Here is a 135,758-nt window from a genome sequence, read left to right on the forward strand (position 1 = left end):
GCGCCCGGGCATGTCTTGACACAGGCCCCGCAGCCTGCCCCTTGGTGGGGCAGTACCCCCGGAGGCCAGGAAGGTCTGGGCAAGGCTGGCCAGGGGCAGGGTCCCTGCTGGGTCCTGCCCCTGGCCTGTGGGGCCTCTGAGCACAACTGGCCCTCTCCCACTGGAAGACCTCCCCGGCTGCCTCCAAAGGCCGGTTTGCAAGCGCTCCCGCCCACTGTTCCCAGCAGGCGTGCACAATGCTCCCAAGCCCGGGAAAAAAGCGCTTCAGGGTGGTGCTCTCTCCGCGCCCTTGCCCCTGAGCCTGGGGGCAAGGCAGGGTGTCCACACTCCCAGGACAAGGCAGAACCACATGCACACGTCTGATCTGCCCCCTGAACCGGCAGAGAGCTCGGGGGAGCCAGAGTCTGTCAGGCAGCTGCTGGGCTGGCCGCCTGTGTGGGAAGGGGCAGAGCCGACCTAGGGGCAAGTTGGGCCTCTTGCTCTCCCTGCTGCCCTGAGGCTGCTGGGCCAAAGAGGTCTTGGGCATCCAGCCCCTTGCTGGTCCCTTCCCTCGGACGAGGCCCTCTGAGCTCCAGCACCTTGCAGTGTGGAGACAGCCCCTGCCAGCAACCTCCTCTCCAAGGCGGCCTCAACCGAGGCCTAGGCCCAGGGGAATGGCACCAGCGGGGATGAGCCTGGGGAGGCGCCCGGGCATGTCTGGACCCAGTCCCCGCAGCCTGCCCCTTGGTGGGGCAGTACCCCCGGAGGCGAGGAAGGTCTGGGAAAGGCTGGCCAGGGGCAGGGGACTTACTGGGTCCTGCCCCTGGCCTGTGGGGCCTCTGAGCACAACCGGCCCTCTCCCACTGGAAGACGTCCCCGGCTGCCTCCAAAGGCCGGTTTGCAAGCACTCCCGCCCACTGTTCCAACCAAGGGCGCACAACGCTCCCAAGCCCGGGAGAAAATCACCTCGGGGTGGTGCTCTCTCCGGGCCCTTTCCCCTGAGCCTGGGGGCCAGGCAGGGTGTCCACACTCCCAGGCCAAGGCAGAACGACATGCACACGTCTGTTCCTGCCCCATGCACCGGCAGAGAGCTCGGGGGAGCCAAAGTCTGTCAGGCAGCTGCTGGGCTGGCCGCCTGTGTGGGAAGGGGCAGAGCCGACCTAGGGGCAAGTTGGGCCTCTTGCTCTCCCTGCTGCCCTGAGGCTGCTGGGTCAAAGAGGTCTTGGGCATCCAGCCCTTTGCTGGTCCCTTCCCTCTGACGAGGCCCTCTGAGCTCCAGCACCTTGCAGTGTGGAGACAGCCCCTGCCAGCAACCTCCTCTCCAAAGAGGCCTCAACCGAGGCCTACGCCCAGGGGAAAAGCACCAGCGGGGATGATCCTGGGGAGGCGCACGGACATGTCTGGACCCAGTCCCCGCAGCCTGCCCCTTGGTGGGGCAGTACCCCCGGAGGCCAGGAAGGTCTGGGCAAGGCTGGCCAGGGGCAGGGGCCCTGCTGGATCCTGCCCCTGGCCTGTGAGGACTCTGAGCACAACCGGCCCGCTCCCACTGGAAGACCTCCCCAGCTGCCTCCAAAGTCCTGTTTGCAAACACTCCCGCCCGCTGTTCACGCCAGGCTCGCACAATGCTCCCATGCCCGGGAGAAAAGCGCTTCGGGGTGGTGCTCTCTCCGGGCCCTTGCCCCTGAGCCTGGGGGCCAGGCAGTGGGTCCACACTCCCAGACCAAGTCAGAACCACATGCACACGTCTGTTCCTGACCCCTGCACCGGCAGAGAGCTCTGGGGAGCCAGAGTCTGTCAGGCAAGTGCTGGGCTGGCCGCCTGTGTGGGAAGGGTTAGAGCCGACCTAGGGGCAAGTTGGGCCTCTTCCTCTCCCTGCTGCCCTGAGGCTGCTGGGCCAAAGAGGTCTTGGGCATCCAGCCCCTTGCTGGTCCCTTCCCTCTGACGAGGCCCTCTGAGCTCCAGCACCTTGCAGTGTGGAGACAGCCCCTGCCAGCAACCTCCTCTCCAATGAGGCCTCAACCGAGGCCTAGGCCTAGGGGAAAGACACCAGCGGGGATGAGCCTGGGGAGGCGCACGGGCATGTCTGGACCCAGTCCCCGCAGCCTGCCCCTTGGTGGGGCAGTACCCCCGGAGGCCAGGAAGGTCTGGGCAAGGCTGGCCAGGGGCAGGGGACCTGCTGGGTCCTGCCCCTGGCTTGTGAGGCCTCTGAGCACAACCGGCCCTCTCCCACTGGAAGACCTCCACGGCTGCCTCCAAAGTCCTGTTTGCAAACACTCCCGCCCGCTGTTCACGCCAGGCTCGCACAATGCTCCCAAGCCCGGGAGAAAAGCGCTTCGGGGTGGTGCTCTCTCCGGGCCCTTGCCCCTGAGCCTGGGGGCAGGGCAGGGGGAACACACTCCCAGGCCAAGGCAGAACCACATGCCCACGTCTGTTCCTGTCCCCTGCACCGGCAGAGAGCTTGGGGGAGCCAGAGTCTGTCAGGCAGCTGCTGAGTTGGCCGCCTGTGTGGGAAGGGGCAGAGCCGCCCTAGGGGCAAGTTGGGCCTCTTGCTCTCCCTGCTGCCCTGAGGCTGCTGGGCCAAAGACGTCTTGGGCATCCAGCCCCTTACTGGTCCCTTCCCTCTGACGAGGCCCTCTGAGCTCCAGCACCTTGCAGTGTGGAGACAGCCCCTGCCAGCAACCTCCTCTCCAAGGAGGCCTCAACCGAGGCCTAGGCCCAGGGGAAAGGCACCAGCGGGGATGAGCCTGGGGAGGCGCCCGGGCATGTCTTGACACAGGCCCCGCAGCCTGCCCCATGGTGGGGCAGTACCCCCGGAGGCCAGGAAGGTCTGGGCAAGGCTGGCCAGGGGCAGGGGCCCTGCTGGGTCCTGCCCCTGGCCTGTGGGGCCTCTGAGCACAACTGGCCCTCTCCCACTGGAAGACCTCCCCGGCTGCCTCCAAAGGCCGGTTTGCAAGCGCTCCCGCCCACTGTTCCCAGCAGGCGTGCACAATGCTCCCAAGCCCGGGAAAAAAGCGCTTCAGGGTGGTGCTCTCTCCGGGCCCTTGCCCCTGAGCCTGGGGGCAAGGCAGGGTGTCCACACTCCCAGGACAAGGCAGAACCACATGCACACGTCTGATCTGCCCCCTGAACCGGCAGAGAGCTCGGGGGAGCCAGAGTCTGTCAGGCAGCTGCTGGGCTGGCCGCCTGTGTGGGAAGGGGCAGAGCCGACCTAGGGGCAAGTTGGGCCTCTTGCTCTCCCTGCTGCCCTGAGGCTGCTGGGCCAAAGAGGTCTTGGGCATCCAGCCCCTTGCTGGTCCCTTCCCTCTGACGAGGCCCTCTGAGCTCCAGCACCTTGCAGTGTGGAGACAGCCCCTGCCAGCAACCTCCTCTCCAAGGAGTCCTCAACCGAGGCCTAGGCCCAGGGGAATGGCACCAGCGGGGATGAGCCTGGGGAGGCGCCCGGGCATGTCTGGACCCAGTCCCCGCAGCCTGCCCCTTGGTGGGGCAGTACCCCCGGAGGCCAGGAAGGTCTGGGCAAGGCTGCCAGGGGCAGGGACACTGCTGGGTCCTGCCCCTGGCCTGTGGGGCGTCTGAGCACAACCGGCACTCTCCCGCTGGAAGACCTCCCCGTCTGCCTCGAAAGGCCGGTTTGCAAGCACTCCCGCCCGCTGTTCCCGCCAGGCACGCACAATGCTCCCAAGCCCGGGAGAAAAGCGCTTCGGGGTGGTGCTCTCACCGGGCCCTTGCCCCTGAGCCTGCGGGCCAGGCAGGGGGAACACACTCCCAGGCCAAGGCAGAACAACATGCACACGTCTGTTCCTGCCCCCTACACCGGCAGAGAGCTCGGGGGAGCCAGAGACTGCCAGGCTGCTGCTGGGCTGGCCGCCTGTGTGGGACGGGGCAGAGCCGACCTAGGGGCAAGTTGGGCCTCTTGCTCTCCCTGCTGCCCTGAGGCTGCTGGGTCAAAGAGGTCTTGGGCATCCCTCCCTTTGCTGGTCCCTTCCCTCTGACGAGGCCCTCTGAGCTCCAGCACCTTGCAGTGTGGAGACAGCCCCTGCCAGCAACCTCCTCTCCAAGGAGGCCTCAACCGAGGCCTAGGCCCAGGGGAAAGGCACCAGCGGGGATGAGCCTGGGGAGGCGCCCGGGGATGTCTGGACCCAGTCCCCGCAGCCTGCCCCTTGGTGGGGCAGTACCCCCGGAGGCCAGGAAGGTCTGGGCAAGGCTGGCCAGGGTCAGGGGCCCTGCTGGGTCCTGCCCCTGGCCTGTGGGGCCTCTGAGCACAACCGGCCCTCTCCCACTGGAAGACCTCCCCGGATGCCTCCAAAGTCCTGTTTGCTAACACTCCCGCCCGCTGTTCACGCCAGGCTCGCACAATGCTCCCAAGCCCGGGAGAAAAGCGCATTGGGGTGGTTCTCTCTCCGGGCCCTTGCCCCTGAGCCTGGGGGCAAGGCACGGGGAACACACTGCCTGGCCAAGGCAGAACCACATGCCCACGTCTGTTCCTGTCCCCTGCACCGGCAGAGAGCTTGGGGGAGCCAGAGTCTGGCAGGCAGCTGCTGGGTTGGCCGCCTGTGTGGGAAGGGGCAGAGCCGACCTAGGGGCAAGTTGGGCCTCTTGCTCTCCCTGCTGCCCTGAGGCTGCTGGGCCAAAGACGTCTTGGGCATCCAGCCCCTTACTGGTCCCTTCCCTCTGACGAGGCCCTCTGAGCTCCAGCACCTTGCAGTGTGGAGACAGCCCCTGCCAGCAACCGCCTCTCCAAGGAGGCCTCAACCAAGGCCTAGGCCCAGGGGAAAGGCACCAGCGGGGATGAGCCAGGGGAGGCGCCCGAGCATGTCTGGACCCAGTCCCCGCAGCCTGCCCCTTGGTGGGGCAGTACCCCCGGAGGCCAGGAAGGTCTGGGCAAGGCTGGCCAGGGGCAGGGGCCCTGCTGCGTCCTGCCCCTGGCCTGTGGGGCCTCTGAGCACAACCGGCCCTCTCCCACTGGAAGACCTCCCCGGCTGCCTCCAAAGGCCGGTTTGCAAGCGCTCCCGCCCACTGTTCCCAGCAGGCGTGCACAATGCTCCCAAGCCCGGGAGAAAAGCGCTTCAGGGTGGTGCTCTCTCCGGGCCCTTGCCCCTGAGCCTGGGGTCAAGGCACGGTGTCCACATTCCCAGGCCAAGTCAGAACCACATGCACACGTCTGTTCCTGCCCCCTGCACCGGCAGAGAGCTCGGGGGAGCCAGAGTCTGTCAGGCAGCTGCTGGGCTGGCCGCCTGTGTGGGAAGTGCCAAAGCCGACCTAGGGGCAAGTTGGGCCTCTTGCCCTCCCTGCTGCCCTGAGGCTGCTTGGCCAAAGAGGTCTTGGGCATCCAACCCCTTGCTGGTCCCTTCCCTCTGACGAGGCCCTCTGAGCTCCTGCACCTTGCAGTGTGGAGACAGCCCCTGCCAGCAACCTCCTCTCCAAGGAGGCCTAAACCGAGGCCTAGGCACAGGGGAAATGCACCAGCGGGGATGAGCCTGGGGAGGCGCCCGGGCATGTATGGACCCAGTCCCCGCAGCCTGCCCCTTGGTGGGGCAGTACCCCCGGAGGCGAGGAAGGTCTGGGAAAGGCTGGCCAGGGGCAGGGGACTTACTGGGTCCTGCCCCTGGCCTGTGGGGCCTCTGAGCACAACCGGCCCTCTCCCACTGGAAGACGTCCCCGGCTGCCTCCAAAGGCCGGTTTGCAAGCACTCCCGCCCACTGTTCCAACCAAGGGCGCACAACGCTCCCAAGCCCGGGAGAAAATCGCCTCGGGGTGGTGCTCTCTCCGGGCCCTTTCCCCTGAGCCTGGGGGCCAGGCAGGGTGTCCACACTCCCAGGCCAAGGCAGAACGACATGCACACGTCTGTTCCTGCCCCATGCACCGGCAGAGAGCTCGGGGGAGCCAAAGTCTGTCAGGCAGCTGCTGGGCTGGCCGCCTGTGTGGGAAGGGGCAGAGCCGACCTAGGGGCAAGTTGGGCCTCTTGCTCTCCCTGCTGCCCTGAGGCTGCTGGGTCAAAGAGGTCTTGGGCATCAAGCCCTTTGCTGGTCCCTTCCCTCTGACGAGGCCCTCTGAGCTCCAGCACCTTGCAGTGTGGAGACAGCCCCTGCCAGCAACCTCCTCTCCAAAGAGGCCTCAACCGAGGCCTACGCCCAGGGGAAAAGCACCAGCGGGGATGATCCTGGGGAGGCGCACGGACATGTCTGGACCCAGTCCCCGCAGCCTGCCCCTTGGTGGGGCAGTACCCCCGGAGGTCAGGAAGGTCTGGGCAAGGCTGGCCAGGGGCAGGGGCCCTGCTGGATCCTGCCCCTGGCCTGTGAGGCCTCTGAGCACAACCGGCCCGCTCCCACTGGAAGACCTCCCCAGCTGCCTCCAAAGTCCTGTTTGCAAACACTCCCGCCCGCTGTTCACGCCAGGCTCGCACAATGCTCCCAAGCCCGGGAGAAAAGCGCTTCGGGGTGGTGCTCTCTCCGGGCCCTTGCCCCTGAGCCTGGGGGCCAGGCAGTGGGTCCACACTCCCAGACCAAGTCAGAACCACATGCACACGTCTGTTCCTGACCCCTGCACCGGCAGAGAGCTCTGGGGAGCCAGAGTCTGTCAGGCAAGTGCTGGGCTGGCCGCCTGTGTGGGAAGGGTTAGAGCCGACCTAGGGGCAAGTTGGGCCTCTTCCTCTCCCTGCTGCCCTGAGGCTGCTGGGCCAAAGAGGTCTTGGGCATCCAGCCCCTTGCTGGTCCCTTCCCTCTGACGAGGCCCTCTGAGCTCCAGCACCTTGCAGTGTGGAGACAGCCCCTGCCAGCAACCTCCTCTCCAATGAGGCCTCAACCGAGGCCTAGGCCTAGGGGAAAGACACCAGCGGGGATGAGCCTGGGGAGGCGCACGGACATGTCTGGACCCAGTCCCCGCAGCCTGCCCCTTGGTGGGGCAGTACCCCCGGAGGCCATGAAGGTCTGTGCAAGGCTGCCAGGGGCAGGGGACCTGCTGGGTCCTGCCCCTGGCCTGTTGGACGTCTGAGCACAACCGGCACTCTCGCGCTGGAAGACCTCCCCGTCTGCCTCCAAAGGCCGGTTTGCAAGCACTCCCGCCCGCTGTTCCCGCCAGGCACGCACAATGCTCCCAAGCCCGGGAGAAAAGCGCTTCGGGGTGGTGCTCTCTCCGGGCCCTTGCCCCTAAGCCTGCGGGCCAGGCAGGGGGAACACACTCCCAGGCCAAGACAGAACGACATGAACACGTCTGTTCCTGCCCCCTACACCGGCAGAGAGCTCGGGGGAGCCAGAGTCTCTCAGGCAGGTGCTGGGCTGGCCGCCTGTGTGGGAAGGGGCAGAGCCGACCTAGGGGCAAGTTGGGCCTCTTGCTCTCCCTGCTGCCCTGAGGCTGCTGGGCCAAAGACGTCTTGGGCATCCAGCCCTTTGCTGGTCCCTTCCCTCTGACGAGGCCCTCTGAGCTCCAGCACCTTGCAGTGTGGAGACAGCACCTGCCAGCAATCTCCTCTCCAAGGAGGCCTCAACCGAGACCTAGGCCCAGGGGAAAAGCACCAGCGGGGATGAGCCTGGGGAGGCGCCCGGGCATGTCTGGACCCAGTCCCCGCAGCCTGCCCCTTGGTGGGGCAGTACCCCTGGAGGCCAGGAAGGTCTGGGCAAGTCTGACCAGGGGCAGGGAACCTGCTGGGTCCTGCCCCTGGCCTGTGGGGCCTCTGAGCACAACCGGCCCTCTCCCACTGGAAGACCTCCCCGGCTGCCTCCAAAGGCCGTTTTGCACGCACTCCCGCACACTGTTCCCACCAAGTGCGCACAATGCTCCCAAGCCCGGGAGAAAAGCGCTTCGGGGTGGTGCTCTCTCCGGGTCCTTGCCCCTGAGCCTGGGGGCCAGGCAGGGGGAACACACTCCCAGGCCAAGGCAGAACCACATGCACACGTCTGTTCCTGACCCCTGCACCGGCAGAGAGCTCGGGGGAGCCAGAGTCTGTCAGGAAGCTGCTGGGCTGGCCGCCTTTGTGGGAAGGGGCAGAGCCGACCTAGGGGCAAGTTGGGCCTCTTGCTCTCCCTGCTGCCCTGAGGCTGCTGGGCCAAAGACGTCTTGGGCATCCAGCCCTTTGCTTGTCCCTTCCCTCTGACGAGGCCCTCTGAGCTCCAGCACCTTGCAGTGTGGAGACAGCCCCTGCCAGCAACCTCCTCTCCAAGGAGGCCTCAACCGAGACCTAGGACCAGGGGAAAGGCACCAGCGGGGATGAGCCTGGGGAGGCGCCCGGGCATGTCTGGACCCAGTCCCCGCAGCCTGCCCCTTGGTGGGGCAGTACCCCCGGAGGCCAGGAAGGTCTGGGAAAGGCTGGCCAGGGGCAGGGGACCTACTGGGTCCTGCCCCTGGCCTGTGGGGCCTCTGAGCACAACCGGCCCTCTCCCACTGGAAGACCTCCCCGGCTGCCTCCAAAGTCCTGTTTGCCAACACTCCCACCCGCTGTTCACGCCAGACTTGCACAATGCTCCCAAGCCCGGGAGAAAAGCGCTTCGGGGTGGTGCTCTCTCCGGGCCCTTGCCCCTGAGCCTGGGGGACAGGCAGGGGGAACACACTCCCAGGCCAAGGCAGAACGACATGCACACGTCTGTTCCTGCCCCCTACACCGGCAGAGAGTTCGGGGGAGCCAGAGACTGCCAGGCTGCTGCTGGGCTGGCTGCCTGTGTGCGACGGGGTAGAGCCGACCTAGGGGCAAGTTGGGCCTCTTGCTCTCCCTGCTGCCCTGAGGCTGCTGGGTCAAAGAGGTCTTGGGCATCCAGCCCTTTGCTGGTCCTTTCCCTCTGACGAGGCCCTCTGAGCTCCAGCACCTTGCAGTGTGCAGACAGCCCCTGCCGGCAACCTCCTCTCCAAGGAGGCCTCAACCGAGGCCTAGGCCCAGGGGAAAGGCACCAGCGGGGATGAGCCTGGGGAGGCGCCCGGGCATGTCTGGACCCAGGCCCCGCAGCCTGCCCCTTGGTGGGGTAGTACCCCCGGAGGCCAGGAAGGTCTGGGCAAGGCTGCCAGAGGCAAGGACACTGCTGGGTCCTGCCCCTGGCCTGTGGGGCCTCTGAGAACAACTGGCACTCTCCCGCTGGAAGACCTCCCCGGCTGCCTCCAAAGGCTGGTTTGCAAGCACTCAATCCCGCTGTTCACGCCAGCTGCGCACAATGCTCCCAAGCCCGGGAGAAAAGCATTTTGGGGTGGTGCTCACTCCGGGCTTTGGAAGACCTCCCCGGCTGCCTCCAAGGCCGGTTTGCAAGCACTTCTGCCTGCTGTTCCCGCCACCCGCGCACAATGCTCCCAAGCCCGGGAGAAAAGCGTTTCGGGGTGTTGTTCTCTCTGGGCCCAAGAAAGACCTCCCGGGCTGCCCCCAAATGCCGGTTTGCAAGCACTCCCACTCGCTGTTCCCGCCATCCGTGCAAATGCTCCAAGCCCAGGAGAAAAGCCCTTCAGGGTGGTGCTCTCTCCCGGCCCTTGGAAGACCTCCCCGGCTGCCTCCAAAGGCTGGATTTCAAGTACTCCCTCCCGCTGTCCCGCCAGCCGCACACAATGCTCCCAATCACGGGAGAAAAGCGCTTCGGGGTGGTGCTCTCTACGGGCCCTTGGAAGACCTCCCCGTTTGTCTCCAAAGGCCGGTTTGCAAGCACTCATGCCCGCTGTTCCCGTCAGCCGCGCACAATGCTCCCAAGCCTAGGAGAAAAGCGCTTCGGGGTGGTGCTCTCTCCCGGCCCTTGGAAGACCTCCCCGGCTGCCTCCAAAGGCCGGTTTGCAAGCACTCAATCCCGCTGTTCCCGCCAGCCGCGCACAATGCTCCCAAGCCCGGGAGAAAAGCGCTTCGGGGTGGTGCTCTCTCCTGGCCCTTGGAAGACCTCCCCGGCTGCCTCCAAAGGCTGGTTTTCGAGAACTCCCTCCCGCTGACCCGCCAGCCGCACACAATGCTCCCAAGCCCGGGAGAAAAGCATTTTGGGGTGGTCTCTCTCCGGGCCCTTGGAAGACTCCCCGGCTGCCTCTAAAGGCCGGTTTGCAAGCACTCATGTCCTCTGTTCCCGACAGCCGCGAACAATGCTCCCAATTCCGTGAGAAAAGTGCTTCGGGATGGTGCTCTCTCCGGGCCCATGGAAGACCTCCCAAGCTGCCTCCAAAGGCCGGTTTGCAAGCACTCCCGCCCGCTGTTCCCGCCAGCCTCGCACAATGCTCCCAAGACCGGGAGAAAAGCGCTTCGGGGTGGTGTTCTCTCCGTGCCAATGGAGGACCTCCCTGGCTGCCCCCAAAGGCCGGTTTGCAAGCACTCCCACTCGCTGTTCCCGCCAGCCACGCACAATCCTCCAAAACCCCGGAGAAAAGCGCTTCGGGGTGGTGTTCTCTCCGTGCCCATGGAAGACCTCCCGGGGTGCCCCCAAAGGCCGGTTTGCAAGCACTCCCACTCGCTGTTCCCGCCATCCGCGCACAATGCTCCCAAGCCCGGGAGAAAAGCATTTTGGGGTGGTGCTCACACCGGGCCCTGGAAGACCTCCCCGGCTGCCTCCAAAGGACGGTTTTCAAGCACTCCTGCGTGCTGTTCCCGCCACCCGCGCACAATGCTCCCAAGCCCGGGAGAAAAGCGCTTCGGGGTGGTGCTCTCTACAGGCCCTTGGAAGACCTCCCCGGCTGCCTCCAAAGGCCGGTTTGCAAGGACTCCTTCCTGCTGTTCCCGCCATCCGCGCACAATGCTCCCAAGCCCGGGAGAAAAGCATTTTGGGGTGGTGCTCACACCGGGCCCTGGAAGACCTCACCGGCTGCCTCCAAAGGACGGTTTTCAAGCACTCCTGCCTGCTGTTCCCGCCACCCGCGCAGAATGTTCCCAAGCGCGGGAGAAAAGCGCTTCAGGGTGGTGCTCTCTACAGGCCCTTGGAAGGCCTCCCCGGCTGCCTCCAAAGGCCGGTTTGCAAGGACTCCTTCCTGCTGTTCCCGCCAGCCACGCACAATGCTCCCAAGCCCGGGAGAAAAGCATTTTGGGGTGGTGCTCACTCCGGGCCCTTGGAAGACCTCCCCGGCTGCCTCCAATGGCCAGTTTGCAAGCACTCATGTCCGCTGTTCCCACCAGCCGCGCACAATGCTCCCAAGCCCGGGAGAAAAGCTTTTTGGGGTGGTGCTCACACCGGGCCCTGGAAGACCTCCCCGGCTGCCTCCAAAGGCCAGTTTTCAAGCACTCCTGCCTGCTGTTCCCGCCACCAGCGCACAATGCTCCTAAGCCCGGGAGAAAAGCGCTTCGGGGTGGTGCTCTCTCCGGGCCCTTGGAAGACCTCCCCGGCTGCCTCCAAAGGCCGGTTTGCAAGCACTCCTGCCTGCTGTTCCCGCCACGCACGCACAATGCTCCCAAGCCCGGATGAAAAGCATTTTGGGGTAATGTTCTCTCCGGGCCCTTAGAAGACCTCCCGGGCGGCCTCCAAAGGCCGGTTTGCAAGCACTCATATCCGCTGTTCCCGACAGCCGCACACAATGCTCCCAAGCCCGGGAGAAAAGCATTTTGGGGTGGTGATCAGTCCGGGCCCTTGGAAGACCTCCCCGGCTGCCTCCAAAGGACAGTTTGCAAGAACTCATGCCCGCTGTTCCCGCCAGGCACGCACAATGCTCCCAAGCCCGGGAGAAAAGCGCTTCGGGGTGGTGCTCTCACCGGTCCCTTGCCCCTGAGCCTGGGGGCAATGCAGGGGGAACACACACCCAGGCCAAGGCAGAACCACATGTAAACGTCTGTTCCTGGTCCCTGCACCGGCAGAGAGCTCGGGGGAGCCAGAGTATGCCAGGCAGCTGCTGGGTTGGCGGCCTGTGTGGAAAGGGGCAGAGCCGACCTAGGGGCAAGTTGGGCCTCTTGCTCTCCCTGCTGCCCTGAGGCTGCTGGGCCAAAGAGGTCTTGGGCATCCAGCCCCTTGCTGGTCCCTTCCCTCTGATGAGGCCCTCTGAGCTCCAGCACCTTGCAGTGTGGAGACAGCCCCTGCCAGCAACCTCCTCTCCAAGGCGGCCTCAACCGAGGCCTAGGCCCAGGGGAAAGGCACCAGCGGGGATGAGCCTGGGGAGGCGCCCGGGCATGTCTGGACCCAGTCCCCGCAGCCTGCCCCTTGGTGGGGCACTACCCCCGGAGGCCAGGAAGGTCTGGGCAAGGCTGCCAGGGGCAGGGACACTGCTGGGTCCTGCCCCTGGCCTGTGGGGCGTCTGAGCATAACCAGCACCCTCCCGCTGGAAGACCTCCCCGTCTGCCTCCAAAGGCCTGTTTGCAAGCACTCCCACCCGCTGTTCCCGCCAGGCACGCACAATGATCCCAAGCCCGGGAGAAAAGCGCTTCGGGGTGGTGCTCTCCTCGGGCCCTTGCCCCTGAGCCTGGGGGCCAGGCAGGTGGAACACACTCCCAGGCCAAGGGAGAACGACATGCACACGTCTGTTCCTGCCCCCTACACCGGCAGAGAGCTCGGGGGAGCCAGAGTCTGTCAGGCAGGTGCTGGGCTGGCCGCCTGTGTGGGAAGTGGCAGAGCCGACCTAGGGGCATGTTGGGCCTCTGCTCTCCCTGCTGCCCTGAGGCTGCTGGGCCAAAGAGGTCTTGGGCATCCAGCCCCTTGCTGGTCCCTTCCCTCTGACGAGGCCCTCTGAGCTCCAGCACCTTGCAGTGTGGAGACAGCCCCTGCCAGCAACCTCCTCTCCAAGGAGGCCTCAACCGAGGCCTAGCCCCAGGGGAAAGGCACCAGCTGGGAAGAGCCTGGGGAGGCGCCCGGGCATGTCTGGACCCAGTCCCCGCAGCCTGCCCCTTGGTGAGGCAGTACCCCCGGAGGCCAGGAAGGTCTGGGCAAGGCTGGTCAGGGGCAGTTGCCCTGCTGGGCCCTGCCCCTGGCCTGTGGGGCCTCTGAGCACAACCGGCCCTCTCCCACTGGAAGACCTCCCCGGCTGCCTCCAAAGGCCGGTTTGCCAACACTCCCGCCCGCTGTTCCCGCCAGGCACGCACAATTCTCCCAAGCCCGGGAGAAAAGCGCTTCGGGGTGGTGCTCTCTCCGGGCCCTTGCCCATGAGCCTGGGGGCAAGGCAGGGAGAACACACTCCCAGGCCAAGGCAGAACCACATGCCCACGTCTGTTCCTGTCCCCTGCACCGGCCGAGAGCTTGGGGGAGCCAGAGTCTGTCAGGCAGCTGCTGGGTTGGCCGCCTGTGTGGGAAGGGGCAGAGCCGAATAGGGGCAAGTTGGGCCTCTTGCTCTCCCTGCTGCCCTGAGGCTGCTGGGCCAAAGATGTCTTGGGCATCCAGCCCTTTACTGGTCCCTTCTCTCTGGCGAGGCTCTCTGAGCTGCAGCACCTTGCAGTGTGGAGACAGCCCCTGCCAGCAACCTCCTCTCCAAGGAGGCCTCAACCGAGGCCTAGGCCCAGGGGAAAGGCACCAGCGGGGATGAGCCAGGGGAGGCGCCCGAGCATGTCTGGACCCAGTCCCCGCAGCCTGCCCCTTGGTGGGGCAGTACCCCCGGAGGCCAGGAAGGTCTGGGCAAGGCTGGCCAGGGGCAGGGGCCCTGCTGGGTCCTGCCCCTGGCCTGTGGGGCCTCTGAGCACAACCGGCCCTCTCCCACTGGAAGACCTCCCCGGCTGCCTCCAAAGGCCGGTTTGCAAGCGCTCCCGCCCACTGTTCCCAGCAGGCGTGCACAATGCTCCTAAGCCCGGGAGAAAAGCGCTTCGGGGTGGTGCTCTCTCCGGGCCCTTGCCCCTGAGCCTGGGGGCAAGGCAGGGTGTCCACACTCCCAGGCCAAGGCAGAACCACATGCACACGTCTGATCTGCCCCCTGCACCGGCAGAGAGCTCGGGGGAGCCAGAGTCTGTCAGGCAGCTGCTGGGCTGGCCGCCTGTGTGGGAAGGGGCAGAGCCGACCTAGGGGCAAGTTGGGCCTCTTGCTCTCCCTGCTGCCCTGAGGCTGCTGGGCCAAAGAGGTCTTGGGCATCCAGCCCCTTGCTGGTCCCTTCCCTCTGATGAGGCCCTCTGAGCTCCAGCACCTTGCAGTGTGGAGACAGCCCCTGCCAGCAACCTCCTCTCCAAGGAGGCCTCAACCGAGGCCTAGGCCCAGGGGAAAGGCACCAGCGGGGATGAGCCTGGGGAGGCGCCCGGGCATGTCTGGACCCAGGCCCGCAGCCTGCCCCTTGGTGGGGCAGTACCCTCGGAGGCCAGGAAGGTCTGGGCAAGGCTGGCCAGGGGCAGGGGCCCTGCTGGGTCCTGTCCCTGGCCTGTAGGGCCTCTGAGCACAACCGGCCCTCTCCCACTGGAAGACCTCCCCGGCTGCCTCCAAAGGCCAGTTTGCCAACACTCCTGCCCGCTGTTCCCGCCAGGCACGCACAATGCTCCCAAGCCCAGGAGAAAAGCGCGTCGGGGTGGTGGTCTCTCCGGGCCCCTGCCCGTGAGCCTGGGGGCCAGGCAGGGGATCCACAGTCCCAGGCCAAGGCAGAACCACATGCACACGTCTGTTCCTGCCCCCTCCACCGGCAGAGAGCTGGGGGGAGCCAGAGTCTGTCAGGCAGCTGCTGGGCTGGCCGCCTGTGTGGGAAGGGGCAGAGCCGAACTAGGGGCAAGTTGGGCCTCTTGCTCTCCCTGCTGCCCTGAGGCTGCTGGGCCAAAGAGGTCTTGGGCATCCAGCCCCTTGCTGGTCCCTTCCCTCTGACGAGGCCCTCTGAGCTCCAGCACCTTGCAGTGTGGAGACAGCCCCTGCCAGCAACCTCCTCTCCAAGGAGGCCTCAACCGAGGCCTAGGCCCAGGGGAAAGGCACCAGCGGGGATGAGCCAGTGGAGGCGCACGGGCATGTCTGGACCCAGTCCCCGCAGCCTGCCCCTTGGTGGGGCAGTACCCCCGGAGGCCAGGAAGGTCTGGGCAAGGCTGGCCAGGGGCAGGGGCCCTGCTGGGTCCTGCCCCTGGCCTGTGGGTCCTCTGAGCACAACCGGCCCTCTCCCAATGGAAGACCTCCCCGGCTGCCTCCAAAGGCCGGTTTGCCAACACTCCCGCCCGCTGTTCCCGCCAGGCACGCACAATGCTCCCAAGCCCGGGAGAAAAGCGCTTCGGGGTGTTGCTCTCTCCGGGCCCTTGCCCCTGAGCCTGGGGTCCAGGCAGTGTGTCCACACTCCCAGACCAAGGCAGAACCACATGCACACGTCTGTTCCTGACCCCTGCACCGGCAGAGCGCTCGGGGGAGCCACAGTCTGTCAGGCAGCTGCTGGGTTGGCTGCCTGTGTGGGAAGGGGCAGAGCCGACCTAGGGGCAAGTTGGGCCTCTTCCTCTCCCTGCTGCCCTGAGGCTGCTGGGCCAAAGAGGTCTTGGGCATCCAGCCCCTTGCTGGTCCCTTCCCTCTGACGAGGCCCTCTGAGCTCCAGCACCTTGCAGTGTGGAGACAGCCCCTGCCAGCAACCTCCTCTCCAAGGAGGCCTCAACCGAGGCCTAGGACCAGGGGAAAGGCACCAGCGGGGATGAGCCTGGGGAGGCGCCCGGGCATGTCTGGACCCAGTCCCCGCAGCCTGCCCCTTGGTGGGATAGTAACCCCGGAGTCCAGGAGGGTCTGGGCAAGGCTGCCAGGGGCAGGGACACTGCTGGGTCCTGCCCCTGGCCTGTGGGGCGTCTGAGCACAACCGGCACTCTCCCGCTGGAAGACCTCCCTGGCTGCCTCCAAAGGCCGGTTTGCAAGCACTCCCGCGCGCTGTTCCCGCCAGGCACGCACAATGCTACCAAGCCCGAGAGAAAAGCGCTTCGGGGTGGTGCTCTCTCCGGACCCTTGCCCCTGAGCCTGGGGGACAGGCAGGGGGAACACACTCCCAGGCCAAGGCAGAACGACATGCACACGTCTGTTCCTGCCCCCTACACCGGCAGAGAGATCGGGGGAGCCAGAGACTGCCAGGCTGCTGCTGGGCTGGCTGCCTGTCTGGGACGGGGCAGAGCCGACCTAGGGGCAAGTTGGGCCTCTTGCTCTCCCTGCTGCCCTGAGGCTGCTGGGTCAAAGAAGTCTTGGGCATCCAGCCCTTTGCTGGTCCCTTCCCTCTGACGAGGCCCTCTGAGCTCCAGCACCTTGCAGTGTGGAGACAGCCCCTGCCAGCAACCTCCTCTCCAAAGAGGCCTCAACCGAGGCCTACGCCCAGGGGAAAGGCACCAGCGGGGATGATCCTGGGGAGGCGCACGGACATGTCTGGACCCAGTCACCGCAGCCTGCCCCTTGGTGGGGCAGTACCCCCGGAGGCCAGGAAGGTCTGGGCAAGGCTGGCCAGGGGCAGGGGCCCTGCTGGGTCCTGCCCCTGGCCTGTGGGGCCTCTGAGCCCAACCGGCCCTCTCCCACTGGAAGACCTCCCCGGCTGCCTCCAAAGGCCGGTTTGCAAGCGCTCCCGCCCACTGTTCCCAGCAGGCGTGGACAATGCTCCCAAGCCCGGGAGAAAAGCGCTTCAGGGTGGTGCTCTCTCTGGGCCCTTGCCCCTGAGCCTGTGGGCAAGGCAGGGTGTCCACACTCCCAGGCCAAGGCAGAACCACATGCACACGTCTGATCTGCGCCCTGCACCGGCAGAGAGCTCGGGGGAGCCAGAGTCTGTCAGGCAGCTGCTGGGCTGGCCGCCTGTGTGGGAAGGGGCAGAGCCGACCTAGGGGCAAGTTGGGCCTCTTGCTCTCCCTGCTGCCCTGAGGCTGCTGGGCCAAAGAGGTCTTGGCCATCCAGCCCCTTGCTGGTCCCTTCCCTCTGACGAGGCCCTCTGAGCTCCAGCACCTTGCAGTGTGGAGACAGCCCCTGCCAGCAACCACCTCTCCAAGGAGGCCTCAACCGAGGCCTAGGCCCAGGGGAAAGGCACCAGCGGGGATGAGCCTGGGGAGACGCCCGGGCATGACTGGACCCAGGCCCGCAGCCTGCCCCTTGGTGGGGCAGTACCCCCGGAGGCCAGGAAGGTCTGGGCAAGGCTGGCCAGGGGCAGGGGCCCTGCTGGGTCCTGCCCCTGGCCTGTGGGGCCTCTGAGCACAACCGGCCCTCTCCCACTGGAAGACCTCCCCGGCTGCCTCCAAAGGCCGGTTTGCCAACACTCCCGCCCGCTGTTCTCGCCAGGCACGCACAATTCTCCCAAGCCCGGGAGAAAAGCGCTTCGGTGTGTTGCTCTCTCCGAGCCCTTGCCCCTGAGTGTGGGGGCCAGGCAGTGGTTCCACACTCCCAGACCAAGGCAGAACCACATGCACACGTCTGTTCCTGACCCCTGCACCGGCAGAGAGCTCGGGGGAGCCAGAGTCTGTCAGGCAGCTGCTGGGCTGGCCGCCTGTGTGGGAAGGGGCAGAGCCGACCTAGGGGCAAGTTGGGCCTCTTCCTCTCCCTGCTGCCCTAAGGCTGCTGGGCCAAAGAGGTCTTGGGCATCCAGTCCCTTGCTGGTCCCTTCCCTCTGACGAGGCCCTCTGAGCTCCAGCACCTTGCAGTGTGGAGACAGCCCCTGCCAGCAACTTCCTCTCCAAGGAGGCCTCAACCGAGGCCTAGGCCCAGGGGAAAGGCACCAGCGGGGATGAGCCAGTGGAGGCGCAAGGGCATGTCTGGACCCAGTCCCCGCAGCCTGCCCCTTGGTGGGGCAGTACCCCCGGAGGCCAGGAAGGTCTGGGCAAGGCTGCCAGGGGCAGGGACACTGCTGGGTCCTGCCCCTGGCCTGTGGGGCGTCTGAGCACAACCGGCACTCTCCCGCTGGAAGACCTGCCCGGCTGCCTCCAAAGGCCGGTTAACAAGCGCTCCCGCCCACTGTTCCCAGCAGGCGTGCACAATGCTCCCAAGCCCGGGAGAAAAGCGCTTCGGGGTGGTGCTCTCTCCGGGCCCTTGCCCCTGAGCCTGGGGGCAAGGCAGGGTGTCCACACTCCCAGGCCAAGGCAGAACCACATGCACACGTCTGATCTGCCCCCTGCACCGGCAGAGAGCTCGGGGAAGCCAGAGACTGTCAGGCAGCTGCTGGGCTGGCCGCCTGTGTGGGAAGGGGCAGAGCCGACCTAGGGGCAAGTTGGGCCTCTTGCTCTCCCTGCTGCCCTGAGGCTGCTGGGCCAAAGAGGTCTTGGGCATCCAGCCCCTTGCTTGTCCCTTCCCTCTGACGAGGCCCTCTGAGCTCCAGCACCTTGCAGTGTGGAGACAGCACCTGCCAGCAATCTCCTCTCCAAGGAGGCCTCAACCGAGGCCTAGGCCCAGGGAAAAGGCACCAGCGGGGTTGAGCCAGCGGAGGCGCCCGGGCATGTCTGGACCCTGTCCCCGCAGCCTGCCCCTTGGTGGGGCAGTACCCCCGGAGGCCAGGAAGGTCTGGGCAAGGCTGGCCAGGGGCAGGGGCCCTGCTGGGTCCTGCCCCTGGCCTGTGGGGCCTCTGAGCACAACCGGCCCTTGCCCACTGGAAGACCTCCCCGGCTGCCTCCAAAGGCCGGTTTGCAAGCCCTCCCGCCCACTGTTCCCGCCAGGCGCGCACAATGCTCCCAAGCCCGGGAGAAAAGCGCTTCGGGGTGGTGGTCGCTCCGGGCCCCTGCCCCTGAGCCTGGGGGCCAGGCAGGGGATCCACAGTCCCAGGCCAAGGCAGAACCACATGCACACGTCTGTTCCTGCCCCCTCCACCGGCAGAGAGCTGGGGGGAGCCAGAGTCTGTCAGGCAGCTGCTGGGCTGGCCGCCTGTGTGGGAAGGGGCAGAGCCGACCTAGGGGCAAGTTGGGCCTCTTGCTCTCCCTGCTGCCCTGAGGCTGCTGGGCCAAAGAGGTCTTGGGCATCCAGCCCCTTGCTGGTCCCTTCCCTCTGACGAGGCCCTCTGAGCTCCAGCACCTTGCAGTGTGGAGACAGCCCCTGCCAGCAACCTCCTCTCCAAGGAGGCCTCAACCGAGGCCTAGGCCCAGGGGAAAGGCACCAGCGGGGATGAGCCAGTGGAGGCGCACGGGCATGTCTGGACCCAGTCCCCGCAGCCTGCCCCTTGGTGGGGCAGTACCCCCGGAGGCCAGGAAGGTCTGGGCAAGGCTGGCCAGGGGCAGGGGCCCTGCTGGGTCCTGCCCCTGGGCTGTGGGGCCTCTGAGCACAACCGGCCCTCTCCCACTGGAAGACCTCCCCGGCTGCCTCCAAAGGCCGGTTTGCCAACACTCCCGCCCGCTGTTCCCGCCAGGCACGCACAATGCTCCCAAGCCCGGGAGAAAAGCGCTTCGGGGTGTTGCCCTCTCCGGACCCTTGCCCCTGAGCCTGGGGTCCAGGCAGTGGGTCCACACTCCCAGACCAAGGCAGAACCACATGCACACGTCTGTTCCTGACCCCTGCACCGGCAGAGAGCTCGGGGGAGCCAGAGTCTGTCAGGCAGCTGCTGGGTTGGCTGCCTGTGTGGGAAGGGGCAGAGCCGACGTAGGGGCAAGTTGGGCCTCTTCCTCTCCCTGCTGCCCTGAGGCTGCTGGGCCAAAGACGTCTTGGGCATCCAGCCCCTTACTGGTCCCTTCCCTCTGACGAGGCCCTCTGAGCTCCAGCACCTTGCAGTGTGGAGACAGCCCCTGCCAGCAACCTCCTCTGCAAGGAGGCCTCAACCGAGGCCTAGGCCCAGGGGAAAGGCACCAGCGGGGATGAGCCAGTGGAGGCGCAAGGGCATGTCTGGACCCAGTCCCCGCAGCCTGCCCCTTGGTGGGGCAGTACCCCCGGAGGCCAGGAAGGTCTGGGCAAGGCTGCGAGGGGCAGGGGCCCTGCTGGATCGTGCCACTGGCCAGTGGGGCGTCTGAGCATAACCGGCACTCTCCCGCTGGAAGACCTCCCCGTCTGCCTCCAAAGGCCGGTTTGCAAGCACTCCCGCCCGCTGTTCCCGCCAGGCAGGCACAATGCTCCCAAGCCCGGGAGAAAAGCACTTCGGAGTGGTGCTCTCTCCGGGCCCTTGCCCCTGAGCCTGGGGGCAAGGCAGGGGGAACACACTCCCAGGCCAAGGCAGAAACACATGCCCACGTCTGTTCCTGTCCCCTGCACCGGCAGAGAGCTTGGGGGAGCCAGAGTCTGTCAGGCAGGTGCTGGGTTGGCCGCCTGTGTGGGAAGGGGCAGAGCCGACCTAGGGGCAAGTTGGGCCTCTTGCTCTCCCTGCTGCCCTGAGGCTGCTGGGCCAAAGACGTCTTGGGCATCCAGCCCCTCGCTGGTCCCTTCACTCTGACGAGGCCCTCTGAGCTCCAGCACCTTGCAGTGTGGAGACAGCCCCTGCCAGCAACCTCCTCTCCAAGGAGGCCTCAACCGAGGCCTAGGCCCAGGGGAAAGGCACCAGCGGGGATGAGCAAGGGGAGGCGCCCGAGCATGTCTGGACCCAGTTCCCGCAGCCTGCCCCTTGGTGGGGCAGTACCCCCGGAGGCCAGGAAGGTCTGGGCAAGGCTGGCCAGGGGCAGGGGCCCTGCTGGGTCCTGCCCCTGGCCTGTGGGGCCTCTGAGCACAACCGGCCCTCTCCCACTGAAAGACCTCCCCGGCTGCCTCCAAAGGCCGGTTTGCAAGCGCTACCGCCCACTGTTCCCAGCAGGCGTGCACAATGCTCCTAAGCCCGGGAGAAAAGCGCTTCAGGGTGGTGCTCTCTCTGGGCCCTTGCCCCTGAGCCTGGGGGCAAGGCAGGGTGTCCACACTCCCAGGCCAAGGCAGAACCACATGCACAAGTCTGATCTGCCCCTTGCACCGGCAGAGAGCTCGGGGGAGCCAGAGTTTGTCAGGCAGCTGCTGGGCTGGCCGCCTGTGTGGGAAGTGGCAGAGCCGACCTAGGGGCAAGTTGGGCCTCTTGCCCTCCCTGCTGCCCTGAGGCTGCTGGGCCAAAGAGGTCTTGGGCATCCAACCCCTTGCTGGTCCCTTCCCTCTGACGAGGCCCTCTGAGCTCCAGCACCTTGCAGTGTGGAGACAGCCCCTGCCAGCAACCTCCTCTCCAAGGAGGCCTAAACCGAGGCCTAGGCACAGGGGAAAGGCACCAGCGGGGATGAGCCTGGGGAGGCGCACGGGCATGTATGGACCCAGTCCCCGCAGCCTGCCCCTTGGTGGGGCAGTACCCCCGGAGGCGAGGAAGGTCTGGGCAAGGCTGGCCAGGGGCAGGGGACCTGCTGGGTCCTGCCCCTGGCCTGTGGGGCCTCTGAGCACAACCGGCCCTCTCCCACTGGAAGACTTCCCCGGCTGCCTCCAAAGGCCGGTTTGCCAACACTCCCGCCCGCTGTTCCAACCAAGGGCGCACAATGCTCCCAAGCCCGGGAGAAAATCGCCTCGGGGTGGTGCTCTCTCCGGGCCCTTTCCCCTGAGCCTGGGGGCCAGGCAGGGGGTCCACACTCCCAGGCCAAGGCAGAACGACATGCACACGTCTGTTCCTGCCCCATGCACCGGCAGAGAGCTCGGGGGAGCCAGAGTCTGTCAGGCAGCTGCTGGGCTGGCCGCCTGTGTGGGAAGGGGCAGAGCCGACCTAGGGGCAAGTTGGCCCTCATGCTCTCCCTGCTGCGCTGAAGCTGCTGGGCCAAAGAGATCTTGGGCATCCAGCCCCTTGCTTGTCCCTTCCCTCTGACGAGGCCCTCTGAGCTCCAGCACCTTGCAGTGTGGAGACAGCCCCTGCCAGCAACCTCCTCTCCAAGGAGGCCTCAACCGAGGCCTAGGACCAGGGGAAAGGCACCAGCGGGGATGAGCCTGGGGAGGCGCCCGGGCATGTCTGGACCCAGTCCCCGCAGCCTGCCCCTTGGTGGGGCAGTACCCCCGGAGGCCAGGAAGGTCTGGGCAAGGCTGGCCACGGGCAGGGGCCCTGCTGGGTCCTGCCCCTGGCCTGTGGGGCCTCTGAGCACAACCGGCCCTCTCCCACTGGAAGACTTCCCCGGCTGCCTCCAAAGGCCGGTTTGCCAACACTCCCGCCCGCTGTTCCCGCCAGGCGCGCACAATTCTCCCAAGCCCGGGAGAAAAGCGCTTCGGGGTGGTGCTCTCTCCGGGCCCTTGCCCCTGAGCGTGGGGGCGAGGCAGTGGGTCCACACTCCCAGACCAACGCAGAACCACATGCACACGTGTGTTCCTGACCCGTGCACCGGCAGAGAGCTCGGGGAGCCAGAGTCTGTCAGGCAGCTGCTGGGCTGGCCGCCTGTGTGGGAAGGGGCAGAGCCGACCTAGGGGCAAGTTGGGCCTCTTGCTCTCCCTGCTGCCCTGAGGCTGCTGGGCCAAAGAGGTCTTGGGCATCCAGCCCCTTGCTGGTCCCTTCCCTCTGACGAGGCCCTCTGAGCTCCAGCACCTTGCAGTGTGGAGACAGCCCCTGCCAGCAACCTCCTCTCCAAGGAGGCCTCAACCGAGGCCTAGGCCCAGGGGAAAGGCACCAGCGGGGATGAGCCTGGGGAGGCGCCCGGCCATGTCTGGACCCAGTCCCCGCAGCCTGCCCCTTGGTGGGGCAGTACCCCCGGAGGCCAGGAGGGTCTGGGCAAGGCTGCCAGGGGCAGGGACACTGCTGGGTCCTGCCCCTGGCCTGTGGGGCGTCTGAGCACAACCGGCACTCTCCCGCTGGAAGACCTCCCCGGCTGCCTCCAAAGGCCGGTTTGCAAGCACTCCCGCCCGCTGTTCCCGCCAGGCACGCACAATGCTCCCAAGCCCGGGAGAAAAGCGCTTCGGGGTGGTGCTCTCTCCGGGCCCTTGCCCCTGAGCCTGGGGGACAGGCAGGGGGAACACACTCCCAGGCCAAGGCAGAACGACATGCACACGTCTGTTCCTGCCCCCTACACCGGCAGAGAGTTCGGGGGAGCCAGAGACTGCCAGGCTGCTGCTGGGCTGGCTGCCTGTGTGGGACGGGGTAGAGCCGACCTAGGGGCAAGTTGGGCCTCTTGCTCTCCCTGCTGCCCTGAGGCTGCTGGGTCAAAGAGGTCTTGGGCATCCAGCCCTTTGCTGGTCCTTTCCCTCTGACGAGGCCCTCTGAGCTCCAGCACCTTGCAGTGTGCAGACAGCCCCTGCCGGCAACCTCCTCTCCAAGGAGGCCTCAACCGAGGCCTAGGCCCAGGGGAAAGGCACCAGCGTGTATGAGCCTGGGGAGGTGCCCGGGCATGTCTGGACCCAGGCCCCGCAGCCTGCCCCTTGGTGGGGTAGTACCCCCGGAGGCCAGGAAGGTCTGGGCAAGGCTGCCAGAGGCAGGGACACTGCTGGGTCCTGCCCCTGGCCTGTGGGGCCTCTGAGAACAACTGGCCCTCTCCCGCTGGAAGACCTCCCCGGCTGCCTCCAAAGGCTGGTTTGCAAGCACTCAATCCCGCTGTTCACGCCAGCTGCGCACAATGCTCCCAAGCCCGGGAGAAAAGCATTTTGGGGTGGTGCTCACTCCGGGCTTTGGAAGACCTCCCCGGCTGCCTCCAAGGCCGGTTTGCAAGCACTTCTGCCTGCTGTTCCCGCCACCTGCGCACAATGCTCCCAAGCCCGGGAGAAAAGCGTTTCGGGGTGGTGTTCTCTCTGGGCCCAAGAAAGACCTCCCGGGCTGCCCCCAAATGCCGGTTTGCAAGCACTCCCACTCGCTGTTCCCGCCATCCGTGCAAATGCTCCAAGCCCAGGAGAAAAGCCCTTCAGGGTGGTGCTCTCTCCCGGCCCTTGGAAGACCTCCCCGGCTGCCTCCAAAGGCTGGATTTCAAGTACTCCCTCCCGCTGTCCCGCCAGCCACACACAATGCTCCCAATCATGGGAGAAAAGCGCTTCGGGGTGGTGCTCTCTACGGGCCCTTGGAAGACCTCCCCGTTTGTCTCCAAAGGCCGGTTTGCAAGCACTCATGCCCGCTGTTCCCGCCAGCCGCGCACAATGCTCCCAAGCCTAGGAGAAAAGCGCTTCGGGGTGGTGCTCTCTCCCGGCCCTTGGAAGACCTCCCCGGCTGCCTCCAAAGGCCGGTTTGCAAGCACTCAATCCCGCTGTTCCCGCCAGCCGCGCACAATGCTCCCAAGCCCGGGAGAAAAGCGCTTCGGGGTGGTGCTCTCTCCCGGCCCTTGGAAGACCTCCCCGGCTGCCTCCAAAGGCTGGTTTTCAAGAACTCCCTCCCGCTGACCCGCCAGCCGCACACAATGCTCCCAAGCCCGGGAGAAAAGCATTTTGGGATGGTCTCTCTCCGGGCCCTTGGAAGACTCCCCGGCTGCCTCTAAAGGCCGGTTTGCAAGCACTCATGTCCTCTGTTCCCGACAGCCGCGAACAATGCTCCCAATTCCGTGAGAAAAGTGCTTCGGGATGGTGCTCTCTCCGGGCCGTTGGAAGACCTCCCAAGCTGCCTCCAAAGGCCGGTTTGCAAGCACTCCCGCCCGCTGTTCCCGCCAGCCTCGCACAATGCTCCCAAGACCGGGAGAAAAGCGCTTCGGGGTGGTGTTCTCTCCGTGCCAATGGAGGACCTCCCTGGCTGCCCCCAAAGGCCGGTTTGCAAGCACTCCCACTCGCTGTTCCCGCCAGCCACGCACAATCCTCCAAAACCCCGGAGAAAAGCGCTTCGGGGTGGTGTTCTCTCCGTGCCCATGGAAGACCTCCCGGGGTGCCCCCAAAGGCCGGTTTGGAAGCACTCCCACTCGCTGTTCCCGCCATCCGCGCACAATGCTCCCAAGCCCGGGAGAAAAGCATTTTGGGGTGGTGCTCACACCGGGCCCTGGAAGACCTCCCCGGCTGCCTCCAAAGGACGGTTTTCAAGCACTCCTGCCTGCTGTTCCCGCCACCCGCGCACAATGCTCCCAAGCCGGGGAGAAAAGCGCTTCGGGGTGGTGCTCTCTACAGGCCCTTGGAAGACCTCCCCGGCTGCCTCCAAAGGCCGGTTTGCAAGGACTCCTTCCTGCTGTTCCCGCCATCCGCGCACAATGCTCCCAAGCCCGGGAGAAAAGCATTTTGGGGTGGTGCTCACACCGGGCCCTGGAAGACCTCCCCGGCTGCCTCCAAAGGACGGTTTTCAAGCACTCCTGCCTGCTGTTCCCGCCACCCGCGCAGAATGCTCCCAAGCCCGGGAGAAAAGCGCTTCGGGGTGGTGCTCTCTACAGGCCCTTGGAAGACCTCCCCGGCTGCCTCCAAAGGCCGGTTTGCAAGGACTCCTTCCTGCTGTTCCCGCCAGCCACGCACAATGCTCCCAAGCCCGGGAGAAAAGCATTTTGGGGTGGTGCTCACTCCGGGCCCTTGGAAGACCTCCTCGGCTGCCTCCAAAGGCCAGTTTGCAAGCAGTCCTGCCTGCTGTTCCCGCCAGCCTCGCACAATGCTCCCAAGCCCGGAAGAAAAGCATTTTGGGGTGCTGATCAGTCCGGGCCCTTGGAAGACGTCCCCGGCTGCCTCCAAAGGACAGTTTGCAAGAACTCATGCCCGCTGTTCCCGCCAGGCATGCACAATGCTCCCAAGCCCGGGAGAAAAGCGCTTCGGGGTGGTGCTCTCACCGGGCCCTTGCCCCTGATCCTGGGGGCAATGCAGGGGGAACACACTCCCAGGCCAAGGCAGAACCACATGCAAACGTCTGTTCCTGGTCCCTGCACTGGCATAGAGCTCGGGGGAGCCAGAGTATGCCAGGCAGCTGCTGGGTTGGCGGCCTGTGTGGAAAGGGGCAGAGCCGACCTAGGGGCAAGTTGGGCCTCTTGCTCTCCCTGCTGCCCTGAGGCTGCTGGGCCAAATAGGTCTTGGGCATCCAGCCCCTTGCTGGTCCCTTCCCTCTGATGAGGCCCTCTGAGCTCCAGCACCTTGCAGTGTGGAGACAGCCCCTGCCAGCAACCTCCTCTCCAAGGCGGCCTCAACCGAGGCCTAGGCCCAGGGGAAAGGCACCAGCGGGAATGAGCCTGGGGAGGCGCCCGGGCATGTCTGGACCCAGTCCCCGCAGCCTGCCCCTTGGTGGGGCAGTACCCCCGGAGGCCAGGAAGGTCTGTGCAAGGCTGCCAGGGGCAGGGACAGCGCTGGGTCCTGCCCCTGGCCTGTGGGACGTCTGAGCACAACCGGCACTCTCCCGCTGGAAGACCTCCCCGTCTGCCTCGAAAGGCTGGTTTGCAAGCACTCAAGCCCGCTGTTCCCGCCAGGCTCGCACAATGCTCCCAATCCCGGTAGACAAGCGCTTCGGGGTGGTGCTCTCTCCGGGCCCTTGCCCCTAAGCCTGCGGGCCAGGCAGGGGGAACACACTCCCAGGCCAAGACAGAACGACATGAACACGTCTGTTCCTGCCCCCTACACCGGCAGAGAGCTCGGGGTAGCCAGAGTCTCTCAGGCAGGTGCTGGGCTGGCTGCCTGTGTGGGAAGGGGCAGAGCCGACCTAGGGGCAAGTTGGGCCTCTTGCTCTCCCTGCTGCCCTGAGGCTGCTGGGCCAAAGACGTCTTGGGCATCCAGCCCTTTGCTGGTCCCTTCCCTCTGACGAGGCCCTCTGAGCTCCAGCACCTTGCAGTGTGGAGACAGCACCTGCCAGCAATCTCCTCTCCAAGGAGGCCTCAACCGAGGCCTAGGCCCAGGGGAAAGGCACCAGCGGGGATGAGCCTGGGGAGGCGCCCGGGCATGTCTGGACCCAGTCCCCGCAGCCTGCCCCTTGGTGGGGCAGTACCCCTGGAGGCCAGGAAGGTCTGGGCAAGGCTGACCAGGGGCATGGGACCTGCTGGGTCCTGCCCCTGGCCTGTGGGGCCTCTGAGCACAACCGGCCCTCTCCCACTGGAAGACCTCCCCGGCTGCCTCCAAAGGCCGTTTTGCACGCACTCCCGCCCACTGTTCCCACCAAGCGCGCACAATGCTCCCATCCCGGGAGAAAAGCGCTTCGGGGTGGTGCTCTCTCCGGGCCCTTGCCCCTGAGACTGGGGGCCAGGCAGGGGGTCCACACTCCCAGGCCAAGGCAGAACCACATGCACACGTCTGTTCCTGACCCCTGCACCGGCAGAGAGCTCGGGGGAGCCAGAGTCTGTCAGGCAGCTGCTGGGCTGGCCGCCTTTGTGGGAAGGGGCAGAGCCGACCTAGGGGCAAGTTGGGCCTCTTGCTCTCCCTGCTGCCCTGAGGCTGCTGGGCCAAAGAGGTCTTGGGCATCCAGCCCTTTGCTTGTCCCTTCCCTCTGACGAGGCCCTCTGAGCTCCAGCACCTTGCAGTGTGGAGACAGCCCCTGCCAGCAACCTCCTCTCCAAGGAGGCCTCAACCGAGACCTAGGACCAGGGGAAAGGCACCAGCGGGGATGAGCCTGGGGAGGCGCCCAGGCATGTCTGGACCCAGTCCCCGCAGCCTGCCCCTTGGTGGGGCAGTACCCCCGGAGGCCAGGAAGGTCTGGGAAAGGCTGGCCAGGGGCAGGGGACCTGCTGGGTCCTGCCCCTGGCCTGTGGGGCCTCTGAGCACAACCGGCCCTCTCCCACTGGAAGACCTCCCCGGCTGCCTCCAAAGGCCGGTTTGCAAGCGCTCCCGACCACTGTTACCAGCAGGCGGGCACAATGCTCCTAAGCCCGGAAGAAAAGCGCTTCAGGGTGGTGCTCTCTCTGGGCCCTTGCCCCTGAGCCTGGGGGCAAGGCAGGGTGTCCACACTCCCAGGCCAAGGCAGAACCACATGCACACGTCTGACCTGCCCCCTGCACCGGCAGAGAGCTCGGGGGAGCCAGAGTCTGTCAGGCAGCTGCTGGGCTGGCCGCCTTTGTGGGAAGGGGCAGAGCCGACCTAGGGGCAAGTTGGGCCTCTTGCTCTCCCTGCTGCCCTGAGGCTGCTGGGCCAAAGAGGTCTTGGGCATCCAGCCCTTTGCTTGTCCCTTCCCTCTGACGAGGCCCTCTGAGCTCCAGCACCTTGCAGTGTGGAGACAGCCCCTGCCAGCAACCTCCTCTCCAAGGAGGCCTCAACCGAGACCTAGGCCCAGGGGAAAGGCACCAGCGGGGATGAGCCTGGGGAGGCGCCCGGGCATGTCTGGACCCAGTCCCCGCAGCCTGCCCCTTGGTGGGGCAGTACCCCCGGAGGCCAGGAAGGTCTGGGCAAGGCTGGCCAGGGGCAGGGGCCCTGCTGGGTCCTGCCCCTGGCCTGTGGGGCCTCTGAGCACAACCCGCCCTCTCCCACTGGAAGACCTCCCCGGCTGCCTCCAAAGGCCGGTTTGCAAGCGCTCCCGCCCACTGTTCCCAGCAGGCGTGCACAATGCTCCTAAGCCCGGGAGAAAAGCGCTTCGGGGTGGTGCTCTCTCCGGGCCCTTGCCCCTGAGCCTGGGGGCAAGGCAGGGTGTCCACACTCCCAGGCCAAGGCAGAACCACATGCACACGTCTGATCTGCCCCCTGCACCGGCAGAGAGCTCGGGGGAGCCAGAGTCTGTCAGGCAGCTGCTGGGCTGGCCGCCTGTGTGGGAAGGGGCAGAGCCGACCTAGGGGCAAGTTGGGCCTCTTGCTCTCCCTGCTGCCCTGAGGCTGCTGGGCCAAAGAGGTCTTGGGCATCCAGCCCCTTGCTGGTCCCTTCCCTCTGACGAGGCCCTCTGAGCTCCAGCACCTTGCAGTGTGGAGACAGCCCCTGCCAGCAACCTCCTCTCCAAGGAGGCCTCAACCGAGGCCTAGGCCCAGGGGAAAGGCACCAGCGGGGATGAGCCAGTGGAGGCGCACGGGCATGTCTGGACCCAGTCCCCGCAGCCTGCCCCTTGGTGGGGCAGTACCCCCGGAGGCCAGGAAGGTCTGGGCAAGGCTGGCCAGGGGCAGGGGCCCTGCTGGGTCCTGCCCCTGGCCTGTGGGGCCTCTGAGCACAACCGGCCCTCTCCCACTGGAAGACCTCCCCGGCTGCCTCCAAAGGCCGGTTTGCCAACACTCCCACCCGCTGTTCCCGCCAGGCACGCACAATGCTCCCAAGCCCGGGAGAAAAGCGCTTCGGGGTGTTGCTCTCTCCGGGCCCTTGCCCCTGAGCCTGGGGTCCAGGCAGTGTGTCCACACTCCCAGACCAAGGCAGAACCACATGCACACGTCTGTTCCTGACCCCTGCACCGGCAGAGCGCTCGGGGGAGCCACAGTCTGTCAGGCAGCTGCTGGGTTGGCTGCCTGTGTGGGAAGGGGCAGAGCCGACCTAGGGGCAAGTTGGGCCTCTTGCTCTCCCTGCTGCCCTGAGGCTGCTGGGCCAAAGAGGTCTTGGGCATCCAGCCCCTTGCTGATCCCTTCCCGCTGACGAGGCCCTCTGAGCTCCAGCACCTTGCAGTGTGGAGACAGCCCCTGCCAGCAACCTCCTCTCCAAGGAGGCCTCAACCGAGGCCTAGGCCCAGGGGAAAGGCACCAGCGGGGATGAGCCTGGGGAGGCGCCCGGGCATGTCTGGACCCAGTCCCCGCAGCCTGCCCCTTGGTGGGATAGTAACCCCGGAGTCCAGGAGGGTCTGGGCAAGGCTGCCAGGGGCAGGGACACTGCTGGGTCCTGCCCCTGGCCTGTGGGGCGTCTGAGCACAACCGGCACTCTCCCGCTGGAAGACCTCCCTGGCTGCCTCCAAAGGCCGGTTTGCAAGCACTCCCGCGCGCTGTTCCCGCCAGGCACGCACAATGCTACCAAGCCCGAGAGAAAAGCGCTTCGGGGTGGTGCTCTCTCCGGACCCTTGCCCCTGAGCCTGGGGGACAGGCAGGGGGAACACACTCCCAGGCCAAGGCAGAACGACATGCACACGTCTGTTCCTGCCCCCTACACCGGCAGAGAGATCGGGGGAGCCAGAGACTGCCAGGCTGCTGCTGGGCTGGCTGCCTGTCTGGGACGGGGCAGAGCCGACCTAGGGGCAAGTTGGGCCTCTTGTTCTCCCTGCTGCCCTGAGGCTGCTGGGTCAAAGAGGTCTTGGGCATCCAGCCCTTTGCTGGTCCCTTCCCTCTGACGAGGCCCTCTGAGCTCCAGCACCTTGCAGTGTGGAGACAGCCCCTGCCAGCAACCTCCTCTCCAAAGAGGCCTCAACCGAGGCCTACGCCCAGGGGAAAGGCACCAGCGGGGATGATCCTGGGGAGGCGCACGGACATGTCTGGACCCAGTCACCGCAGCCTGCCCCTTGTTGGGGCAGTACCCCCGGAGGCCAGGAAGGTCTGGGCAAGGCTGACCAGGGGCAGGGGCCCTGCTGGGTCCTGCCCCTGGCCTGTGGGGCCTCTGAGCCCAACCGGCCCTCTCCCACTGGAAGACCTCCCCGGCTGCCTCCAAAGGCCGGTTTGCAAGCGCTCACGCCCACTGTTCCCAGCAGGCGTGGACAATGCTTCCAAGCCCGGGAGAAAAGCGCTTCAGGGTGGTGCTCTCTCTGGGCCCTTGCCCCTGAGCCTGGGGGCAAGGCAGGGTGTCCACACTCCCAGGCCAAGGCAGAACCACATGCACACGTCTGATCTGCGCCCTGCACCGGCAGAGAGCTCGGGGGAGCCAGAGTCTGTCAGGCAGCTGCTGGGCTGGCCGCCTGTGTGGGAAGGGGCAGAGCCGACCTAGGGGCAAGTTGGGCCTCTTGCTCTCCCTGCTGCCCTGAGGCTGCTGGGCCAAAGAGGTCTTGGCCATCCAGCCCCTTGCTGGTCCCTTCCCTCTGACGAGGCCCTCTGAGCTCCAGCACCTTGCAGTGTGGAGACAGCCCCTGCCAGCAACCTCCTCTCCAAGGAGGCCTCAACCGAGGCCTAGGCCCAGGGGAAAGGCACCAGCGGGTATGAGCCTGGGGAGACGCCCGGGCATGACTGGACCCAGGCCCGCAGCCTGCCCCTTGGTGGGGCAGTACCCCCGGAGGCCAGGAAGGTCTGGGCAAGGCTGGCCAGGGGCAGGGGCCCTGCTGGGTCCTGCCCCTGGCCTGTGGGGCCTCTGAGCACAACCGGCCCTCTCCCACTGGAAGACCTCCCCGGCTGCCTCCAAAGGCCGGTTTGCCAACACTCCCGCCCGCTGTTCTCGCCAGGCACGCACAATTCTCCCAAGCCCGGGAGAAAAGCGCTTCGGTGTGTTGCTCTCTCCGGGCCCTTGCCCCTGAGTGTGGGGGCCAGGCAGTGGTTCCACACTCCCAGACCAAGGCAGAACCACATGCACACGTCTGTTCCTGACCCCTGCACCGGCAGAGAGCTCGGGGGAGCCAGAGTCTGTCAGGCAGCTGCTGGGCTGGCCGCCTGTGTGGGAAGGGGCAGAGCCGACCTAGGGGCAAGTTGGGCCTATTCCTCTCCCTGCTGCCCTAAGGCTGCTGGGCCAAAGAGGTCTTGGGCATCCAGCCCCTTGCTGGTCCCTTCCCTCTGACGAGGCCCTCTGAGCTCCAGCACCTTGCAGTGTGGAGACAGCCCCTGCCAGCAACCTCCTCTCCAAGGAGGCCTCAACCGAGGCCTAGGCCCAGGGGAAAGGCACCAGCGGGGATGAGCCAGTGGAGGCGCAAGGGCATGTCTGGACCCAGTCCCCGCAGCCTGCCCCTTGGTGGGGCAGTACCCCCGGAGGCCAGGAAGGTCTGGGCAAGGCTGCCAGGGGCAGGGGCCCTGCTGGGTCCTGCCCCTGGCCTGTGGGGCGTCTGAGCACAACCGGCACTCTCCCGCTGGAAGACCTGCCCGGCTGCCTCCAAAGGCCGGTTAACAAGCGCTCCCGCCCACTGTTCCCAGCAGGCGTGCACAATGCTCCCAAGCCCGGGAGAAAAGCGCTTCGGGGTGGTGCTCGCTCCGGGCCCTTGCCCATGAGCCTGGGGGCAAGGCAGGGTGTCCACACGCCCAGGCCAAGGCAGAACCACATGCACACGTCTGATCTGCCCCCTGCACCGGCAGAGAGCTCGGGGGAGCCAGAGTCTGTCAGGCAGCTGCTGGGCTGGCCGCCTGTGTGGGAAGGGGCAGAGCCGACCTAGGGGCAAGTTGGGCCTCTTGCTCTCCCTGCTGCCCTGAGGCTGCTGGGCCAAAGAGGTCTTGGGCATCCAGCCCCTTGCTTGTCCCTTCCCTCTGACGAGGCCCTCTGAGCTCCAGCACCTTGCAGTGTGGAGACAGCACCTGCCAGCAATCTCCTCTCCAAGGAGGCCTCAACCGAGGCCTAGGCCCAGGGGAAAGGCACCAGCGGGGTTGAGCCAGGGGAGGCGCCCGGGCATGTCTGGACCCTGTCCCCGCAGCCTGCCCCTTGGTGGGGCAGTACCCCCGGAGGCCAGGAAGGTCGGGGCAAGGCTGGCCAGGGGCAGGGGCCCTGCTGGGTCCTGCCCCTGGCCTGTGGGGCCTCTGAGCACAACCGGCCCTTGCCCACTGGAAGACCTCCCCGGCTGCCTCCAAAGGCCGGTTTGCAAGCCCTCCCGCCCACTGTTCCCGCCAGGCGCGCACAATGCTCCCAAGCCCGGGAGAAAAGCGCTTCGGGGTGGTGGTCTCTCCGGGCCCCTGCCCCTGAGCCTGGGGGCCAGGCAGGGGATCCACAGTCCCAGGCCAAGGCAGAACCACATGCACACGTCTGTTCCTGCCCCCTCCACCGGCAGAGAGCTGGGGGGAGCCAGAGTCTGTCAGGCAGCTGCAGGGCTGGCCGCCTGTGTGGGAAGGGGCAGAGCCGACCTAGGGGCAAGTTGGGCCTCTTGCTCTCCCTGCTGCCCTGAGGCTGCTGGGCCAAAGAGGTCTTGGGCATCCAGCCCCTTGCTGGTCCCTTCCCTCTGACGAGGCCCTCTGAGCTCCAGCACCTTGCAGTGTGGAGACAGCCCCTGCCAGCAACCTCCTCTCCAAGGAGGCCTCAACCGAGGCCTAGGCCCAGGGGAAAGGCACCAGCGGGGATGAGCCAGTGGAGGCGCACGGGCATGTCTGGACCCAGTCCCCGCAGCCTGCCCCTTGGTGGGGCAGTACCCCCGGAGGCCAGGAAGGTCTGGGCAAGGCTGGCCAGGGGCAGGGGCCCTGCTGGGTCCTGCCCCTGGGCTGTGGGGCCTCTGAGCACAACCGGCCCTCTCCCACTGGAAGACCTCCCCGGCTGCCTCCAAAGGCCGGTTTGCCAACACTCCCGCCCGCTGTTCCCGCCAGGCACGCACAATGCTCCCAAGCCCGGGAGAAAAGCGCTTCGGGGTGTTGCCCTCTCCGGACCCTTGCCCCTGAGCCTGGGGTCCAGGCAGTGGGTCCACACTCCCAGACCAAGGCAGAACCACATGCACTCGTCTGTTCCTGACCCCTGCACCGGCAGAGAGCTCGGGAGAGCCAGAGTCTGTCAGGCAGCTGCTGGGTTGGCTGCCTGTGTGGGAAGGGGCAGAGCCGACCTAGGGGCAAGTTGGGCCTCTTCCTCTCCCTGCTGCCCTGAGGCTGCTGGGCCAAAGACGTCTTGGGCATCCAGCCCCTTACTGGTCCCTTCCCTCTGACGAGGCCCTCTGAGCTCCAGCACCTTGCAGTGTGGAGACAGCCCCTGCCAGCAACCTCCTCTCCAAGGAGGCCTCAACCGAGGCCTAGGCCCAGGGGAAAGGCACCAGCGGGGATGAGCCAGTGGAGGCCCAAGGGCATGTCTGGACCCAGTCCCTGCAGCCTGCCCCTTGGTGGGGCAGTACCCCCGGAGGCCAGGAAGGTCTGGGCAAGGCTGCGAGGGGCAGGGGCCCTGCTGGGTCGTGCCACTGGCCTGTGGGGCGTCTGAGCACAACCGGCACTCTCCCGCTGGAAGACCTCCCCGTCTGCCTCCAAAGGCCGGTTTGCAAGCACTCCCGCCCGCTGTTCCCGCCAGGCAGGCACAATGCTCCCAAGCCCGGGAGAAAAGCGCTTCGGGGTGGTGCTCTCCTCGGGCCCTTGCCCCTGATCCTGGGGGCCAGGCAGTTGGAACACACTCCCAGGCCAAGGCAGAACGACATGCACACGTCTGTTCCTGCCCCCTAAACCGGCAGAGAGCTCTGGGGAGCCAGAGACTGCCAGGCTGCTGCTGGGCTGGCTGCCTGTGTGGGACGGGGCAGAGCCGACCTAGGGGCAAGTTGGGCCTCTTGCTCTCCCTGCTGCCCTGAGGCTGCTGGGTCAAAGAGGTCTTGGGCATCCAGCCCTTTGCTGGTCCCTTCCCTCTGACGAGGCCCTCTGAGCTCCAGCACCTTGCAGTGTGGAGACAGCCCCTGCCAGCAACCTCCTCTCCAAAGAGGCCTCAACCGAGGCCTACGCCCAGGGGAAAAGCACCAGCGGGGATGATCCTGGGGAGGCGCACGGACATGTCTGGACCCAGTCCCCGCAGCCTGCCCCTTGGTGGGGCAGTACCCCCGGAGGCCAGGAAGGTCTGGGCAAGGCTGGCCAGGGGCAGGGGCCCTGCTGGGTCCTGCCCCTGGCCTGTGAGGCCTCTGAGCACAACCGGCCCTCTCCCAATGGAAGACCTCCCCGGCTGCCTCCAAAGTCCTCTTTGCAAACACTCCCGCACGCTGTTCACGCCAGGCTCGCACAATGCTCCCAAGCCCGGGAGAAAAGCGCTTCGGGGTGGTGCTCTCTCCGGGCCCTTGCCCCTAAGCCTGCGGGCCAGGCAGGGGGAACACACTCCCAGGCCAAGACAGAACGACATGAACACGTCTGTTCCTGCCCCCTACACCGGCAGAGAGCTCGGGGGAGCCAGAGTCTCTCAGGCAGGTGCTGGGCTGGCCGCCTGTGTGGGAAGGGGCAGAGCCGACCTAGGGGCAAGTTGGGCCTCTTGCTCTCCCTGCTGCCCTGAGGTTGCTGGGCCAAAGACGTCTTGGGCATCCAGCCCTTTGCTGGTCCCTTCCCTCTGACGAGGCCCTCTGAGCTCCAGCACCTTGCAGTGTGGAGACAGCACCTGCCAGCAATCTCCTCTCCAAGGAGGCCTCAACCGAGGCCTAGGCCCAGGGGAAAGGCACCAGCGGGGATGAGCCTGGGGAGGTGCCCGGGCATGTCTGGACCCAGTCCCCGCAGCCTGCCCCTTGGTGGGGCAGTACCCCTGGAGGCCAGGAAGGTCTGGGCAAGGCTGACCAGGGGCAGGGGACCTGCTGGGTCCTGCCCCTGGCCTGTGGGGCCTCTGAGCACAACCGGCCCTCTCCCACTGGAAGACCTCCCCGGCTGCCTCCAAAGGCCGTTTTGCACGCACTCCCGCCCACTGTTCCCACCAAGCGCGCACAATGTTCCCATCCCGGGAGAAAAGCGCTTCGGGGTGGTGCTCTCTCCGGGCCCTTGCCCCTGAGACTGGGGGCCAGGCAGGGGGTCCACACTCCCAGGCCAAGGCAGAACCACATGCACACGTCTGTTCCTGACCCCTGCACCGGCAGAGAGCTCGGGGGAGCCAGAGTCTGTCAGGCAGCTGCTGGGCTGGCCGCCTTTGTGGGAAGGGGCAGAGCCGACCTAGGGGCAAGTTGGGCCTCTTGCTCTCCCTGCTGCCCTGAGGCTGCTGGGCCAAAGAGGTCTTGGGCATCCAGCCCCTTGCTGGTCCCTTCCCGCTGACGAGGCCCTCTGAGCTCCAGCACCTTGCAGTGTGGAGACAGCCCCTGCCAGCAACCTCCTCTCCAAGGAGGCCTCAACCGAGGCCTATGCCCAGGGGAAAGGCACCAGCGGGGATGAGCCTGGGGAGGCGCCCAGGCATGTCTGGACCCAGTCCCCGCAGCCTGCCCCTTGGTGGGGCAGTACCCCCGGAGGCCAGGAAGGTCTGGGCAAGGCTGGCCAGGGGCAGGGGACCTGCTGGGTTTTGCCCCTGGCCTGTGAGGCCTCTGAGCACAACCGGCCCTCTCCCACTGGTAGACCTCCACGGCTGCCTCCAAAGTCCTGTTTGCAAACACTCCCGCCCGCTGTTCACGCCAGGCTCGCACAATGCTCCCAAGCCCGGGAGAAAAGCGCATTGGGGTGGTGCTCTCTCTGGGCCCTTGCCCCTGAGCCTGGGGGCAAGGCAGGGGGAACACACTCCCAGGCCAAGGCAGAACCACATGCCCACGTCTGTTCCTGTCCCCTGCACCGGCAGAGAGCTTGGGGGAGCCAGAGTCTGTCAGGCAGCTGCTGGGTTGGCCGCCTGTGTGGGAAGGGGCAGAGCCGCCCTAGGGGCAAGTTGGGCCTCTTGCTCTCCCTGCTGCCCTGAGGCTGCTGGGCCAAAGACGTCTTGGGCATCCAGCCCCTTACTGGTCCCTTACCTCTGACGAGGCCCTCTGAGCTCCAGCACCTTGCAGTGTGGAGACAGCCCCTGCCTGCAACCTCCTCTCCAAGGAGGCCTCAACCGAGGCCTAGGCCCAGGGGAAAGGCACCAGCGGGGATGAGCCTGGGGAGGCGCCCGGGCATGTCTGGACCCAGGCCCCGCAGCCTGCCCCTTGGTGGGGCAGTACCCCCGGAGGCCAGGAAGGTCTGGGCAAGGCTGGCCAGGGGCAGGGGCCCTGCTGCGTCCTGCCCCTGGCCTGTGGGTCCTCTGAGCACAACCGGCCCTCTCCCACTGGAAGACCTCCCCGGCTGCCTCCAAAGGCCGGTTTGCAAGCGCTCCCGCCCACTGTTCCCAGCAGGCGTGCACAATGCTCCCAAGCCCGGGAGAAAAGCGCTTCAGGGTGGTGCTCTCTCCGGGCCCTTGCCCCTGAGCCTGGGGGCAAGGCAGGGTGTCCACACTCCCAGGACAAGGCAGAACCACATGCACACGTCTGATCTGCCCCCTGCACCGGCAGAGAGCTCGGGAGAGCCAGAGTCTGTCAGGCAGCTGCTGGGCTGGCCGCCTGTGTGGGAAGGGGCAGAGCCGACCTAGGGGCAAGTTGGGCCTCTTGCTCTCCCTGCTGCCCTGAGGCTGCTGGGCCAAAGAGGTCTTGGGCATCCAGCCCCTTGCTGGTCCCTTCCCTCTGACGAGGCCCTCTGAGCTCCAGCACCTTGCAGTGTGGAGACAGCCCCTGCCAGCAACCTCCTCTCCAAGGAGGCCTCAACCGAGGCCTAGGCCCAGGGGAAAGGCACCAGCGGGGATGAGCCTGGGGAGGCGCCCGGCCATGTCTGGACCCAGTCCCCGCAGCCTGCCCCTTGGTGGGGCAGTACCCCCGGAGGCCAGGAAGGTCTGGGCAAGGCTGCCAGGGGCAGGGACACTGCTGGGTCCTGCCCCTGGCCTGTGGGGCGTCTGAGCACAACCGGCACTCTCCCGCTGGAAGACCTCCCCGTCTGCCTCGAAAGGCCGGTTTGCAAGCACTCCCGCCCGCTGTTCCCGCCAGGCACGCACAATGCTCCCAAGCCCGGGAGAAAAGCGCTTCGGGGTGGTGCTCTCACCGGGCCCTTGCCCCTGAGCCTGGGGGCCAGGCAGGGGGAACACACTCCCAGGCCAAGGCAGAACGACATGCACACGTCTGTTCCTGCCCCCTACACCGGCAGAGAGCTCGGGGGAGCCAGAGACTGCCAGGCTGCTGCTGGGCTGGCCGCCTGTGTGGGACGGGGCAGAGCCGACCTAGGGGCAAGTTGGGCCTCTTTCTCTCCCTGCTGCCCTGAGGCTGCTGGGTCAAAGAGGTCTTGGGCATCCAGCCCTTTGCTGGTCCCTTCCCTCTGACGAGGCCCTCTGATCTCCAGCACCTTGCAGTGTGGAGACAGCCCCTGCCAGCAACCTCCTCTCCAAAGAGGCCTCAACCGAGGCCTAGGCCCAGGGGAAAGGCACCAGCGGGGATGAGCCTGGGGAGGCGCCCGGGCATGTCTGGACCCAGTCCCCGCAGCCTGCCCCTTGGTGGGGCAGTACCCCCGGAGGCCAGGAAGGTCTGGGCAAGGCTGGCCAGGGTCAGGGGCCCTGCTGGGTCCTGCCCCTGGCCTGTGGGGCCTCTGAGCACAACCGGCCCTCTCCCACTGGAAGACCTCCCCGGCTGCCTCCAAAGTCCTGTTTGCAAACACTCCCGCCCGCTGTTCACGCCAGGCTCGCACAATGCTCCCAAGCCCGGGAGATAAGCGCATTGGGGTGGTTCTCTCTCCGGGCCCTTGCCCCTGAGCCTGGGGGCAAGGCACGGGGAACACACTCCCTGGCCAAGGCAGAACCACATGCCCACGTCTGTTCCTGTCCCCTGCACCGGCAGAGAGCTCGGGGGAGCCAGAGTCTCTCAGGCAGGTGCTGGGCTGGCCGCCTGTGTGGGAAGGGGCAGAGCCGACCTAGGGGCAAGTTGGGCCTCTTGCTCTCCCTGCTGCCCTGAGGCTGCTGGGCCAAAGAGGTCTTGGGCATCCAGCCCCTTGCTGGTCCCTTCCCGCTGACGAGGCCCTCTGAGCTCCAGCACCTTGCAGTGTGGAGACAGCCCCTGCCAGCAACCTCCTCTCCAAGGAGGCCTCAACCGAGGCCTATGCCCAGGGGAAAGGCACCAGCGGGGATGAGCCTGGGGAGGCGCCCAGGCATGTCTGGACCCAGTCCCCGCAGCCTGCCCCTTGGTGGGGCAGTACCCCCGGAGGCCAGGAAGGTCTGGGCAAGGCTGGCCAGGGGCAGGGGACCTGCTGGGTTTTGCCCCTGGCCTGTGAGGCCTCTGAGCACAACCGGCCCTCTCCCACTGGTAGACCTCCACGGCTGCCTCCAAAGTCCTGTTTGCAAACACTCCCGCCCGCTGTTCACGCCAGGCTCGCACAATGCTCCCAAGCCCGGGAGAAAAGCGCATTGGGGTGGTGCTCTCTCCGGGCCCTTGCCCCTGAGCCTGGGGGCAAGGCAGGGGGAACACACTCCCAGGCCAAGGCAGAACCACATGCCCACGTCTGTTCCTGTCCCCTGCACCGGCAGAGAGCTTGGGGGAGCCAGAGTCTGTCAGGCAGCTGCTGGGTTGGCCGCCTGTGTGGGAAGGGGCAGAGCCGCCCTAGGGGCAAGTTGGGCCTCTTGCTCTCCCTGCGGCCCTGAGGCTGCTGGGCCAAAGACGTCTTGGGCATCCAGCCCCTTACTGGTCCCTTCCCTCTGACGAGGCCCTCTGAGCTCCAGCACCTTGCAGTGTGGAGACAGCCCCTGCCTGCAACCTCCTCTCCACGGAGGCCTCAACCGAGGCCTAGGCCCAGGGGAAAGGCACCAGCGGGGATGAGCCTGGGGAGGCGCCCGGGCATGTCTGGACCCAGGCCCCGCAGCCTGCCCCTTGGTGGGGCAGTACCCCCGGAGGCCAGGAAGGTCTGGGCAAGGCTGGCCAGGGGCAGGGGCCCTGCTGCGTCCTGCCCCTGGCCTGTGGGTCCTCTGAGCACAACCGGCCCTCTCCCACTGGAAGACCTCCCCGGCTGCCTCCAAAGGCCGGTTTGCAAGCGCTCCCGCCCACTGTTCCCAGCAGGCGTGCACAATGCTCCCAAGCCCGGGAGAAAAGCGCTTCAGGGTGGTGCTCTCTCCGGGCCCTTGCCCCTGAGCCTGGGGGCAAGGCAGGGTGTCCACACTCCCAGGACAAGGCAGAACCACATGCACACGTCTGATCTGCCCCCTGCACCGGCAGAGAGCTCGGGAGAGCCAGAGTCTGTCAGGCAGCTGCTGGGCTGGCCGCCTGTGTGGGAAGGGGCAGAGCCGACCTAGGGGCAAGTTGGGCCTCTTGCTCTCCCTGCTGCCCTGAGGCTGCTGGGCCAAAGAGGTCTTGGGCATCCAGCCCCTTGCTGGTCCCTTCCCTCTGACGAGGCCCTCTGAGCTCCAGCACCTTGCAGTGTGGAGACAGCCCCTGCCAGCAACCTCCTCTCCAAGGAGGCCTCAACCGAGGCCTAGGCCCAGGGGAAAGGCACCAGCGGGGATGAGCCTGGGGAGGCGCCCGGCCATGTCTGGACCCAGTCCCCGCAGCCTGCCCCTTGGTGGGGCAGTACCCCCGGAGGCCAGGAAGGTCTGGGCAAGGCTGCCAGGGGCAGGGACACTGCTGGGTCCTGCCCCTGGCCTGTGGGGCGTCTGAGCACAACCGGCACTCTCCCGCTGGAAGACCTCCCCGTCTGCCTCGAAAGGCCGGTTTGCAAGCACTCCCGCCCGCTGTTCCCGCCAGGCACGCACAATGCTCCCAAGCCCGGGAGAAAAGCGCTTCGGGGTGGTGCTCTCACCGGGCCCTTGCCCCTGAGCCTGGGGGCCAGGCAGGGGGAACACACTCCCAGGCCAAGGCAGAACGACATGCACACGTCTGTTCCTGCCCCCTACACCGGCAGAGAGCTCGGGGGAGCCAGAGACTGCCAGGCTGCTGCTGGGCTGGCCGCCTGTGTGGGACGGGGCAGAGCCGACCTAGGGGCAAGTTGGGCCTCTTTCTCTCCCTGCTGCCCTGAGGCTGCTGGGTCAAAGAGGTCTTGGGCATCCAGCCCTTTGCTGGTCCCTTCCCTCTGACGAGGCTCTCTGATCTCCAGCACCTTGCAGTGTGGAGACAGCCCCTGCCAGCAACCTCCTCTCCAAGGAGGCCTCAACCGAGGCCTAGGCCCAGGGGAAAGGCACCAGCGGGGATGAGCCTGGGGAGGCGCCCGGGCATGTCTGGACCCAGTCCCCGCAGCCTGCCCCTTGGTGGGGCAGTACCCCCGGAGGCCAGGAAGGTCTGGGCAAGGCTGGCCAGGGTCAGGGGCCCTGCTGGGTCCTGCCCCTGGCCTGTGGGGCCTCTGAGCACAACCGGCCCTCTCCCACTGGAAGAGCTCCCCGGCTGCCTCCAAAGTCCTGTTTGCAAACACTCCCGCCCGCTGTTCACGCCAGGCTCGCACAATGCTCCCAAGCCCGGGAGAAAAGCGCATTGGGGTGGTTCTCTCTCCGGGCCCTTGCCCCTGAGCCTGGGGGCAAGGCACGGGGAACACACTCCCTGGCCAAGGCAGAACCACATGCCCACGTCTGTTCCTGTCCCCTGCACCGGCAGAGAGCTTGGGGGAGCCAGAGTCTGGCAGGCAGCTGCTGGGTTGGCCGCCTGTGTGGGAAGGGGCAGAGCCGACCTAGGGGCAAGTTGGGCCTCTTACTCTCCCTGCTGCCCTGAGGCTGCTGGGCCAAAGACGTCTTGGGCATCCAGCCCCTTACTGGTCCCTTCCCTCTGACGAGGCCCTCTGAGCTCCAGCACCTTGCAGTGTGGAGACAGCCCCTGCCAGCAACCTCCTCTCCAAGGAGGCCTCAACCGAGGCCTAGGCCCAGGGGAAAGGCACCAGCGGGGATGAGCCAGGGGAGGCGCCCGAGCATGTCTGGACCCAGTCCCCGCAGCCTGCCCCTTGGTGGGGCAGTACCCCCGGAGGCCAGGAAGGTCTGGGCAAGGCTGGCCAGGGGCAGGGGCCCTGCTGCGTCCTGCCCCTGGCCTGTGGGGCCTCTGAGCACAACCGGCCCTCTCCCACTGGAAGACCTCCCCGGCTGTCTCCAAAGGCCGGTTTGCAAGCGCGCCCGCCCACTGTTCCCAGCAGGCGTGCACAATGCTCCCAAGCCCGGGAGAAAAGCGCTTCAGGGTGGTGATCTCTCCGGGCCCTTGTCCCTGAGCCTGGGGGCAAGGCAGGGTGTCCACACTCCCAGGCCAAGGCAGAACCACATGCACACGTCTGATCTGCCCCCTGCACCGGCAGAGAGCTCGGGGGAGCCAGAGTCTGTCAGGCAGCTGCTTGGTTGGCCGCCTGTGTGGGAAGGGGCAGAGCCGACCTAGGGGCAAGTTGGGCCTCTTGCTCTCCCTGCTGCCCTGAGGCTGCTGGGCCAAAGAGGTCTTGGGCATCCAGCCCCTTGCTGGTCCCTTCCCTCTGACGAGGCCCTCTGAGCTCCAGCACCTTGCAGTGTGGAGACAGCCCCGGCCAGCAACCTCCTCTCCAAGGAGGCCTCAACCGAGGCCTAGGCCCAGGGGAAAGGCACCAGCGGGGATGAGCCTGGGGAGGCGCCCGGGCATGACTGGACCCAGTCCCCGCAGCCTGCCCCTTGGTGGGGCAGTACCCCCGGAGGCCAGGAAGTTCTGGGCAAGGCTGGCCAGGGTCAGGGGCCCTGCTGGGTCCTGCCCCTGGCCTGTGGGGCCTCTGAGCACAACCGGCCCTCTCCCACTGGAAGACCTCCCCGGCTGCCTCCAAAGGCCGGTTTGCCAACACTCCCGCCCGCTGTTCTCGCCAGGCACGCACAATTCTCCCAAGCCCGGGAGAAAAGCGCTTCGGTGTGTTGCTCTCTCCGGGCCCTTGCCCCTGAGTGTGGGGGCCAGGCAGTGGTTCCACACTCCCAGACCAAGGCAGAACCACATGCACACGTCTGTTCCTGACCCCTGCACTGGCAGAGAGCTCGGGGGAGCCAGAGTCTGTCAGGCAGCTGCTGGGCTGGCCGCCTGTGTGGGAAGGGGCAGAGCCGACCTAGGGGCAAGTTGGGCCTCTTGCTCTCCCTGCTGCCCTGAGGCTGCTGGGCCAAAGACGTCTTGGGCATCCAGCCCCTTGCTGGTCCCTTCCCTCTGACGAGGCCCTCTGAGCTCCAGCACCTTGCAGTGTGGAGACAGCCCCTGCCAGCAACCTCCTCTCCAAGGAGGCCTCAACCGAGGCCTAGGCCCAGGGGAAAGGCACCAGCGGGGATGAGCCTGGGGAGGCGCCCGGGCATGTCTGGACACAGTCCCCGCAGCCTGCCCCTTGGTGGGGCAGTAACCCCGGAGGCCAGGAAGGTCTGGGCAAGGCTGCCAGGGGCAGGGACACTGCTTGGTCCTGCCCCTGGCCTGTGGGGCGTCTGAGCACAACCGGCACTCTCTCGCTGGAAGACCTCCCCGTCTGCCTCGAAAGGCCGGTTTGCAAGCACTCCCGCCCGCTGTTCCCGCCAGGCACGCACAATGCTCCCAAGCCCGGGAGAAAAGCGCTTCGGGGTGGTGCTCTCACCGGGCCCTTGCCCCTGAGCCTGGGGGCCAGGCAGGGGGAACACACTCCCAGGCCAAGGCAGAACGACATGCACACGTCTGTTCCTGCCCCCTACACCGGCAGAGAGCTCGGGGGAGCCAGAGACTGCCAGGCTGCTGCTGGGCTGGCCGCCTGTGTGGGACGGGGCAGAGCCGACCTAGGGGCAAGTTGGGCCTCTTGCTCTCCCTGCTGCCCTGAGGCTGCTGGGTCAAAGAGGTCTTGGGCATCCAGCCCTTTGCTGGTCCCTTCCCTCTGACGAGGCCCTCTGATCTCCAGCACCTTGCAGTGTGGAGACAGCCCCTGCCAGCAACCTCCTCTCCAAGGCGGCCTCAACCGAGGCCTAGGCCCAGGGGAAAGGCACCAGCGGGAATGAGCCTGGGGAGGCGCCCGGGCATGTCTGGACCCAGTCCCCGCAGCCTGCCCCTTGGTGGGGCAGTACCCCCGGAGGCCAGGAAGGTCTGTGCAAGGCTGCCAGGGGCAGGGACAGCGCTGGGTCCTGCCCCTGGCCTGTGGGACGTCTGAGCACAACCGGCACTCTCCCGCTGGAAGACCTCCCCGTCTGCCTCGAAAGGCTGGTTTGCAAGCACTCAAGCCCGCTGTTCCCGCCAGGCTCGCACAATGCTCCCAATCCCGGTAGACAAGCGCTTCGGGGTGGTGCTCTCTCCGGGCCCTTGCCCCTAAGCCTGCGGGCCAGGCAGGGGGAACACACTCCCAGGCCAAGACAGAACGATATGAACACGTCTGTTCCTGCCCCCTACACCGGCAGAGAGCTCGGGGTAGCCAGAGTCTCTCAGGCAGGTGCTGGGCTGGCTGCCTGTGTGGGAAGGGGCAGAGCCGACCTAGGGGCAAGTTGGGCCTCTTGCTCTCCCTGCTGCCCTGAGGCTGCTGGGCCAAAGACGTCTTGGGCATCCAGCCCTTTGCTGGTCCCTTCCCTCTGACGAGGCCCTCTGAGCTCCAGCACCTTGCAGTGTGGAGACAGCACCTGCCAGCAATCTCCTCTCCAAGGAGGCCTCAACCGAGGCCTAGGCCCAGGGGAAAGGCACCAGCGGGGATGAGCCTGGGGAGGCGCCCGGGCATGTCTGGACCCAGTCCCCGCAGCCTGCCCCTTGGTGGGGCAGTACCCCTGGAGGCCAGGAAGGTCTGGGCAAGGCTGACCAGGGGCATGGGACCTGCTGGGTCCTGCCCCTGGCCTGTGGGGCCTCTGAGCACAACCGGCCCTCTCCCACTGGAAGACCTCCCCGGCTGCCTCCAAAGGCCGTTTTGCACGCACTCCCGCCCACTGTTCCCACCAAGCGCGCACAATGCTCCCATCCCGGGAGAAAAGCGCTTCGGGGTGGTGCTCTCTCCGGGCCCTTGCCCCTGAGACTGGGGGCCAGGCAGGGGGTCCACACTCCCAGGCCAAGGCAGAACCACATGCACACGTCTGTTCCTGACCCCTGCACCGGCAGAGAGCTCGGGGGAGCCAGAGTCTGTCAGGCAGCTGCTGGGCTGGCCGCCTTTGTGGGAAGGGGCAGAGCCGACCTAGGGGCAAGTTGGGCCTCTTGCTCTCCCTGCTGCCCTGAGGCTGCTGGGCCAAAGAGGTCTTGGGCATCCAGCCCTTTGCTTGTCCCTTCCCTCTGACGAGGCCCTCTGAGCTCCAGCACCTTGCAGTGTGGAGACAGCCCCTGCCAGCAACCTCCTCTCCAAGGAGGCCTCAACCGAGACCTAGGACCAGGGGAAAGGCACCAGCGGGGATGAGCCTGGGGAGGCGCCCAGGCATGTCTGGACCCAGTCCCCGCAGCCTGCCCCTTGGTGGGGCAGTACCCCCGGAGGCCAGGAAGGTCTGGGAAAGGCTGGCCAGGGGCAGGGGACCTGCTGGGTCCTGCCCCTGGCCTGTGGGGCCTCTGAGCACAACCGGCCCTCTCCCACTGGAAGACCTCCCCGGCTGCCTCCAAAGGCCGGTTTGCAAGCGCTCCCGACCACTGTTACCAGCAGGCGGGCACAATGCTCCTAAGCCCGGAAGAAAAGCGCTTCAGGGTGGTGCTCTCTCTGGGCCCTTGCCCCTGAGCCTGGGGGCAAGGCAGGGTGTCCACACTCCCAGGCCAAGGCAGAACCACATGCACACGTCTGACCTGCCCCCTGCACCGGCAGAGAGCTCGGGGGAGCCAGAGTCTGTCAGGCAGCTGCTGGGCTGGCCGCCTTTGTGGGAAGGGGCAGAGCCGACCTAGGGGCAAGTTGGGCCTCTTGCTCTCCCTGCTGCCCTGAGGCTGCTGGGCCAAAGAGGTCTTGAGCATCCAGCCCTTTGCTTGTCCCTTCCCTCTGACGAGGCCCTCTGAGCTCCAGCACCTTGCAGTGTGGAGACAGCCCCTGCCAGCAACCTCCTCTCCAAGGAGGCCTCAACCGAGACCTAGGCCCAGGGGAAAGGCACCAGCGGGGATGAGCCTGGGGAGGCGCCCGGGCATGTCTGGACCCAGTCCCCGCAGCCTGCCCCTTGGTGGGGCAGTACCCCCGGAGGCCAGGAAGGTCTGGGCAAGGCTGGCCAGGGCAGGGGCCCTGCTGGGTCCTGCCCCTGGCATGTGGGGCCTCTGAGCACAACCCGCCCTCTCCCACTGGAAGACCTCCCCGGCTGCCTCCAAAGGCCGGTTTGCAAGCGCTCCCGCCCACTGTTCCCAGCAGGCGTGCACAATGCTCCTAAGCCCGGGAGAAAAGCGCTTCGGGGTGGTGCTCTCTCCGGGCCCTTGCCCCTGAGCCTGGGGGCAAGGCAGGGTGTCCACACTCCCAGGCCAAGGCAGAACCACATGCACACGTCTGATCTGCCCCCTGCACCGGCAGAGAGCTCGGGGGAGCCAGAGTCTGTCAGGCAGCTGCTGGGCTGGCCGCCTGTGTGGGAAGGGGCAGAGCCGACCTAGGGGCAAGTTGGGCCTCTTGCTCTCCCTGCTGCCCTGAGGCTGCTGGGCCAAAGAGGTCTTGGGCATCCAGCCCCTTGCTGGTCCCTTCCCTCTGACGAGGCCCTCTGAGCTCCAGCACCTTGCAGTGTGGAGACAGCCCCTGCCAGCAACCTCCTCTCCAAGGAGGCCTCAACCGAGGCCTAGGCCCAGGGGAAAGGCACCAGCGGGGATGAGCCAGTGGAGGCGCACGGGCATGTCTGGACCCAGTCCCCGCAGCCTGCCCCTTGGTGGGGCAGTACCCCCGGAGGCCAGGAAGGTCTGGGCAAGGCTGGCCAGGGGCAGGGGCCCTGCTGGGTCCTGCCCCTGGCCTGTGGGGCCTCTGAGCACAACCGGCCCTCTCCCACTGGAAGACCTCCCCGGCTGCCTCCAAAGGCCGGTTTGCCAACACTCCCACCCGCTGTTCCCGCCAGGCACGCACAATGCTCCCAAGCCCGGGAGAAAAGCGCTTCGGGGTGTTGCTCTCTCCGGGCCCTTGCCCCTGAGCCTGGGGTCCAGGCAGTGTGTCCACACTCCCAGACCAAGGCAGAACCACATGCACACGTCTGTTCCTGACCCCTGCACCGGCAGAGCGCTCGGGGGAGCCACAGTCTGTCAGGCAGCTGCTGGGTTGGCTGCCTGTGTGGGAAGGGGCAGAGCCGACCTAGGGGCAAGTTGGGCCTCTTGCTCTCCCTGCTGCCCTGAGGCTGCTGGGCCAAAGAGGTCTTGGGCATCCAGCCCCTTGCTGATCCCTTCCCGCTGACGAGGCCCTCTGAGCTCCAGCACCTTGCAGTGTGGAGACAGCCCCTGCCAGCAACCTCCTCTCCAAGGAGGCCTCAACCGAGGCCTAGGCCCAGGGGAAAGGCACCAGCGGGGATGAGCCTGGGGAGGCGCCCGGGCATGTCTGGACCCAGTCCCCGCAGCCTGCCCCTTGGTGGGATAGTAACCCCGGAGTCCAGGAGGGTCTGGGCAAGGCTGCCAGGGGCAGGGACACTGCTGGGTCCTGCCCCTGGCCTGTGGGGCGTCTGAGCACAACCGGCACTCTCCCGCTGGAAGACCTCCCTGGCTGCCTCCAAAGGCCGGTTTGCAAGCACTCCCGCGCGCTGTTCCCGCCAGGCACGCACAATGCTACCAAGCCCGAGAGAAAAGCGCTTCGGGGTGGTGCTCTCTCCGGACCCTTGCCCCTGAGCCTGGGGGACAGGCAGGGGGAACACACTCCCAGGCCAAGGCAGAACGACATGCACACGTCTGTTCCTGCCCCCTACACCGGCAGAGAGATCGGGGGAGCCAGAGACTGCCAGGCTGCTGCTGGGCTGGCTGCCTGTCTGGGACGGGGCAGAGCCGACCTAGGGGCAAGTTGGGCCTCTTGTTCTCCCTGCTGCCCTGAGGCTGCTGGGTCAAAGAGGTCTTGGGCATCCAGCCCTTTGCTGGTCCCTTCCCTCTGACGAGGCCCTCTGAGCTCCAGCACCTTGCAGTGTGGAGACAGCCCCTGCCAGCAACCTCCTCTCCAAAGAGGCCTCAACCGAGGCCTACGCCCAGGGGAAAGGCACCAGCGGGGATGATCCTGGGGAGGCGCACGGACATGTCTGGACCCAGTCACCGCAGCCTGCCCCTTGTTGGGGCAGTACCCCCGGAGGCCAGGAAGGTCTGGGCAAGGCTGACCAGGGGCAGGGGCCCTGCTGGGTCCTGCCCCTGGCCTGTGGGGCCTCTGAGCCCAACCGGCCCTCTCCCACTGGAAGACCTCCCCGGCTGCCTCCAAAGGCCGGTTTGCAAGCGCTCACGCCCACTGTTCCCAGCAGGCGTGGACAATGCTTCCAAGCCCGGGAGAAAAGCGCTTCAGGGTGGTGCTCTCTCTGGGCCCTTGCCCCTGAGCCTGGGGGCAAGGCAGGGTGTCCACACTCCCAGGCCAAGGCAGAACCACATGCACACGTCTGATCTGCGCCCTGCACCGGCAGAGAGCTCGGGGGAGCCAGAGTCTGTCAGGCAGCTGCTGGGCTGGCAGCCTGTGTGGGAAGGGGCAGAGCCGACCTAGGGGCAAGTTGGGCCTCTTGCTCTCCCTGCTGCCCTGAGGCTGCTGGGCCAAAGAGGTCTTGGCCATCCAGCCCCTTGCTGGTCCCTTCCCTCTGACGAGGCCCTCTGAGCTCCAGCACCTTGCAGTGTGGAGACAGCCCCTGCCAGCAACCTCCTCTCCAAGGAGGCCTCAACCGAGGCCTAGGCCCAGGGGAAAGGCACCAGCGGGTATGAGCCTGGGGAGACGCCCGGGCATGACTGGACCCAGGCCCGCAGCCTGCCCCTTGGTGGGGCAGTACCCCCGGAGGCCAGGAAGGTCTGGGCAAGGCTGGCCAGGGGCAGGGGCCCTGCTGGGTCCTGCCCCTGGCCTGTGGGGCCTCTGAGCACAACCGGCCCTCTCCCACTGGAAGACCTCCCCGGCTGCCTCCAAAGGCCGGTTTGCCAACACTCCCGCCCGCTGTTCTCGCCAGGCACGCACAATTCTCCCAAGCCCGGGAGAAAAGCGCTTCGGTGTGTTGCTCTCTCCGGGCCCTTGCCCCTGAGTGTGGGGGCCAGGCAGTGGTTCCACACTCCCAGACCAAGGCAGAACCACATGCACACGTCTGTTCCTGACCCCTGCACCGGCAGAGAGCTCGGGGGAGCCAGAGTCTGTCAGGCAGCTGCTGGGCTGGCCGCCTGTGTGGGAAGGGGCAGAGCCGACCTAGGGGCAAGTTGGGCCTATTCCTCTCCCTGCTGCCCTAAGGCTGCTGGGCCAAAGAGGTCTTGGGCATCCAGCCCCTTGCTGGTCCCTTCCCTCTGACGAGGCCCTCTGAGCTCCAGCACCTTGCAGTGTGGAGACAGCCCCTGCCAGCAACCTCCTCTCCAAGGAGGCCTCAACCGAGGCCTAGGCCCAGGGGAAAGGCACCAGCGGGGATGAGCCAGTGGAGGCGCAAGGGCATGTCTGGACCCAGTCCCCGCAGCCTGCCCCTTGGTGGGGCAGTACCCCCGGAGGCCAGGAAGGTCTGGGCAAGGCTGCCAGGGGCAGGGGCCCTGCTGGGTCCTGCCCCTGGCCTGTGGGGCGTCTGAGCACAACCGGCACTCTCCCGCTGGAAGACCTGCCCGGCTGCCTCCAAAGGCCGGTTAACAAGCGCTCCCGCCCACTGTTCCCAGCAGGCGTGCACAATGCTCCCAAGCCCGGGAGAAAAGCGCTTCGGGGTGGTGCTCGCTCCGGGCCCTTGCCCATGAGCCTGGGGGCAAGGCAGGGTGTCCACACGCCCAGGCCAAGGCAGAACCACATGCACACGTCTGATCTGCCCCCTGCACCGGCAGAGAGCTCGGGGGAGCCAGAGTCTGTCAGGCAGCTGCTGGGCTGGCCGCCTGTGTGGGAAGGGGCAGAGCCGACCTAGGGGCAAGTTGGGCCTCTTGCTCTCCCTGCTGCCCTGAGGCTGCTGGGCCAAAGAGGTCTTGGGCATCCAGCCCCTTGCTTGTCCCTTCCCTCTGACGAGGCCCTCTGAGCTCCAGCACCTTGCAGTGTGGAGACAGCACCTGCCAGCAATCTCCTCTCCAAGGAGGCCTCAACCGAGGCCTAGGCCCAGGGGAAAGGCACCAGCGGGGTTGAGCCAGGGGAGGCGCCCGGGCATGTCTGGACCCTGTCCCCGCAGCCTGCCCCTTGGTGGGGCAGTACCCCCGAAGGCCAGGAAGGTCGGGGCAAGGCTGGCCAGGGGCAGGGGCCCTGCTGGGTCCTGCCCCTGGCCTGTGGGGCCTCTGAGCACAACCGGCCCTTGCCCACTGGAAGACCTCCCCGGCTGCCTCCAAAGGCCGGTTTGCAAGCCCTCCCGCCCACTGTTCCCGCCAGGCGCGCACAATGCTCCCAAGCCCGGGAGAAAAGCGCTTCGGGGTGGTGGTCTCTCCGGGCCCCTGCCCCTGAGCCTGGGGGCCAGGCAGGGGATCCACAGTCCCAGGCCAAGGCAGAACCACATGCACACGTCTGTTCCTGCCCCCTCCACCGGCAGAGAGCTGGGGGGAGCCAGAGTCTGTCAGGCAGCTGCAGGGCTGGCCGCCTGTGTGGGAAGGGGCAGAGCCGACCTAGGGGCAAGTTGGGCCTCTTGCTCTCCCTGCTGCCCTGAGGCTGCTGGGCCAAAGAGGTCTTGGGCATCCAGCCCCTTGCTGGTCCCTTCCCTCTGACGAGGCCCTCTGAGCTCCAGCACCTTGCAGTGTGGAGACAGCCCCTGCCAGCAACCTCCTCTCCAAGGAGGCCTCAACCGAGGCCTAGGCCCAGGGGAAAGGCACCAGCGGGGATGAGCCAGTGGAGGCGCACGGGCATGTCTGGACCCAGTCCCCGCAGCCTGCCCCTTGGTGGGGCAGTACCCCCGGAGGCCAGGAAGGTCTGGGCAAGGCTGGCCAGGGGCAGGGGCCCTGCTGGGTCCTGCCCCTGGGCTGTGGGGCCTCTGAGCACAACCGGCCCTCTCCCACTGGAAGACCTCCCCGGCTGCCTCCAAAGGCCGGTTTGCCAACACTCCCGCCCGCTGTTCCCGCCAGGCACGCACAATGCTCCCAAGCCCGGGAGAAAAGCGCTTCGGGGTGTTGCCCTCTCCGGACCCTTGCCCCTGAGCCTGGGGTCCAGGCAGTGGGTCCACACTCCCAGACCAAGGCAGAACCACATGCACTCGTCTGTTCCTGACCCCTGCACCGGCAGAGAGCTCGGGAGAGCCAGAGTCTGTCAGGCAGCTGCTGGGTTGGCTGCCTGTGTGGGAAGGGGCAGAGCCGACCTAGGGGCAAGTTGGGCCTCTTCCTCTCCCTGCTGCCCTGAGGCTGCTGGGCCAAAGACGTCTTGGGCATCCAGCCCCTTACTGGTCCCTTCCCTCTGACGAGGCCCTCTGAGCTCCAGCACCTTGCAGTGTGGAGACAGCCCCTGCCAGCAACCTCCTCTCCAAGGAGGCCTCAACCGAGGCCTAGGCCCAGGGGAAAGGCACCAGCGGGGATGAGCCAGTGGAGGCCCAAGGGCATGTCTGGACCCAGTCCCCGCAGCCTGCCCCTTGGTGGGGCAGTACCCCCGGAGGCCAGGAAGGTCTGGGCAAGGCTGCGAGGGGCAGGGGCCCTGCTGGGTCGTGCCACTGGCCTGTGGGGCGTCTGAGCACAACCGGCACTCTCCCGCTGGAAGACCTCCCCGTCTGCCTCCAAAGGCCGGTTTGCAAGCACTCCCGCCCGCTGTTCCCGCCAGGCAGGCACAATGCTCCCAAGCCCGGGAGAAAAGCGCTTCGGGGTGGTGCTCTCCTCGGGCCCTTGCCCCTGATCCTGGGGGCCAGGCAGTTGGAACACACTCCCAGGCCAAGGCAGAACGACATGCACACGTCTGTTCCTGCCCCCTAAACCGGCAGAGAGCTCGGGGGAGCCAGAGACTGCCAGGCTGCTGCTGGGCTGGCTGCCTGTGTGGGACGGGGCAGAGCCGACCTAGGGGCAAGTTGGGCCTCTTGCTCTCCCTGCTGCCCTGAGGCTGCTGGGTCAAAGAGGTCTTGGGCATCCAGCCCTTTGCTGGTCCCTTCCCTCTGACGAGGCCCTCTGAGCTCCAGCACCTTGCAGTGTGGAGACAGCCCCTGCCAGCAACCTCCTCTCCAAAGAGGCCTCAACCGAGGCCTACGCCCAGGGGAAAAGCACCAGCGGGGATGATCCTGGGGAGGCGCACGGACATGTCTGGACCCAGTCCCCGCAGCCTGCCCCTTGGTGGGGCAGTACCCCCGGAGGCCAGGAAGGTCTGGGCAAGGCTGGCCAGGGGCAGGGGCCCTGCTGGGTCCTGCCCCTGGCCTGTGAGGCCTCTGAGCACAACCGGCCCTCTCCCAATGGAAGACCTCCCCGGCTGCCTCCAAAGTCCTCTTTGCAAACACTCCCGCACGCTGTTCACGCCAGGCTCGCACAATGCTCCCAAGCCCGGGAGAAAAGCGCTTCGGGGTGGTGCTCTCTCCGGGCCCTTGCCCCTAAGCCTGCGGGCCAGGCAGGGGGAACACACTCCCAGGCCAAGACAGAACGACATGAACACGTCTGTTCCTGCCCCCTACACCGGCAGAGAGCTCGGGGGAGCCAGAGTCTCTCAGGCAGGTGCTGGGCTGGCCGCCTGTGTGGGAAGGGGCAGAGCCGACCTAGGGGCAAGTTGGGCCTCTTGCTCTCCCTGCTGCCCTGAGGTTGCTGGGCCAAAGACGTCTTGGGCATCCAGCCCTTTGCTGGTCCCTTCCCTCTGACGAGGCCCTCTGAGCTCCAGCACCTTGCAGTGTGGAGACAGCACCTGCCAGCAATCTCCTCTCCAAGGAGGCCTCAACCGAGGCCTAGGCCCAGGGGAAAGGCACCAGCGGGGATGAGCCTGGGGAGGCGCCCGGGCATGTCTGGACCCAGTCCCCGCAGCCTGCCCCTTGGTGGGGCAGTACCCCTGGAGGCCAGGAAGGTCTGGGCAAGGCTGACCAGGGGCAGGGGACCTGCTGGGTCCTGCCCCTGGCCTGTGGGGCCTCTGAGCACAACCGGCCCTCTCCCACTGGAAGACCTCCCCGGCTGCCTCCAAAGGCCGTTTTGCACGCACTCCCGCCCACTGTTCCCACCAAGCGCGCACAATGTTCCCATCCCGGGAGAAAAGCGCTTCGGGGTGGTGCTCTCTCCGGGCCCTTGCCCCTGAGACTGGGGGCCAGGCAGGGGGTCCACACTCCCAGGCCAAGGCAGAACCACATGCACACGTCTGTTCCTGACCACTGCACCGGCAGAGAGCTCGGGGGAGCCAGAGTCTGTCAGGCAGCTGCTGGGCTGGCCGCCTTTGTGGGAAGGGGCAGAGCCGACCTAGGGGCAAGTTGGGCCTCTTGCTCTCCCTGCTGCCCTGAGGCTGCTGGGCCAAAGAGGTCTTGGGCATCCAGCCCCTTGCTGGTCCCTTCCCGCTGACGAGGCCCTCTGAGCTCCAGCACCTTGCAGTGTGGAGACAGCCCCTGCCAGCAACCTCCTCTCCAAGGAGGCCTCAACCGAGGCCTATGCCCAGGGGAAAGGCACCAGCGGGGATGAGCCTGGGGAGGCGCCCAGGCATGTCTGGACCCAGTCCCCGCAGCCTGCCCCTTGGTGGGGCAGTACCCCCGGAGGCCAGGAAGGTCTGGGCAAGGCTGGCCAGGGGCAGGGGACCTGCTGGGTTTTGCCCCTGGCCTGTGAGGCCTCTGAGCACAACCGGCCCTCTCCCACTGGTAGACCTCCACGGCTGCCTCCAAAGTCCTGTTTGCAAACACTCCCGCCCGCTGTTCACGCCAGGCTCGCACAATGCTCCCAAGCCCGGGAGAAAAGCGCATTGGGGTGGTGCTCTCTCTGGGCCCTTGCCCCTGAGCCTGGGGGCAAGGCAGGGGGAACACACTCCCAGGCCAAGGCAGAACCACATGCCCACGTCTGTTCCTGTCCCCTGCACCGGCAGAGAGCTTGGGGGAGCCAGAGTCTGTCAGGCAGCTGCTGGGTTGGCCGCCTGTGTGGGAAGGGGCAGAGCCGCCCTAGGGGCAAGTTGGGCCTCTTGCTCTCCCTGCTGCCCTGAGGCTGCTGGGCCAAAGACGTCTTGGGCATCCAGCCCCTTACTGGTCCCTTCCCTCTGACGAGGCCCTCTGAGCTCCAGCACCTTGCAGTGTGGAGACAGCCCCTGCCTGCAACCTCCTCTCCAAGGAGGCCTCAACCGAGGCCTAGGCCCAGGGGAAAGGCACCAGCGGGGATGAGCCTGGGGAGGCGCCCGGGCATGTCTGGACCCAGGCCCCGCAGCCTGCCCCTTGGTGGGGCAGTACCCCCGGAGGCCAGGAAGGTCTGGGCAAGGCTGGCCAGGGGCAGGGGCCCTGCTGCGTCCTGCCCCTGGCCTGTGGGTCCTCTGAGCACAACCGGCCCTCTCCCACTGGAAGACCTCCCCGGCTGCCTCCAAAGGCCGGTTTGCAAGCGCTCCCGCCCACTGTTCCCAGCAGGCGTGCACAATGCTCCCAAGCCCGGGAGAAAAGCGCTTCAGGGTGGTGCTCTCTCCGGGCCCTTGCCCCTGAGCCTGGGGGCAAGGCAGGGTGTCCACACTCCCAGGACAAGGCAGAACCACATGCACACGTCTGATCTGCCCCCTGCACCGGCAGAGAGCTCGGGAGAGCCAGAGTCTGTCAGGCAGCTGCTGGGCTGGCCGCCTGTGTGGGAAGGGGCAGAGCCGACCTAGGGGCAAGTTGGGCCTCTTGCTCTCCCTGCTGCCCTGAGGCTGCTGGGCCAAAGAGGTCTTGGGCATCCAGCCCCTTGCTGGTCCCTTCCCTCTGACGAGGCCCTCTGAGCTCCAGCACCTTGCAGTGTGGAGACAGCCCCTGCCAGCAACCTCCTCTCCAAGGAGGCCTCAACCGAGGCCTAGGCCCAGGGGAAAGGCACCAGCGGGGATGAGCCTGGGGAGGCGCCCGGCCATGTCTGGACCCAGTCCCCGCAGCCTGCCCCTTGGTGGGGCAGTACCCCCGGAGGCCAGGAAGGTCTGGGCAAGGCTGCCAGGGGCAGGGACACTGCTGGGTCCTGCCCCTGGCCTGTGGGGCGTCTGAGCACAACCGGCACTCTCCCGCTGGAAGACCTCCCCGTCTGCCTCGAAAGGCCGGTTTGCAAGCACTCCCGCCCGCTGTTCCCGCCAGGCACGCACAATGCTCCCAAGCCCGGGAGAAAAGCGCTTCGGGGTGGTGCTCTCACCGGGCCCTTGCCCCTGAGCCTGGGGGCCAGGCAGGGGGAACACACTCCCAGGCCAAGGCAGAACGACATGCACACGTCTGTTCCTGCCCCCTACACCGGCAGAGAGCTCGGGGGAGCCAGAGACTGCCAGGCTGCTGCTGGGCTGGCCGCCTGTGTGGGACGGGGCAGAGCCGACCTAGGGGCAAGTTGGGCCTCTTTCTCTCCCTGCTGCCCTGAGGCTGCTGGGTCAAAGAGGTCTTGGGCATCCAGCCCTTTGCTGGTCCCTTCCCTCTGACGAGGCCCTCTGATCTCCAGCACCTTGCAGTGTGGAGACAGCCCCTGCCAGCAACCTCCTCTCCAAAGAGGCCTCAACCGAGGCCTAGGCCCAGGGGAAAGGCACCAGCGGGGATGAGCCTGGGGAGGCGCCCGGGCATGTCTGGACCCAGTCCCCGCAGCCTGCCCCTTGGTGGGGCAGTACCCCCGGAGGCCAGGAAGGTCTGGGCAAGGCTGGCCAGGGTCAGGGGCCCTGCTGGGTCCTGCCCCTGGCCTGTGGGGCCTCTGAGCACAACCGGCCCTCTCCCACTGGAAGACCTCCCCGGCTGCCTCCAAAGTCCTGTTTGCAAACACTCCCGCCCGCTGTTCACGCCAGGCTCGCACAATGCTCCCAAGCCCGGGAGATAAGCGCATTGGGGTGGTTCTCTCTCCGGGCCCTTGCCCCTGAGCCTGGGGGCAAGGCACGGGGAACACACTCCCTGGCCAAGGCAGAACCACATGCCCACGTCTGTTCCTGTCCCCTGCACCGGCAGAGAGCTCGGGGGAGCCAGAGTCTCTCAGGCAGGTGCTGGGCTGGCCGCCTGTGTGGGAAGGGGCAGAGCCGACCTAGGGGCAAGTTGGGCCTCTTGCTCTCCCTGCTGCCCTGAGGCTGCTGGGCCAAAGAGGTCTTGGGCATCCAGCCCCTTGCTGGTCCCTTCCCGCTGACGAGGCCCTCTGAGCTCCAGCACCTTGCAGTGTGGAGACAGCCCCTGCCAGCAACCTCCTCTCCAAGGAGGCCTCAACCGAGGCCTATGCCCAGGGGAAAGGCACCAGCGGGGATGAGCCTGGGGAGGCGCCCAGGCATGTCTGGACCCAGTCCCCGCAGCCTGCCCCTTGGTGGGGCAGTACCCCCGGAGGCCAGGAAGGTCTGGGCAAGGCTGGCCAGGGGCAGGGGACCTGCTGGGTTTTGCCCCTGGCCTGTGAGGCCTCTGAGCACAACCGGCCCTCTCCCACTGGTAGACCTCCACGGCTGCCTCCAAAGTCCTGTTTGCAAACACTCCCGCCCGCTGTTCACGCCAGGCTCGCACAATGCTCCCAAGCCCGGGAGAAAAGCGCATTGGGGTGGTGCTCTCTCCGGGCCCTTGCCCCTGAGCCTGGGGGCAAGGCAGGGGGAACACACTCCCAGGCCAAGGCAGAACCACATGCCCACGTCTGTTCCTGTCCCCTGCACCGGCAGAGAGCTTGGGGGAGCCAGAGTCTGTCAGGCAGCTGCTGGGTTGGCCGCCTGTGTGGGAAGGGGCAGAGCCGCCCTAGGGGCAAGTTGGGCCTCTTGCTCTCCCTGCGGCCCTGAGGCTGCTGGGCCAAAGACGTCTTGGGCATCCAGCCCCTTACTGGTCCCTTCCCTCTGACGAGGCCCTCTGAGCTCCAGCACCTTGCAGTGTGGAGACAGCCCCTGCCTGCAACCTCCTCTCCACGGAGGCCTCAACCGAGGCCTAGGCCCAGGGGAAAGGCACCAGCGGGGATGAGCCTGGGGAGGCGCCCGGGCATGTCTGGACCCAGGCCCCGCAGCCTGCCCCTTGGTGGGGCAGTACCCCCGGAGGCCAGGAAGGTCTGGGCAAGGCTGGCCAGGGGCAGGGGCCCTGCTGCGTCCTGCCCCTGGCCTGTGGGTCCTCTGAGCACAACCGGCCCTCTCCCACTGGAAGACCTCCCCGGCTGCCTCCAAAGGCCGGTTTGCAAGCGCTCCCGCCCACTGTTCCCAGCAGGCGTGCACAATGCTCCCAAGCCCGGGAGAAAAGCGCTTCAGGGTGGTGCTCTCTCCGGGCCCTTGCCCCTGAGCCTGGGGGCAAGGCAGGGTGTCCACACTCCCAGGACAAGGCAGAACCACATGCACACGTCTGATCTGCCCCCTGCACCGGCAGAGAGCTCGGGAGAGCCAGAGTCTGTCAGGCAGCTGCTGGGCTGGCCGCCTGTGTGGGAAGGGGCAGAGCCGACCTAGGGGCAAGTTGGGCCTCTTGCTCTCCCTGCTGCCCTGAGGCTGCTGGGCCAAAGAGGTCTTGGGCATCCAGCCCCTTGCTGGTCCCTTCCCTCTGACGAGGCCCTCTGAGCTCCAGCACCTTGCAGTGTGGAGACAGCCCCTGCCAGCAACCTCCTCTCCAAGGAGGCCTCAACCGAGGCCTAGGCCCAGGGGAAAGGCACCAGCGGGGATGAGCCTGGGGAGGCGCCCGGCCATGTCTGGACCCAGTCCCCGCAGCCTGCCCCTTGGTGGGGCAGTACCCCCGGAGGCCAGGAAGGTCTGGGCAAGGCTGCCAGGGGCAGGGACACTGCTGGGTCCTGCCCCTGGCCTGTGGGGCGTCTGAGCACAACCGGCACTCTCCCGCTGGAAGACCTCCCCGTCTGCCTCGAAAGGCCGGTTTGCAAGCACTCCCGCCCGCTGTTCCCGCCAGGCACGCACAATGCTCCCAAGCCCGGGAGAAAAGCGCTTCGGGGTGGTGCTCTCACCGGGCCCTTGCCCCTGAGCCTGGGGGCCAGGCAGGGGGAACACACTCCCAGGCCAAGGCAGAACGACATGCACACGTCTGTTCCTGCCCCCTACACCGGCAGAGAGCTCGGGGGAGCCAGAGACTGCCAGGCTGCTGCTGGGCTGGCCGCCTGTGTGGGACGGGGCAGAGCCGACCTAGGGGCAAGTTGGGCCTCTTTCTCTCCCTGCTGCCCTGAGGCTGCTGGGTCAAAGAGGTCTTGGGCATCCAGCCCTTTGCTGGTCCCTTCCCTCTGACGAGGCTCTCTGATCTCCAGCACCTTGCAGTGTGGAGACAGCCCCTGCCAGCAACCTCCTCTCCAAGGAGGCCTCAACCGAGGCCTAGGCCCAGGGGAAAGGCACCAGCGGGGATGAGCCTGGGGAGGCGCCCGGGCATGTCTGGACCCAGTCCCCGCAGCCTGCCCCTTGGTGGGGCAGTACCCCCGGAGGCCAGGAAGGTCTGGGCAAGGCTGGCCAGGGTCAGGGGCCCTGCTGGGTCCTGCCCCTGGCCTGTGGGGCCTCTGAGCACAACCGGCCCTCTCCCACTGGAAGAGCTCCCCGGCTGCCTCCAAAGTCCTGTTTGCAAACACTCCCGCCCGCTGTTCACGCCAGGCTCGCACAATGCTCCCAAGCCCGGGAGAAAAGCGCATTGGGGTGGTTCTCTCTCCGGGCCCTTGCCCCTGAGCCTGGGGGCAAGGCACGGGGAACACACTCCCTGGCCAAGGCAGAACCACATGCCCACGTCTGTTCCTGTCCCCTGCACCGGCAGAGAGCTTGGGGGAGCCAGAGTCTGGCAGGCAGCTGCTGGGTTGGCCGCCTGTGTGGGAAGGGGCAGAGCCGACCTAGGGGCAAGTTGGGCCTCTTACTCTCCCTGCTGCCCTGAGGCTGCTGGGCCAAAGACGTCTTGGGCATCCAGCCCCTTACTGGTCCCTTCCCTCTGACGAGGCCCTCTGAGCTCCAGCACCTTGCAGTGTGGAGACAGCCCCTGCCAGCAACCTCCTCTCCAAGGAGGCCTCAACCGAGGCCTAGGCCCAGGGGAAAGGCACCAGCGGGGATGAGCCAGGGGAGGCGCCCGAGCATGTCTGGACCCAGTCCCCGCAGCCTGCCCCTTGGTGGGGCAGTACCCCCGGAGGCCAGGAAGGTCTGGGCAAGGCTGGCCAGGGGCAGGGGCCCTGCTGCGTCCTGCCCCTGGCCTGTGGGGCCTCTGAGCACAACCGGCCCTCTCCCACTGGAAGACCTCCCCGGCTGTCTCCAAAGGCCGGTTTGCAAGCGCGCCCGCCCACTGTTCCCAGCAGGCGTGCACAATGCTCCCAAGCCCGGGAGAAAAGCGCTTCAGGGTGGTGATCTCTCCGGGCCCTTGTCCCTGAGCCTGGGGGCAAGGCAGGGTGTCCACACTCCCAGGCCAAGGCAGAACCACATGCACACGTCTGATCTGCCCCCTGCACCGGCAGAGAGCTCGGGGGAGCCAGAGTCTGTCAGGCAGCTGCTTGGTTGGCCGCCTGTGTGGGAAGGGGCAGAGCCGACCTAGGGGCAAGTTGGGCCTCTTGCTCTCCCTGCTGCCCTGAGGCTGCTGGGCCAAAGAGGTCTTGGGCATCCAGCCCCTTGCTGGTCCCTTCCCTCTGACGAGGCCCTCTGAGCTCCAGCACCTTGCAGTGTGGAGACAGCCCCGGCCAGCAACCTCCTCTCCAAGGAGGCCTCAACCGAGGCCTAGGCCCAGGGGAAAGGCACCAGCGGGGATGAGCCTGGGGAGGCGCCCGGGCATGACTGGACCCAGTCCCCGCAGCCTGCCCCTTGGTGGGGCAGTACCCCCGGAGGCCAGGAAGTTCTGGGCAAGGCTGGCCAGGGTCAGGGGCCCTGCTGGGTCCTGCCCCTGGCCTGTGGGGCCTCTGAGCACAACCGGCCCTCTCCCACTGGAAGACCTCCCCGGCTGCCTCCAAAGGCCGGTTTGCCAACACTCCCGCCCGCTGTTCTCGCCAGGCACGCACAATTCTCCCAAGCCCGGGAGAAAAGCGCTTCGGTGTGTTGCTCTCTCCGGGCCCTTGCCCCTGAGTGTGGGGGCCAGGCAGTGGTTCCACACTCCCAGACCAAGGCAGAACCACATGCACACGTCTGTTCCTGACCCCTGCACTGGCAGAGAGCTCGGGGGAGCCAGAGTCTGTCAGGCAGCTGCTGGGCTGGCCGCCTGTGTGGGAAGGGGCAGAGCCGACCTAGGGGCAAGTTGGGCCTCTTGCTCTCCCTGCTGCCCTGAGGCTGCTGGGCCAAAGACGTCTTGGGCATCCAGCCCCTTGCTGGTCCCTTCCCTCTGACGAGGCCCTCTGAGCTCCAGCACCTTGCAGTGTGGAGACAGCCCCTGCCAGCAACCTCCTCTCCAAGGAGGCCTCAACCGAGGCCTAGGCCCAGGGGAAAGGCACCAGCGGGGATGAGCCTGGGGAGGCGCCCGGGCATGTCTGGACACAGTCCCCGCAGCCTGCCCCTTGGTGGGGCAGTAACCCCGGAGGCCAGGAAGGTCTGGGCAAGGCTGCCAGGGGCAGGGACACTGCTTGGTCCTGCCCCTGGCCTGTGGGGCGTCTGAGCACAACCGGCACTCTCCCGCTGGAAGACCTCCCCGTCTGCCTCGAAAGGCCGGTTTGCAAGCACTCCCGCCCGCTGTTCCCGCCAGGCACGCACAATGCTCCCAAGCCCGGGAGAAAAGCGCTTCGGGGTGGTGCTCTCACCGGGCCCTTGCCCCTGAGCCTGGGGGCCAGGCAGGGGGAACACACTCCCAGGCCAAGGCAGAACGACATGCACACGTCTGTTCCTGCCCCCTACACCGGCAGAGAGCTCGGGGGAGCCAGAGACTGCCAGGCTGCTGCTGGGCTGGCCGCCTGTGTGGGACGGGGCAGAGCCGACCTAGGGGCAAGTTGGGCCTCTTGCTCTCCCTGCTGCCCTGAGGCTGCTGGGTCAAAGAGGTCTTGGGCATCCAGCCCTTTGCTGGTCCCTTCCCTCTGACGAGGCCCTCTGATCTCCAGCACCTTGCAGTGTGGAGACAGCCCCTGCCAGCAACCTCCTCTCCAAGGAGGCCTCAACCGAGGCCTAGGCCCAGGGGAAAGGCACCAGCGGGGATGAGCCTGGGGAGGCGCCCGGGCATGTCTGGACCCAGTCCCCGCAGCCTGCCCCTTGTTGGGGCAGTACCCCCGGAGGCCAGGAAGGTCTGGGCAAGGCTGGCCACGGTCAGGGGCCCTGCTGGGTCCTGCCCCTGGCCTGTGGGGCCTCTGAGCACAACCGGCCCTCTCCCACTGGAAGACCTCCCCGGCTGCCTCCAAAGTCCTGTTTGCAAACACTCCCGCCCGCTGTTCACGCCAGGCTCGCACAATGCTCCCAAGCCCGTGAGAAAAGCGCATTGGGGTGGTTCTCTCTCCGGGCCCTTGCCCCTGAGCCTGGGGGCAAGGCACGGGGAACACACTCCCTGGCCAAGGCAGAACCACATGCCCACGTCTGTTCCTGTCCCCTGCACCGGCAGAGAGCTCGGGGGAGCCAGAGTCTCTCAGGCAGGTGCTGGGCTGGCCGCCTGTGTGGGAAGGGGCAGAGCCGACCTAGGGGCAAGTTGGGCCTCTTGCTCTCCCTGCTGCCCTGAGGCTGCTGGGCCAAAGACGTCTTGGGCATCCAGCCCTTTGCTGGTCCCTTCCCTCTGACGAGGCCCTCTGAGCTCCAGCACCTTGCAGTGTGGAGACAGCACCTGCCAGCAATCTCCTCTCCAAGGAGGCCTCAACCGAGGCCTAGGCCCAGGGGAAAGGCACCAGCGGGGATGAGCCTGGGGAGGCGCCCGGGCATGTCTGGACCCAGTCCCCGCAGCCTGCCCCTTGGTGGGGCAGTACCCCTGGAGGCCAGGAAGGTCTGGGCAAGGCTGACCAGGGGCAGGGGACCTGCTGGGTCCTGCCCCTGGCCTTTGGGGCCTCCGAGCACAACCGGCCCTCTCCCACTGGAAGACCTCCCCGGCTGCCTCCAAAGGCCGTTTTGCACGCACTCCCGCCCACTGTTCCCACCAAGCGCGCCCAATGCTCCCAAGCCTGGGAGAAAAGCGCTTCGGGGTGGTGCTCTCTCCGGGCCCTTGCCCCTGAGCCTGGGGGCCAGGAAGGGGGTCCACACTCCCAGGGCAAGGCAGAACCACATGCACACGTCTGTTCCTGACCCCTGCACCGGCAGAGAGCTCGGGGGAGCCAGAGTCTGTCAGGCAGCTGCTGGGCTGGCCGCCTTTGTGGGAAGGGGCAGAGCCGACCTAGGGGCAAGTTGGGCCTCTTGCTCTCCCTGCTGCCCTGAGGCTGCTGGGCCAAAGAGGTCTTGGGCATCCAGCCCTTTGCTTGTCCTTTCCCTCTGACGAGGCCCTCTGAGCTCCAGCACCTTGCAGTGTGGAGACAGCCCCTGCCAGCAACCTCCTCTCCAAGGAGGCCTCAACCGAGACCTAGGACTAGGGGAAAGGCACCAGCGGGAATGAGCCTGGGGAGGCGCCCGGGCATGTCTGGACCCAGTCCCCGCAGCCTGCCCCTTGGTGGGGCAGTACCCCCGGAGGCCAGGAAGGTCTGGGAAAGGCTGGCCAGGGGCAGGGGACCTGCTGGGTCCTGCCCCTGGCCTGTGGGGCCTCTGAGCACAACCGGCCCTCTCCCACTGGAAGACCTCCCCGGCTGCTTCCAAAGTCCTGTTTGCCAACACTCCCACCCGCTGTTCACGCCAGACTTGCACAATGCTCCCAAGCCCGGGAGAAAAGCGCTTCGGGGTGGTGCTCTCTCCGGGCCCTTGCCCCTGAGCCTGGGGTCAAGGCATGGGGAACACACTCCCAGGCCAAGGCAGAACCACATGCCCACGTCTGTTCCTGTCCCCTGCACCGGCAGAGAGCTTGGGGGAGCCAGAGTCTGTCAGGCAGCTGCTGGTTTGGCCGCCTGTGTGGGAAGGGGCAGAACCGCCCTAGGGGCAAGTTGGGCCTCTTGCTCTCCCTGCTGCCCTGAGGCTGCTGGGCCAAAGAGGTCTTGGGCATCCAGCCCCTTGCTGGTCCCTTCCCTCTGACGAGGCCCTCTGAGCTCCAGCACCTTGCAGTGTGGAGACAGCCCCTGCCAGCAACCTCCTCTCCAATGAGGGCTCAACCGAGGCCTAGGCCCAGGGGAAAGGCACCAGCGGGGATGAGCCAGTGGAGGCGCACGGGCATATCAGGACCCAGTCCCCGCAGCCTGCCCCTTGGTGGGGCAGTACCCCCGGAGGCCAGGAAGGTCTGGGCAAGGCTGGCCAGGGGCAGGGTCCCTGCTGGGTCCTGCCCCTGGCCTGTGGGGCCTCTGAGCACAACCGGCCCTCTCCCACTGGAAGACCTCCCCGGCTGCCTCCAAAGGCCGCTTTGCCAACACTCCCGCCCGCTGTTCCCGCCAGGCACGCACAACGCTCCCAAGGCCAGGAGAAAAGCGCTTCGGGGTGTTGCTCTCTCCGGGACCTTGCCCCTGAGCCTGGGGTCCAGGCAGTGGGTCCACACTCCCAGACCAAGGCAGAACCACATGCACTCGTCTGTTCCTGACCCCTGCACCGGCAGAGAGCTCGGGGGAGCCAGAGTCTGTCAGGCAGCTGCTGGGTTGGCTGCCTGTGTGGGAAGGGGCAGAGCCGACCTAGGGGCAAGTTGGGCCTCTTGCTCTCCCTGCTGCCCTGAGGCTGCTGGGCCAAAGAGGTCTTGGGTATCCAGCCCCTTGCTGGTCCCTTCCCGCTGACGAGGCCCTCTGAGCTCCAGCACCTTGCAGTGTGGAGACAGCCCCTGCCAGCAACCTCCTCTCCAAGGAGGCATCAACCGAGGCCTATGCCCAGGGGAAAGGCACCAGCGGGGATGAGCCTGGGGAGGCGCCCGGGCATGTCTGGACCCAGTCCCCGCAGCCTGCCCCTTGGTGGGGCAGTACCCCCTGAGGCCAGGAAGGTCTGGGCAAGGCTGGCCAGGGGCAGGGGACCTGCTGGGTCCTGCCCCTGGCCTGTGAGGCCTCTGAGCACAACCGGCCCTCTCCCACTGGAAGACCTCCACGGCTGCCTCCAAAATCCTGTTTGCAAACACTCCCGCCCGCTGTTCACGCCAGGCTCACACAATGCTCCCAAGCCCGGGAGAAAAGCGCTTCGGGGTGGTGCTCTCTCCGGGCCCTTGCCCCTGAGCCTGGGGGCAAGGCAGGGGGAACACACTCCCAGGCCAAGGCAGAACCACATGCCCACGTCTGTTCCTGTCCCCTGCACCGGCAGAGAGCTTGGGGGAGCCAGAGTCTGTCAGGCAGCTGCTGGGTTGGCCGCCTGTGTGGGAAGGGGCAGAGCCGCCCTAGGGGCAAGTTGGGCCTCTTGCTCTCCCTGCTGCCCTGAGGCTGCTGGGCCAAAGACGTCTTGGGCATCCAGCCCCTTACTGGTCCATTCCCTCTGACGAGGCCCTCTGAGCTCCAGCACCTTGCAGTGTGGAGACAGCCCCTGCCAGCAACCTCCTCTCCAAGGAGGCCTCAACCGAGGCCTAGGCCCAGGGGAAAGGCACCAGCGGGGATGAGCCTGGGGAGGCGCCCGGGCATGTCTGGACCCAGGCCCCGCAGCCTGCCCCTTGGTGGGGCAGTACCCCCGGAGGCCAGGAAGGTCTGGGAAAGGCTGGCCAGGGGCAGGGGACCTGCTGGGTCCTGCCCCTGGCCTGTGGGGCCTCTGAGCACAACCGGCCCTCTCCCACTGGAAGACCTCCCCGGCTGCTTCCAAAGTCCTGTTTGCCAACACTCCCACCCGCTGTTCACGCCAGACTTGCACAATGCTCCCAAGCCCGGGAGAAAAGCGCTTCGGGGTGGTGCTCTCTCCGGGCCCTTGCCCCTGAGCCTGGGGTCAAGGCATGGGGAACACACTCCCAGGCCAAGGCAGAACCACATGCCCACGTCTGTTCCTGTCCCCTGCACCGGCAGAGAGCTTGGGGGAGCCAGAGTCTGTCAGGCAGCTGCTGGTTTGGCCGCCTGTGTGGGAAGGGGCAGAACCGCCCTAGGGGCAAGTTGGGCCTCTTGCTCTCCCTGCTGCCCTGAGGCTGCTGGGCCAAAGAGGTCTTGGGCATCCAGCCCCTTGCTGGTCCCTTCCCTCTGACGAGGCCCTCTGAGCTCCAGCACCTTGCAGTGTGGAGACAGCCCCTGCCAGCAACCTCCTCTCCAATGAGGGCTCAACCGAGGCCTAGGCCCAGGGGAAAGGCACCAGCGGGGATGAGCCAGTGGAGGCGCACGGGCATATCAGGACCCAGTCCCCGCAGCCTGCCCCTTGGTGGGGCAGTACCCCCGGAGGCCAGGAAGGTCTGGGCAAGGCTGGCCAGGGGCAGGGTCCCTGCTGGGTCCTGCCCCTGGCCTGTGGGGCCTCTGAGCACAACCGGCCCTCTCCCACTGGAAGACCTCCCCGGCTGCCTCCAAAGGCCGCTTTGCCAACACTCCCGCCCGCTGTTCCCGCCAGGCACGCACAACGCTCCCAAGGCCAGGAGAAAAGCGCTTCGGGGTGTTGCTCTCTCCGGGACCTTGCCCCTGAGCCTGGGGTCCAGGCAGTGGGTCCACACTCCCAGACCAAGGCAGAACCACATGCACTCGTCTGTTCCTGACCCCTGCACCGGCAGAGAGCTCGGGGGAGCCAGAGTCTGTCAGGCAGCTGCTGGGTTGGCTGCCTGTGTGGGAAGGGGCAGAGCCGACCTAGGGGCAAGTTGGGCCTCTTGCTCTCCCTGCTGCCCTGAGGCTGCTGGGCCAAAGAGGTCTTGGGTATCCAGCCCCTTGCTGGTCCCTTCCCGCTGACGAGGCCCTCTGAGCTCCAGCACCTTGCAGTGTGGAGACAGCCCCTGCCAGCAACCTCCTCTCCAAGGAGGCATCAACCGAGGCCTATGCCCAGGGGAAAGGCACCAGCGGGGATGAGCCTGGGGAGGCGCCCGGGCATGTCTGGACCCAGTCCCCGCAGCCTGCCCCTTGGTGGGGCAGTACCCCCTGAGGCCAGGAAGGTCTGGGCAAGGCTGGCCAGGGGCAGGGGACCTGCTGGGTCCTGCCCCTGGCCTGTGAGGCCTCTGAGCACAACCGGCCCTCTCCCACTGGAAGACCTCCACGGCTGCCTCCAAAATCCTGTTTGCAAACACTCCCGCCCGCTGTTCACGCCAGGCTCACACAATGCTCCCAAGCCCGGGAGAAAAGCGCTTCGGGGTGGTGCTCTCTCCGGGCCCTTGCCCCTGAGCCTGGGGGCAAGGCAGGGGGAACACACTCCCAGGCCAAGGCAGAACCACATGCCCACGTCTGTTCCTGTCCCCTGCACCGGCAGAGAGCTTGGGGGAGCCAGAGTCTGTCAGGCAGCTGCTGGGTTGGCCGCCTGTGTGGGAAGGGGCAGAGCCGCCCTAGGGGCAAGTTGGGCCTCTTGCTCTCCCTGCTGCCCTGAGGCTGCTGGGCCAAAGACGTCTTGGGCATCCAGCCCCTTACTGGTCCATTCCCTCTGACGAGGCCCTCTGAGCTCCAGCACCTTGCAGTGTGGAGACAGCCCCTGCCAGCAACCTCCTCTCCAAGGAGGCCTCAACCGAGGCCTAGGCCCAGGGGAAAGGCACCAGCGGGGATGAGCCTGGGGAGGCGCCCGGGCATGTCTGGACCCAGGCCCCGCAGCCTGCCCCTTGGTGGGGCAGTACCCCCGGAGGCCAGGAAGGTCTGGGCAAGGCTGGCCAGGGGCAGGGGCCCTGCTGCGTCCTGCCCCTGGCCTGTGGGTCCTCAGAGCACAACCGGCCCTCTCCCACTGGAAGACCTCCCCGGCTGCCTCCAAAGGCCGGTTTGCAAGCGCTCCCACCCACTGTTCCCAGCAGGCGTGCACAATGCTCCCAAGCCCGGGAGAAAAGCGCTTCAGGGTGGTGCTCTCTCCGGGCCCTTGCCCCTGAGCCTGGGGGCAAGGCAGGGTGTCCACACTCCCAGGACAAGGCAGAACCACATGCACACGTCTGATCTGCCCCCTGCACCGGCAGAGAGCTCGGGGGAGCCAGAGTCTGTCAGGCAGCTGCTGGGCTGGCCGCCTGTGTGGGAAGGGGCAGAGCCGACCTAGGGGCAAGTTGGGCCTCTTGCTCTCCCTGCTGCCCTGAGGCTGCTGGGCCAAAGACGTCTTGGGCATCCAGCCCCTTGCTGGTCCCTTCCCTCTGACGAGGCCCTCTGAGCTCCAGCACCTTGCAGTGTGGAGACAGCCCCTGCCAGCAACCTCCTCTCCAAGGAGGCCTCAACCGAGGCCTAGGCCCAGGGGAAAGGCACCAGCGGGGATGAGCCTGGGGAGGCGCCCGGGCATGTCTGGACCCAGTCCCCGCAGCCTGCCCCTTGGTGGGGCAGTACCCCCGGAGGCCAGGAAGGTCTGGGCAAGGCTGCCAGGGGCAGGGACACTGCTGGGTCCTGCCCCTGGCCTGTGGGGCGTCTGAGCACAACCGACACTCTCCCGCTGGAAGACCTGCCCGTCTGCCTCGAAAGGCCGGTTTGCAAGCACTCCCGCCCGCTGTTCCCGCCAGGCACGCACAATGCTCCCAAGCCCGGGAGAAAAGCGCTTCGGGGTGGTGCTCTCACCGGGCCCTTGCCCCTGAGCCTGGGGGCAAGGCAGGGGGAACACACTCCCAGGCCAAGGCAGAACGACATGCACACGTCTGTTCCTGCCCCCTACACCGGCAGAGAGCTCGGGGGAGCCAGAGACTGCCAGGCTGCTGCTGGGCTGGCCGCCTGTGTGGGACGGGGCAGAGCCGACCTAGGGGCAAATTGGGCCTCTTGCTCTCCCTGCTGCCCTGAGGCTGCTGGGTCAACGAGGTCTTGGGCATCCAGCCCTTTGCTGGTCCCTTCCCTCTGACGAGGCCCTCTGATCTCCAGCACCTTGCAGTGTGGAGACAGCCCCTGCCAGCAACCTCCTCTCCAAGGAGGCCTCAACCGAGGCCTAGGCCCAGGGGAAAGGCACCAGCGGGGATGAGCCTGGGGAGGCGCCCGGGCATGTCTGGACCCAGTCCCCGCAGCCTGCCCCTTGGTGGAGCAGTACCCCCGGAGGCCAGGAAGGTCTGGGCAAGGCTGGCCAGGGTCAGGGGCCCTGCTGGGTCCTGCCCCTGGCCTGTGGGGCCTCTGAGCACAACCGGCCCTCTCCCAATGGAAGACCTCCCCGGCTGCCTTCAAAGGCCGGTTTGCAAGCACTCCCGCCCACTGTTCCCACCAAGCGCGCACAATTCTCCCAAGCCCGGGAGAAAAGCGCTTCGGGGTGGTGCTCTCTCCGGGCCCTTGCCCCTGAACCTGGGGGCCAGGCAGTTGGTCCACACTCGGAGACCAAGGCAGAACCACATGCACACGTCTGTTCCTGACCCCTGCACCGGCAGAGAGCTCGGGGGAGCCAGAGTCTGTCAGGCAGCTGCTGGGCTGGCCGCCTGTGTGGGAAGGGGCAGAGCCGACCTAGGGGCAAGTTGGGCCTCTTCCTCTCCCTGCTGCCCTGAGGCTGCTGGGCCAAAGAGGTCTTGGGCATCCAGCCCTTTGCTGGTCCCTTCCCTCTGATGAGGCCCTCTGAGCTCCAGCACCTTGCAGTGTGGAGACAGCCCCTGCCAGCAACCTCCTCTCCAAGGAGGCCTCAACCGAGGCCTAGGCCTAGGGGAAAGGCACCAGCGGGGATGAGCCTGGGGAGGCGCCCGGCCATGTCTGGACCCAGTCCCCGCAGCCTGCCCCTTGGTGGGGCAGTACCCCCGGAAGCCAGGAAGGTCTCGGCAAGGCTGCCAGGGGCAGGGACACTGCTGGGTCCTGCCCCTGGCCTGTTGGGCGTCTGAGCACAACCGGCACTCTCCCGCTGGAAGACCTCCCCGTCTGCCTCCAAAGTCCTGTTTGCAAGCACGCCCACCCGCTGTTCCCCCAGGCACGCACAATGCTCCCAAGCCCGGGAAAAAAGCGCTTCGGGGTGGTGCTCTCTCCGGGCCCTTGCCCCTGAGCCTGGGGCCAGGCAGGGGGAACACACTCCCAGGCCAAGGGAGAACGACATGCACACGTCTGTTCCTGCCCCCTACACCGGCAGAGAGCTCGGGGGAGCCAGAGACTGCCAGGCTGCTGCTGGGCTGGCTGCCTGTGTGGGACGGGGCAGAGCCGACCTAGGGGCAAGTTGGGCCTCTTGCTCTCCCTGCTGCCCTGAGGCTGCTGGGTCAAAGAGGTCTTGGGCATCCAGCCCTTTGCTGGTGCCTTCCCTCTGACGAGGCCCTCTGAGCTCCAGCACCTTGCAGTGTGGAGACTGCCCCTGCCAGCAACCTCCTCTCCAAAGAGGCCTCAACCGAGGACTACACCCAGGGGAAAGGCACCAGCGGGGATGATCCTGGGGAGGCGCACGGACATGTCTGGACCCAGTCTCCGCAGCCTGCCCCTTGGTGGGGCAGTACCCCCGGAGGCAGGAAGGTCTGGGCAAGTCTGGCCAGGGGCAGGGGCCCTGCTGGGTCCTGACCCTGGCCTGTGGGGCCTCTGAGCACAACCGGCCCTCTCCCACTGGAAGACCTCCCCGGCTGCCTCCAAAGTCCTGTTTGCAAACACTCCCGCCCGCTGTTCACGTCAGGCTCGCACAATGCTCCCAAGCCCGGGAGAAAAGCACTTCGGAGTGGTGCTCTCTCCGGGCCCTTGCCGCTGAGCCTGGGGGCAAGGCAGGGGGAACACACTCCCAGGCCAAGGCAGAAACACATGCCCAAGTCTGTTCCTTTCCCCTGCACCGGCAGAGAGCTTGGGGGAGCCAGAGTCTGTCAGGCAGGTGCTGGGCTGGCCGCCTGTGTGGGAAGTGGCAGAGCCGACCTAGGGGCAAGTTGGGCCTCTTGCCCTCGCTGCTGCCCTGAGGCTGCTGGGCCAAAGAGGTCTTGGGCATCCAACCCCTTGCTGGTCCCTTCCCTCTGACGAGGCCCTCTGAGCTCCAGCACCTTGCAGTGTGGAGACAGCCCCTGCCAGCAACCTCCTCTCCAAGGAGGCCTAAAACGAGGCCTAGGCACAGGGGAAAGGCACCAGCGGGGATGAGCCTGGGGAGGCGCCCGGGCATGTATGGACCCAGTCCCCGCAGCCTGCCCCTTGGTGGAGCAGTACCCCCGGAGGCGAGGAAGGTCTGGGAAAGGCTGTCCAGGGGCAGGGGACCTGCTGGGTCCTGCCCCTGGCCTGTGGGGCCTCTGAGCACAACCGGCCCTCTCCCACTGGAAGACGTCCCCGGCTGCCTCGAAAGGCCGGTTTGCAAGCACTCCCGCCCACTGTTCCAACCAAGGGCGCACAACGCTCCCAAGCCCGGGAAAAAATCGCCTCGGGGTGGTGCTCTCTCCGGGCCCTTTCCCCTGAGCCTGGGGGCCAGGAAGGGGGTCCACACTCCCAGGCCAAGGCAGAACGACATGCACACGTCTGTTCCTGCCCCATGCACCGGCAGAGAGCTCGGGGGAGCCAGAGTCTGTCAGGCAGCTGCTGGGCTGGCCGCCTGTGTGGGAAGGGGCAGAGCCGACCTAGGGGCAAGTTGGGCCTCTTGCTCTCCCTGCTGCCCTGAGGCTGCTGGGCCAAAGAGATCTTGGGCATCCAGCCCCTTGCTTGTCCCTTCACTCTGAGGAGGCCCTCTGAGCTCCAGCACCTTGCAGTGTGGAGACAGCCCCTGCCAGCAACCTCCTCTCCAAGGAGGCCTCAACCGAGGCCTAGGACCAGGGGAAAGGCACCAGCGGGGATGAGCCTGGGGAGGCGCCCGGGCATGTCTGGACCCAGTCCCCGCAGACTGCCCCTTGGTGGGGCAGTACCCCCGGAGGCCAGGAAGGTCTGGGCAAGGCTGGCCACAGGCAGGGGCCCTGCTGGGTCCTGCCCCTGGCCTGTGGGGCCTCTGAGCACAACCGGCCCTCTCCCACTGGAAGACTTCCCCGGCTGCCTCCAAAGGCCGGTTTGTCAACACTCCCGCCCGCTGTTCCCGCCAGGCACGCACAATTCTCCCAAGCCCGGGAGAAAAGCGCTTCGGGGTGTTGCTCTCTCCGGGCCCTTGCCCCTGAGTGTGGGCGCGAGGCAGTGGGACCACACTCCCAGACCAACGCAGAACCACATGCACACGTCTGTTTCTGACCCCTGCACCGGCAGAGAGCTTGGGGGAGCCAGAGTCTGTCAGGCAGCTGCTGGGCTGGCCGCCTGTGTGGGAAGGGGCAGAGCCGATCTAGGGGCAAGTTGGGCCTCTTCCTCTCCCTGCTGCCCTGAGGCTGCTGGGCCAAAGACGTCTTGGGCATCCAGCCCCTTGCTGGTCCCTTCCCTCTGACGAGGCCCTCTGAGCTCCAGCACCTTGCAGTGTGGAGACAGCCCCTGCCAGCAACCTCCTCTCCAAGGAGGCCTCAACCGAGGCCTAGGCCCAGGGGAAAGGCACCAGCGGGGATGAGCCTGGGGAGGCGCCCGGCCATGTCTGGACCCAGTCCCCGCAGCCTGCCCCTTGGTGGGGCAGTACCCCCGGAGGCCAGGAAGGTCTGGGAAAGGCTGCCAGGGGCAGGAACACTGCCAGGTCCTGCCCCTGGCCTGTGGGGCGTCTGAGCACAACCGGCACTCTCCCGCTGGAAGACCTCCCCGGCTGCCTCCAAAGGCCGGTTTGCAAGCACTCCCGCCCGCTGTTCCCGCCAGGCACGCACAATGCTCCCAAGCCCGGGAGAAAAGCGCTTCGGGGTGGTGCTCTCTCCAGGCCCTTGCCCCTGAGCCTGGGGGCCAGGCAGGGGGAACACACTCCCAGGCCAAGGCAGAACGACATGCACACGTCTGTTCCTGCCCCCTACACCGGCAGAGAGTTCGGGGGAGCCAGAGACTGCCAGGCTGCTGCTGGGCTGGCTGCCTGTGTGGGACGGGGTAGAGCCGACCTAGGGGCAAGTTGGGCCTCTTGCTCTCCCTGCTGCCCTGAGGCTGCTGGGTCAGAGAGGTCTTGGGCATCCAGCCCTTTGCTGGTCCTTTCCCTCTGACGAGGCCCTCTGAGCTCCAGCACCTTGCAGTGTGCAGACAGCCCCTGCCGGCAACCTCCTCTCCAAGGAGGCCTCAACCGAGGCCTAGGCCCAGGGGAAAGGCACCAGCGGGGATGAGCCTGGGGAGGCGCCCGGGCATGTCTGGACCCAGGCCCCGCAGCCTGCCCCTTGGTGGGGTAGTACCCCCGGAGGCCAGGAAGGTCTGGGCAAGGCTGCCAGAGGCAGGGACACTGCTGGGTCCTGCCCCTGGCCTGTGGGGCCTCTGAGAACAACTGGCACTCTCCCGCTGGAAGACCTCCCCGGCTGCCTCCAAAGGCTGGTTTGCAAGCACTCAATCCCGCTGTTCACGCCAGCTGCGCACAATGCTCCCAAGCCCGGGAGAAAAGCATTTTGGGGTGGTGCTCACTCCGGGCTTTGGAAGACCTCCCCGGCTGCCTCCAAGGCCGGTTTGCAAGCACTTCTGCCTGCTGTTCCCGCCACCCGCGCACAATGCTCCCAAGCCCGGGAGAAAAGCGTTTCGGGGTGGTGTTCTCTCTGGGCCCAAGAAAGACCTCCCGGGCTGCCCCCAAATGCCGGTTTGCAAGCACTCCCACTCGCTGTTCCCGCCATCCGTGCAAATGCTCCAAGCCCAGGAGAAAAGCCCTTCAGGGTGGTGCTCTCTCCCGGCCCTTGGAAGACCTCCCCGGCTGCCTCCAAAGGCCGGTTTGCAAGCACTCAATCCCGCTGTTCCCGCCAGCCGCGCACAATTCTCCCAAGCCCGGGAGAAAAGCGCTTCGGGGTGGTGCTCTCTCCCGGCCCTTGGAAGACCTCCCCGGCTGCCTCCAAAGGCTGGTTTTCAAGAACTCCCTCCCGCTGACCCGCCAGCCGCACACAATGCTCCCAAGCCCGGGAGAAAAGCATTTTGGGGTGGTCTCTCTCCGGGCCCTTGGAAGACTCCCCGGCTGCCTCTAAAGGCCGGTTTGCAAGCACTCATGTCCTCTGTTCCCGACAGCCGCGAACAATGCTCCCAATTCCGTGAGAAAAGTGCTTCGGGATGGTGCTCTCTCCGGGCCCTTGGAAGACCTCCCAAGCTGCCTCCAAAGGCCGGTTTGCAAGCACTCCCGCCCGCTGTTCCCGCCAGCCTCGCACAATGCTCCCAAGCCCGGGAGAAAAGCGCTTCGGGGTGGTGTTCTCTCCGTGCCAATGGAGGACCTCCCTGGCTGCCCCCAAAGGCCGGTTTGCAAGCACTCCCACTCGCTGTTCCCGCCAGCCACGCACAATCCTCCAAAACCCCGGAGAAAAGCGCTTCGGGGTGGTGTTCTCTCCGTGCCCATGGAAGACCTCCCGGGGTGCCCCCAAAGGCCGGTTTGGAAGCACTCCGACTCGGTGTTCCCGCCATCCGCGCACAATGCTCCCAAGCCCGGGAGAAAAGCATTTTGGGGTGGTGCTCACACCGGGCCCTGGAAGACCTCCCCGGCTGCCTCCAAAGGACGGTTTTCAAGCACTCCTGCCTGCTGTTCCCGCCACCCGCGCACAATGCTCCCAAGCCCGGGAGAAAAGCGCTTCGGGGTGGTGCTCTCTACAGGCCCTTGGAAGACCTCCCCGGCTGCCTCCAAAGGCCAGTTTGCAAGCAGTCCTGCCTGCTGTTCCCGCCAGCCGCGCACAATGCTCCCAAGCCCGGGAGAAAAGCGCTTCGGGGTGGTGCTCTCTCCGGGCCCTTGGAAGACATCCCCGGCTGCCTCCAAAGGCCGGTTTGCAAGCACTCATGCCCGTTGTTCCCACCAGCCGCGCACAATGCTCCCAAGCCCGGGAGAAAAGCATTTTGGGGTGGTGCTCACTCCGGGCCCTTGGAAGACCTCCCCGGCTGCCTCCAAAGGCCGGTTTGCAAGCACTCCTGCCTGCTGTTCCCGCCAGCCGCGCACAATGTTCCCAAGCACGGGAGAAAAGCGCTTCGGGGTGGTGCTCTCTCCAGGCCCTTGGAAGACCTCCCGGGCTGCCTCCAAAGGCCGGTTTGCAAGCATTCATGTCCGTTGTTCCCGACAGCCGCGCACAATGCTCCCAAGCCCGAGAGAAAAGCATTTTGGGGTGGTGATCAGTCCGGGCCCTTGGAAGACCTCCCCGGCTGCCTCCAAAGGACAGTTTGCAAGAACTCATGCCCGCTGTTCCCGCCAGGCACGCACAATGCTCCCAAGCCCGGGAGAAAAGCGCTTCGGGGTGGTGCTCTCACCGGGCCCTTGCCCCTGAGCCTGGGGGCACTGCAGGGGGAACACACTCCCAGGCCAAGGCAGAACCACATGCAAACGTCTGTTCCTGGTCCCTGCACCGGCAGAGAGCTCGGGGGAGCCAGAGTATGCCAGGCAGCTGCTGGGTTGGCGGCCTGTGTGGAAAGGGGCAGAGCCGACCTAGGGGCAAGTTGGGCCTCTTGCTCTCCCTGCTGCCCTGAGGCTGCTGGGCCAAAGAGGTCTTGGGCATCCAGCCCCTTGCTGGTCCCTTCCCTCTGATGAGGCCCTCTGAGCTCCAGCACCTTGCAGTGTGGAGACAGCCCCTGCCAGCAACCTCGTCTCCAAGGAGGCCTCAACCGAGGCCTAGGCCCAGGGGAAAGGCACCAGCGGGGATGAGCCTGGGGAGGCGCCCGGGCATGTCTGGACCCAGTCCCCGCAGCCTGCCCCTTGGTGGGGCAGTACCCCCGGAGGCCAGGAAGGTCTGGGCAAGGCTGCCAGGGGCAGGACACTGCTGGGTCCTGCCCCTGGCCTGTGGGGCGTCTGAGCACAACCGGCACTCTCCCGCTGGAAGACCTCCCCGTCTGCCTCGAAAGGCCGGTTTGCAAGCACTCCTTCCTGCTGTTCCCGCCAGCCACGCACAATGCTCCCAGGCCCGGGAGAAAAGCTTTTTGGGGTGGTGCTCTCTCCGGGCCCTTGGAAGACCTCCCCGGCTGCCTCCAAAGGCCAGTTTGCAAGCAGTCCTGCCTGCTGTTCCCGCCAGCCGCGCACAATGCTCCCAAGCCCGGGAGAAAAGCTTTTTGGGGTGGTGCTCTCTCCGGGCCCTTGGAAGACGTCCCCGGCTGCCTCCAAAGGCCGGTTTGCAAGCACTCATGCCCGTTGTTCCCACCAGCCGCGCACAATGCTCCCAAGCCCGGGAGAAAAGCATTTTGGGGTGGTGCTCACTCCGGGCCCTTGGAAGACCTCCCCGGCTGCCTCCAAAGGCCAGTTTGCAAGCAGTCCTGCCTGCTGTTCCCGCCAGCCGCGCACAATGTTCCCAAGCCCGGGAGAAAAGCGCTTCGGGGTGGTGCTCTCTCCGGGCCCTTGGAAGACCTCCCGGGCTGCCTCCAAAGGCCGGTTTGCAAGCATTCATGTCCGTTGTTCCCGACAGCCGCGCACAATGCTCCCAAGCCCGAGAGAAAAGCATTTTGGGGTGGTGCTCTCTCCGGGCCCTTGGAAGACCTCCCGGGCTGCCTCCAAAGGCCGGTTTGCAAGCATTCATGTCCGTTGTTCCCGACAGCCGCGCACAATGCTCCCAAGCCCGGGAGAAAAGCGCTTCGGGGTGGTGTTCTCTCAGGGACCATGGAGGACCTCCCCGGCTGCCCCCAAAGGCCGGTTTGCAAGCATTCCCACTCGCTGTTCCCTCCAGGCACACACAATGTTCCAAAACCCCAGAGAAAAGCGCTTCGGGGTGGTGCTCTCTCCGCGCCCTTGGAAGACTTCTCTGGCTGCCGCCAAAGGCCGGTTTGCAAGAATTCCCTCCCGCTGTCCCACCAGCCGCACACAATGCTCCAAAACCCGAGAGAAAAGCGCTTCGAGGTGGTGCTCTCTCCGGGCCCTTGGAAGACCTCCCCGGCTGCCTCCAAAGGCCGGTTTGCAAGCACTCCTGCCTGCTGTTCCCGCCACGCGCGCACAATGCTCCCAAGCCCGGAAGAAAAGCATTTTGGGGTAGTGATCTCTCCGGGCCCTTGGAAGACCTCCCGGGCTGCCTCCAAAGGCCGGTTTGCAAGCACTCATGTCCGCTGTTCCCGACAGCCGCGCACAATGCTCCCAAGCCCGGGAGAAAAGCATTTTGGGGTGGTGATCAGTCCGGGCCCTTGGAAGACCTCCCCGGCTGCCTCCAAAGGACAGTTTGCAAGAACTCATGCCCGCTGTTCCCGCCAGGCACGCACAATGCTCCCAAGCCCGGGAGAAAAGCGCTTCGGGGTGGTGCTCTCACCGGGCCCTTGCCCCTGAGCCTGGGGGCACTGCAGGGGGAACACACTCCCAGGCCAAGGCAGAACCACATGCAAACGTCTGTTCCTGGTCCCTGCACCGGCAGAGAGCTCGGGGGAGCCAGAGTATGCCAGGCAGCTGCTGGGTTGGCGGCCTGTGTGGAAAGGGGCAGAGCCGACCTAGGGGCAAGTTGGGCCTCTTGCTCTCCCTGCTGCCCTGAGGCTGCTGGGCCAAAGAGGTCTTGGGCATCCAGCCCCTTGCTGGTCCCTTCCCTCTGATGAGGCCCTCTGAGCTCCAGCACCTTGCAGTGTGGAGACAGCCCCTGCCAGCAACCTCGTCTCCAAGGAGGCCTCAACCGAGGCCTAGGCCCAGGGGAAAGGCACCAGCGGGGATGAGCCTGGGGAGGCGCCCGGGCATGTCTGGACCCAGTCCCCGCAGCCTGCCCCTTGGTGGGGCAGTACCCCCGGAGGCCAGGAAGGTCTGGGCAAGGCTGCCAGGGGCAGGACACTGCTGGGTCCTGCCCCTGGCCTGTGGGGCGTCTGAGCACAACCGGCACTCTCCCGCTGGAAGACCTCCCCGTCTGCCTCGAAAGGCCGGTTTGCAAGCACTCCTTCCTGCTGTTCCCGCCAGCCACGCACAATGCTCCCAAGCCCGGGAGAAAAGCTTTTTGGGGTGGTGCTCTCTCCGTGCCCTTGGAAGACCTCCCCGGCTGCCTCCAAAGGCCAGTTTGCAAGCAGTCCTGCCTGCTGTTCCCGCCAGCCGCGCACAATGCTCCCAAGCCCGGGAGAAAAGCTTTTTGGGGTGGTGCTCTCTCCGGGCCCTTGGAAGACGTCCCCGGCTGCCTCCAAAGGCCGGTTTGCAAGCACTCATGCCCGTTGTTCCCACCAGCCGCGCACAATGCTCCCAAGCCCGGGAGAAAAGCATTTTGGGGTGGTGCTCACTCCGGGCCCTTGGAAGACCTCCCCGGCTGCCTCCAAAGGCCAGTTTGCAAGCAGTCCTGCCTGCTGTTCCCGCCAGCCGCGCACAATGTTCCCAAACCCGGGAGAAAAGCGCTTCGGGGTGGTGCTCTCTCCGGGCACTTTCAAGACCTCCCCGGCTGCCTCCAAGGCCGGTTTGCAAGGACTCATGCCCGCTGTTCCCGCCAGCCGCGCACAATGCTCCCAAGCCCGGGAGAAAAGGTTTTTGGGGTGGTGCTCACACCGGGCCCTGGAAGACCTCCCCGGCTGCCTCCAAAGGCCGGTTTTCAAGCACTCCTGCCTGCTGTTCCCGCCACCTGCGCACAATGCTCCCAAGCCCGGGAGAAACGCGCTTCGGGGTGGTGCTCTCTACAGGCCCTTGGAAGACCTCCCCGGCTGCCTCCAAAGGCCGGTTTGCAAGGACTCCTTCCTGCTGTTCCCGCCAGCCACGCACAATGCTCCCAAGCCCGGGAGAAAAGCATTTTGGGGTGGTGCTCTCTACAGGCCCTTGGAAGACCTCCCCGGCTGCCTCCAATGGCCAGTTTGCAAGCACTCATGCCCGCTGTTCCCACCAGCCGCGCACAATGCTCCCAAGCCCGGGAGAAAAGCTTTTTGGGGTGGTGCTCACACCGGGCCCTGGAAGACCTCCCCGGCTGACTGCAAAGGCCGGTTTTCAAGCACTCCTGCCTGCTGTTCCCGCCACCCGCGCACAATGCTCCCAAGCCCGGGAGAAAAGCGCTTCGGGGTGGTGCTCTCTACAGGCCCTTGGAAGACCTCCCCGGCTGCCTCCAAAGGCCGGTTTGCAAGCACTCCTTCCTGCTGTTCCCGCCAGCCACGCACAATGCTCCCAAGCCCGGGAGAAAAGCATTTTGGGGTGGTGCTCACTCCGGGCCCTTGGAAGACCTCCCCGGCTGCCTCCAAAGGCCAGTTTGCAAGCACTCCTGCCTGCTGTTCCCCCCAGCCGCGCACAATGCTCCCAAGCCCGGGAGAAAAGCGCTTCGGGGTGGTGCTCTCTCCGGGCACTTTGAAGACCTCCCCGGCTGCCTCCAAAGGCCGGTTTGTAAGTACTCATTCCCGCTGCTTCCGCCAGCCACGCACAATGCTCCCAAGACCGGGAGAAAAGCATTTTGGGGTGGTGCTCTCTCCGGGCCCTTGGAAGACCTCCCGGGCTGCCTCCAAAGGCCGGTTTGCAAGCACTCATGTCCGCTGTTCCCGACAGCCGCGCACAATGCTCCCAAGCCCGGGAGAAAAGCATTTTGGGGTGGTGATCAGTCCGGGCCCTTGGAAGACCTCCCCGGCTGCCTCCAAAGGACAGTTTGCAAGCACTCATGCCCGCTGTTCCCGCCAGCCGCGCACAATGCTCCCAAGACCGTGAGAAAAGCGCTTCAGGGTGGTGGTCTCTCCGGGACCATGGAGGACCTCCCCGGCTGCCCCCAAAGGCCGGTTTGCGAGCACTCCCACTCGCTGTTCCCGCCAGCCACACACAATGTTCCAAAACCCCAGAGAAAAGCGCTTCGGGGTGGTGCTCTCTCCGGGCCCTTGGAAGACTTCTCTGGCTGCCTCCAAAGGCCGGTTTGCAAGAATTCCCTCCCGCTGTCCCACCAGCCGCACACAATGCTCCAGAACCCGAGAGAAAAGCACTTCGAGGTGGTGCTCTCTCCGGGCCCTTGGAAGACCTCCCCGGCTGCCTCCAATGGGCGGTATGCAAGCACTCATGCCCGCTGTTCCCACCAGCTATGCACAATGCTCCCAAGCCCGGGAGAAAAGCATTTTGGGGTGGTGCTCACTCCTTGCCCTTGGAAGACCTCCGCGCCTGCCTCCAAAGGCCGGTTTGCAAGCACTCCTGCCTGCTGTTCCCGCCACACGCGCACACTGCTCCCAAGCCCGGGAGAAAAGCGCATCGGGGTGGTGTTCTCTCCGGGCCCATGGAGGACCTCCCCGGCTGCCCCCAAAGGCCGGTTTGCAAGCATTCCCACTAGCTGTTGCCGACAGCCACGCAAATGCTCCCAAGCCCGGGAGAAAAGCATTTTGGGGTGGTGCTCTCTCCGGGCCCTTGCCCCTGTGCCTCGGGGCCAGGCAGGGGGTCCACACTCCCAGGCAAAGTCAGAACCACATGCACACGTCTGTTCCTGTCCCCTGCACCGGAAGAGAGCTCGGGGGAGCCAGAGTCTGTCAGGCAGCTGCTGGGCTGGTGGCCTGTGTGGGAAGGGGCAGAGCCGACCTAGGGGCAAGTTGGGCCTCTTGCTCTCCCTGCTGCCCTGAGGCTGCTGGGCCAAAGAGGTCTTGGACATCCAGCCCCTTGCTGGTCCCTTCCATCTGAGGAGACCCTCTGAGCTCCAGCACCTTGCAGTGTGGAGACAGCCCCTGCCAGCAACCTCCTCTCCAAGGAGGCCTCAACCGAGGCCTAGTCCCAGGGAAAGGCACCAGCGGGGATGAACCTGGGGAGGCGCCCGGGAATGTCTGGACCCAGTCCCCGCAGCCTACCCCTTGGTGGGGCAGTACCCCCGGAGGCCAGGAAGGTCTGGGCAAGGCTGGCCTGGGGCAGGGGCCCTGCTGGGTCCTGCCCCTGGCCTGTGGGGCCTCTGAGCATGAGCGGCCCTCTCCCGCTGGAAGACCTCCCCGGCTGCCTCCAAAGGCCGATTTGCCAACATTCGCGCCCGCTGTTCCCGCCAGGCACGCACAATGCTCCCAAGCCCGGGAAAAAAGCGCTTCGGGGTGGTGCTCTCACCGGGCCCTTGCCCCTGAGCCTGGGGGCAATGCAGGGGGAACACACTCCCAGGCCAAGGCAGAACCAAATGCACACGTCTGTTCCTGGTCCCTGCACCGGCAGAGAGCTCGAGGGAGCCAGAGTATGCCAGGCAGCTGCTGGGCTGGCGGCCTGTGTGGAAAGGGGCAGAGCCGAACTAGGGGCAAGTTGGGCCTCTTGCTCTCCCTGCTGCCCTGAGGCTGCTGGGACAAAGAGGTCTTGGGCATCCAGCCCCTTGCGGGTCCCTTCCCTCTGATGAGGCCCTCTGAGCTCCAGCACCTTGCAGTGTGGAGACAGCCCCTGCCAGGAAACTCCTCTCCAAGGAGGCCTCAACCGAGGCCTAGGCTTAGGGAAAAGACACCAGCGGGGATGAGCCTGGGGAGGCGCCCGGGCATGTCTGGACCCAGTCCCCGCAGCCTGCCCCTTGGTGGGGCAGTACCCCCGGAGGCCAGGAAGGTCTGGGCAAGGCTGGCCAGGGGCAGGGGCCCTGCTGGGTCCTGCCCCTGGCCTGTAGGGCCTCTGAGCACAACCGGCCCTCTCCCGCTGGAAGACCTCCCCGGCTGCCTCCAAAGGCCAGTTTACCAACACTCCTGCCCGCTGTTCCCGCCAGGCACGCACAATGCTCCCAAGCCCAGGAGAAAAGCGCTTCAGGGTGGTGCTCTCTCCGGGCCCTTGCCCCTGAGCCTGTGGGCAAGGCAGGGGGAACACACTCCCAGACCAAGGCAGAACCACATGCACACGTCTGTTCCTGTCCCCTGCACCGGCAGAGAGCTCAGGGGAGCCAGAGTCTCTCAGGCAGGTGCTGGGCTGGCCGCCTGTGTGGGAAGGGGCAGAGCCGACCTAGGGGCAAGTTGGGCCTCTTGCTCTCCCTGCTGCCCTGAGGCTGCTGGGCCAAAGAGGTCTTGGGCATGCAGCCCCTAACTGGTCCCTTCCCTCTGACGAGGCCCTCTGAGCTCCAGCACCTTGCAGTGTGGAGACAGCCCCTGCCAGCAATCTCCTCTCCAAGGAGGCCTCAACTGAGGCCTAGGCCCAGGGAAAAGGCACCAGCGGGGTTGATCCAGGGGAGGCGCCCGGGCATGTCTGGACCCTGTCCCCGCAGCCTGCCCCTTGGTGGGGCAGTACCCCCGGAGGCCAGGAAGGTCTGGGCAAGGCTGGCCAGGGGCAGGGGCCCTGCTGGGTCCTGCCCCTGGCCTGTGGGGCCTCTGAGCACAACCGGCCCTCTCCCACTGGAAGACCTCCCCGGCTGCCTCCAAAGGCCGGTTTGCAAGCACTCCCGCCCACTGTTCCCGCCAGGCGCGCACAATGCTCCCAAGCCCGGGAGAAAAGCGCTTCGGGGTGGTGGTCTCTCCGGGCCCCTGCCCCTGAGCCTGGGGGCCAGGCAGGGGATCCACAGTCCCAGGCCAAGGCAGAACCACATGCACACGTCTGTTCCTGCCCCCTCCACCGGCAGAGAGCTGGGGGGAGCCAGAGTCTGTCAGGCAGCTGCTGGGCTGGCCGCCTGTGTGGGAAGGGGCAGAGCCGACCTAGGGGCAAGTTGGGCCTCTTGCTCTCCCTGCTGCCCTGAGGCTGCTGGGCCAAAGAGGTCTTGGGCATCCAGCCCCTTGCTGGTCCCTTCCCTCTGACGAGGCCCTCTGAGCTCCAGCACCTTGCAGTGTGGAGACAACCCCTGCCAGCAACCTCCTCTCCAAGGAGGCCTCAACCGAGGCCTAGGCCCAGGGGAAAGGCACCAGCGGAGATGAGCCAGTGGAGGCGCACGGGCATGTCTGGACCCAGTCCCCGCAGCCTGCCCCTTGGTGGGGCAGTACCCCCGGAGCCCAGGAAGGTCTGGGCAAGGCTGGCCAGGGGCAGGGGCCCTGCTGGGTCCTGCCCCTGGCCTGTGGGGCCTCTGAGCACAACCGGCCCTCTCCCACTGGAAGACCTCCCCGGCTGCCTCCAAAGGCCGGTTTGCCAACACTCCCGCCCGCTGTTCCCGCCAGGCACGCACAATGCTCCCAAGACCGGGAGAAAAGCGCTTCGGGGTATTGCTCTCTCCGGGCCCTTGCCCCTGTGCCTCGGGGCCAGGCAGGGGGTCCACACTCCCAGGCAAAGTCAGAACCACATGCACACGTCTGTTCCTGTCCCCTGCACCGGAAGAGAGCTCGGGGGAGCCAGAGTCTGTCAGGCAGCTGCTGGGCTGGTGGCCTGTGTGGGAAGGGGCAGAGCCGACCTAGGGGCAAGTTGGGCCTCTTGCTCTCCCTGCTGCCCTGAGGCTGCTGGGCCAAAGAGGTCTTGGACATCCAGCCCCTTGCTGGTCCCTTCCATCTGAGGAGACCCTCTGAGCTCCAGCACCTTGCAGTGTGGAGACAGCCCCTGCCAGCAACCTCCTCTCCAAGGAGGCCTCAACCGAGGCCTAGTCCCAGGGAAAGGCACCAGCGGGGATGAACCTGGGGAGGCGCCCGGGAATGTCTGGACCCAGTCCCCGCAGCCTACCCCTTGGTGGGGCAGTACCCCCGGAGGCCAGGAAGGTCTGGGCAAGGCTGGCCTGGGGCAGGGGCCCTGCTGGGTCCTGCCCCTGGCCTGTGGGGCCTCTGAGCATGAGCGGCCCTCTCCCGCTGGAAGACCTCCCCGGCTGCCTCCAAAGGCCGATTTGCCAACATTCGCGCCCGCTGTTCCCGCCAGGCACGCACAATGCTCCCAAGCCCGGGAAAAAAGCGCTTCGGGGTGGTGCTCTCACCGGGCCCTTGCCCCTGAGCCTGGGGGCAATGCAGGGGGAACACACTCCCAGGCCAAGGCAGAACCAAATGCACACGTCTGTTCCTGGTCCCTGCACCGGCAGAGAGCTCGAGGGAGCCAGAGTATGCCAGGCAGCTGCTGGGCTGGCGGCCTGTGTGGAAAGGGGCAGAGCCGAACTAGGGGCAAGTTGGGCCTCTTGCTCTCCCTGCTGCCCTGAGGCTGCTGGGACAAAGAGGTCTTGGGCATCCAGCCCCTTGCGGGTCCCTTCCCTCTGATGAGGCCCTCTGAGCTCCAGCACCTTGCAGTGTGGAGACAGCCCCTGCCAGGAAACTCCTCTCCAAGGAGGCCTCAACCGAGGCCTAGGCTTAGGGAAAAGACACCAGCGGGGATGAGCCTGGGGAGGCGCCCGGGCATGTCTGGACCCAGTCCCCGCAGCCTGCCCCTTGGTGGGGCAGTACCCCCGGAGGCCAGGAAGGTCTGGGCAAGGCTGGCCAGGGGCAGGGGCCCTGCTGGGTCCTGCCCCTGGCCTGTAGGGCCTCTGAGCACAACCGGCCCTCTCCCGCTGGAAGACCTCCCCGGCTGCCTCCAAAGGCCAGTTTACCAACACTCCTGCCCGCTGTTCCCGCCAGGCACGCACAATGCTCCCAAGCCCAGGAGAAAAGCGCTTCAGGGTGGTGCTCTCTCCGGGCCCTTGCCCCTGAGCCTGTGGGCAAGGCAGGGGGAACACACTCCCAGACCAAGGCAGAACCACATGCACACGTCTGTTCCTGTCCCCTGCACCGGCAGAGAGCTCAGGGGAGCCAGAGTCTCTCAGGCAGGTGCTGGGCTGGCCGCCTGTGTGGGAAGGGGCAGAGCCGACCTAGGGGCAAGTTGGGCCTCTTGCTCTCCCTGCTGCCCTGAGGCTGCTGGGCCAAAGAGGTCTTGGGCATGCAGCCCCTAACTGGTCCCTTCCCTCTGACGAGGCCCTCTGAGCTCCAGCACCTTGCAGTGTGGAGACAGCCCCTGCCAGCAATCTCCTCTCCAAGGAGGCCTCAACTGAGGCCTAGGCCCAGGGAAAAGGCACCAGCGGGGTTGATCCAGGGGAGGCGCCCGGGCATGTCTGGACCCTGTCCCCGCAGCCTGCCCCTTGGTGGGGCAGTACCCCCGGAGGCCAGGAAGGTCTGGGCAAGGCTGGCCAGGGGCAGGGGCCCTGCTGGGTCCTGCCCCTGGCCTGTGGGGCCTCTGAGCACAACCGGCCCTCTCCCACTGGAAGACCTCCCCGGCTGCCTCCAAAGGCCGGTTTGCAAGCACTCCCGCCCACTGTTCCCGCCAGGCGCGCACAATGCTCCCAAGCCCGGGAGAAAAGCGCTTCGGGGTGGTGGTCTCTCCGGGCCCCTGCCCCTGAGCCTGGGGGCCAGGCAGGGGATCCACAGTCCCAGGCCAAGGCAGAACCACATGCACACGTCTGTTCCTGCCCCCTCCACCGGCAGAGAGCTGGGGGGAGCCAGAGTCTGTCAGGCAGCTGCTGGGCTGGCCGCCTGTGTGGGAAGGGGCAGAGCCGACCTAGGGGCAAGTTGGGCCTCTTGCTCTCCCTGCTGCCCTGAGGCTGCTGGGCCAAAGAGGTCTTGGGCATCCAGCCCCTTGCTGGTCCCTTCCCTCTGACGAGGCCCTCTGAGCTCCAGCACCTTGCAGTGTGGAGACAACCCCTGCCAGCAACCTCCTCTCCAAGGAGGCCTCAACCGAGGCCTAGGCCCAGGGGAAAGGCACCAGCGGAGATGAGCCAGTGGAGGCGCACGGGCATGTCTGGACCCAGTCCCCGCAGCCTGCCCCTTGGTGGGGCAGTACCCCCGGAGCCCAGGAAGGTCTGGGCAAGGCTGGCCAGGGGCAGGGGCCCTGCTGGGTCCTGCCCCTGGCCTGTGGGGCCTCTGAGCACAACCGGCCCTCTCCCACTGGAAGACCTCCCCGGCTGCCTCCAAAGGCCGGTTTGCCAACACTCCCGCCCGCTGTTCCCGCCAGGCACGCACAATGCTCCCAAGACCGGGAGAAAAGCGCTTCGGGGTATTGCTCTCTCCGGGCCCTTGCCCCTGAGCCTGGGGTCCAGGCAGTGGGTCCACACTCCCAGACCGAGGCAGAACCACATGGACACGTCTGTTCCTGATCCCTGCACCGGCAGAGAGCTCGGGGGAGCCAGAGTCTGTCAGGCAGCTGCTGGGTTGGCTGCCTGTGTGGGAAGGGGCAGAGCCGACCTAGGGGCAAGTTGGGCCTCTTGCTCTCCCTGCTGCCCTGAGGCTGCTGGGCCAAAGAGGTCTTGGGCATCCAGTCCCTTGCTGGTCCCTTCCCTCTGACGAGGCCCTCTGAGCTCCAGCACCTTGCAGTGTGGAGACAGCCCCTGCCAGCAACCTCCTCTCCAAGGAGGCATCAACCGAGGCCTATGCCCAGGGGAAAGGCACCAGCGGGGATGAGCCTGGGGAGGCGCCCAGGCATGTCTGGACCCAGTCCCCGCAGCCTGCCCCTTGGTGGGGCAGTACCCCCGGAGGCCAGGAAGGTCTGGGCAAGGCTGGCCAGGGGCAGGGGACCTGCTGCGTCCTGCCCCTGGCCTGTGAGGCCTCTGAGCACAACCGGCCCTCTCCCACTGGAAGACCTCCACGGCTGCCTCCAACGTCCTGTTTGCAAACACTCCCGCCCGCTGTTCACGCCAGGCTCGCACAATGCTCCCAAGCCCGGGAGAAAAGCGCTTCGGGGTGGTGCTCTCTCCGGGCCCTTGCCCCTGAGCCTGGGGGCAAGGCAGGGGGAACACACTCCCAGGCCAAGGCAGAACCACATGCCCACGTCTGTTCCTGTCCCCTGCACCGGCAGAGAGCTTGGGGGAGCCAGAGTCTGTCAGGCAGCTGCTGGGTTGGCCGCCTGTGTGGGAAGGGGCAGAGCCGCCCTAGGGGCAAGTTGGGCCTCTTGCTCTCCCTGCTGCCCTGAGGCTGCTGGGCCAAAGACGTCTTGGGCATCCAGCCCCTTACTGGTCCCTTCCCTCTGACGAGGCCCTCTGAGCTCCAGCACCTTGCAGTGTGGAGACAGCCCCTGCCAGCAACCTCCTCTCCAAGGAGGCCTCAACCGAGGCCTAGGCCCAGGGGAAAGGCACCAGCGGGGATGAGCCTGGGGAGGTGCCCGGGCATGTCTGGACCCAGTCCCCGCAGCCTGCCCCTTGGTGGGGCAGTACCCCCGGAGGCCAGGAAGGTCTGGGCAAGGCTGCCAGGGGCAGGGACAGTGCTGGGTCCTGCCCCTGGCCTGTGGGGCGTCTGAGCACAACCGGCACTCTCCCGCTGGAAGACCTCCCCGTCTGCCTTGAAAGGCCGGTTTGCAAGCACTCCCGCCCGCTGTTCCCGCCAGGCACGAACAATGCTCCCAAGCCCGGGAGAAAAGCGCTTCGGGGTGGTGCTCTCACCGGGCCCTTGCCCCTGAGCCTGGGGGCCAGGCAGGGGGAACACACTCCCAGGCCAAGGCAGAACGACATGCACACGTCTGTTCCTGCCCCCTACACCGGCAGAGAGCTCGGGGGAGCCAGAGACTGCCAGGCTGCTGCTGGGCTGGCCGCCTGTGTGGGACGGGGCAGAGCCGACCTAGGGGCAAGTTGGGCCTCTTGCTCTCCCTGCTGCCCTGAGGCTGCTGGGTCAAAGAGGTCTTGGGCATCCAGCCCTTTGCTGCTCCCTTCCCTCTGACGAGGCCCTCTGATCTCCAGCACCTTGCAGTGTGGAGACAGCCCCTGCCAGCAACCTCCTCTCCAAGGAGGCCTCAACCGAGGCCTAGGCCCAGGGGAAAGGCACCAGCGGGGATGAGCCTGTGGAGGCGCCCGGGCATGTCTGGACCCAGGCCCCGCAGCCTGCCCCTTGGTGGGGCAGTACCCCCGGAGGCCAGGAAGGTCTGGGCAAGGCTGGCCAGGGGCAGGGGACCTGCTGCGTCCTGCCCCTGGCCTGTGAGGCCTCTGAGCACAACCGGCCCTCTCCCACTGGAAGACCTCCCCGGCTGCCTCCAACGTCCTGTTTGCAAACACTCCCGCCCGCTGTTCACGCCAGGCTCGCACAATGCTCCCAAGCCCGGGAGAAAAGCGCTTCGGGGTGGTGCTCTCTCCGGGCCCTTGCCCCTGAGCCTGGGGGCAAGGCAGGGGGAACACACTCCCAGGCCAAGGCAGAACCACATGCCCACGTCTGTTCCTGTCCCCTGCACCGGCAGAGAGCTTGGGGGAGCCAGAGTCTGTCAGGCAGCTGCTGGGCTGGCCGCCTGTGTGGGAAGGGGCAGAGCCGCCCTAGGGGCAAGTTGGGCCTCTTGCTCTCCCTGCTGCCCTGAGGCTGCTGGGCCAAAGACGTCTTGGGCATCCAGCCCCTTACTGGTCCCTTCCCTCTGACGAGGCCCTCTGAGCTCCAGCACCTTGCAGTGTGGAGACAGCCCCTGCCAGCAACCTCCTCTCCAAGGTGGCCTCAACCGAGGCCTAGGCCCAGGGGAAAGGCACCAGCGGGGATGAGCCTGGGGAGGCGCCCGGGCATGTCTGGACCCAGTCCCCGCAGCCTGCCCCTTGGTGGGACAGTACCCCCGGAGGCCAGGAAGGTCTGGGCAAGGCTGCCAGGGGCAGGGACACTGCTGTCTCCTGCCCCTGGCCTGTGGGGCGTCTGAGCACAACCGGCACTCTCCCGCTGGAAGACCTCCCCGTCTGCCTTGAAAGGCCGGTTTGCAAGCACTCCCGCCCGCTGTTCCCGCCAGGCACGCACAATGCTCCCAAGCCCGGGAGAAAAGCGCTTCGGGGTGGTGCTCTCACCGGGCCCTTGCCCCTGAGCCTGGGGGCCAGGCAGGGGGAACACACTCCCAGGCCAAGGCAGAACGACATGCACACGTCTGTTCCTGCCCCCTACACCGGCAGAGAGCTCGGGGGAGCCAGAGACTGCCAGGCTGCTGCTGGGCTGGCCGCCTGTGTGGGACGGGGCAGAGCCGACCTAGGGGCAAGTTGGGCCTCTTGCTCTCCCTGCTGCCCTGAGGCTGCTGGGTCAAAGAGGTCTTGGGCATCCAGCCCTTTGCTGGTCCCTTCCCTCTGACGAGGCCCTCTGATCTCCAGCACCTTGCAGTGTGGAGACAGCCCCTGCCAGCAACCTCCTCTCCAAGGAGGCCTCAACCGAGGCCTAGGCCCAGGGGAAAGGCACCAGCGGGGATGAGCCTGGGGAGGCGCCCGGGCATGTCTGGACCCAGTCCCCGCAGCCTGCCCCTTGGTGGGACAGTACCCCCGGAGGCCAGGAAGGTCTGGGTAAGGCTGGCCAGGGGCAGGGGCCCTGCTGGGTCCTGCCCCTGGCCTGTGGGGCCTCTGAGCACAACCGGCCCTCTCCCACTGGAAGACCTCCCCGGCTGCCTCCAAAGTCCTGTTTGCAAACACTCCCGCCCGCTGTTCACGCCAGGCTCGCACAATGCTCCCAAGCCCTGGAGAAAAGCGCATTGGGGTGGTTCTCTCTCCGGGCCCTTGCCCCTGAGCCTGGGGGCAAGGCACGGGGAACACACTCCCTGGCCAAGGCAGAACCACATGCCCACGTCTGTTCCTGTCCCCTGCACCGGCAGAGAGCTCGGGGGAGCCAGAGTCTCTCAGGCAGGTGCTGGGCTGGCTGCCTGTGTGGGAAGGGGCAGAGCCGACCTAGGGGCAAGTTGGGCCTCTTGCTCTCCCTGCTGCCCTGAGGCTGCTGGGCCAAAGAGGTCTTGGGCATCCAGCCCCTAACTGGTCCCTTCCCTCTGACGAGGCCCTCTGAGCTCCAGCACCTTGCAGTGTGGAGACAGCCCCTGCCAGCAACCTCCTCTCCAAGGAGGCCTCAACCGAGGCCTAGGCCCAGGGGAAAGGCACCAGCGGGGATGAGCCTGGGGAGGCGCCCGGGCATGTCTGGACCCAGTCCCCGCAGCCTGCCCCTTGGTGGGGCAGTACCCCTGGAGGCCAGGAAGGTCTGGGCAAGGCTGACAAGGGGCAGGGGACCTGCTGGGTCCTGACCCTGGCCTGTGGGGCCTCTGAGCACAACCGGCCCTCTCCCACTGGAAGACCTCCCCGGCTGCCTCCAAAGGCCGTTTTGCACGCACCTCCGCCCACTGTTCCGACCAAGCGCGCACAATGCTCCCAAGCCCGGGAGAAAAGCGCTTCGGGGTGGTGCTCTCTCCGGGCCCTTGCCCCTGAGCCTGGGGGCAAGGCAGGGTGTCCACACTCCCAGGACAAGGCAGAACCACATGCACACGTCTGATCTGCCCCCTGCACCGGCAGAGAGCTCGGGGGAGCCAGAGTCTGTCAGGCAGCTGCTGGGCTGGCCGCCTGTGTGGGAAGGGGCAGAGCCGACCTAGGGGCAAGTTGGGACTCTTGCTCTCCCTGCTGCCCTGAGGCTGCTGGGCCAAAGAGGTCGTGGGCATCCAGCCCCTTGCTGGTCCCTTCCCTCTGACGAGGCCCTCTGAGCTCCAGCACCTTGCAGTGTGGAGACAGCCCCTGCCAGCAACCTCCTCTCCAAGGAGGCCTCCACCGAGGCCTAGGCCCAGGGGAAAGGCACCAGCGGGGATGAGCCTGGGGAGGCGCCCGGGCATGTCTGGACCCAGTCCCCGCAGCCTGCCCCTTGGTGGGGCAGTACCCCCGGAGGCCAGGAAGGTCTCGGCAAGGCTGCCAGGGGCAGGGACACTGCTGGGTCCTGCCCCTGGCCTGTGGGGCGTCTGAGCACAACCGGCACTCTCCCGCTGGAAGACCTCCCCGTCTGCCTTGAAAGGCCGGTTTGCAAGCACTCCCGCCCGCTGTTCCCGCCAGGCACGCACAACGCTCCCAAGGCCAGGAGAAAAGCGCTTCGGGGTGTTGCTCTCTCCGGGCCCTTGCCCCTGAGCCTGGGGTCCAGGCAGTGGGTCCACACTCCCAGACCAAGGCAGAACCACATGCACACGTCTGTTCCTGACCCCTGCACCGGCAGAGAGCTCGGGGGAGCCAGAGTCTGTCAGGCAGCTGCTGGGTTGGCTGCCTGTGTGGGAAGGGGCAGAGCCGACCTAGGGGCAAGTTGGGCCTCTTGCTCTCCCTGCTGCCCTGAGGCTGCTGGGCCAAAGAGGTCTTGGGCATCCAGCCCCTTGCTGGTCCCTTCCCGCTGACGAGGCCCTCTGAGCTCCAGCACCTTGCAGTGTGGAGACAGCCCCTGCCAGCAACCTCCTCTCCAAGGAGGCATCAACCGAGGCCTATGCCCAGGGGAAAGGCACCAGCGGGGATGAGCCTGGGGAGGCGCCCAGGCATGTCTGGACCCAGTCCCCGCAGCCTGCCCCTTGGTGGGGCAGTACCCCCGGAGGCCAGGAAGGTCTGGGCAAGGCTGGCCAGGGGCAGGGGACCTGCTGGGTCCTGCCCCTGGCCTGTGAGGCCTCTGAGCACAACCGGCCCTCTCCCACTGGAAGACCTCCACGGCTGCCTCCAAAGTCCTGTTTGCAAACACTCCCGCCCGCTGTACACGCCAGGCTCGCACAATGCTCCCAAGCCCGGGAGAAAAGCGCTTCGGGGTGGTGCTCTCTCCGGGCCCTTGCACCTGAGCCTGGGGGCAAGGCAGGGGGAACACACTCCCAGGCCAAGACAGAACCACATGCCCACGTCTGTTCCTGTCCCCTGCACCGGCAGAGAGCTTGGGGGAGCCAGAGTCTGTCAGGCAGCTGCTGGGTTGGCCGCCTGTGTGGGAAGGGGCAGAGCCGCCCTAGGGGCAAGTTGGGCCTCTTGCTCTCCCTGCTGCCCTGAGGCTGCTGGGCCAAAGACGTCTTGGGCATCCAGCCCCTTACTGGTCCCTTCCCTCTGACGAGGCCCTCTGAGCTCCAGCACCTTGCAGTGTGGAGACAGCCCCTGCCAGCAACCTCCTCTCCAAGGAGGCCTCAACCGAGGCCTAGGCCCAGGGGAAAGGCACCAGCGGGGATGAGCCTGGGGAGGCGCCCGGGCATGTCTGGACCCAGGCCCCGCAGCCTGCCCCTTGGTGGGGCAGTACCCCCGGAGGCCAGGAAGGTCTGGGCAAGGCTGGCCAGGGGCAGGGGCCCTGCTGCGTCCTGCCCCTGGCCTGTGGGTCCTCTGAGCACAACCGGCCCTCTCCCACTGGAAGACCTCCCCAGCTGCCTCCAAAGGCCGGTTTGCAAGCGCTCCCGCCCACTGTTCCCAGCAGGCGTGCACAATGCTCCCAAGCCCGGGAGAAAAGCGCTTCAGGGTGGTGCTCTCTCCGGGCCCTTGCCCCTGAGCCTGGGGGCAAGGCAGGGTGTCCAGACTCCCAGGACAAGGCAGAACCACATGCACACGTCTGATCTGCCCCCTGCACCGGCAGAGAGCTCGGGGGAGCCAGAGACTGCCAGGCTGCTGCTGGGCTGGCTGCCTGTGTGGGACGGGGCAGAGCCGACCTAGTGGCAAGTTGGGCCTCTTGCTCTCCCTGCTGCCCTGAGGCTGCTGGGTCAAAGAGGTCTTGGGCATCCAGCCCTTTGCTGGTCCCTTCCCTCTGACGAGGCCCTCTGAGCTCCAGCACCTTGCAGTGTGGAGACAGCCCCTGCCAGCAACCTCCTCTCCAAAGAGGTCTCAACCGAGGCCTAAGCCCAGGGGAAAAGCACCAGCGGGGATGATCCTGGGGAGGCGCACGGACATGTCTGGACCCAGTCCCCGCAGCCTGCCCCTTGGTGGGGCTGTACCCCCGGAGGCCAGGAAGGTCTGGGCAAGGCTGGCCAGGGGCAGGGGCCCTGCTGGGTCCTGCCCCTGGCCTGTGAGGCCTCTGAGCACAACCGGCCCTCTCCCACTGGAAGACCTCCCCAGCTGCATCCAAAGTCCTGTTTGCAAACACTCCCGCCCGCTGTTCACGCCAGGCTCGCACAATGCTCCCAAGCCCGGGAGAAAAGCGCTTCGGGGTGGTGCTCTCTCCGGGCCCTTGCCCCTGAGCCTGGGGGCCAGGCAGGGGGAACACACTCCCAGGCCAAGGCAGAACGACATGCACACGTCTGTTCCTGCCCCCTACACCGGCAGAGAGCTCGGGGGAGCCAGAGACTGCCAGGCTGCTGCTGGGCTGGCCGCCTGTGTGGGACGGGGCAGAGCCGACCTAGGGGCAAGTTGGGCCTCTTGCTCTCCCTGCTGCCCTGAGGCTGCTGGTTCAAAGAGGTCTTGGGCATCCAGCCCTTTGCTGGTCCCTTCCCTCTGACGAGGCCCTCTGATCTCCAGCACCTTGCAGTGTGGAGACAGCCCCTGCCAGCAACCTCCTCTCCAAGGAGGCCTCAACCGAGGCCTAGGCCCAGGGGAAAGGCACCAGCGGGGATGAGCCTGGGGAGGCGCCCGGGCATGTCTGGACCCAGTCCCCGCAGCCTGCCCCTTGGTGGGGCAGTACCCCCGGAGGCCAGGAAGGTCTGGGCAAGGCTGGCCAGGGTCAGGGGCCCTGCTGGGTCCTGCCCCTGGCCTGTGGGGCCTCTGAGCACAACCGGCCCTCTCCCACTGGAAGACCTCCCCGGCTGCCTCCAAAGTCCTGTTTGTAAACACTCCCGCCCGCTGTTCACGCCAGGCTCGCACAATGCTCCCAAGCCCGGGAGAAAAGCGCATTGGGGTGGTTCTCTCTCCGGGCCCTTGCCCCTGAGCCTGGGGGCAAAGCACGGGGAACACACTCCCTGGCCAAGGCAGAACCACATGCCCACGTCTGTTCCTGTCCCCTGCACCGGCAGAGAGCTCGGGGGAGCCAGAGTCTCTCAGGCAGGTGCTGGGCTGGCCGCCTGTGTGGGAAGGGGCAGAGCCGACCTAGGGGCAAGTTGGGCCTCTTGCTCTCCCTGCTGCCCTGAGGCTGCTGGGCCAAAGACGTCTTGGGCATCCAGCCCTTTGCTGGTCCCTTCCCTCTGACGAGGCCCTCTGAGCTCCAGCACCTTGCAGTGTGGAGACAGCACCTGCCAGCAATCTCCTCTCCAAGGAGGCCTCAACCGAGGCCTAGGCCCAGGGGAAAGGCACCAGCGGGGATGAGCCTGGGGAGGCGCCCGGGCATGTCTGGACCCAGTCCCCGCAGCCTGCCCCTTGGTGGGGCAGTACCCCTGGAGGCCAGGAAGGTCTGGGCAAGGCTGACCAGGGGCAGGGGACCTGCTGGGTCCTGCCCCTGGCCTTTGGGGCCTCCGAGCACAACCGGCCCTCTCCCACTGGAAGACCTCCCCGGCTGCCTCCAAAGGCCGTTTTGCACGCACTCCCGCCCACTGTTCCCAGCAAGCGCGCACAATGCTCCCAAGCCCGGGAGAAAAGCGCTTCGGGGTGGTGCTCTCTCCGAGCCCTTGCCCCTGAGACTGGGGGCCAGGAAGGGGGTCCACACTCCCAGGGCAAGGCAGAACCACATGCACACGTCTGTTCCTGACCCCTGCACCGGCAGAGAGCTCGGGGGAGCCAGAGTCTGTCAGGCAGCTGCTGAGCTGGCCGCCTTTGTGGGAAGGGGCAGAGCCGACCTAGGGGCAAGTTGGGCCTCTTGCTCTCCCTGCTGCCCTGAGGCTGCTGGGCCAAAGAGGTCTTGGGCATCCAGCCCTTTGCTTGTCCCTTCCCTCTGACGAGGCCCTCTGAGCTCCAGCACCTTGCAGTGTGGAGACAGCCCCTGCCAGCAACCTCCTCTCCAAGGAGGCCTCAACCGAGACCTAGGACCAGGGGAAAGGCACCAGCGGGGATGAGCCTGGGGAGGCGCCCGGGCATGTCTGGACCCAGTCCCCGCAGCCTGCCCCTTGGTGGGGCAGTACCCCCGGAGGCCAGGAAGGTCTGGGCAAGGCTGGCCAGGGGCAGGGGACCTGCTGGGTCCTGCCCCTGGCCTGTGGGGCCTCTGAGCACAACCGGCCCTCTCCCACTGGAAGACCTCCCCGGCTGCCTCCAAAGGCCGGTTTGCAAGCACTCCCGCCCACTGTTCCCGCCAGGCGCGAACAATGCTCCCAAGCCCGGGAGAAAAGCGCTTCGGGGTGTTGGTCTCTCCGGGCCCTTGCCCCTGAGCCTGGGGGCCAGGCAGGGGATCCACAGTCCCAGGCCAAGGCACAACAATATGCACACGTCTGTTCCTGCCCCCTCCACCGGCAGAGAGCTGGGGGGAGCCAGAGTCTGTCAGGCAGCTGCTGGGCTGGCCGCCTGTGTGGGAAGGGGCAGAGCCGACCTAGGGGTAAGTTGGGCCTCTTCCTCTCCCTGCTGCCCTGAAGCTGCTGGGCCAAAGAGGTCTTGGGCATCCAGCCCCTTGCTGGTCCCTTCCCTCTGACGAGGCCCTCTGAGCTCCAGCACCTTGCAGTGTGGAGACAGCCCCTGCCAGCAACCTCCTCTCCAAGGAGGCCTCAACCGAGGCCTAGGCCCAGGGGAAAGGCACCAGCGGGGATGAGCCAGTGGAGGCGCACGGGCATATGAGGACCCAGTCCCCGCAGCCTGCCCCTTGGTGGGGCAGTACCCCCGGAGGCCAGGAAGGTCTGGGCAAGGCTGGCCAGGGGCAGGGTCACTGCTGGGTCCTGCCCCTGGCCTGTGGGGCCTCTGAGCACAACCGGCCCTCTCCCACTGGAAAACCTCCCCGGCTGCCTCCAAAGGCGGGTTTGCCAACACTCCCGCCCGCTGTTCCCGCCAGGCACGCACAACGCTCCCAAGGCCAGGAGAAAAGCGCTTCGGGGTGTTGCTCTCTCCGGGACCTTGCCCCTGAGCCTGGGGTCCAGGCAGTGGGTCCACACTCCCAGACCAAGGCAGAACCACATGCACACGTCTCTTCCTGACCCCTGCACCGGCAGAGAGCTCGGGGGAGCCAGAGTCTGTCAGGCAGCTGCTGGGTTGGCTGCCTGTGTGGGAAGGGGCAGAGCCGACCTAGGGGCAAGTTGGGCCTCTTGCTCTCCCTGCTGCCCTGAGGCTGCTGGGCCAAAGAGGTCTTGGGTATCCAGCCCCTTGCTGGTCCCTTCCCGCTGACGAGGCCCTCTGAGCTCCAGCACCTTGCAGTGTGGAGACAGCCCCTGCCAGCAACCTCCTCTCCAAGGAGGCATCAACCGAGGCCTATGCCCAGGGGAAAGGCACCAGCGGGGATGAGCCTGGGGAGGCGCCCAGGCATGTCTGGACCCAGTCCCCGCAGCCTGCCCCTTGGTGGGGCAGTACCCCCGGAGGCCAGGAAGGTCTGGGCAAGGCTGGCCAGGGGCAGGGGACCTGCTGGGTCCTGCCCCTGGCCTGTGAGGCCTCTGAGCACAACCGGCCCTCTCCCACTGGAAGACCTCCACGGCTGCCTCCAAAGTCCTGTTTGCAAACACTCCCGCCCGCTGTTCACGCCAGGCTCGCACAATGCTCCCAAGCCCGAGAGAAAAGCGCTTCAGGGTGGTGCTCTCTCCGGGCCCTTGCCCCTGAGCCTGGGGGCAAGGCAGGGTGTCCACACTCCCAGGCCAAGGCAGAACCACATGCACACGTCTGATCTGCCCCCTGCACCGGCAGAGAGCTCGGGGGAGCCAGAGTCTGTCAGGCAGCTGCTGGGCTGGCCGCCTGTGTGGGAAGAGGCAGAGCCGACCTAGGGGCAAGTTGGGCCTCTTGCTCTCCCTGCTGCCCTGAGGCTGCTGGGCCAAAGAGGTCTTGGGCATCCAGCCCCTTGCTGGTCCCTTCCCTCTGACGAGGCCCTCTGAGCTCCAGCACCTTGCAGTGTGGAGACAGCCCCTGCCAGCAACCTCCTCTCCAAGGAGGCCTCAACCGAGGCCTAGGCCCAGGGGAAAGGCACCAGCGGGGATGAGCCTGGGGAGGCGCCCGGGCATGTCTGGACCCAGTCCCCGCAGCCTGCCCCTTGGTGGGGCAGTACCCCCGGAGGCCAGGAAGGTCTGGGCAAGGCTGCCAGGGGCAGGGACACTGCTGAGTCCTGCCCCTGGCCTGTGGGGCGTCTGAGCACAACCGGCACTCTCCCGCTGGAAGACCTGCCCGTCTGCCTCGAAAGGCCGCTTTGCAAGCACTCCCGCCCGCTGTTCCCGCCAGGCACGCACAATGCTCCCAAGCCCGGGAGAAACGCGCTTCGGGGTGGTGCTCTCACCGGGCCCTTGCCCCTGAGCCTGGGGGCAAGGCAGGGGGAACACACTCCCAGGCCAAGGCAGAACGACATGCACACGTCTGTTCCTGCCCCCTACACCGGCAGAGAGCTCGGGGGAGCCAGAGACTGCCAGGCTGCTGCTGGGCTGGCCGCCTGTGTGGGACGGGGCAGAGCCGACCTAGGGGCAAATTGGGCCTCTTGCTCTCCCTGCTGCCCTGAGGCTGCTGGGTCAAAGAGGTCTTGGGCATCCAGCCCTTTGCTGGTCCCTTCCCGCTGACGAGGCCCTCTGATCTCCAGCACCTTGCAGTGTGGAGACAGCCCCTGCCAGCAACCTCCTCTCCAAGGAGGCCTCAACCGAGGCCTAGGCCCACGGGAAAGGCACCAGCGGGGATGAGCCTGGGGAGGCGCCCGGGCATGTCTGGACCCAGGCCCCGCAGCCTGCCCCTTGGTGGAGCAGTACCCCCGGAGGCCAGGAAGGTCTGGGCAAGGCTGGCCAGGGGCAGGGGCCCTGCTGGGTCCTGCCCCTGGCCTGTGGGGCCTCTGAGCACAACCGGCCCTCTCCCACTGGAAGACCTCCCCGGCTGCCTCCAAAGGCCGGTTTGCAAGCGCTCCCGCCCACTGTTCCCAGCAGGCATGCACAATGCTCCCAAGCCCGGGAGAAAAGCGCTTCAGGGTGGTGCTCTCTCCGGGCCCTTGCCCCTGAGCCTGGGGGCAAGGCAGGGTGTCCACACTCCCAGGACAAGGCAGAACCACATGCACACGTCTGATCTGCCCCCTGCACCGGCAGAGAGCTCGGGGGAGCCAGAGTCTGTCAGGCAGCTGCTGGGCTGGCCGCCTGTGTGGGAAGGGGCAGAGCCGACCTAGGGGCAAGTTGGGACTCTTGCTCTCCCTGCTGCCCTGAGGCTGCTGGGCCAAAGAAGTCGTGGGCATCCAGCCCCTTGCTGGTCCCTTCCCTCTGACGAGGCCCTCTGAGCTCCAGCACCTTGCAGTGTGGAGACAGCCCCTGCCAGCAACCTCCTCTCCAAGGAGGCCTCCACCGAGGCCTAGGCCCAGGGGAAAGGCACCAGCGGGGATGAGCCTGGGGAGGCGCCCGGGCATGTCTGGACCCAGTCCCCGCAGCCTGCCCCTTGGTGGGGCAGTACCCCCGGAGGCCAGGAAGGTCTCGGCAAGGCTGCCAGGGGCAGGGACACTGCTGGGTCCTGCCCCTGGCCTGTGGGGCGTCTGAGCACAACCGGCACTCTCCCGCTGGAAGACCTCCCCGTCTGCCTTGAAAGGCCGGTTTGCAAGCACTCCCGCCCGCTGTTCCCGCCAGGCACGCACAACGCTCCCAAGGCCAGGAGAAAAGCGCTTCGGGGTGTTGCTCTCTCCGGGCCCTTGCCCCTGAGCCTGGGGTCCAGGCAGTGGGTCCACACTCCCAGACCAAGGCAGAACCACATGCACACGTCTGTTCCTGACCCCTGCACCGGCAGAGAGCTCGGGGGAGCCAGAGTCTGTCAGGCAGCTGCTGGGTTGGCTGCCTGTGTGGGAAGGGGCAGAGCCGACCTAGGGGCAAGTTGGGCCTCTTGCTCTCCCTGCTGCCCTGAGGCTGCTGGGCCAAAGAGGTCTTGGGCATCCAGCCCCTTGCTGGTCCCTTCCCGCTGACGAGGCCCTCTGAGCTCCAGCACCTTGCAGTGTGGAGACAGCCCCTGCCAGCAACCTCCTCTCCAAGGAGGCATCAACCGAGGCCTATGCCCAGGGGAAAGGCACCAGCGGGGATGAGCCTGGGGAGGCGCCCAGGCATGTCTGGACCCAGTCCCCGCAGCCTGCCCCTTGGTGGGGCAGTACCCCCGGAGGCCAGGAAGGTCTGGGCAAGGCTGGCCAGGGGCAGGGGACCTGCTGGGTCCTGCCCCTGGCCTGTGAGGCCTCTGAGCACAACCGGCCCTCTCCCACTGGAAGACCTCCACGGCTGCCTCCAAAGTCCTGTTTGCAAACACTCCCGCCCGCTGTTCACGCCAGGCTCGCACAATGCTCCCAAGCCCGTGAGAAAAGCGTTTCGGGGTGGTGCTCTCTCCGGGCCCTTGCCCCTGAGCCTGGGGGCAAGGCAGGGGGAACACACTCCCAGGCCAAGGCAGAACCACATGCCCACGTCTGTTCCTGTCCCTTGCACCGGCAGAGAGCTTGGGGGAACCAGAGTCTGTCAGGCAGCTGCTGGGTTGGCCGCCTGTGTGGGAAGGGGCAGAGCCGCCCTAGGGGCAAGTTGGGCCTCTTGCTCTCCCTGCTGCCCTGAGGCTGCTGGGCCAAAGACGTCTTGGGCATCCAGCCCCTTACTGGTCCCTTCCCTCTGACGAGGCCCTCTGAGCTCCAGCACCTTGCAGTGTGGAGACAGCCCCTGCCAGCAACCTCCTCTCCAAGGAGGCCTCAACCGAGGCCCAGGCCCAGGGGAAAGGCACCAGCGGGGATGAGCCTGGGGAGGCGCCCGGAAATGTCTGGACCCAGGCCCCGCAGCCTGCCCCTTGGTGGGGCAGTACCCCCGGAGGCCAGGAAGGTCTGGGCAAGGCTGGCCAGGGGCAGGGGCCCTGCTGCGTCCTGCCCCTGGCCTGTGGGGCCTCTGAGCACAACCGGCCCTCTCCCACTGGAAGACCTCCCCAGCTGCCTCCAAAGGCCGGTTTGCAAGCGCTCCCGCCCACTGTTCCCAGCAGGCGTGCACAATGCTCCCAAGCCCGGGAGAAAAGCGCTTCAGGGTGGTGCTCTCTCCGGGCCCTTGCCCCTGAGCCTGGGGGCAAGGCAGGGTGTCCACACTCCCAGGACAAGGCAGAACCACATGCACACGTCTGATCTGCCCCCTTCCCCGGCAGAGAGCTCGGGGGAGCCAGAGTCTGTCAGGCAGCTGCTGGGCTGGCCGCCTGTGTGGGAAGGGGCAGAGCCGACCTAGGGGCAAGTTGGGCCTCTTGCTCTCCCTGCTGCCCTGAGGCTGCTGGGCCAAAGAGGTCTTGGGCATCCAGCCCCTTGCTGGTCCCTTCCCTCTGACGAGGCCCTCTGAGCTCCAGCACCTTGCAGTGTGGAGACAGCCCCTGCCAGCAACCTCCTCTCCAAGGCGGCCTCAACCGAGGCCTAGGCCCAGGGGAAAGGCACCAGCGGGGATGAGCCCGGGTAGGCGCCCGGGCATGTCTGGACCCAGTCCCCGCAGCCTGCCCCTTGGTGGGGCAGTACCCCCGGAGGCCAGGAAGGTCTGGGCAAGGCTGCCAGGGGCAGGGACACTGCTGGGTCCTGCCCCTGGCCTGTGGGGCGTCTGAGCACAACCGGCACTCTCCCGCTGGAAGACCTCCCCGTCTGCCTCGAAAGGCCGGTTTGCAAGCACTCCCGCCCGCTGTTCCCGCCAGGCACGCATAATGCTCCCAAGCCCGGGAGAAAAGCGCTTCGGGGTGGTGCTCTCACCGGGCCCTTGCCCCTGAGCCTGGGGGCCAGGCAGGGGGAACACACTCCCAGGCCAAGGCAGAACGACATGCACACGTCTGTTCCTGCCCCCTACACCGGCAGAGAGCTCGGGGGAGCCAGAGACTGCCAGGCTGCTGCTGGGCTGGCCGCCTGTGTGGGACGGGGCAGAGCCGACCTAGGGGCAAGTTGGGCCTCTTGCTCTCCCTGCTGCCCTGAGGCTGCTGGGTCAAAGAGGTCTTGGGCATCCAGCCCTTTGCTGGTCACTTCCCTCTGACGAGGCCCTCTGATCTCCAGCACCTTGCAGTGTGGAGACAGCCCCAGCCAGCAACCTCCTCTCCAAGGAGGCCTCAACCGAGGCCTAGGCCCAGGGGAAAGGCACCAGCGGGGATGAGCCTGGGGAGGCGCCCGGGGATGTCTGGACCCAGTCCCCGCAGCCTGCCCCTTGGTGGGGCAGTACCCCCGGAGGCCAGGAAGGTCTGGGCAAGGCTGGCCAGGGTCAGGGGCCCTGCTGGGTCCTGCCCCTGGCCTGTGGGGCCTCTGAGCACAACCGGCCCTCTCCCACTGGAAGACCTCCCCGGCTGCCTCCAAAGGCCGGTTTGCAAGCGCTCCCGCCCACTGTTCCCAGCAGGCGTGCACAATGCTCCCAAGCCCGGGAGAAAAGCGCTTCAGGGTGGTGCTCTCTCCGGGCCCTTGCCCCTGAGCCTGCGGTCAAGGCAGGGTGTCCACACTCCCAGGCCAAGTCAGAACCACATGCACACGTCTGTTCCTGCCCCCTGCACCGGCAGAGAGCTCGGGGGAGCCAGAGTCTGTCAGGCAGCTGCTGGGCTGGCCGCCTGTGTGGGAAGGGGCAGAGCCGACCTAGGGGCAAGTTGGGCCTCTTGCTCTCCCTGCTGCCCTGAGGCTGCTGGGCCAAAGAGGTCTTGGCCATCCATCCCGTTGCTGGTCCCTTCCCTCTGACGAGGCTCTCTGAGCTCTAGCACCTTGCAGTGTGGAGACAGCCCCTGCCAGCAACCTCCTCTCCAAGGAGGCCTCAACCGAGGCCTAGGCCCAGGGGAAAGGCACCAGCGGGGATGAGCCTGGGGAGGCGCCCGGGCATGTCTGGACCCATTCCCCGCAGCCTACCCCTTGGTGGGGCTGTAACCCCGGAGGCAGGAAGGTCTGGGCAAGGCTGGCCAGGGGCAGGGGCCCTGCTGGGTCCTGCCCCTGGCCTGTGGGGCCTCTGAGCACAACCGGCCCTCTCCCACTGGAAGACCTCCCCGGCTGCCTCCAAAGGCCGGTTTGCAAGCACTCCCGCCCACTGTTCCCACCAAGCGCGCACAATTCTCCCAAGCCCGGGAGAAAAGCGCTTCGGGGTGGTGCTCTCTCCGGGCCCTTGCCCCTGAACCTGGGGGCCAGGCAGTTGGTCCACACTCGGAGACCAAGGCAGAACCACATGCACACGTCTGTTCCTGACCCCTGCACCGGCAGAGAGCTCGGGGGAGCCAGAGTCTGTCAGGCAGCTGCTGGGCTGGCCGCCTGTGTGGGAAGGGGCAGAGCCGACCTAGGGGCAAGTTGGGCCTCTTCCTCTCCCTGCTGCCCTGAGGCTGCTGGGCCAAAGAGGTCTTGGGCATCCAGCCCCTTGCTGGTCCCTTCCCTCTGATGAGGCCCTCTGAGCTCCAGCACCTTGCAGTGTGGAGACAGCCCCTGCCAGCAACCTCCTCTCCAAGGAGGCCTCAACCGAGGCCTAGGCCTAGGGGAAAGGCACCAGCGGGGATGAGCCTGGGGAGGCGCCCGGCCATGTCTGGACCCAGTCCCCGCAGCCTGCCCCTTGGTGGGGCAGTACCCCCGGAAGCCAGGAAGGTCTGGGCAAGGCTGCCAGGGGCAGGGACACTGCTGGGTCCTGCCACTGGCCTGTTGGGCGTCTGAGCACAACCGGCACTCTCCCGCTGGAAGACCTCCCCGTCTGCCTCCAAAAGAAGGTTTGCAAGCACTCCCACCCGCTGTTCCCCCAGGAACGCACAATGCTCCCAAGCCCGGGAGAAAAGCGCTTCGGGGTGGTGCTCTCTCCGGGCCCTTGCCCCTGAGCCTGGGGCCAGGCAGGGGGAACACACTCCCAGGCCAATGGAGAACGACATGCACACGTCTGTTCCTGCCCCCTACACCGGCAGAGAGCTCGGGGGAGCCAGAGACTGCCAGGCTGCTGCTGGGCTGGCTGCCTGTGTGGGACGGGGCAGAGCCGACCTAGGGGCAAGTTGGGCCTCTTGCTCTCCCTGCTGCACTGAGGCTGCTGGGTCAAAGAGGTCTTGGGCATCCAGCCCTTTGCTGGTGCCTTCCCTCTGACGAGGCCCTCTGAGCTCCAGCACCTTGCAGTGTGGAGACAGCCCCTGCCAGCAACCTCCTCTCCAAAGAGGCCTCAACCGAGGACTACACCCAGGGGAAAGGCACCAGCGGGGATCATCCTGGGGAGGCGCACGGACATGTCTGGACCCAGTCCCCGCAGCCTGCCCCTTGGTGGGGCAGTACCCCCGGAGGCCAGGAAAGTCTGGGCAAGTCTGGCCAGGGGCAGGGGCCCTGCTGGGTCCTGACCCTGGCCTGTGGGGCCTCTGAGCACAACCGGCCCTCTCCCACTGGAAGACCTCCCCGGCTGCCTCCAAAGTCCTGTTTGCAAACACTCCCGCCCGCTGTTCACGTCAGGCTCGCACAATGCTCCCAAGCCCGGGAGAAAAGGACTTCGGAGTGGTGCTCTCTCCGGGCCCTTGCCCCTGAGCCTGGGGGCAAGGCAGGGGGAACACACTCCCAGGCCAAGGCAGAACCACATGCCCACGTCTGTTCCTGTCCCCTGCACCGGCAGAGAGCTTGGGGGAGCCAGAGTCTGTCAGGCAGGTGCTGGGTTGGCCGCCTCTGTGGGAAGGGGCAGAGCCGACCTAGGGGCAAGTTGGGACTCTTGCTCTCCCTGCTGCCCTGAGGCTGCTGGGCCAAAGACGTCTTGGGCATCCAGCCCCTCGCTGGTCCCTTCACTCTGACGAGGCCCTCTGAGCTCCAGCACCTTGCAGTGTGGAGACAGCCCCTGCCAGCAACCTCCTCTCCAAGGAGGCCTCAACCGAGGCCTAGGCCCAGGGGAAAGGCACCAGCGGGGATGAGCCAGGGGAGGCGCCCGAGCATGTCTGGACCCAGTTCCCGCAGCCTGCCCCTTGGTGGGGCAGTACCCCCGGAGGCCAGGAAGGTCTGGGCAAGGCTGGCCAGGGGCAGGGGCCCTGCTGGGTCCTGCCCCTGGCCTGTGGGGCCTCTGAGCACAACCGGCCCTCTCCCACTGAAAGACCTCCCCTGCTGCCTCCAAAGGCCGGTTTGCAAGCGCACCCGCCCACTGTTCCCAGCAGGCGTGCACAATGCTCCTAAGCCCGGGAGAAAAGCGCTTCAGGGTGGTGCTCTCTCTGGGCCCTTGCCCCTGAGCCTGGGGGCAAGGCAGGGTGTCCACACTCCCAGGCGAAGGCAGAACGACATGCACACGTCTGTTCCTGCCCCATGCACCGGCAGAGAGCTCGGGGGAGCCAGAGTCTGTCAGGCAGCTGCTGGGCTGGCCGCCTGTGTGGGACGGGGCAGAGCCGACCTAGGGGCAAGTTGGGCCTCTTGCTCTCCCTGCTGCCCTGAGGCTGCTGGGCCAAAGAGATCTTGGGCATCCAGCCCCTTGCTTGTCCCTTCCCTCTGACGAGGCCCTCTGAGCTCCAGCACCTTGCAGTGTGGAGACAGCCCCTGCCAGCAACCTCCTCTCCAAGGAGGCCTCAACCGAGGCCTAGGCCCAGGGGAAAGGCACCAGCGGGGATGAGCCTGGGGAGGCGCCCGGGCATGTCTGGACCCAGGCCCTGCAGCCTGCCCCTTGGTGGGGTAGTACCCCCGGAGGCCAGGAAGGTCTGGGCAAGGCTGCCAGAGGCAGGGACACTGCTGGGTCCTGCCCCTGGCCTGTGGGGCCTCTGAGAACAACTGACACTCTCCCGCTGGAAGACCTCCCCGGCTGCCTCCAAAGGCTGGTTTGCAAGCACTCAATCCCGCTGTTCACGCCAGCTGCGCACAATGCTCCCAAGCCCGGGAGAAAAGCATTTTGGGGTGGTGCTCACTCCGGGCTTTGGAAGACCTCCCCGGCTGCCTCCAAGGCCGGTTTGCAAGCACTTCTGCCTGCTGTTCCCGCCACCCGCGCACAATGCTCCCAAGCCCGGGAGAAAAGCGTTTCGGGGTGGTGTTCTCTCTGGACCCAAGAAAGACCTCCCGGGCTGCCCCCAAATGCCGGTTTGCAAGCACTCCCACTCACTGTTCCCGCCATCCGTGCAAATGCTCCAAGCCCAGGAGAAAAGCCCTTCAGGGTGGTGCTCTCTCCCGGCCCTTGGAAGACCTCCCCGGCTGCCTCCAAAGGCTGGTTTTCAAGAACTCCCTCCCGCTGACCCGCCAGCCGCACACAATGCTCCCAAGCCTAGGAGAAAAGCGCTTCGGGGTGGTGCTCTCTCCCGGCCCTTGGAAGACCTCCCCGGCTGCCTCCAAAGGCCGGTTTGCAAGCACTCAATCCCGCTGTTCCCGCCAGCCGCGCACAATGCTCCCAAGCCCGGGAGAAAAGCGCTTCGGGGTGGTGCTCTCTCCCGGCCCTTGGAAGACCTCCCCGGCTGCCTCCAAAGGCTGGTTTTCGAGAACTCCCTCCCGCTGACCCGCCAGCCGCACACAATGCTCCCAAGCCCGGGAGAAAAGCATTTTGGGGTGGTCTCTCTCCGGGCCCTTGGAAGACTCCCCGGCTGCCTCTAAAGGCCGGTTTGCAAGCACTCATGTCCTCTGTTCCCGACAGCCGCGAACAATGCTCCCAATTCAGTGAGAAAAGTGCTTCGGGATGGTGCTCTCTCCGGGCCGTTGGAAGACCTCCCAAGCTGCCTCCAAAGGCCGGTTTGCAAGCACTCCCGCCCGCTGTTCCCGCCAGCCTCGCACAATGCTCCCAAGACCGGGAGAAAAGCGCTTCGGGGTGGTGTTCTCTCCGTGCCAATGGAGGACCTCCCTGGCTGCCCCCAAAGGCCGGTTTGCAAGCACTCCCACTCGCTGTTCCCGCCAGCCACGCACAATCCTCCAAAACCCCGGAGAAAAGCGCTTCGGGGTGGTGTTCTCTCCGTGCCCATGGAAAACCTCCCGGGGTGCCCCCAAAGGCCGGTTTGGAAGCACTCCGACTCGCTGTTCCCGCCATCCGCGCACAATGCTCCCAAGCCCGGGAGAAAAGCATTTTGGGGTGGTGCTCACACCGGGCCCTGGAAGACCTCCCCGGCTGCCTCCAAAGGACGGTTTTCAAGCACTCCTGCCTGCTGTTCCCGCCACCCGCGCACAATGCTCCCAAGCCCGGGAGAAAAGCGCTTCGGGGTGGTGCTCTCTACAGGCCCTTGGAAGACCTCCCCGGCTGCCTCCAAAGGACGGTTTTCAAGCACTCCTGCCTGCTGTTCCCGCCACCCGCGCAGAATGCTCCCAAGCGCGGGAGAAAAGCGCTTCGGGGTGGTGCTCTCTACAGGCCCTTGGAAGACCTCCCCGGCTGCCTCCAAAGGCCGGTTTGCAAGGACTCCTTCCTGCTGTTCCCGCCAGCCACGCACAATGCTCCCAAGCCCGGGAGAGAAGCATTTTGGGGTGGTGCTCTCTACAGGCCCTTGGAAGACCTCCCCGGCTGCCTCCAGTGGCCAGTTTGCAAGCACTCATGCCCGCTGTTCCCACCAGCCGCGCACAATGCTCCCAAGCCCGGGAGAAAAGCTTTTTGGGGTGGTGCTCACACCGGGCCCTGGAAGACCTCCCCGGCTGCCTGCAAAGGCCGGTTTTCAAGCACTCCTGCCTGCTGTTCCCGCCACCCGCGCACAATACTCCCAAGCCCGGGAGAAAAGCGCTTCGGGGTGGTGCTCTCTACAGGCCCTTGGAAGACCTCCCGGGCTGCCTCCAAAAGCCGGTTTGCAAGCACTCATGTCCGCTGTTCCCGACAGCCGCGCACAATGCTCCCAAGCCCCGGAGAAAAGCATTTTGGGGTGGTGATCAGTCCGGGCCCTTGGAAGACCTCCCCGGCTGCCTCCAAAGGACAGTTTGCAAGCACTCATGCCCGCTGTTCCCGCCAGCCGCGCACAATGCTCCCAAGACCGTGAGAAAAGCGCTTCGGGGTGGTGGTCTCTCCGGGACCATGGAGGACCTCCCCGGCTGCCCCCAAAGGCCGGTTTGCAAGCACTCCCACTCGCTGTTCCCGCCAGCCACACACAATGTTCCAAAACCCCAGAGAAAAGCGCTTCGGGGTGGTGCTCTCTCCGGGCCCTTGGAAGACTTCTCTGGCTGCCTCCAAAGGCCGGTTTGCAAGAATTCCCTCCCGCTGTCCCACCAGCCGCACACAATGCTCCAGAACCCGAGAGAAAAGCACTTCGAGGTGGTGCTCTCTCCGGGCCCTTGGAAGACCTCCCCGGCTGCCTCCAATGGGCGGTATGCAAGCACTCATGCCCGCTGTTCCCACCAGCTATGCACAATGCTCCCAAGCACGGGAGAAAAGCATTTTGTGGTGGTGCTCACTCCTTGCCCTTGGAAGACCTCCGCGCCTGCCTCCAAAGGCCGGTTTGCAAGCACTCCTGCCTGCTGTTCCCGCCACACGCGCACACTGCTCCCAAGCCCGGGAGAAAAGCGCATCGGGGTGGTGTTCTCTCCGGGCCCATGGAGGACCTCCCCGGCTGCCCCCAAAGGCCGGTTTGCAAGCATTCCCACTAGCTGTTCCCGACAGCCACGCAAATGCTCCCAAGCCCGGGAGAAAAACATTTTGGGGTGGTGCTCTCTCCGGGCCCTTGCCCCTGTGCCTCGGGGCCAGGCAGGGGGTCCACACTCCCAGGCAAAGTCAGAACCACATGCACACGTCTGTTCCTGTCCCCTGCACCGGAAGAGAGCTCGGGGGAGCCAGAGTCTGTCAGGCAGCTGCTGGGCTGGCGGCCTGTGTGGGAAGGGGCAGAGCCGACCTAGGGGCAAGTTGGGCCTCTTGCTCTCCCTGCTGCCCTGAGGCTGCTGGGCCAAAGAGGTCTTGGACATCCAGCCCCTTGCTGGTCCCTTCCATCTGAGGAGGCCCTCTGAGCTCAAGCACCTTGCAGTGTGGAGACAGCCCCTGCCAGCAACCTCCTCTCCAAGGAGGCCTCAACCGAGGCCTAGTCCCAGGGAAAGGCACCAGCGGGGATGAACCTGGGGAGGCGCCCGGGAATGTCTGGAGCCAGTCCCCGCAGCCTGCCCCTTGGTGGAGCAGTACCCCCGGAGGCCAGGAAGGTCTGGGCAAGGCTGGCCTGGGGCAGGGGCCCTGCTGGGTCCTGCCCCTGGCCTGTGGGGCCTCTGAGCATGAGCGGCCCTCTCCCGCTGGAAGACCTCCCCGGCTGCCTCCAAAGGCCGATTTGCCAACACTCGCGCCCACTGTTCCCGCCAGGCACGCACAATGCTCCCAAGCCCGGGAAAAAAGCGCTTCGGGGTGGTGCTCTCACCGGGCCCTTGCCCCTGAGCCTGGGGGCAATGCAGGGGGAACACACTCCCAGGCCAAGGCAGAACCACATGCACACGTCTGTTCCTGGTCCCTGCACCGGCAGAGAGCTCGAGGGAGCCAGAGTATGCCAGGCAGCTGCTGGGCTGGCGGCCTGTGTGGAAAGGGGCCGAGCCGAACTAGGGGCAAGTTGGGCCTCTTGCTCTCCCTGCTGCCCTGAGGCTGCTGGGCCAAAGAGGTCTTGGGCATCCAGCCCCTTGCGGGTCCCTTCCCTCTAATGAGGCCCTCTGAGCTCCAGCACCTTGCAGTGTGGAGACAGCCCCTGCCAGGAACCTCCTCTCCAAGGAGGCCTCAACCGAGGCCTAGGCCTAGGGGAAAGACACCAGCGGGGATGAACCAGTGGAGGCGCACGGCCATGTCTGGACCCAGTCCCCGCAGCCTGCCCCTTGGTGGGGCAGTACCCCCGGAGGCCAGGAAGGTCTGGGCAAGGCTGGCCAGGGGCAGGGGCCCTGCTGGGTCCTGCCCCTGGCCTGTAGGGCCTCTGAGCACAACCGGGCCTCTCCCGCTGGAAGACCTCCCCGGCTGCCTCCAAAGGCCAGTTTAACAACACTCCTGCCCGCTGTTCCCGCCAGGCACGCACAATGCTCCCAAGCCCAGGAGAAAAGCGCTTCAGGGTGGTGCTCTCTCCGGGCCCTTGCCCCTGAGCCTGTGGGCAAGGCAGGGGGAACGCACTCCCAGACCAAGGCAGAACCACATGCACACGTCTGTTCCTGTCCCCTGCACCGGCAGAGAGCTCGGGGGAGCCAGAGTCTCTCAGGCAGGTGCTGGGCTGGCCGCCTGTGTGGGAAGGGGCAGAGCCGACCTAGGGGCAAGTTGGGCCTCTTGCTCTCCCTGCTGCCCTGAGGCTGCTGGGCCAAAGAGGTCTTGGGCATCCAGCCCCTAACTGGTCCCTTCCCTCTGACGAGGCCCTCTGAGCTCCAGCACCTTGCAGTGTGGAGACAGCACCTGCCAGCAATCTCCTCTCCAAGGAGGCCTCAACTGAGGCCTAGGCCCAGGGAAAAGGCACCAGCGGGGTTGATCCAGGGGAGGCGCCCGGGCATGTCTGGACCCTGTCCCCGCAGCCTGCCCCTTGGTGGGGCAGTACCCCCGGAGGCCAGGAAGGTCTGGGCAAGGCTGGCCAGGGGCAGGGGCCCTGCTGGGTCCTGCCCCTGGCCTGTGGGGCCTCTGAGCACAACCGGCCCTCTCCCACTGGAAGACCACCCCAGCTGCCTCCAAAGGCCGGTTTTCAAGCACTCCCGCCCACTGTTCCCGCCAGGCGCGCACAATGCTCCCAAGCCCGGGAGAAAAGCGCTTCGGGGTGGTGGTCTCTCCGGGCCCCTGCCCCTGAGCCTGGGGGCCAGGCAGGGGATCCACAGTCCCAGGCCAAGGCAGAACCACATGCACACGTCTGTTCCTGCCCCCTCCACCGGCAGAGAGCTGGGGGGAGCCAGAGTCTGTCAGGCAGCTGCTGAGCTGGCCGCCTGTGTGGGAAGGGGCAGAGCCGACCTAGGGGCAAGTTGGGCCTCTTGCTCTCCCTGCTGCCCTGAGGCTGCTGGGCCAAAGAGGTCTTGGGCATCCAGCCCCTTGCTGGTCCCTTCCCTCTGACGAGGCCCTCTGAGCTCCAGCACCTTGCAGTGTGGAGACAACCCCTGCCAGCAACCTCCTCTCCAAGGAGGCCTCAACCGAGGCCTAGGCCCTGGGGAAAGGCACCAGCGGAGATGAGCCAGTGGAGGCGCTCGGGCATGTCTGGACCCAGTCCCCGCAGCCTGCCCCTTGGTGGGGCAGTACCCCCGGAGGCCAGGAAGGTCTGGGCAAGGCTGGCCAGGGGCAGGGTCCCTGCTGGGTCCTGCCCCTGGCCTGTGGGGCCTCTGAGCACAACAGGCCCTCTCCCACTGGAAGACCTCCCCGGCTGCCTCCAAAGGCCGGTTTGCCAACACTCCCGCCCGCTGTTCCCGCCAGGCACGCACAATGCTCCCAAGCCCGGGAGAAAAGCGCTTCGGGGTGTTTCTCTCTCCGGTCCCTTGCCCCTGAGCCTGGGGTCCAGGCAGTGGGTCCACACTCCCAGACCGAGGCAGAACCACATGCACACGTCTGTTCCTGACCCCTGCACCGGCAGAGAGCTCGGGGGAGCCAGAGTCTGTCAGGCAGCTGCTGGGTTGGCTGCCTGTGTGGGAAGGGGCAGAGCCGACCTAGGGGCAAGTTGGGCCTCTTGCTCTCCCTGCTGCCCTGAGGCTGCTGGGCCAAAGAGGTCTTGGGCATCCAGCCCCTTGCTGGTCCCTTCCCGCTGACGAGGCCCTCTGAGCTCCAGCACCTTGCAGTGTGGAGACAGCCCCTGCCAGCAACCTCCTCTCCAAGGAGGCCTCAACCGAGGCCTAGGCCCAGGGGAAAGGCACCAGCGGGGATGAGCCTGGGGAGGCGCCCGGGCATGTCTGGACCCAGTCCCCGCAGCCTGCCCCTTGGTGGGGTAGTAACTCCGGAGGCCAGGAGGGTCTGGGCAAGGCTGCCAGGGGCAGGGACACTGCTGGGTCCTGCCCCTGGCCTGTGGGGCGTCTGAGCACAACCGGCACTCTCCCGCTGGAAGACCTCCCCGGCTGCCTCCAAAGGCCGGTTTGCAAGCACTCCCGCCCGCTGTTCCCGCCAGGCACGCACAATGCTCCCAAGCGCGGGAGAAAAGCGCTTCGGGGTGGTGCTCTCTACAGGCCCTTGGAAGACCTCCCCGGCTGCCTCCAAAGGCCGGTTTGCAAGGACTCCTTCCTGCTGTTCCCGCCAGCCACGCACAATGCTCCCAAGCCCGGGAGAGAAGCATTTTGGGGTGGTGCTCTCTACAGGCCCTTGGAAGACCTCCCCGGCTGCCTCCAGTGGCCAGTTTGCAAGCACTCATGCCCGCTGTTCCCACCAGCCGCGCACAATGCTCCCAAGCCCGGGAGAAAAGCTTTTTGGGGTGGTGCTCACACCGGGCCCTGGAAGACCTCCCCGGCTGCCTGCAAAGGCCGGTTTTCAAGCACTCCTGCCTGCTGTTCCAGCCACCCGCGCACAATACTCCCAAGCCCGGGAGAAAAGCGCTTCGGGGTGGTGCTCTCTACAGGCCCTTGGAAGACCTCCCGGGCTGCCTCCAAAAGCCGGTTTGCAAGCACTCATGTCCGCTGTTCCCGACAGCCGCGCACAATGCTCCCAAGCCCGGGAGAAAAGCATTTTGGGGTGGTGATCAGTCCGGGCCCTTGGAAGACCTCCCCGGCTGCCTCCAAAGGACAGTTTGCAAGCACTCATGCCCGCTGTTCCCGCCAGCCGCGCACAATGCTCCCAAGACCGTGAGAAAAGCGCTTCGGGTTGGTGGTCTCTCCGGGACCATGGAGGACCTCCCCGGCTGCCCCCAAAGGCCGGTTTGCAAGCACTCCCACTCGCTGTTCCCGCCAGCCACACACAATGTTCCAAAACCCCAGAGAAAAGCGCTTCGGGGTGGTGCTCTCTCCGGGCCCTTGGAAGACTTCTCTGGCTGCCTCCAAAGGCCGGTTTGCAAGAATTCCCTCCCGCTGTCCCACCAGCCGCACACAATGCTCCAGAACCCGAGAGAAAAGCACTTCGAGGTGGTGCTCTCTCCGGGCCCTTGGAAGACCTCCCCGGCTGCCTCCAATGGGCGGTATGCAAGCACTCATGCCCGCTGTTCCCACCAGCTATGCACAATGCTCCCAAGCACGGGAGAAAAGCATTTTGTGGTGGTGCTCACTCCTTGCCCTTGGAAGACCTCCGCGCCTGCCTCCAAAGGCCGGTTTGCAAGCACTCCTGCCTGCTGTTCCCGCCACACGCGCACACTGCTCCCAAGCCCGGGAGAAAAGCGCATCGGGGTGGTGTTCTCTCCGGGCCCATGGAGGACCTCCCCGGCTGCCCCCAAAGGCCGGTTTGCAAGCATTCCCACTAGCTGTTCCCGACAGCCACGCAAATGCTCCCAAGCCCGGGAGAAAAACATTTTGGGGTGGTGCTCTCTCCGGGCCCTTGCCCCTGTGCCTCGGGGCCAGGCAGGGGGTCCACACTCCCAGGCAAAGTCAGAACCACATGCACACGTCTGTTCCTGTCCCCTGCACCGGAAGAGAGCTCGGGGGAGCCAGAGTCTGTCAGGCAGCTGCTGGGCTGGCGGCCTGTGTGGGAAGGGGCAGAGCCGACCTAGGGGCAAGTTGGGCCTCTTGCTCTCCCTGCTGCCCTGAGGCTGCTGGGCCAAAGAGGTCTTGGACATCCAGCCCCTTGCTGGTCCCTTCCATCTGAGGAGGCCCTCTGAGCTCCAGCACCTTGCAGTGTGGAGACAGCCCCTGCCAGCAACCTCCTCTCCAAGGAGGCCTCAACCGAGGCCTAGTCCCAGGGAAAGGCACCAGCGGGGATGAACCTGGGGAGGCGCCCGGGCATGTCTGGACCCAGTCCCCGCAGCCTGCCCCTTGGTGGGGCAGTACCCCCGGAGGCCAGGAAGGTCTGGGCAAGGCTGGCCTGGGGCAGGGGCCCTGCTGGGTCCTGCCCCTGGCCTGTGGGGCCTCTGAGCATGAGCGGCCCTCTCCCGCTGGAAGACCTCCCCGGCTGCCTCCAAAGGCCGATTTGCCAACACTCGCGCCCGCTGTTCCCGCCAGGCACGCACAATGCTCCCAAGCCCAGGAGAAAAGCGCTTCAGGGTGGTGCTCTCTCCGGGCCCTTGCCCCTGAGCCTGTGGGCAAGGCAGGGGGAACACACTCCCAGACCAAGGCAGAACCACATGCACACGTCTGTTCCTGTCCCCTGCACCGGCAGAGAGCTCGGGGGAGCCAGAGCCTCTCAGGCAGGTGCTGGGCTGGCCGCCTGTGTGGGAAGGGGCAGAGCCGACCTAGGGGCAAGTTGGGCCTCTTGCTCTCCCTGCTGCCCTGAGGCTGCTGGGCCAAAGAGGTCTTGGGCATCCAGCCCCTAACTGGTCCCTTCCCTCTGACGAGGCCCTCTGAGCTCCAGCACCTTGCAGTGTGGAGACAGCACCTGCCAGCAATCTCCTCTCCAAGGAGGCCTCAACTGAGGCCTAGGCCCAGGGAAAAGGCACCAGCGGGGTTGATCCAGGGGAGGCGCCCGGGCATGTCTGGACCCTGTCCCCGCAGCCTGCCCCTTGGTGGGGCAGTACCCCCGGAGGCCAGGAAGGTATGGGCAACGCTGGCCAGGGGCAGGGGCCCTGCTGGGTCCTGCCCCTGGCCTGTGGGGCCTCTGAGCACAACCGGCCCTCTCCCACTGGAAGACCTCCCCAGCTGCCTCCAAAGGCCGGTTTTCAAGCACTCCCGCCCACTGTTCCCGCCAGGCGCGCACAATGCTCCCAAGCCCGGGAGAAAAGCGCTTCGGGGTGGTGGTCTCTCCGGGCCCCTGCCCCTGAGCCTGGGGGCCAGGCAGGGGATCCACAGTCCCAGGCCAAGGCAGAACCACATGCACACGTCTGTTCCTGCCCCCTCCACCGGCAGAGAGCTGGGGGGAGCCAGAGTCTGTCAGGCAGCTGCTGGGCTGGCCGCCTGTGTGGGAAGGGGCAGAGCCGACCTAGGGGCAAGTTGGGCCTCTTGCTCTCCCTGCTGCCCTGAGGCTGCTGGGCCAAAGAGGTCTTGGGCATCCAGCCCCTTGCTGGTCCCTTCCCTCTGACGAGGCCCTCTGAGCTCCAGCACCTTGCAGTGTGGAGACAACCCCTGCCAGCAACCTCCTCTCCAAGGAGGCCTCAACCGAGGCCTAGGCCCAGGGGAAAGGCACCAGCGGAGATGAGCCAGTGGAGGCGCACGGGCATGTCTGGACCCAGTCCCCGCAGCCTGCCCCTTGGTGGGGCAGTACCCCCGGAGGCCAGGAATGTCTGGGCAAGGCTGGCCAGGGGCAGGGTCCCTGCTGGGTCCTGCCCCTGGCCTGTGGGGCCTCTGAGCACAACAGGCCCTCTCCCACTGGAAGACCTCCCCGGCTGCCTCCAAAGGCCGGTTTGCCAACACTCCCGCCCGCTGTTCCCGCCAGGCACGCATAATGCTCCCAAGCCCGGGAGAAAAGCGCTTCGGGGTGTTGCTCTCTCCGGTCCCTTGCCCCTGAGCCTGGGGTCCAGGCAGTGGGTCCACACTCCCAGACCGAGGCAGAACCACATGCACACGTCTGTTCCTGACCCCTGCACCGGCAGAGAGCTCGGGGGAGCCAGAGTCTGTCAGGCAGCTGCTGGGTTGGCTGCCTGTGTGGGAAGGGGCAGAGCCGACCTAGGGGCAAGTTGGGCCTCTTGCTCTCCCTGCTGCCCTGAGGCTGCTGGGCCAAAGAGGTCTTGGGCATCCAGCCCCTTGCTGGTCCCTTCCCGCTGACGAGGCCCTCTGAGCTCCAGCACCTTGCAGTGTGGAGACAGCCCCTGCCAGCAACCTCCTCTCCAAGGAGGCCTCAACCGAGGCCTAGGCCCAGGGGAAAGGCACCAGCGGGGATGAGCCTGGGGAGGCGCCCGGGCATGTCTGGACCCAGTCCCCGCAGCCTGCCCCTTGGTGGGGTAGTAACCCCGGAGGCCAGGAGGGTCTGGGCAAGGCTGCCAGGGGCAGGGACACTGCTGGGTCCTGCCCCTGGCCTGTGGGGCGTCTGAGCACAACCGGCACTCTCCCGCTGGAAGACCTCCCCGGCTGCCTCCAAAGGCCGGTTTGCAAGCACTCCCGCCCGCTGTTCCCGCCAGGCACGCACAATGCTCCCAAGGCCGGGAGAAAAGCGCTTCGGGGTGGTGCTCTCTCCGGGCCCTTGCCCCTGAGCCTGGGGGCCAAGCAGTTGGAACACACTCCCAGGCCAAGGCAGAACGACATGCACACGTCTGTTCCTGCCCCCTACACCGGCAGAGAGCTCGGGGGAACCAGAGACTACCAGGCTGCTGCTGGGCTGGCTGCCTGTGTGGGACCGGGCAGAGCCGACCTAGGGGCAAGTTGGGCCTCTTGCTCTCCCTGCTGCCCTGAGGCTGCTGGGTCAAAGAGGTCTTGGGCATCCAGCCCTTTGCTGGTCCCTTCCCTCTGACGAGGCCCTCTGATCTCCAGCACCTTGCAGTGTGGAGACAGCCCCTGCCAGCAACCTCCTCTCCAAGGAGGCCTCAACCGAGGCCTAGGACCAGGGGAAAGGCACCAGCGGGGATGAGCCTGGGGAGGCGCCCGGGCATGTCTGGACCCAGTCCCTGCAGCCTGCCCCTTGGTGGGGCAGTACCCCCGGAGGCCAGGAAGGTCTGGGCAAGGCTGGCCAGGGGCACGGGCCCTGCTGGGTCCTGCCCCTGGCCTGTGGGGCCTCTGAGCACAACCGGCCCTCTCCCACTGGAAGACCTCCCCGGCTGCCTCCAAAGTCCTGTTTGCAAACACTCCCGCCCGCTGTTCACGCCAGGCTCGCACAATGCTCCCAAGCCCGGGAGAAAAGCGCATTGGGGTGGTTCTCTCTCCGGGCCCTTGCCCCTGAGCCTGGGGGCAAGGCACGGGGAACACACTCCCTGGCCAAGGCAGAACCACATGCCCACGTCTGTTCCTGTCCCCTGCACCGGCAGAGAGCTTGGGGGAGCCAGAGTCTGGCAGGCAGCTGCTGGGTTGGCCGCCTGTGTGGGAAGGGGCAGAGCCGCCCTAGGGGCAAGTTGGGCCTCTTGCTCTCCCTGCTTCCCTGAGGCTGCTGGGCCAAAGACGTCTTGGGCATCCAGCCCCTTACTGGTCCCTTCCCTCTGACGAGGCCCTCTGAGCTCCAGCACCTTGCAGTGTGGAGACAGCCCCTGCCAGCAACCTCCTCTCCAAGGAGGCCTCAACCGAGGCCTAGGCCCAGGGGAAAGGCACCAGCGGGGATGAGCCAGGGGAGGCGCCCGAGCATGTCTGGACCCAGTCCCCGCAGCCTGCCCCTTGGTGGGGCAGTACCCCCGGAGGCCAGGAAGGTCTGGGCAAGGCTGGCCAGGGGCAGGGGCCCTGCTGCGTCCTGCCCCTGACCTGTGGGGCCTCTGAGCACAACCGGCCCTCTCCCACTGGAAGACCTCCCCGGCTGCCTCCAAAGGCCGGTTTGCAAGCGCTCCCGCCCACTGTTCCCAGCAGGCGTGCACAATGCTCCCAAGCCCGGGAGAAAAGCGCTTCAGGGTGGTGCTCTCTCCGGGCCCTTGCCCCTGAGCCTGGGGTCAAGGCACAGTGTCCACACTCCCAGGCCAATTCAGAACCACATGCACACGTCTGTTCCTGCCCCCTGCACCGGCAGAGAGCTCGGGGGAGCCAGAGTCTGTCAGGCAGCTGCTGGGCTGGCCGCCTGTGTGGGAAGGGGCAGAGCCGACCTAGGGGCAAGTTGGGCCTCTTGCTCTCCCTGCTGCCCTGAGGCTGCTGGGCCAAAGAGGTCTTGGGCATCCATCCCGTTGCTGGTCCCTTCCCTCTGACGAGGCCCTCTGAGCTCCAGCACCTTGCAGTGTGGAGACAGCCCCTGCCAGCAACCTCCTCTCCAAGGAGGCCTCAACCGAGGCCTAGGCCCAGGGGAAAGGCACCAGCGGGGATGAGCCTGGGGAGGCGCCCGGGCATGTCTGGACCCATTCCCCGCAGCCTACCCCTTGGTGGGGCTGTAACCCCGGAGGCAGGAAGGTCTGGGCAAGGCTGGCCAGGGGCAGGGGCCCTGCTGGGTCCTGCCCCTGGCCTGTGGGGCCTCTGAGCACAACCGGCCCTCTCCCACTGGAAGACCTCCCCGGCTGCCTCCAAAGGCCGGTTTGCAAGCACTCCCGCCCACTGTTCCCACCAAGCACGCACAATTCTCCCAAGCCCGGGAGAAAAGCGCTTCGGGGTGGTGCTCTCTCCGGGCCCTTGCCCCTGAACCTGGGGGCCAGGCAGTTGGTTCACACTCGGAGACCAAGGCAGAACCACATGCCCACGTCTGTTCCTGTCCCCTGCACCGGCAGAGAGCTCGGGGGAGCCAGAGTCTGTCAGGCAGCTGCTGGGCTGGCCGCCTGTGTGGGAAGGGGCAGAGCCGACCTAGGGGCAAGTTGGGCCTCTTCCTCTCCCTGCTGCCCTGAGGCTGCTGGGCCAAAGAGGTCTTGGGCATCCAGCCCCTTGCTGGTCCCTTCCCTCTGATGAGGCCCTCTGAGCTCCAGCACCTTGCAGTGTGGAGACAGCCCCTGCCAGCAACCTCCTCTCCAAGGAGGCCTCAACTGAGGCCTAGGCCTAGGGGAAAGGCACCAGCGGGGATGAGCCTGGGGAGGCGCCCGGCCATGTCTGGACCCAGTCCCCGCAGCCTGCCCCTTGGTGGGGCAGTACCCCCGGAAGCCAGGAAGGTCTCGGCAAGGCTGCCAGGGGCAGGGACACTGCTGGGTCCTGCCCCTGGCCTGTTGGGCGTCTGAGCACAACCGGCACTCTCCCGCTGGAAGACCTCCCCGTCTGCCTCCAAAAGACGGTTTGCAAGCACTCCCAACCGCTGTTCCCCCAGGCACGCACAATGCTCCCAAGCCCGGGAGAAAAGCGCTTTGGGGTGGTGCTCTCTCCGGGCCCTTGCCCCTGAGCCTGGGGCCAGGCAAGGGGAACACTCTCCCAGGCCAAGGGAGAACGACATGCACACGTCTGTTCCTGCCCCCTACACCGGCAGAGAGCTCGGGGGAGCCAGAGACTGCCAGGCTGCTGCTGGGCTGGCTGCCTGTGTGGGACGGGGCAGAGCCGACCTAGGGACAAGTTGGGCCTCTTGCTCTCCCTGCTGCCCTGAGGCTGCTGGGTCAAAGAGGTCTTGGGCATCCAGCCCTTTGCTGGTGCCTTCCCTCTGACGAGGCCCTCTGAGCTCCAGCACCTTGCAGTGTGGAGACAGCCCCTGCCAGCAACCTCCTCTCCAAAGAGGCCTCAACCGAGGACTACACCCAGGGGAAAGGCACCAGCGGGGATGATCCTGGGGAGGCGCACGGACATGTCTGTACCCAGTCTCCGCAGCCTGCCCCTTGGTGGGGCAGTACCCCCGGAGTCCAGGAAGGTCTGGGCAAGTCTGTCCATGGGCAGGGGCCCTGCTGGGTCCTGACCCTGGCCTGTGGGGCCTCTGAGCACAACCGGCCCTCTCCCACTGGAAGACCTCCCCGGCTGCCTCCAAAGTCCTGTTTGCAAACACTCCCGCCCGCTGTTCACGTCAGGCTCGCACAATGCTCCCAAGCCCGGGAGAAAAGCACTTCGGAGTGGTGCTCTCTCCGGGCCCTTGCCCCTGAGCCTGGGGGCAAGGCAGGGGGAACACACTCCCAGGCCAAGGCAGAAACACATGCCCACGTCTGTTCCTGTCCCCTGCACCGGCAGAGAGCTTGGGGGAGCCAGAGTCTGTCAGGCAGGTGCTGGGTTGGCCGCCTGTGTGGGAAGTGGCAGAGCTGACCTAGGGGCAAGTTGGGCCTCTTGCCCTCCCTGCTGCCGTGAGGCTGCTGGGCCAAAGAGGTCTTGGGCATCCAACCCCTTGCTGGTCCCTTCCCTCTGACGAGGCCCTCTGAGCTCCAGCACCTTGCAGTGTGGAGACAGCCCCTGCCAGCAACCTCCTCTCCAAGGAGGCCTCAACCGAGGCCTAGGCACAGGGGAAAGGCACCAGCGGGGATGAGCCTGGGGAGGCGCCCGGGCATGTATGGACCCAGTCCCCGCAGCCTGCCCCTTGGTGGGGCAGTACCCCCGGAGGCGAGGAAGGTCTGGGCAAGGCTGGCCAGGGGCAGGGGACCTGCTGGGTCCTGCCCCTGGCCTGTGGGGCCTCTGAGCACAACCGGCCCTCTCCCACTGGAAGACTTCCCCGGCTGCCTCCAAAGGCCGGTTTGCCAACACTCCCGCCCGCTGTTCCCGCCAGGCGCGCACAATTCTCCCAAGCCCGGGAGAAAAGCGCTTCGGGGTGGTGCTCTCTCCGGGCCCTTGCCCCGAGCGTGGGGGCGAGGCAGTGGGTCCACACTCCCAGACCAACGCAGAACCACATGCACACGTGTGTTCCTGACCCCTGCACCGGCAGAGAGCTCGGGGAGCCAGAGTCTGTCAGGCAGCTGCTGGGCTGGCCGCCTGTGTGGGAAGGGGCAGAGCCGACCTAGGGGCAAGTTGGGCCTCTTCCTCTCCCTGCTGCCCTGAGGCTGCTGGGCCAAAGAGGTCTTGGGCATCCAGCCCCTTGCTGGTCCCTTCCCTCTGACGAGGCCCTCTGAGCTCCAGCACCTTGCAGTGTGGAGACAGCCCCTGCCAGCAACGTCCTCTCCAAGGAGGCCTCAACCGAGGCCTAGGCCCAGGGGAAAGGCACCAGCGGGGATGAGCCTGGGGAGGCGCCCGGCCATGTCTGGACCCAGTCCCCGCAGCCTGCCCCTTGGTGGGGCAGTACCCCCGGAGGCCAGGAGGGTCTGGGCAAGGCTGCCAGGGGCAGGGACACTGCTGGGTCCTGCCCCTGGCCTGTGGGGCGTCTGAGCACAACCGGCACTCTCCCGCTGGAAGACCTCCCCGGCTGCCTCCAAAGGCCGGTTTGCAAGCACTCCCGCCCGCTGTTCCCGCCAGGCACGCACAATGCTCCCAAGCCCGGGAGAAAAGCGCTTCGGGGTGGTGCTCTCTCCGGGCCCTTGCCCCTGAGCCTGGGGGACAGGCAGGGGGAACACACTCCCAGGCCAAGGCAGAACGACATGCACACGTCTGTTCCTGCCCCCTACACCGGCAGAGAGTTCGGGGGAGCCAGAGACTGCCAGGCTGCTGCTGGGCTGGCTGCCTGTGTGGGACGGGGTAGAGCCGACCTAGGGGCAAGTTGGGCCTCTTGCTCTCCCTGCTGCCCTGAGGCTGCTGGGTCAAAGAGGTCTTGGGCATCCAGCCCTTTGCTGGTCCTTTCCCTCTGACGAGGCCCTCTGAGCTCCAGCACCTTGCAGTGTGCAGACAGCCCCTGCCGGCCACCTCCTCTCCAAGGAGGCCTCAACCGAGGCCTAGGCCCAGGGGAAAGGCACCAGCGGGGATGAGCCTGGGGAGGCGCCCGGGCATGTCTGGACCCAGGCCCCGCAGCCTGCCCCTTGGTGGGGTAGTACCCCCGGAGGCCAGGAAGTTCTGGGCAAGGCTGCCAGAGGCAGGGACACTGCTGGGTCCTGCCCCTGGCCTGTGGGGCCTCTGAGAACAACTGGCACTCTCCCGCTGGAAGACCTCCCCGGCTGCCTCCAAAGGCTGGTTTGCAAGCACTCAATCCCGCTGTTCACGCCAGCTGCGCACAATGCTCCCAAGCCCGGGAGAAAAGCATTTTGGGGTGGTGCTCACTCCGGGCTTTGGAAGACCTCCCCGGCTGCCTCCAAGGCCGGTTTGCAAGCACTTCTGCCTGCTGTTCCCGCCACCCGCGCACAATGCTCCCAAGCCCGGGAGAAAAGCGTTTCAGGGTGGTGTTCTCTCTGGGCCCAAGAAAGACCTCCCGGGCTGCCCCCAAATGCCGGTTTGCAAGCACTCCCACTCGCTGTTCCCGCCATCCGTGCAAATGCTCCAAGCCCAGGAGAAAAGCCCTTCAGGGTGGTGCTCTCTCCCGGCCCTTGGAAGACCTCCCCGGCTGCCTCCAAAGGCTGGATTTCAAGTACTCCCTCCCGCTGTCCCGCCAGCCGCACACAATGCTCCCAATCACGGGAGAAAAGCGCTTCGGGGTGGTGCTCTCTACGGGCCCTTGGAAGACCTCCCCGTTTGTCTCCAAAGGCCGGTTTGCAAGCACTCCCGCCCGCTGTTCCCGCCAGCCTCGCACAATGCTCCCAAGACCGGGAGAAAAGCGCTTCGGGGTGGTGTTCTCTCCGTGCCAATGGAGGACCTCCCTGGCTGCCCCCAAAGGCCGGTTTGCAAGCACTCCCACTCGCTGTTCCCGCCAGCCACGCACAATCCTCCAAAACCCCGGAGAAAAGCGCTTCGGGGTGGTGTTCTCTCCGTGCCCATGGAAGACCTCCCGGGGTGCCCCCAAAGGCCGGTTTGGAAGCACTCCTGCCTGCTGTTCCCGCCACCCGCGCACAATGCTCCCAAGCCCGGGAGAAAAGCGCTTCGGGGTGGTGCTCTCTACAGGCCCTTGGAAGACCTCCCCGGCTGCCTCCAAAGGCCGGTTTGCAAGGACTCCTTCCTGCTGTTCCCGCCATCCGCGCACAATGCTCCCAAGCCCGGGAGAAAAGCATTTTGGGGTGGTGCTCACACCGGGCCCTGGAAGACCTCCCCGGCTGCCTCCAAAGGACGGTTTTCAAGCACTCCTGCCTGCTGTTCCCGCCACCCGCGCACAATGCTCCCAAGCCCGGGAGAAAAGCGCGTCGGGGTGGTGCTCTCTACAGGCGCTTGGAAGACCTCCCCGGCTGCCTCCAAAGGCCGGTTTGCAAGGACTCCTTCCTGCTGTTCCCGCCAGCCACGCACAATGCTCCCAAGCCCGGGAGAAAAGCATTTTGGGGTGGTGCTCACTCTGGGCCCTTGGAAGACCTCCTCGGCTGCCTCCAAAGGCTAGTTTGCAAGCAGTCCTGCCTGCTGTTCCCGCCAGCCGCGCACAATGCTCCCAAGCCCGGGAGAAAAGCGCTTCGGGGTGGTGCTCTCTCCGGGCCCTTGGAAGACGTCCCCGGCTGCCTCCAAAGGCCGGTTTGCAAGCACTCATGCCCGTTGTTCCCACCAGCCGCGCACAATGCTCCCAAGCCCGGGAGAAAAGCATTTTGGGGTGGTGCTCACTCCGGGCCCTTGGAAGACCTCCCCGGCTGCCTCCAAAAGCCAGTTTGCAAGCAGTCCTGCCTGCTGTTCCCGCCAGCCGCGCACAATGTTCCCAAGCCCGGGAGAAAAGCGCTTCGGGGTGGTGCTCTCTCCGGGCACTTTCAAGACCTCCCCGGCTGCCTCCAAAGGCCGGTTTGTAAGTACTCATGCCCGCTGCTTCCGCCAGCCACGCACAATGCTCCCAAGCCCGGGAGAAAAGCATTTTGGGGTGGTGCTCTCTCCGGGCCCTTGGAAGACCTCCCGGGCTGCCTCCAAAGGCCGGTTTGCAAGCATTCATGTCCGTTGTTCCCGACAGCCGCGCACAATGCTCCCAAGCCCGAGAGAAAAGCATTTTGGGGTGGTGCTCTCTCCGGGCCCTTGGAAGACCTCCCGGGCTGCCTGCAAAGGCCGGTTTGCAAGCATTCATGTCCGTTGTTCCCGACAGCCGCGCACAATGCTCCCAAGCCCGGGAGAAAAGCGCTTCGGGGTGGTGTTCTCTCAGGGACCATGGAGGACCTCCCCGGCTGCCCCCAAAGGCCGGTTTGCAAGCATTCCCACTCGCTGTTCCCGCCAGGCACACACAATGTTCCAAAACCCCGGAGAAAAGCGCTTCGGGGTGGTGCTCTCTCCGCGCCCTTGGAAGACTTCTCTGGCTGCCGCCAAAGGCCGGTTTGCAAGAATTCCCTCCCGCTGTCCCACCAGCCGCACACAATGCTCCAAAACCCGAGAGAAAAGCGCTTCGAGGTGGTGCTCTCTCCGGGCCCTTGGAAGACCTCCCCGGCTGCCTCCAAAGGCCGGTTTGCAAGCACTCCTGCCTGCTGTTCCCGCCACGCGCGCACAATGCTCCCAAGCCCGGAAGAAAAGCATTTTGGGGTAGTGCTCTCTCCGGGCCCTTGGAAGACCTCCCGGGCTGCCTCCAAAGGCCGGTTTGCAAGCACTCATGTCCGCTGTTCCCGACAGCCGCGCACAATGCTCCCAAGACCGGGAGAAAAGCATTTTGGGGTGCTGATCAGTCCGGGCCCTTGGAAGACGTCCCCGGCTGCCTCCAAAGGCCGGTTTGCAAGCACTCATGTCCGCTGTTCCCACCAAGCGCGCACAATGCTCCCATCCCGGGAGAAAAGCGCTTCGGGGTGGTGCTCTCTCCGGGCCCTTGCCCCTGAGACTGGGGGCCAGGCAGGGGGTCCACACTCCCAGGCCAAGGCAGAACCACATGCACACGTCTGTTCCTGACCCCTGCACCGGCAGAGAGCTCGGGGGAGCCAGAGTCTGTCAGGCAGCTGCTGGGTTGGCCGCCTGTGTGGGAAGGGGCAGAGCCGCCCTAGGGGCAAGTTGGGCCTCTTGCTCTCCCTGCTGCCCTGAGGCTGCCGGGCCAAAGGCGTCTTGGGCATCCAGCCCCTTACTGGTCCCTTCCCTCTGACGAGGCCCTCTGAGCTCCAGCACCTTGCAGTGTGGAGACAGCCCCTGCCAGCAACCTCCTCTCCAAGGAGGTCTCAACCGAGGCCTAGGCCCAGGGGAAAGGCACCAGCGGGGATGAGCCAGGGGAGGCGCCCGAGCATGTCTGGACCCAGTCCCCGCAGCCTGCCCCTTGGTGGGGCAGTACCCCCGGAGGCCAGGAAGGTCTGGGCAAGGCTGGCCAGGGGCAGGGGCCCTGCTGCGTCCTGCCCCTGACCTGTGGGGCCTCTGAGCACAACCGGCCCTCTCCCACTGGAAGACCTCCCCGGCTGCCTCCAAAGGCCGGTTTGCAAGCGCTCCCGCCCACTGTTCCCAGCAGGCGTGCACAATGCTCCCAAGCCCGGGAGAAAAGCGCTTCAGGGTGGTGCTCTCTCTGGGCCCTTGCCCCTGAGCCTGGGGTCAAGGCACGGTGTCCACACTCCCAGGCCATTTCAGAACCACATGCACACGTCTGTTCCTGCCCCCTGCACCGGCAGAGAGTTCGGGGGAGCCAGAGTCTGTCAGGCAGCTGCTGGGCTGGCCGCCTGTGTGGGAAGGGGCAGAGCCGACCTAGGGGCAAGTTGGGCCTCTTGCTCTCCCTGCTGCCCTGAGGCTGCTGGGCCAAAGAGGTCTTGGGCATCCATCCCGTTGCTGGTCCCTTCCCTCTGATGAGGCCCTCTGAGCTCCAGCACCTTGCAGTGTGGAGACAGCCCCTGCCAGCAACCTCCTCTCCAAGGAGGCCTCAACCGAGGCCTAGGCCCAGGGGAAAGGCACCAGCGGGGATGAGCCTGGGGAGGCGCCCTGGCATGTCTGGACCCATTCCCCGCAGCCTACCCCTTGGTGGGGCTGTAACCCCGGAGGCAGGAATGTCTGGGCAAGGCTGGCCAGGGGCAGGGGCCCTGCTGGGTCCTGCCCCTGGCCTGTGGGGCCTCTGAGCACAACCGGCCCTCTCCCACTGGAAGACCTCCCCGGCTGCCTCCAAAGGCCGGTTTGCAAGCACTCCCGCCCACTGTTCCCACCAAGCACGCACAATTCTCCCAAGCCCGGGAGAAAAGCGCTTCGGGGTGGTGCTCTCTCCGAGCCCTTGCCCCTGAACCTGGGGGCCAGGCAGTTGGTTCACACTCGGAGACCAAGGCAGAACCACATGCACACGTCTGTTCCTGACCCCTGCACCGGCAGAGAGCTCGGGGGAGCCAGAGTCTGTCAGGCAGCTGCTGGGCTGGCCGCCTGTGTGGGAAGGGGCAGAGCCGACCTAGGGGCAAGTTGGGCCTCTTCCTCTCCCTGCTGCCCTGAGGCTGCTGGGCCAAAGAGGTCTTGGGCATCCAGCCCCTTGCTGGTCCCTTCCCTCTGATGAGGCCCTCTGAGCTCCAGCACCTTGCAGTGTGGAGACAGCCCCTGCCAGCAACCTCCTCTCCAAGGAGGCCTCAACCGAGGCCTAGGCCTAGGGGAAAGGCACCAGCGGGGATGAGCCTGGGGAGGCGCCCGGCCATGTCTGGACCCAGTCCCCGCAGCCTGCCCCTTGGTGGGGCTGTACCCCCGGAAGCCAGGAAGGTCACGGCAAGGCTGCCAGGGGCAGGGACACTGCTGGGTCCTGCCCCTGGCCTGTTGGGCGTCTGAGCACAACCGGCACTCTCCCGCTGGAAGACCTCCCCGTCTGCCTCCAAAAGACGGTTTGCAAGCACTCCCACCCGCTGTTCCCCCAGGCACGCACAATGCTCCCAAGCCCGGGAGAAAAGCGCTTTGCGGTGGTGCTCTCTCCGGGCCCTTGCCCCTGAGCCTGGGGCCAGGCAATGGGAACACTCTCCCAGGCCAAGGGAGAACGACATGCACACGTCTGTTCCTGCCCCCTACACCGGCAGAGAGCTCGGGGGAGCCAGAGACTGCCAGGCTGCTGCTGGGCTGGCTGCCTGTGTGGGACGGGGCAGAGCCGACCTAGGGGCAAGTTGGGCCTCTTGCTCTCCCTGCTGCCCTGAGGCTGCTGGGTCAAAGAGGTCTTGGGCATCCAGCCCTTTGCTGGTGCCTTCCCTCTGACGAGGCCCTCTGAGCTCCAGCACCTTGCAGTGTGGAGACAGCCCCTGCCAGCAACCTCCTCTCCAAAGAGGCCTCAACCGAGGACTACACCCAGGGGAAAGGCACCAGCGGGGATGATCCTGGGGAGGCGCACGGACATGTCTGGACCCAGTCTCCGCAGCCTGCCCCTTGGTGGGGCAGTACCCCCGGAGTCCAGGAAGGTCTGGGCAAGTCTGTCCATGGGCAGGGGCCCTGCTGGGTCCTGACCCTGGCCTGTGGCGCCTCTGAGCACAACCGGCCCTCTCCCACTGGAAGACCTCCCCGGCTGCCTCCAAAGTCCTGTTTGCAAACACTCCCGCCCGCTGTTCACGTCAGGCTCGCACAATGCTCCCAAGCCCGGGAGAAAAGCACTTCGGAGTGGTGCTCTCTCCGGGCCCTTGCCCCTGAGCCTGGGGGCAAGGCAGGGGGAACACACTCCCAGGCCAAGGCAGAAACACATGCCCACGTCTGTTCCTGTCCCCTGCACCGGCAGAGAGCTTGGGGGAGCCAGAGTCTGTCAGGCAGGTGCTGGGTTGGCCGCCTGTGTGGGAAGTGGCAGAGCCGACCTAGGGGCAAGTTGGGCCTCTTGCCCTCCCTGCTGCCCTGAGGCTGCTGGGCCAAAGAGGTCTTGGGCATCCAACCCCTTGCTGGTCCCTTCCCTCTGACGAGGCCCTCTGAGCTCCAGCACCTTGCAGTGTGGAGACAGCCCCTGCCAGCAACCTCCTCTCCAAGGAGGCCTAAACCGAGGCCTAGGCACAGGGGAAAGGCACCAGCGGGGATGAGCCTGGGGAGGCGCCCGGGCATGTATGGACCCAGTCCCCGCAGCCTGCCCCTTGGTGGGGCAGTACCCCCGGAGGCGAGGAAGGTCTGGGCAAGGCTGGCCAGGGGCAGGGGACCTGCTGGGTCCTGCCCCTGGCCTGTGGGGCCTCTGAGCACAACCGGCCCTCTCCCACTGGAAGACTTCCCCGGCTGCCTCCAAAGGCCGGTTTGCCAACACTCCCTCCCGCTGTTCCCGCCAGGCACGCACAATTCTCCCAAGCCCGGGAGAAAAGCGCTTTGGGGTGTTGCTCTCTCCGGGCCCTTGCCCCTGAGCGTGGGGGCGAGGCAGTGGGTCCACACTCCCAGACCAACGCAGAACCACATGCACACGTCTGTTCCTGACCCCTGCACCAGCAGAGAGCTCGGGGGAGCCAGAGTCTGTCAGGCAGCTGCTGGGCTGGCCGCCTGTGTGGGAAGGGGCAGAGCCGACCTAGGGGCAAGTTGGGCCTCTTGCTCTCCCTGCTGCCCTGAGGCTGCTGGGCCAAAGAGGTCTTGGGCATCCAGCCCCTTGCTGGTCCCTTCCCTCTGACGAGGCCCTCTGAGCTCCAGCACCTTGCAGTGTGGAGACAGCCCCTGCCAGCAACCTCCTCTCCAATGAGGCCTCAACCGAGGCCTAGGCCCAGGGGAAAGGCACCAGCGGGGATGAGCCTGGGGAGGCGCCCGGGCATGTCTGGACCCAGTCCCCGCAGCCTGCCCCTTGGTGGGGCAGTACCCCCGGAGGCCAGGAAGGTCTGGGCAAGGCTGGCCAGGGGCAGGGGCCCTGCTGCGTCCTGCCCCTGACCTGTGGGGCCTCTGAGCACAACCGGCCCTCTCCCACTGGAAGACCTCCCCGGCTGCCTCCAAAGGCCGGTTTGCAAGCGCTCCCGCCCACTGTTCCCAGCAGGCGTGCACAATGCTCCCAAGCCCGGGAGAAAAGCGCTTCAGGGTGGTGCTCTCTCCGGGCCCTTGCCCCTGAGCCTGGGGTCAAGGCACGGTGTCCACACTCCCAGGCCAATTAAGAACCACATGCACACGTCTGTTCCTGCCCCCTGCACCGGCAGAGAGCTCGGGGGAGCCAGAGTCTGTCAGGCAGCTGCTGGGCTGGCCGCCTGTGTGGGAAGGGGCAGAGCCGACCTAGGGGCAAGTTGGGCCTCTTGTTCTCCCTGCTGCCCTGAGGCTGCTGGGCCAAAGAGGTCTTGGGCATCCATCCCGTTGCTGGTCCCTTCCCTCTGACGAGGCCCTCTGAGCTCCAGCACCTTGCAGTGTGGAGACAGCCCCTGCCAGCAACCTCCTCTCCAAGGAGGCCTCAACCGAGGCCTAGGCCCAGGGGAAAGGCACCAGCGGGGATGAGCCTGGGGAGGCGCCCGGGCATGTCTGGACCCATTCCCCGCAGCCTACCCCTTGGTGGGGCTGTAACCCCGGAGGCAGGAAGGTCTGGGCAAGGCTGGCCAGGGGCAGGGGCCCTGCTGGGTCCTGCCCCTGGCCTGTGGGGCCTCTGAGCACAACCGGCCCTCTCCCACTGGAAGACCTCCCCGGCTGCCTCCAAAGGCCGGTTTGCAAGCACTCCCGCCCACTGTTCCCACCAAGCACGCACAATTCTCCCAAGCCCGGGAGAAAAGCGCTTCGGGGTGGTGCTCTCTCCGGGCCCTTGCCCCTGAACCTGGGGGCCAGGCAGTTGGTTCACACTCGGAGACCAAGGCAGAACCACATGCACACGTCTGTTCCTGACCCCTGTACCGGCAGAGAGCTCGGGGGAGCCAGAGTCTGTCAGGCAGCTGCTGGGCTGGCCGCCTGTGTGGGAAGGGGCAGAGCCGACCTAGGGGCAAGTTGGGCCTCTTCCTCTCCCTGCTGCCCTGAGGCTGCTGGGCCAAAGAGGTCTTGGGCATCCAGCCCCTTGCTGGTCCCTTCCCTCTGATGAGGCCCTCTGAGCTCCAGCACCTTGCAGTGTGGAGACAGCCCCTGCCAGCAACCTCCTCTCCAAGGAGGCCTCAACCGAGGCCTAGGCCTAGGGGAAAGGCACCAGCGGGGATGAGCCTGGGGAGGCGCCCGGCCATGTCTGGACCCAGTCCCCGCAGCCTGCCCCTTGGTGGGGAAGTACCCCCGGAAGCCAGGAAGGTCTCGGCATGGCTGCCAGGGGCAGGGACACTGCTGGGTCCTGCCCCTGGCCTGTTGGGCGTCTGAGCACAACCGGCACTCTCCCGCTGGAAGACCTCCCCGTCTGCCTCCAAAAGACGGTTTGCAAGCACTCCCACCCGCTGTTCCCCCAGGCACGCACAATGCTCCCAAGCCCGGGAGAAAAGCGCTTTGCGGTGGTGCTCTGTCCGGGCCCTTGCCCCTGAGCCTGGGGCCAGGCAAGGGGAACATTCTCCCAGGCCAAGGGAGAACGACATGCACACGTCTGTTCTTGCCCCCTACACCGGCAGAGAGCTCGGGGGAGCCAGAGACTGCCAGGCTGCTGCTGGGCTGGCTGCCTGTGTGGGACGGGGCAGAGCCGACCTAGGGGCAAGTTGGGCCTCTTGCTCTCCCTGCTGCCCTGAGGCTGCTGCGTCAAAGAGGTCTTGGGCATCCAGCCCTTTGCTGGTGCCTTCCCTCTGACGAGGCCCTCTGAGCTCCAGCACCTTGCAGTGTGGAGACAGCCCCTGCCAGCAACCTCCTCTCCAAAGAGGCCTCAACCGAGGACTACACCCAGGGGAAAGGCACCAGCGGGGATGATCCTGGGGAGGCGCACGGACATGTCTGGACCCAGTCTCTGCAGCCTGCCCCTTGGTGGGGCAGTACCCCCGGAGGCCAGGAAGGTCTGGGCAAGTCTGTCCATGGGCAGGGGCCCTGCTGGGTCCTGACCCTGGCCTGTGGGGCCTCTGAGCACAACCGGCCCTCTCCCACTGGAAGACCTCCCCGGCTGCCTCCAAAGGCCGGTTTGCAAGCGATCCCGCCCACTGTTTCCATCAGGCGTGCACAATGCTCCCAAGCCCGGGAGAAAAGCGCTTCAGGGTGGTGCTCTCTCTGGGCCCTTGACCCTGAGCCTGGGGGCAAGGCAGGGTGTCCACACTCCCAGGCCAAGGCAGAACCACATGCACACGTCTGATCTGCGCCCTGCACCGGCAGAGAGCTCGGGGGAGCCAGAGTCTGTCAGGCAGCTGCTGGGCTGGCCGCCTGTGTGGGAAGGGGCAGAGCCGACCTAGGGGCAAGTTGGGCCTCTTGCTCTCCCTGCTGCCCTGAGGCTGCTGGGCCAAAGAGGTCTTGGCCATCCAGCCCCTTGCTGGTCCCTTCCCTCTGACGAGGCCCTCTGAGCTCCAGCACCTTGCAGTGTGGAGACAGCCCCTGCCAGCAACCTCCTCTCCAAGGAGGCCTAAACCGAGGCCTAGGCACAGGGGAAAGGCACCAGCGGGGATGAGCCTGGGGAGGCGCCCGGGCATGTATGGACCCAGTCCCCGCAGCCTGCCCCTTGGTGGGGCAGTACCCCCGGAGGCGAGGAAGGTCTGGGCAAGGCTGGCCAGGGGCAGGGGACCTGCTGGGTCCTGCCCCTGGCCTGTGGGGCCTCTGAGCACAACCGGCCCTCTCCCACTGGAAGACCTCCCCGGCTGCCTCCAAAGTCCTGTTTGCAAACACTCCCGCCCGCTGTTCACGTCAGGCTCGCACAATGCTCCCAAGCCCGGGAGAAAAGCACTTCGGAGTGGTGCTCTCTCCGGGCTCTTGCCCCTGAGCCTGGGGGCAAGGCAGGGGGAACACACTCCCAGGCCAAGGCAGAAACACATGCCCACGTCTGTTCCTGTCCCCTGCACCGGCAGAGAGCTTGGGGGAGCCAGAGTCTGTCAGGCAGGTGCTGGGTTGGCCGCCTGTGTGGGAAGGGGCAGAGCCGACCTAGGGGCAAGTTGGGCCTCTTGCTCTCCCTGCTGCCCTGAGGCTGCTGGGCCAAAGACGTCTTGGGCATCCAGCCCCTCGCTGGTCCCTTCACTCTGACGAGGCCCTCTGAGCTCCAGCACCTTGCAGTGTGGAGACAGCCCCTGCCAGCAACCTCCTCTCCAAGGAGGCCTCAACCGAGGCCTAGGCCAAGGGGAAAGGCACCAGCGGGGATGAGCCAGGGGAGGCGCCCGAGCATGTCTGGACCCAGTTCCCGCAGCCTGCCCCTTGGTGGGGCAGTACCCCCGGAGGCCAGGAAGGTCTGAGTAAGGCTGGCCAGGGGCAGGGGCCCTGCTGGGTCCTGCCCCTGGCCTGTGGAGCCTCTGAGCACAACCGGCCCTCTCCCACTGAAAGACCTCCCCGGCTGCCTCCAAAGGCCGGTTTGCAAGCGCTACCGCCCACTGTTCCCAGCAGGCGTGCACAATGCTCCTAAGCCCGGGAGAAAAGCGCTTCAGGGTGGTGCTCTCTCTGGGCCCTTGCCCCTGAGCCTGGGGGCAAGGCAGGGTGTCCACACTCCCAGGCCAAGGCAGAACCACATGCACACGTCTGATCTGCCCCCTGCACCGGCAGAGAGCTCGGGGGAGCCAGAGTCTGTCAGGCAGCTGCTGGGCTGGCCGCCTGTGTGGGAAGTGGCAGAGCCGACCTAGGGGCAAGTTGGGCCTCTTGCCCTCCCTGCTGCCCTGAGGCTGCTGGGCCAAAGAGGTCTTGGGCATCCAACCCCTTGCTGGTCCCTTCCCTCTGACGAGGCCCTCTGAGCTCCAGCACCTTGCAGTGTGGAGACAGCCCCTGCCAGCAACCTCCTCTCCAAGGAGGCCTAAACCGAGGCCTAGGCACAGGGGAAAGGCACCAGCGGGGATGAGCCTGGGGAGGCGCCCGGGCATGTATGGACCCAGTCCCCGCAGCCTGCCCCTTGGTGGGGCAGTACCCCCGGAGGCGAGGAAGGTCTGGGCAAGGCTGGCCAGGGGCAGGGGACCTGCTGGGTCCTGCCCCTGGCCTGTGGGGCCTCTGAGCACAACCGGCCCTCTCCCACTGGAAGACTTCCCCGGCTGCCTCCAAAGGCCGGTTTGCCAACACTCCCGCCCGCTGTTCCAACCATGGGCGCACAATGCTCCCAAGCCCGGGAGAAAATCGCCTTGGGGTGGTGCTCTCTCCGGGCCCTTTCCCCTGAGCCTGGGGGCCAGGCAGGGGGTCCACACTCCCAGGCCAAGGCAGAACCACATGCACACGTCTGTTCCTGCCCCATGCACCGGCAGAGAGCTCGGGGGAGCCAGAGTCTGTCAGGCAGCTGCTGGGCTGGCCGCCTGTGTGGGAAGGGGCAGAGCCGACCTAGGGGCAAGTTGGGCCTCTTGCTCTCCCTGCTGCGCTGAGGCTGCTGGGCCAAAGAGATCTTAGGGCATCCAGCCCCTTGCTTGTCCCTTCCCTCTGACGAGGCCCTCTGAGCTCCAGCACCTTGCAGTGTGGAGACAGCCCCTGCCAGCAACCTCCTCTCCAAGGAGGCCTCAACCGAGGCCTAGGACCAGGGGAAAGGCACCAGCGGGGATGAGCCTGGGGAGGCGCCCGGGCATGTCTGGACCCAGTCTCCGCAGCCTGCCCCTTGGTGGGGCAGTACCCCCGGAGGCCAGGAAGGTCTGGGCAAGGCTGGCCACGGGCAGGGGCCCTGCTGGGTCCTGCCCCTGGCCTATGGGGCCTCTGAGCACAACCGGCCCTCTCCCACTGGAAGACTTCCCCGGCTGCCTCCAAAGGCCGGTTTGCCAACACTCCCGCCCGCTGTTCCCGCCAGGCGCGCACAATTCTCCCAAGCCCGGGAGAAAAGCGCTTCGGGGTGGTGCTCTCTCCGGGCCCTTGCCCCTGAGCCTGGGGGACAGGCAGGGGGAACACACTCCCAGGCCAAGGCAGAACGACATGCACACGTCTGTTCCTGCCCCCTACACCGGCAGAGAGTTCGGGGGAGCCAGAGACTGCCAGGCTGCTGCTGGGCTGGCTGCCTGTGTGGGACGGGGTAGAGCCGACCTAGGGGCAAGTTGGGCCTCTTGCTCTCCCTGCTGCCCTGAGGCTGCTGGGTCAGAGAGGTCTTGGGCATCCAGCCCTTTGCTGGTCCTTTCCCTCTGACGAGGCCCTCTGAGCTCCAGCACCTTGCAGTGTGCAGACAGCCCCTGCCGGCAACCTCCTCTCCAAGGAGGCCTCAACCGAGGCCTAGGCCCAGGGGAAAGGCACCAGCGGGGATGAGCCTGGGGAGGCGCCCGGGCATGTCTGGACCCAGGCCCCGCAGCCTGCCCCTTGGTGGGGTAGTACCCCCGGAGGCCAGGAAGGTCTGGGCAAGGCTGCCAGAGGCAGGGACACTGCTGGGTCCTGCCCCTGGCCTGTGGGGCCTCTGAGAACAACTGGCACTCTCCCGCTGGAAGACCTCCCCGGCTGCCTCCAAAAGCTGGTTTGCAAGCACTCAATCCCGCTGTTCACGCCAGCTGCGCACAATGCTCCCAAGCCCGGGAGAAAAGCATTTTGGGGTGGTGCTCACTCCGGGCTTTGGAAGACCTCCCCGGCTGCCTCCAAGGCCGGTTTGCAAGCACTTCTGCCTGCTGTTCCCGCCACCCGCGCACAATGCTCCCAAGCCCGGGAGAAAAGCGTTTCGGGGTGGTGTTCTCTCTGGGCCCAAGAAAGACCTCCCGGGCTGCCCCCAAATGCCGGTTTGCAAGCACTCCCACTCGCTGTTCCCGCCATCCGTGCAAATGCTCCAAGCCCAGGAGAAAAGCCCTTCAGGGTGGTGCTCTCTCCCGGCCCTTGGAAGACCTCCCCGGCTGCCTCCAAAGGCTGGATTTCAAGTACTCCCTCCCGCTGTCCCGCCAGCCGCACACAATGCTCCCAATCACGGGAGAAAAGCGCTTCGGGGTGGTGCTCTCTATGGGCCCTTGGAAGACCTCCCCGTTTGTCTCCAAAGGCCGGTTTGCAAGCACTCATGCCCGCTGTTCCCGCCAGCCGCGCACAATGCTCCCAAGCCTAGGAGAAAAGCGCTTCGGGGTGGTGCTCTCTCCCGGCCCTTGGAAGACCTCCCCGGCTGCCTCCAAAGGCCGGTTTGCAAGCACTCAATCCCGCTGTTCCCGCCAGCCGCGCACAATGCTCCCAAGCCCGGGAGAAAAGCGCTTCGGGGTGGTGCTCTCTCCCGGCCCTTGGAAGACCTCCCCGGCTGCCTCCAAAGGCTGGTTTTCAAGAACTCCCTCCCGCTGACCCGCCAGCCGCACACAATGCTCCCAAGCCCGGGAGAAAAGCATTTTGAGGTGGTCTCTCTCCGGGCCCTTGGAAGACTCCCCGGCTGCCTCTAAAGGCCGGTTTGCAAGCACTCATGTCCTCTGTTCCCGACAGCCGCGAACAATGCTCCCAATTCCGTGAGAAAAGTGCTTCGGGATGGTGCTCTCTCCGGGCCGTTGGAAGACCTCCCAAGCTGCCTCCAAAGGCCGGTTTGCAAGCACTCCCGCCCGCTGTTCCCGCCAGCCTCGCACAATGCTCCCAAGACCGGGAGAAAAGCGCTTCGGGGTGGTGTTCTCTCCGTGCCAATGGAGGACCTCCCTGGCTGCCCCCAAAGGCCGGTTTGCAAGCACTCCCACTCGCTGTTCCCGCCAGCCACGCACAATCCTCCAAAACCCCGGAGAAAAGCGCTTCGGGGTGGTGTTCTCTCAGTGCCCATGGAAGACCTCCCGGGGTGCCCCCAAAGGCCGGTTTGCAAGGACTCCCACTCGCTGTTCCCGCCATCCGCGCACAATGCTCCCAAGCCCGGGAGAAAAGCATTTTGGGGTGGTGCTCACACCGGGCCCTGGAAGACCTCCCCGGCTGCCTCCAAAGGACGGTTTTCAAGCACTCCTGCCTGCTGTTCCCGCCACCCGCGCACAATGCTCCCAAGCCCGGGAGAAAAGCGCTTCGGGGTGGTGCTCTCTACAGGCCCTTGGAAGACCTCCCCGGCTGCCTCCAAAGGCCGGTTTGCAAGGACTCCTTCCTGCTGTTCCCGCCATCCGCGCACAATGCTCCCAAGCCCGGGAGAAAAGCATTTTGGGGTGGTGCTCACACCGGGCCCTGGAAGACCTCCCCGGCTGCCTCCAAAGGACGGTTTTCAAGCACTCCTGCCTGCTGTTCCCGCCACCCGCGCAGAATGCTCCCAAGCCCGGGAGAAAAGCGCGTCGGGGTGGTGCTCTCTACAGGCGCTTGGAAGACCTCCCCGGCTGCCTCCAAAGGCCGGTTTGCAAGGACTCCTTCCTGCTGTTCCCGCCAGCCACGCACAATGCTCCCAAGCCCGGGAGAAAAGCATTTTGGGGTGGTGCTCACTCCGGGCCCTTGGAAGACCTCCTCGGCTGCCTCCAAAGGCCAGTTTGCAAGCAGTCCTGCCTGCTGTTCCCGCCAGCCGCGCACAATGCTCCCAAGCCCGGGAGAAAAGCGCTTCGGGGTGGTGCTCTCTCCGGGCACTTTCAAGACCTCCCCGGCTGCCTCCAAAGGCCGGTTTGTAAGTACTCATGCCCGCTGCTTCCGCCAGCCACGCACAATGCTCCCAAGCCCGGGAGAAAAGCATTTTGGGGTGGTGCTCTCTCCGGGCCCTTGGAAGACCTCCCGGGCTGCCTCCAAAGGCCGGTTTGCAAGCATTCATGTCCGTTGTTCCCGACAGCCGCGCACAATGCTCCCAAGCCCGAGAGAAAAGCATTTTGGGGTGGTGCTCTCTCCGGGCCCTTGGAAGACCTCCCGGGCTGCCTGCAAAGGCCGGTTTGCAAGCATTCATGTCCGTTGTTCCCGACAGCCGCGCACAATGCTCCCAAGCCCGGGAGAAAAGCGCTTCGGGGTGGTGTTCTCTCAGGGACCATGGAGGACCTCCCCGGCTGCCCCCAAAGGCCGGTTTGCAAGCATTCCCACTCGCTGTTCCCGCCAGGCACACACAATGTTCCAAAACCCCGGAGAAAAGCGCTTCGGGGTGGTGCTCTCTCCGCGCCCTTGGAAGACTTCTCTGGCTGCCGCCAAAGGCCGGTTTGCAAGAATTCCCTCCCGCTGTCCCACCAGCCGCACACAATGCTCCAAAACCCGAGAGAAAAGCGCTTCGAGGTGGTGCTCTCTCCGGGCCCTTGGAAGACCTCCCCGGCTGCCTCCAAAGGCCGGTTTGCAAGCACTCCTGCCTGCTGTTCCCGCCACGCGCGCACAATGCTCCCAAGCCCGGAAGAAAAGCATTTTGGGGTAGTGCTCTCTCCGGGCCCTTGGAAGACCTCCCGGGCTGCCTCCAAAGGCCGGTTTGCAAGCACTCATGTCCGCTGTTCCCGACAGCCGCGCACAATGCTCCCAAGACCGGGAGAAAAGCATTTTGGGGTGCTGATCAGTCCGGGCCCTTGGAAGACGTCCCCGGCTGCCTCCAAAGGCCGGTTTGCAAGCACTCATGTCCGCTGTTCCCACCAAGCGCGCACAATGCTCCCATCCCGGGAGAAAAGCGCTTCGGGGTGGTGCTCTCTCCGGGCCCTTGCCCCTGAGACTGGGGGCCAGGCAGGGGGTCCACACTCCCAGGCCAAGGCAGAACCACATGCACACGTCTGTTCCTGACCCCTGCACCGGCAGAGAGCTCGGGGGAGCCAGAGTCTGTCAGGCAGCTGCTGGGTTGGCCGCCTGTGTGGGAAGGGGCAGAGCCGCCCTAGGGGCAAGTTGGGCCTCTTGCTCTCCCTGCTGCCCTGAGGCTGCTGGGCCAAAGACGTCTTGGGCATCCAGCCCCTTACTGGTCCCTTCACTCTGACGAGGCCCTCTGAGCTCCAGCACCTTGCAGTGTGGAGACAGCCCCTGCCAGCAACCTCCTCTCTAAGGAGGCCTCAACCGAGGCCTAGGCCCAGGGGAAAGGCACCAGCGGGGATGAGCCAGGGGAGGCGCCCGAGCATGTCTGGACCCAGTCCCCGCAGCCTGCCCCTTGGTGGGGCAGTACCCCCGGAGGCCAGGAAGGTCTGGGCAAGGCTGGCCAGGGGCAGGGGCCCTGCTGCGTCCTGCCCCTGACCTGTGGGGCCTCTGAGCACAACCGGCCCTCTCCCACTGGAAGACCTCCCCGGCTGCCTCCAAAGGCCGGTTTGCAAGCGCTCCCGCCCACTGTTCCCAGCAGGCGTGCACAATGCTCCCAAGCCCGGGAGAAAAGCGCTTCAGGGTGGTGCTCTCTCCGGGCCATTGCCCCTGAGCCTGGGGTCAAGGCACGGTGTCCACACTCCCAGGCCAATTCAGAACCACATGCACACGTCTGTTCCTGCCCCCTGCACCGGCAGAGAGCTCGGGGGAGCCAGAGTCTGTCAGGCAGCTGCTGGGCTGGCCGCCTGTGTGGGAAGGGGCAGAGCCGACCTAGGGGCAAGTTGGGCCTCTTGCTCTCCCTGCTGCCCTGAGGCTGCTGGGCCAAAGAGGTCTTGGGCATCCATCCCGTTGCTGGTCCCTTCCCTCTGACGAGGCCCTCTGAGCTCCAGCACCTTGCAGTGTGGAGACAGCCCCTGCCAGCAACCTCCTCTCCAAGGAGGCCTCAACCGAGGCCTAGGCCCAGGGGAAAGGCACCAGCGGGGATGAGCCTGGGGAGGCGCCCGGGCATGTCTGGACCCATTCCCCGCAGCCTACCCCTTGGTGGGGCTGTAACCCCGGAGGCAGGAAGGTCTGGGCAAGGCTGGCCAGGGGCAGGGTCCCTGCTGGGTCCTGCCCCTGGCCTGTGGGGCCTCTGAGCACAACCGGCCCTCTCCCACTGGAAGACCTCCCCGGCTGCCTCTAAAGGCCGGTTTGCAAGCACTCCCGCCCACTGTTCCCACCAAGCACGCACAATTCTCCCAAGCCCGGGAGAAAAGCGCTTCGGGGTGGTGCTCTCTCCGGGCCCTTGCCCCTGAACCTGGGGGCCAGGCAGTTGGTTCACACTCGGAGACCAAGTCAGAACCACATGCACACGTCGGTTCCTGACCCCTGCACCGGCAGAGAGCTCGGGGGAGCCAGAGTCTGTCAGGCAGCTGCTGGGCTGGCCGCCTGTGTGGGAAGGGGCAGAGCCGACCTAGGGGCAAGTTGGGCCTCTTCCTCTCCCTGCTGCCCTGAGGCTGCTGGGCCAAAGAGGTCTTGGGCATCCAGCCCCTTGCTGGTCCCTTCCCTCTGATGAGGCCCTCTGAGCTCCAGCACCTTGCAGTGTGGAGACAGCCCCTGCCAGCAACCTCCTCTCCAAGGAGGCCTCAACCGAGGCCTAGGCCTAGGGGAAAGGCACCAGCGGGGATGAGCCTGGGGAGGCGCCCGGCCATGTCTGGACCCAGTCCCCGCAGCCTGCCCCTTGGTGGGGCAGTACCCCCGGAAGCCAGGAAGGTCTCGGCAAGGCTGCCAGGGGCAGGGACACTGCTGGGTCCTGCCCCTGGCCTGTTGGGCGTCTGAGCACAACCGGCACTCTCCCGCTGGAAGACCTCCCCGTCTGCCTCCAAAAGACGGTTTGCAAGCACTCCCACCCGCTGTTCCCCCAGGCACGCACAATGCTCCCAAGCCCGGGAGAAAAGCGCTTTGCGGTGGTGCTCTCTCCGGGCCCTTGCCCCTGAGCCTGGGGCCAGGCAAGGGGAACACTCTCCCAGGCCAAAGGAGAACGACATGGACACGTCTGTTCCTGCCCCCTACACCGGCAGAGAGCTCGGGGGAGCCAGAGACTGCCAGGCTGCTGCTGGGCTGGCTGCCTGTGTGGGACGGGGCAGAGCCGACCTAGGGGCAAGTTGGGCCTCTTGCTCTCCCTGCTGCCCTGAGGCTGCTGGGTCAAAGAGGTCTTGGGCATCCAGCCCTTTGCTGGTGCCTTCCCTCTGACGAGGCCCTCTGAGCTCCAGCACCTTGCAGTGTGGAGACAGCCCCTGCCAGCAACCTCCTCTCCAAGGAGGCCTCAACCGAGGACTACACCCAGGGGAAAGGCACCAGCGGGGATGATCCTGGGGAGGCGCACGGACATGTCTGGACCCAGTCTCCGCAGCCTGCCCCTTGGTGGGTCAGTACCCCCGGAGTCCAGGAAGGTCTGGGCAAGTCTCTCCATGGGCAGGGGCCCTGCTGGGTCCTGACCCTGGCCTGTGGGGCCTCTGAGCACAACCGGCCCTCTCCCACTGGAAGACCTCCCCGGCTGCCTCCAAAGTCCTGTTTGCAAACACTCCCGCCCGCTGTTCACGTCAGGCTCGCACAATGCTCCCAAGCCCGGGAGAAAAGCACTTCGGAGTGGTGCTCTCTCCGGGCCCTTGCCCCTGAGCCTGGGGGCAAGGCAGGGGGAACACACTCCCAGGCCAAGGCAGAAACACATGCCCACGTCTGTTCCTGTCCCCTGCACCGGCAGAGAGCTTGGGGGAGCCAGAGTCTGTCAGGCAGGTGCTGGGTTGGCCGCCTGTGTGGGAAGTGGCAGAGCTGACCTAGGGGCAAGTTGGGCCTCTTGCCCTCCCTGCTGCCCTGAGGCTGCTGGGCCAAAGAGGTCTTGGGCATCCAACCCCTTGCTGGTCCCTTCCCTCTGACGAGGCCCTCTGAGCTCCAGCACCTTGCAGTGTGGAGACAGCCTCTGCCAGCAACCTCCTCTCCAAGGAGGCCTCAACCGAGGCCTAGGACCAGGGGAAAGGCACCAGCGGGGATGAGCCTGGGGAGGCGCCCGGGCATGTCTGGACCCAGTCCCCGCAGCCTGCCCCTTGGTGGGGCAGTACCCCCGGAGGCCAGGAAGGTCTGGGCAAGGCTGGCCACGGGCAGGGGCCCTGCTGGGTCCTGCCCCTGGCCTGTGGGTCCTCTGAGCACAACCGGCCCTCTCCCACTGGAAGACTTCCCCGGCTGCCTCCAAAGGCCGGTTTGCCAACACTCCCGCCCGCTGTTCCCGCCAGGCACGCACAATTCTCCCAAGCCCGGGAGAAAAGCGCTTTGGGGTGTTGCTCTTTCCGGGCCCTTGCCCCTGAGCGTGGGGGCGAGGCAGTGGGTCCACACTCCCAGACCAACGCAGAACCACA

Source organism: Dama dama, unplaced genomic scaffold (assembly GCF_033118175.1).
Source record: "Dama dama isolate Ldn47 unplaced genomic scaffold, ASM3311817v1 ptg000064l, whole genome shotgun sequence".
Taxonomy (NCBI): Eukaryota; Metazoa; Chordata; class Mammalia; order Artiodactyla; family Cervidae; genus Dama; species Dama dama.